General features: G+C 42.6%; 7 protein-coding genes across 7 annotated transcripts in view; 3 read left to right on the plus strand and 4 right to left on the minus strand.

The window, feature by feature from the left end:
* Positions 1-30,853: 30,853 nt before the first annotated feature.
* On the minus strand, positions 30,854-53,726 carry nf2a (NF2, moesin-ezrin-radixin like (MERLIN) tumor suppressor a; the record flags this gene model as incomplete). The annotated part of the gene is made up of 16 exons (XM_079222850.1): positions 30,854-30,904; positions 34,452-34,611; positions 35,644-35,762; positions 37,241-37,346; positions 38,718-38,935; positions 39,331-39,453; positions 39,647-39,760; positions 39,886-39,960; positions 40,261-40,395; positions 40,897-40,972; positions 42,862-42,944; positions 43,099-43,167; positions 49,178-49,261; positions 51,980-52,102; positions 52,229-52,354; positions 53,613-53,726. The coding sequence occupies 16 exons, from the start codon at positions 53,724-53,726 to the stop codon at positions 30,854-30,856; spliced, it is 1,776 nt and encodes a 591-aa protein (XP_079078976.1).
* A 2,021-nt stretch (positions 53,727-55,747) lies between these two features.
* fbxo21 (F-box protein 21) lies at positions 55,748-62,143 on the plus strand (the record flags this gene model as incomplete). The annotated part of the gene is made up of 12 exons (XM_079222185.1): positions 55,748-55,971; positions 56,528-56,663; positions 56,806-56,915; positions 57,102-57,223; positions 57,442-57,588; positions 57,770-57,906; positions 58,021-58,157; positions 58,783-58,962; positions 59,065-59,197; positions 59,328-59,518; positions 59,608-59,765; positions 61,002-62,143. 12 exons carry the CDS (start codon positions 55,748-55,750, stop codon positions 61,241-61,243), a joined length of 1,917 nt encoding a protein of 638 aa, XP_079078311.1. The 3' UTR covers positions 61,244-62,143.
* Positions 62,144-62,764: 621 nt separating this feature from the next.
* On the plus strand, positions 62,765-73,201 carry tesca (tescalcin a). The gene is made up of 8 exons (XM_079221894.1): positions 62,765-62,863; positions 65,817-65,886; positions 66,434-66,514; positions 67,810-67,949; positions 71,286-71,347; positions 72,075-72,182; positions 72,259-72,306; positions 72,396-73,201. The coding sequence occupies exons 1-8, from the start codon at positions 62,791-62,793 to the stop codon at positions 72,486-72,488; spliced, it is 675 nt and encodes a 224-aa protein (XP_079078020.1). The 5' UTR covers positions 62,765-62,790; the 3' UTR covers positions 72,489-73,201.
* A 9-nt stretch (positions 73,202-73,210) lies between these two features.
* Positions 73,211-91,789, minus strand: fbxw8 (F-box and WD repeat domain containing 8; the record flags this gene model as incomplete). Its single annotated transcript, XM_079221893.1, has 11 exons — positions 73,211-73,693; positions 74,252-74,368; positions 74,735-74,908; positions 78,793-78,920; positions 84,835-85,053; positions 85,795-85,991; positions 86,659-86,816; positions 89,691-89,779; positions 90,357-90,521; positions 91,117-91,221; positions 91,310-91,789. The coding sequence occupies 11 exons, from the start codon at positions 91,787-91,789 to the stop codon at positions 73,543-73,545; spliced, it is 1,983 nt and encodes a 660-aa protein (XP_079078019.1). The 3' UTR covers positions 73,211-73,542.
* Positions 91,790-96,765: 4,976 nt separating this feature from the next.
* Positions 96,766-106,749, minus strand: rnft2 (ring finger protein, transmembrane 2; the record flags this gene model as incomplete). Its single annotated transcript, XM_079222992.1, has 9 exons — positions 96,766-96,900; positions 97,339-97,440; positions 97,599-97,664; positions 99,455-99,604; positions 104,222-104,375; positions 104,722-104,822; positions 105,812-105,888; positions 106,001-106,512; positions 106,703-106,749. The coding sequence occupies 9 exons, from the start codon at positions 106,747-106,749 to the stop codon at positions 96,766-96,768; spliced, it is 1,344 nt and encodes a 447-aa protein (XP_079079118.1).
* A 940-nt stretch (positions 106,750-107,689) lies between these two features.
* On the plus strand, positions 107,690-110,844 carry spring1 (SREBF pathway regulator in golgi 1; the record flags this gene model as incomplete). The annotated part of the gene is made up of 5 exons (XM_079222993.1): positions 107,690-107,785; positions 109,035-109,191; positions 109,320-109,471; positions 109,671-109,784; positions 110,378-110,844. 5 exons carry the CDS (start codon positions 107,690-107,692, stop codon positions 110,459-110,461), a joined length of 603 nt encoding a protein of 200 aa, XP_079079119.1. The 3' UTR covers positions 110,462-110,844.
* A 21,744-nt stretch (positions 110,845-132,588) lies between these two features.
* The window catches only part of castor1 (cytosolic arginine sensor for mTORC1 subunit 1), a gene marked incomplete at its 5' end in the record, with an annotated part of 14,479 nt that continues 2,888 nt past the window's right edge, over positions 132,589-144,179 (minus strand). Inside the window, 8 exons of the mRNA XM_079221765.1 lie at positions 132,589-133,532; positions 135,671-135,765; positions 136,384-136,466; positions 136,720-136,836; positions 137,418-137,541; positions 138,470-138,605; positions 138,904-139,097; positions 142,010-142,080. Coding sequence (XP_079077891.1) covers positions 133,461-133,532; positions 135,671-135,765; positions 136,384-136,466; positions 136,720-136,836; positions 137,418-137,541; positions 138,470-138,605; positions 138,904-139,097; positions 142,010-142,080 — 892 coding nt within the window. The 3' untranslated portion in view covers positions 132,589-133,460. The remainder of the gene's footprint in view (positions 133,533-135,670; positions 135,766-136,383; positions 136,467-136,719; positions 136,837-137,417; positions 137,542-138,469; positions 138,606-138,903; positions 139,098-142,009; positions 142,081-144,179) is intronic.

Below are 144,179 nucleotides of genomic sequence, written 5' to 3' on the forward strand. Positions count from 1 at the left end.
TTCATTTAGGGAATAGCGTACTCTTAGTAGTATTAGTTGTAGTAGTAGTAACTTCTGCTCTATTCATTTGCCTGGTCCAGTCAGAGGATGACTCAACCCCGGTTCAATATTGTGTTCAAGCGAGAGAATCTGCTGCTTGCTGACAAAATGGCCCCTAAACTGATTACTGTTTGTCGGTTTTGGGCACATTTTTTAAATGAATGTTGTCAAAAAGAAATACACATAGCCTCTATTAACCTCATCTAATTGTCACAAACAATATAAATAACCGAAACAAGGAAATAATGTATTCCCATTTTGGATACTATAAATGGAGAGAGCTCATTCACAGAAAGCAAATGAATGACGTTTTTAAAGTGGAAGTTCTGAAGAGTAACACAAATCCAAATAACAGTGAGGCCAAGAATAAAATATAGTTTTTCTGTCAACAGCATGTGCTTTTGTTAGCAATTTAGGAGACAAGCACATGTCAGAACAACTCTCTGAATCATGTATGTATCCTCCCACAGTTGACTGCCCGTCTGCACCTTTGTGATGGTGGACCACTTCACCCCCATGAGGTCGTTTTTACTTTTTACTCAAAGCTATATTTAGTTGTTCGGGCTGTAATTTGTGATTTCGACCATATTTGGTTTTGCAATTGCAAAATCTCTACATAATTGATGGAGTTGATGTTCTTCAAAAAATCTACATTTTATGAACTAAGAAAACTGCCCTGTTTTCCACTCAGGATGCATTTTGAACGAGTAATTTAATGAGTAGTAGGATTGCATAACCCCGAAAAGTGTATCTGGAAAATTGCCAAAATGTGGAAATACGTGGTTTTCCCTGTGACGAAGGATGTAAAACGATGTGCCACGCTACAAGTAATTTACTGCTGCAATGTTGCGTTGCTCTTTTGAAAACGAGTATAAATTGTTGTTTGAATTAAAAATTAGACTTTACATTATTCAAATGTATTTCTGCTGTGTCTCTTTCTCCATACGCTGCTTTGGAATAAGAGAGTACAGTGGCGCTCTGTGCTGCGTGTCCGTGTGTCCAGGCTGAAAGTAGCTCTTCAGAAACATGCTGCACACTCACTAAGCCAGAAGTGGAAGTTGCCCAGAACAAAGTTGCAGCCTCATCGATTGTCCACTTAGCAGGAAGGGGGGTTAAACGCCGTGCTGCACTCTTTTCTCTTTTTGGTCAGTGCTGCCTCTAACAATCCAGGAATCTGTCCTCACCGCTCCATATTTAATTGCATCATTTATCGTGGACAAAAGCTTCTTTTGTGGAAAGTGCCTCCTTCAAATTAGCAATGCTGAAAAGTCAGTTACTCCAAATGACAGCAAAGAGTGGGGGAAAGGGAAATGAAAAAACAACCTAAAACAAGTGAGTCTTCCGATCACTATTGTGCGGGAAATCTCCCTTTTTATTAACAGATATGTTTCTGAAGATTAATCAAACCTCAGATTGAGGACGCATAAGACGCACCGACGCACTCACAAACGTACCGTCTCATAAATCCCTGTCTGTGCTGGCCACACTGACTCACCAATGGTTATGGATTATCATGAATGAAATGGCTATCACCACTGGTTTTCTCTTGCATTTTCTGTGCCCATAAATACACAATTTGTGTATCTGCGTCTGGGTGCTTCCCCCTCCCTGACTAAGAGTGTGTGTGTGTGTGTGTGTCCGTCCTTTACGTCTGAGGATTTGAATGGAAAATTCCCATATCTGACAGGAGAGTCCATTAAGATTCTGCACAACGCGCCGGTTGAGGTTTCACTCGAGGGTGGAGGGGATATTCTCTCGCTTCTCACACACACACACACACAGCTTTTTCGACACAGACACCCACCAGTCGTCGTTGCCTCTCTCCTCGACACCTTTCCCACCTTAAGGCTATACCGTGCTGCACCCCTGCCTTCCTTATCTCTCTCGCTCTCTGCAATGATACTGCGGCACAGTCAACTAAAAAAAAGTCCTCACCTGTAGAGGGGCATTCAGCCTCTCCTCTCCTGCTCTCTCTCCCTCTCTGTGTTTTGTGTTTTACATGGAGAGGAGGTTGCATCGCTCCTGCTCCAGCTGTTTGGTGACACCTTGAAGCTGCTTGTCATCCTCCCGTTCATCATCATACTGTATATGTTTATATTCTATGTATAATGTCTGTTCCGTACGCACAACTATCTGTTGCATGTCTGCTTGTCCGTCCCTTCTCTTGCTCTCCCAGAGGTTTCTTTATTCCTTTTTGGTCTGAAGCGAGTTGTAAATTGTAAAGATTGTAAAACCCTTTGAGTCCAATTAGTGATATTGGAAGATGTATATATTAAAATGGCTTGTCAAACACGGGGGGTTGCATCGCTGCATACATTTTATACCTCAGTTAATACGTTTCAACTGTGAACTTGTTTTCTGGTGACCTTTAAATGTGAACGAGGTAACGGCTGCCCCTGCCATTATGTGGAAGTGACCCGTGATGGACGAGAAGCCTGTACTTTGTGTGTCACAGAACTAGTCCAGAGAACGGTGCAACGCCAACTCAAATCCATACCAATACTATGGCGTAAAAACTAAACAAATCAAAACATAATTCAGTGGCAATGCAGGGAAGATAAAACAAGTCTGTCCCCAGTAAACATGTTGGTATTGTACGTCTCTGAACCAAAAGTGTATTTCACATCGGCCTTGTTTCATGCTCAACACAAACACATGGATGAATACAAAACGGTGTGTCACCTTTATAAGGCACTCGCATATCCAGTTGTTGAACTGATCAGGGATCAGATTCATTCACTTTAATGTCACACTGATTTCTATCCATATTGGATGCATTTACACTGTTTTAAAAAAAGCAATCTTATCCGCTCAAGATAAGTGTAAATGGGTTCATAGAGTGGGAGAGGTGGTGGAGCAGTGTATGTACTAGAGGTGTTAGAGGAATGAGGGACAGGTGTGGCGGCTTCCTGGTGACGTGAACCAAAGCTACGCCTGTGCGCCCAGTGCTACAGATCACACCACTAATGATGTGTGAAGAGACCATTAAATCCCAGTCTAGAAAAAATGAGCAGAATTGATTCAAGAATTCCCGTTAAAAACCATCCCAGAAGAATCACATGAATATTTAACACGTGCAAGTTTTTCAGATTTTAGTCAACAAGTCATCTTTTATGTGGATTGTAAGTTTGTGTCGCAGCATGCAGTGTATTTGTTACTGAACGAGGACCATCAATGAGCATTCACAGAAGAAATGGACAATATTGGGTGGATTTTCTTCAAAAAGAGCTCTTATTACGTATTATTTTGTCTTTATCAATCGCCATCAATCACACACACACTCTTGATCCTGCTGCAAGACGCTCCTAATGAACAAATCTGCATCTCATAGAGAAAAACACCCGATAAAGCATTCAACATTGATCCCCCTCCAAAACAAACATACAAGGCAATCAATAAAATCATTTGAGGCATTTGTGAGTTGAAAGTTTAAGCAACTTTGATTGGATTCTGTTTTTGAAGATGCATCACTGCATCTCCTTTCATGATGCTACATGCTTATAAAGAAGTCAAATCCCAGTTTTGGCTTTTTGTCGACAACCTCTCTCACACGACTTGTGTGAGAAGTAAATTCCCGATCAGAGGCTATTGCCTCCCCGGGCCCTCATCATTCTCAGGGACACAGTGCTTTGATGTGCATTTTTCAAGTGAGGCCTAACGCCTTGTCGCTTGAGTTTTCATGAAGGGAAATATTTATGGCATTAAAACGGCAGATAGAGCACTCTAGGGGGCCCATAATTGATACAAGTGGGTAATAGTTTAGGATAATTTTGTCACTGTATGCTGAGCCGTAGTTGGGCCCGGGAGTCCGACGTCGGAGGATTTCCACTGGGATGTAAATAAGGTCTAGTAGTTTGGATAAATAAATGGGATGCAGCCCTAATTAAAAATGCATTGGGGAGGGAGGAGTAAAAAAGTAAGAATTATTGACTTCTGTGGTCTTTTTAACCTAATTGACAAATAGGCGTATTGTCATTGCCATAACCCATTTATTTTCACACCTGATAGGGGTATAATCAGGGCACAGCACAAAGGACGGTCAATATTGGACCTACATTTGTCAGGTAAGATGATAATGCTCTGCTGCCCCAAAAGCGACCAAAACCTGTACATTTCTAAAAACCAGAAACAAAGTGTTGGAAGAAAAAACGTATTTAATCTATTACTGTTTCACGGTTATATTGTTAATCATACACTGTGTAAAGGCTTGTGGCTTCTCATTCAACCTACTCTCCTGTTAAAACATACGTATGCTTTTCAAGTGACCTTCTGATAGTCATGAGACTGTGGATGCCTACATGTCTCTGTTTGAAAAACGTGGTGTTCCTTGTTATCATGACCATGCCGATGCAAGGTAATCTGAAGACGTCATGAGAGCTTCTGTGATTGTGTCATTAATGTGTTTAAGAGGTAACTCTCTGCTCATTCATTGAGCAGTCCAGGATACACAATTCACATAACATGTGTAATTCTGTCTCTGCACCTCTTTGCAAAGAATAAATGTCCTGATCAATGATTTTGCCACCAGGTGTCGAGTACATTTTTCTATCACAAAGTAACACTTTGTTTTTTATTACTTTCTGTTGGAATCACTTATTCCAACAGAAGGTAATAACAACTGCCGGGAGTACAAAAATTAAAGTAGGAGACTTATTAGCCATTTTAAATTACACATATTGGCTAATTAGGTTTTGAAGATCTCAAGCATTTCCACATTTAACGTATGGAGTATGGATCTTTGAATTTCCAAAGAAGTCAGATCTGGAAAAACAGTAATTAATAAGAAGAACGATATCACATATCACAGCAGCAGTCATCAAGTGAGTCAGTGTTGAATGAAGACGACCAAAACGTCAGTCTGATTGCGTGTAATTAATTAGCCAACAGCTGGAGTGTGAAATAGACAAACTCATCTTAATTCCCATTTGATTTAATCACTTTCATTTTTTCCCCTGTGTGCAGCACATCTTCCCGAAAAAAAACACACACACGCATATATTATTTTCTTTCTTTTTTCAACTAGACGTGCGGCATTTAACGTGCAACAGTTGCTGGTTTTAGGAAGATAAGTGTAGAAGGACACAGAAGGACACTTTGAGCCTGCAGCCCTTTCCAGAAAAGTCTTTGAAGAGAGGGATCTTCGTTAGTGAGAAGCTGCACATTCAGTGGAAGCTGCAGAAAGAGGCGGGTTTTCACAGAACTTATGTAAGTCTCCCAGATGGCACTGACTGCATTTGATCGATGGCGGCGAGAGAAGAATCTGGAAACAACGAGGACAAGGGGCTTCATGCCTTGAGAATGGTATCTTTATTGTCACAGTGAAGAGAGCATACAGTATATCACTGACACATATTTGTAATATTTAGATGCCTTCCTCAATCTCCGCACAAAGTCATCTAGACTAGAGAACGTCTGCATAATCATATAATTATTCTACCAAATCCACAAGTACATGCACACACACACAACTTCAACAGAGGAACATTTCCAACACCAGAACTCACTTCACTCGCTTGAAAAAACAAAACAAAAAAAGTGTAACACATTTTCTGTCATAACACTGTTGACCCAACCGTAAAAGCCGGACAGCATGGACCTCTTGTAACAACCCTTCGGCTTTTTCTGTTTCACCACACGTTCTCATTTATCTCACCTTTTTTCTTTTTTTTTCACTAGTTCTTAAGGTAATGGAAACGGGCAGGAGGGCCAATTGTAGACGATGAAACTGACATTACCCCTGCAGAACAAACCACTCGGGCCCCAAGCTGACCAGGCCTTGGTATTGATATCCCCCAGATGAAACCGCTTCCCAATTAAACTCATTTCAGTTAAACAAATAAAACACATAATGTGAGCTAATGCCATCCCTTTTGACAGCCCCACAAGAGGCCAGAGTGAGGCTAATTGCAATTTGACCCAATTCACTTTTTCTTTTTGTTGGTTTTACTGAAAGGATTGGTCAAATTGTTTGACTTTTGTGGCAAACAGTAAGCATACATCAAGTGATTTCCAGAGGACCGAAACAAAGGAAGCCTTAAAGAAAGTCCACAATATGAATTAATGATGCAATTTAATAAGCAGCAATTGCCCGTTTATGAAAATCAGTTTGTACTTCATGTTTGCAGCCATGTTTCTATTAAATGAGGTAGGTGTGGGTGTCAATGGAAAAACTAACATGGGATTATAGTCTAGGAGGTTTTCGCCTGCCCAATTAAAACATATTATTTAGCGGCCCAGATGCGATATATTTCGGCACTTTTTGACGGTGATGCTGCTCCCTCTTGGATACAAATTGCACTTTATCCTCTGAAAGAAGGAAAGTCCAGTGATTTTATTTAAAAATGGAACTCCAAAACCATATCCAACAGGACAGATAATCCTATTTTGAAACATGTTATTAAAATATGGTCCTATTAAAATGAACTTGTACCCATGACTCTAAATAATAAGATTCTGGAGACTTGGCATGACAGGAGAATCCAGCATCTGGAAGATTGCATTGATAAAAGACGTCACATGTGTTTTGAAGAGGAAGTATGACTTGTCCAGTAGAACTTTCTTTTGTTACCTCCAGTTAAGATCTTTTTTGAGAACCAACCTGGGCCCTGAAATGACTCTACCTGTTTTAACTAATGTGGAAAAAATGCTTCATGAGGGAAAAGTGTGTACATTTATTTCTAAAATGTACTCCATGTTGCTGAGTGAGGGCCCAAAACCAGGATTACACAGATCCAGGATGAGATGGGAGTCAGACTTGAATATAGCAATTGATGAAGAACTCTGGTCATATTTGTGCCAGAACAGTTTGTCAGCAACGGTTTATGCCCGCTACAGACTTGTGCATTATCATTTTCTTCATCAACTGTACCTCACCCCACAGAAGCTACATAAATCCAAACCTGAATTGTCAGAAATGTGTTTCAGATGTGGTATAGAGGTACTTCTTCCTACACTGTACCTGGCTTTGCACAAAGGTGATGTCCTTTTGGTATGACTTTTGTAATGCCTTAACTAAAATCACAGGGATTACCTTTCCGTTGGATCCTGAGCTATGTTTACTGGGAAACTTCACAACTTTCAACGGGTCTTTAACGAAGGTCCAAATTAAATTTGCAGAAATTGCTCTGTGTGGCCAGGAAATGTATAGCGATGATTTGGAAGTCTGATTCCCCCACTCTCATCGACAGATGGTCTGTGGAAATGAACAGTTGTATTCCTCTTGAAAATATCACATATAGTCAGAAAGAAATACAAGTTATTTTTAAAAATCTGGCAGCCTTATTTGGAGTACATGGGTACATCACTAACGGTACCATAGAACTGTAACTATTTGGAGCTCTGAATAACATTATGCATTTGTGTCATTGCGGTATCTCTCTCTGCGCTGTGCCATCCTATGCACCAACCTTTTATTTCTTTTAATTTTTATTTGGGTGAGGGGAATTAGCTATTTACTTTATTAAAGTAGTTTTTGTAATTTTCTGTAATGTAGTGTGCTCTGCATGTTCTCTTGCAGTGTGAAAATATATATATAAAAAAAAAAGAGGTAGGTATGACCTTTTACTCCGCCTCCATTGCATCGTGCTTCTGAAGAAAATTGTCACTTATCGGATTAATGTTTTGAGACCTTTTTGTGAATATCAATCGTCCTGCAGCCTCACATCCACATGTCTTGTGGTGACAAAAGCCGAAAACAAACAAGTCATGTTTTATTTTGCAGTGAGTATGTGATATTGGCGAGTCAATGCCGAACAGCGTCACTCGTCGAGAAGCTGACAAACTATGATCATTATGGGTTTTAATTATTCTTTTGTCAATACCCAAGTGTATATATATATATATATATATATATATATATATATATATATATATGCACACACATAATACCGTTCAAAAGTTTGGGGGTCACCCAGACAAATGCTCAGCAATTTCTCACATGGAATAGTCTTCATCTCTAAGAACAAGAACAGACTGGCGAGTTTCACATGAAAGTTCTCTTTTTCTGGCCATTTTGAGAGTATAATGAACCCACACATGTGATGCTATGGATAGGAAGGCCAGTTGTAAAGCTTCTCTCTCCAGCATAACTGTTTTAAGTTGTGCTAACATAATTGCACAAGGGTTTTCTAATCATCCATTAGTCTTCTATGCGATGAGCAAACACAATGTACCATTAGAACACTGGAGTGATAGTTGCTGGAAATGGCCTCTATACACCTATGTAGATATTTCATTAAAAACCAGACGTTTCCACCTAGAATAGTCATTTACCACATTAACAATGTAGAGTGTATTTCTGATTAATTTAATGTTATCTTCATTGAAAAAAACAGTGCTTTTCTCTGAAAAATAAGGACATTTCTAAGTGACCCCAAACTTTTGAACAGTACTGTGTATATATATTTTGTAGACTTAATACTTACAATACTGCAATACTACTGAATATTGTTTTGCTACTACTACATTTCACTTCATAATATTACACTTATATGCCATAATATGTATAATGTACCAGCCTTTTTATTTTATTTGACCATATTATTGTAACGACCCGATAACCCAAGGACCCAAAAGCACAACTCAGGAAGGCAGAGGTACAGAATATGATTCCTTTACTTAACAGGTAACTACAGGTTACACACAAGGAATGCTGGAGAGCTAGGTTCAAAAACACAAGACAATCTGGCAGGGGACAAGTGCAAGTGAGGGGACCTAAGTAGTGAAGACTAATGAGGGGATGTGCTACAGGTGAGACAGGGATGGGCCAGGTGCAAGGAATGAGGGCTGACGAGGAGGGAGTGACTGATGAAGGGGGTGTGCAGCAGGATCTGAAATGACAGGACAGTTAGTACACAGACAGGATGAAAATAACTTAAAGAAAAGTGTGGCGCTGAACCGTGACAATTATGTCATACTGTTATACCACTTTACTTTGAGGAGCCGTCACTGTTAGTCTAGAACACTGAATAATGTTTCCACCAGTAAACCTGAACATGCACACCTCTCTCTGTGTACAGTGATTATAACCGCATAACTATATAGATTATAATTAACTAGAGGATACACTTTTTCCTTCACGTAGATCTTAAACCCTTAAATATAAACAGGAGCCCGGCCACCCTACGGAGGAAACTCATTTCGTTTTTTTTTATTAAAATAAAAGTTGGATAAAATCTCCATTGTCCTCCCCTTATATGTAGTCAGGTGTCGGTAGGTAGAACTGCAGTGCCGCTGACTCGCCGCTCTCCTGTCTGACGTCACACGCTGCCACGGACTCTCCGCTGCCAGTAATCTCACTCGCTGTCTCTCCCAACAACGTTAGCTAACGTGTTAGCAAGCTGACTTGCTTGCTATTATTAAACTGGTGGGAGGGAAATTAAGTCGCTTTAGACATCTTAACGCTGATTGGCCAAGGCTCGCGACGTCAAAGATCTTCTCTTGCTAAGATGATCACAACCTCAGTTTTTTTTGACAGTTGACCCCCCCTCCCCCCTCCCAAGAACAAAAACTCTTCGGATCTACGTGATTCACGTGGATGACATATTTTGGTTTCAAAACGGCGAATTTCGCCGAAAGGTGAGGGATTTTCATGTCTGAACATTACTTATTTCAACCAGCTGTCCTGTCTGACATGTGCTCCCCGATTGCCATTGAGGAATTAGGCAAATTAGTGAGTTTTGTTTATATAATCATAAATCATTGCAGCAATGTAACAGTGCCAAAGCCAAAACAAATACCCACTACATTCCGTTGCAACAGCAAAGTACGGTATAAGGAATGATTAAAGTGGGTTTTTTCAAGAACCATTGTAGTCTTGTAGCTATTATACACCCAAATACATTGCAGGCTATGATCCAGGGCTCGAATGAAAGGCTGTCAACTATATAAACAAAAGCAGACATTTACAAGTGTTTTTCATTATTCGTTCAACCAATCTGTGATATCCTCTTTGTTGAATTTCTTAACATTAACAGACTATCATCAAAATTAGCCTGTGGCACATGTGCTGGAAACGTGCACGCCCAGAAATCTTACGTCGAATAGATAACAGGCGTGCTGCTGCAAAAAAAATAAAAACTATCAAAAGGGGTGAGCTGACTGTATATCAGCAGACAGCTATTCACCCCGGGGTGTGTATTTCTACCGGGGGTGACTGAGGTCTCCAACAAGGTTGCTAGATGGACTCTGACAGACAAGCCGAGAGGCAAACAGAATCCTGAAGAGGCGCCCGTTGGGCATCAAATACACGAGTGGACTCAGAAGCACCTGCTTCGGTGGGCATGAAATTGAATAGAGCAGTGGTATGATTATGCATCTGTGTGAACTTCTTTATTTTACTTTTTTTTTTTAAGTGTTGTCTGCAGTGGCTCTATGATCTTGGAACTGAGTTCCACTTTGACAACGTGCCCGCCGTGCAGGCCACTCTGCTGCGGACAAGGGTTTTGCAACAAAGGGTATAATTGTCCCAGAGTGCCAATTAGCCATAAATCTGCTGCTTTGTTCAGGCTGTTGACAAATACAAATGACTCAACGCTATACTTCAACAGGTGCTGAGGCGTCTGGCTTTTGGAACTGATTTTCTGGCCTCTGCTCGGTTTTGGATCAAATGCTCCCCTAATGCTGGCATTTCAACGCACTCCCTGTCTCCTCCGTCTGCTCGCACTGTCAACCACTCAGCCACGGAGGACAGCAGTACAAGTCAGCAGCAGGTGTCGGAGCGCCATTCAACCACGAGGCCTAACAAGTTTCATTCTTAAGCCAACGGCGAGATGAAGAGCTCTTTCTGCTGCAGGATTCTGTACTGCGATATTTCACCACTTCATTAGACCTTTGTCAGTAAACACGGTTTGGTAAATGCCAGGTCAAAGACGTCTCGGCATCTAGTTATGAACGTGTTTATTTATTTATTGAAGCAATTTGATGTTTACACATTATTTCATACACTTTGACCACACAATGTTGTCTCACATGTTGGTCCGCAGCTGCAAGTCCAATCAATGTTCAGCGGCACAGGTTTGTACTGACTGCCCTGCACTGTAGCAACCTGTGTTTTCTGGTGGTGTAGAAATACTTTGTTACTGTACTTCGTACTAAGTCATTTTTTTATTTATATCTGTACTTTACTATTTCTATTTCTGTTGACTTTCACTTCACTTTGCAAAGAAAACTGACAAATTGACTCCGATACATATTCCCTGAAACCTCCGTTACTCGCTACAAAATCAAATCTATCTTTAAAAAAAAAGAAATCATTAGATCAGGGACTTTGGTGGAACAGAGACTCCAAGCAAGCAGGTTTGGCGAATCCGTGGCCCTAGCTTGCAAGTTAAATCATTGATTAATCATGTTGATGCGCAATTGCAAACAAGTGCTCTTAAAGCCACGTTCTTTATTTTCTCAGTGATGCCCAGGATGCTAGCTAGCGAGCGACTGCATCCACTCTATGATGACTGATTTCATGATGGAAGCAGAAATGGAAGCACCTGCTACTCCCGCAACAAACGACGGTGGTGACAAAGACCAACACCCGTGGCCATAGTTTTTTTTTTTTCTTATGTTGGGGTGAAAGATTCTTCGTACCGGATGAAGTGCCTCTTATGCTTACCCAAAGCTACTGAAATATTGGCATTAATAAAACTCCCCATCCAACCGCAGGAAACACATTGAGGTAAATTAAGATTAATCCCATGAGCCACAACGTTAATGTTTAGTTATAATTATCAAATTATCAAATCAACCTGTTAAGATATCTAGCAGTGTTTCCCACAGGATCGGAGTATATCTTTGGCAGGGGACGGGGGGGAGACAGGTGTCTGATCTTCTAATTTAGCTATACATGGTGTGTGTTAGGCTAATGTAAATATAAGACTTAGTGTAGTAGACAGATTGCGAGCAAGTTAGTGAGCTGAGGAAGTGTTGACAGTTGTGAGATTTTGCTGATTTGAGTCATCTTCGCTATAGTCATTGCAGCACTAGTTAACATTAGCTAACTTAACATTAGCTAGCCACCACACCATAGAATTGACAGGAGCCGCAAGAGCGCAGCAATACAATTTGAACCGCGTTGGAGATACATGCAAGTGTGTTCAGCAAGTGGGGCTAGCTAAAGTTGTTATGCCTAAAAAAAAAAATATTTCTCTCACTCTTTCATAGAAAGCATGTACACCACCTTTAAAAAATATGGAGAGCTGACATGAACAAAGAAAAAAGGGCTCCTGAGACTCCCTCCACCAGCAGGCAGACCACATTAGTGAACACCTTGACTGTCTCAGAGGTCCATTGACAAAGCTGTCGTGAAGTATGTGGTCCAAGGGCTCCAGCCATTCTGTGTTGAACAAGAACCATTTAGAGATTTTGTGAAGGAACTGCAGCCTAATGCAAAAATAATGACACGGCTGACCCTGCGCTCCAGGATTGATGATGCCTCCAAAGAAATGAAGACTGAGGCCATGAGGGGAGTTGACTATATCACCACCACCACAGACTGCTGGTCTGTCAGAAGGCGAAGCTTCATTGGTGTTACTGCCCATTGGATTGACCCTGACGGTCTCAAAATATGCTCAGCAGCCCTAGCCTGTAAACAACCGGGAAGTTCGCACACATTTGATGTGTTGGCAAACGCCCAATGACATCCATTCCGAGTTTGAAATGTAGGAGAAGATTCAACGGCTCTAACTTCATAAAAGCTTTCCAAGTTTTTGGTGAAAACAACAATGAAGTCAGAAGTGATGCATCTCAACAAGGAGAGGATCAAGAGGGGGTGAAGAAGTGGAGTTTGTTGATGTGTCAGCACTTCTGAATGAAGATGATGGTTTGGAGTTTCAGCTCCCAAAGCACCAGCGCTGTGCTTGTCACAGCTACTCAAACTAATAGCTACGGTTGATGCCCAGAAGGCAACAGCCAATGAGGCATACAAGAAAGTGTACCATTCAACATTTGGCAAGTGTAATGCACTTTGGAACAAATGTGGAAGATCCACACTTGCAACCGGAACCGTTGAAGATGCTTGCTCCCTCCAACTGCTGCGCCCAAATGCAACCAGGTGGAACTCCTTGTTCCTGGCAGTGGAAAGGCTGCTGATGATAATCAAAGACCAGGGAGAGGGGGCCGATGTAAGTAAGCATTATGTATGTTTTATTATTTCATCATAATTGAACATAATGTCTTGAATGTCTCTAGAACTGTGGATGTGTTTCCCCACCCTTTCTTGGGCACTAATAACTGTTTCACATTGTATCCCAACTTCCACTTATCATTGATCCATTTTAGTTAATTACTCATCCAGCAATTTTTTGTTGAATCTGATGAAATGGTAATATAGTGTTATAGAATGGTGTTGCTGTTTTGATTACAGGTTCAATCCAGCTGAACTCTCATTCCTCAGAGTATGCCGCTGTCATGAGCCTAGTCGCCCAGGCAACCAACACCTTGCAAGCAGAGGCAAATGCCCAGATGAGGTGGCTATTTCCAACAATCAACCTGCTGACCGCCAAACTTGACGGAGTCAAGTTGCCATTGAAGTACTGCAAGACTTTGGCCACATGTCAGGAGACCCTGAGTTGATCGCAGCTGCGATTCTTCTTCCAAAATTCCGAACAACTTGGACAAAGGATGATGCCACAATCAGAATGGCTAAGATAACATGGAGATAGTGAAAAATAAATGTATGGGTGTACATTTTGACTCCACAAAAGACAGTGCATGAAACTAAATGTATAAATCAAAACAAACTATTTAGTACAAAACCTTAGGTTGGGGTCATGGCATGTTAGAAAGTTGTATTAATCCTATCATTTATATTTTCACCCTCACTATATATTTTAGGAATGGATACAAGCAGCACAGAACACTCCCTGCAGCTAGATGATCCCACCCGGTCCAGTTCAGATGACTTCTTCTCTGCCCTGCAGTCGTCTCAAGCACAAGACAGCACCAAATAACTGGATGGATACTTGGCCTGTTCAGCAGATCACATGCACTTGCTGAAATCCTTCCCAGCTGTGTGCAAGCTGTCTGTGAAGCAGAACACACCTCTACCTGCCTCAGCGGCCTGTGAAAGACTATTTATCGTCGCAGGACTAATCTTCAGCCCAAGAAGAGCGAGACTGAATTCTCGCAATTTTGAAAACCAACTTCTTTTGAAGATGAACAGGACATTTATCAGTTTCAAGTAATGACTGGGTTGTTACTTTCGGTGCTGCTTTAGTATTGATCATGTTTTGATATCTGAGTCATTTTGTGGATGAACAGATTGTTGTAACTTGTTTGATTGCATGATTCAATTCTCTTGTGAAAAGCATGGAAACAGGAAGTGCTTTTACTTTGAAGACAGAAAGTAGAATGATACGTGCTTGTTGACGCGAACAATGATTGATGTTACGTAGAATATATACATGTCGGGTGCAAGAGCGCGTTCTGAATCGCTTGAACAGTTTGTAATACTGCAGTTCATAAGTAAAGTGATTCCGTTCATACAAGACGTGTCTTTGTCCTTATTATGCTGCTCCACTTCATTACACAGATCGAGTTATGATGGTCGCAGTCGCCCAATTGCAGATTCAGCTTGAGCAAAACCTTTGCCTATTGTGTTCAAATCAGGCCCATAGGAGTTTACAAGGCAGGTGTCCTTTCTCAAAACACTGACCTGAAGTTGATATTTTTTGCTGAACACAATATTATGCATTTGCCCTCTACATCCTCTTGTCAGAATGAGCACACTTATAAACACACTGTTACATCTCCTTCATATTGCTTTTCGGAGAATTATGATGATAAGTTCATAGTAGATGACAATATATTATGTTGAACATTGTTGCTCCTGGATGGATCACAGCCAATTCAATTAGTTTCAACACAACTCCTTGTTCATGAAACTTCATAATTCTCAACATTCTGACTCTTTGCTTTTTTATTAACAGCATTTACTTGTACTTTTACTTTCAATACTTAGGTACATTTACGATCAGAAAATTACTTTTGATACTTAAGTACAGTGCATATCAGATACTTGAAGACTTTTACTCAAGAAGTATTCTAATAGGGGACTTTCACTGGAGTCATTTTCCAGTAAGGTATCTTTACTTTTACTCAAGAATGAATAAAAACCTGCAAACTCATAAGGGGTGAAAAAGGTGACACATTTGATTAAGTGTGAAGAGAGGGCATGTGAGCCCTTTTTACTGTAATTGATCTCCTTGGAGCAGATGCCACTTTTAGCATACCCTGCTTTATCATTTTTTATGAAATACTGGGACAGTGGGAAGCTGTACTGACTCCTTTCACATCTTTTTTTACCTTCACCTTCAGCCAGGCCCAACTCCACTTCATCTCAGCCCTGCATCAATCTGCGCTACATCTATAGCAGGGGTGTCCACTTTTTTCACTGAGGGCCACAAACAGAAAAACATACTAAAGTCTGGGCCACTCACTAGAGGTGAGGTATATCACAAAATGAATCAAGAGGTCAATTATGCTTTTTAAATATATACATTATATTTACGTATTTTTCAAGGCAAGTCTGCACTGTAACGGAACTTTAACATTAGCTAAAGTGATAGCAAGCTGACTAGCTAACTGGTTGGATGGAAATGAAGCCGCTTTAGACATCTTAACGCTGATTGGCCAAGACTCGACACATCACATCAAAGATGTTTTATTGCGAAGATCACAACATCAGCTTTTCTCCGCGTCTCACCCCAATCTCAGAAACACTGGCCGGCCAGTTGACTTCCCCCTGTGTGATTGTAAAGCCCCGCCCTCATTGTCTGTCTTGCCCTGTGTATTTAGTCTGTGTCTTCCCCTTGCCAGTTGCAGGATTGTCTTCTTTTTCGCCTTGTGAACTTGCTTTGCCTTTGTGCTGAAGTTTAGTGTTTGTTTCCTTGTTTTGTAGTTTGACCAGTAAAGTGCCTTTTTCATTTTGCCTTCCACCTGGCCTCCTGTCTGTTTCCTCTGCTCTTGAATCTTCCGCTTCCAGCGCTCCTTCAGGCGGATCAGCAGCAGTTTGATTCAGCAAAGGCAGGTGACTGTGTGGAGCATCTCAACAATGATTGGCTTTCGCATCTCAGCGTCGGGCAAATTTTTTAACTCGGGCGTAAAAGCTAATTTTTGCAATGTTTTTTTGCCTCATTCGCGTGTACATGTACTTCTACATCTACTTGCACGAATATTTCGCAACTCTTTAGGTGTGAACGCAGCATTACTCGCACTCGTCATACAATGCCGCTTGGTCAGAGGCCTATACGCTGTCGGTTTTCCAGCCTTTGCTTGCATAGTGTCTTTTAAAAAAATAAGCTTCCCTCTTCACAGGAAGTGGTTGAGGCAATAAAAAACACTTACACCAGACGCGACTGTCAAAAACGCGCCGCTACCAAAACCATTGTTTTCCTATGGTACAGCGCGTCTTTCAGGCGTGCCTAAAAGTTTAAATATTCTCAACTTTTAAGCGCCTTGCGGAGTCGTACAGCTCATCAATGTCAGTGTGTATTGCCCGGTTGCGCACACAGGCCCGCTCCACAGGCGCACCGGGCTGTGTTGCCCGGCGCGTTTTTGCCAAGGCGTTTTAGAGGCGACTGTACTTTTAAAAGTCGCGTCCGGTGTGAACGGCCCCTTAGTCATGTTTAGGAGAAGGGCGTGATTGACGTGAACTTGACTGACCAACAACTCATGACGCAAACGGGTGGCGAACGACTTCCGGGACTAGCCGTACGGACACAAACTGTGGTCGCCCTTCCACCAGCCCTCCCTCAAAACCCTGCGTGAATTATCTCGCCCTTTATACTTTGCAGTATAATAATGATGTGGGTGGGTTTATATTGGAGTTAGTTGAAAGCCAGGTGCGTTGGTATCAGACGCCGAGGGGTCCTGACCAACTGTCGGCATTTGACGAATTTAGATCGGGCTAATATTAATAAAATAATATATTCGGTAATATTGGTGCGTTAATTACGCTTTGCCTGTTTTACGCAGGTGGTATTCATCATGTTTAAGCTGGTCATTTCCACAGCTATCAAGTTAAGAGTGTTTGCTAAATCTGATGTGGCTCGCTCCAGTGTGTAGCTGCACAGCATAGGTTTGTCACTGAGGATTACAGGGTTTTTAAGGTCATCATACATTTATTTTTCTTACAAGCTCATACTCTTAACAACTTCTTTCCTTCTGCTGGTTGTGCTTTGATCTATGTGAAAAGTACCATTCAACACTCTAATGTAAATGTCCCAAACATTGAAAATATTTAAAATTAGGCTTTGCTGAAAAATGTAAATTCAGTCAATCTTTTACTTCACGCTCCGTTTCGCCTTTCAAATATCAGCAGCTTATCTAATTTCTTTGGTCTTTCATGTCTATCCAATATTTAATAGCCAGAGGACCCCCTTTATAAATGGACAACCTACTTATTAATAAAACAACTGTGCTGCTCCAGTGCTTAGGAACTAAAATGACACTCTACCCTCTCTTTAGCTTCCTTTTTAGTTTTTATTGAAATGTACACAGTTTAATTTCTCAATGTACTCTGAAATGAAAGTATATAACAAATACACAATTGGAGATAAAAAATAAATCATGGAATCGTTTTGTTTAACAAAATGTAATCTACATTTTTGACTCAAAGTAGCCACCTTTTGCAGAAATAACAGCCGAACACACTCATGGCATTCTTTCTACAATGGAAATCAAATATTGTTCAGAAAGTTCTTCCCAACATTGTTGCAGAAGTTCCCACATGTGTTGCACTTGTAGGTTGCTTTAATTTCACCCTTCTGTCCAGTTCATCCCAAACCAGCTGGATGGGGTTTAAGTCCAGAGACTGTGCTGCCATTCCATGATATGAAGCCTACCATCTTGTTATTTTCTTCTAAGGTAGTTGTGACATAGCCTGGAGGTATGTTTTGGGTCATTATCTTGCTGTAGGATGAACCCCTGACCAACTAGGCGTATACCAGAGGGTATTGCATGGGGTTATTGCATGGTGCTGCAAAATGCTGTGGTAGCCGTTTTAGTCCAGGTTGCCAGTCACTCTGTGCAAGTCGCCGACTCTGGATCCAGCAAAAGAGCCCCAGGCCATCACGCTTCCTCCTCCATGTTTTACAGTTGGTGTAACACACTGAGGAACCATTCTTTCGCCTAGACGGCGGACAAAAGCCCTGCATGATGAACCGAAGATTTGAACTTTTGATTCATCGGTCCATAAGACCTTCTTCCAGTCTTCAGTCGTCCACTTACCTGTTCCCGGAAAAAGGCCTTTTTGTATAACTCTGAAATGTACATTATTTTTTCTGTTTTTTGGTAACCTAAACTTTTTTGTTTAACCTCTGGCAGTTTGCTGCTTACCTTTGTACCATTGCAGGTTATTCGCTGGACTTGAACTACTTAAATTTCAATAAAGACTGGAAAAATGGGGGTGTTCTAAAACTTTTGACCGGTAGTGTATATATATGTTTTTTAAGACTCATCGTCATTATAAAGCTTTGGCTTTGTAGCATTTTACTGGAACGTGCACTGGAATGTTGCTTTGACCATGTTAACAATTATTGTTTCTCCAGTCATAAACATGAAATTAGCAGATCTTTACTTTACCGAAAAGGTACAGCAGCATTACATTTAGACCTTAAAAGTTTTTTCCCTCTTAGAACATTAAAGCCAGACAGGGTAATGTTAGAAGGGTCTTACATGTTCCTTGTATTCATTATAAGACTAACTATGGCTCTACACCAGAGGTGGGCAAACTACGGCCTAATCCGGCTTGCCGAGTATTCTAATTATTATAACATTAAAAAAAAAGCCTAAAAGAGCGCTGTGCAATAAATAATCATTAAGAAACATTGATGCTGGTCTGTTGCCATCATTGTGCTTTGGGAAAATCAAGTCGGGAACAGAGAGGCGTTACAGCAGTTGTTTCGTGCCGTGCGGACCGCTGCCTGCCGTGTTCTGCTGAACTAGAGCGACACACAACACTTGCTGTGCTGCGCTGGTCAATTCCACCCCCTATCCCACTGATCCCACAGACAAGGGCGACACTTTTATTTTTGTCCGATTGCCGTAATATACCGCAAACCACTGAAACTGACTGATAACTGACAGCTGCATGCAGAGTATTTTTCCTCAGTATTACTAATATAACTAACTCACATTCGACACTCGGTACTGCGCCACCCTGCGCGCTTATGTCACGTGACATATAGGGTTCTGTCTGTCAGCCTCCTGCCATCCTCCTGCATTGATCCCTTCTGTCACAATGAGTGGACCCAAGAAAAGACAAGTCGACAGTGAGTGCAGAGTCTTTAATGAGGAGTGGACTAAGTATTTTTTCACCGAAGTACGATCAAAGGCAGTATGTCTTATTTGCCAAGAAACCATTGCAGTATTCAAAGAATACAATATTAGCTGCCACTTTTCCGCCAAGCATGCTAACTACTATGCTAGCCAACAGTCAACGACAGAACGGGCGGCTACTGCTAAGAGGTTGGCAGCCAATTTAAAGAGTCGGCAAAATATTTTTCTCCCCCAAACTGCTATACAAGAATCAAGCACCAAGGCAATTTTTTTGCTAGCATTCAAATTAGCGAAAGCCAGCAAGCCTTTCTCTGAAGGAGAGTTTTTGAAAGAATGCAGAGCTACCAACTCTCACGGTTTCGCCATGTGACACACGCTTTTGCATGTTTTCACACACACTCACGCCACATAACCAATTTCTCACGGCAAAAAAAAAAAATTCTGATTTTGGGCCGAGGCGCGTTCGTTCCTTTTCAAACTCCCGACGATAAATGGCGCATCTGTAAACCTATTCGCTGCAGGCACCGGGGAAATTCCCGGTGGGCCTCCGTCATCAAGCGGCCCTGCCACCCCGATCGCCGGCCACGACTATATTCTATGGCTCAGAGAAAACGTTAAATTTACTCTATTACATAATGTTGATGATCACTGACTGACATTTATAGTAGTCCTCGCGTCCCTATTCACACTAATGGTTTCCACACCCAGCAGCATGCAACACTACTGATCGCAATCTGTATTCACATTCATGGTTTGGATGTTGCTTGCAGGTTTTCAGGATATTCTGCCATTAATTTTATCCAGAACACCGGCTCTCCAGCAGAGTTGAAACGTACATTTTAGTTTAATTTTCGGAGTAACGTTATCACGTAACCTCTTGACATTGTTAGGAACCGGACCACGGTGGCTGGACTCACAAGCAGACAAGACAGTTTGATTCGGGGGAAAAAGCAAGTCTTTACTTAGTATGCACACAGAACGTCAAAAGACAAACTCGCACAGACTAAATACACAGGGGAACGAGACACAGGTGGAACCAATGAGGGCGAGGCTTGCAATCACACAGGAGGGCGGCACACAAGGAGGGAGGAGTCTGGAACGAGAGACAAGGTGAGTGACAGACAACACAACATACACAGACAGTGAACACAGAACTACCCAGAGGGTCTGGGTGTAACAGACATGTGTCAAGACTAATGCCGTGTTCACACCGGACGCGGCGCGAATTTGCGGCGCGACCAGATTACATGTAAAGTCAATCCACAGACGCGCTGCGACGCGAATTGGCGATTTATTCGCGGCGCGGCGAGATAGACGCGTTTGAGGCGGCGCGAACAGAACGTTTGACCTGGGGTGAACAAAGCGAAGGGCGTGAATTCGCGTGAGTTGAATTCTCCCAACTCTGGCGGAGAAATCGCGTGACGCAAAGTTGTGGCAGCCAATCAGCGTTGAGAAGCTCCGCCCGTCACCACCGCCATCTCCCCGTTTCTGAATGAAACTGCTGCTGCCCCGCCTGAACCAGCGCTGGTAGCGGCTTCATTGAAACGCTGTTGTGGGACTACGAATAATATTATGAACCCAGACACCATGGAGTTTGATGTTCCGACATATGTGGAGTTTACACAGAAAGTATAAAGCAGAACTGGTGGTTATTTCCATGGTGGATGGCATAATCAGTATTGTTTTACGGAGATACGCGAGACGCAGTTCCTGGAGGAGTCGGTGAAATTCACCGAGCTTTGTGCGGCTACGGATGATGTTATGAACCCAAATACGAGGGCGTTTCATGTTCCGAAATGTTTGGGACTTCCACAACAAGTATAAAGCATAACTAGTGGTTATTTATTCCATGGTCGATAGCGGAAATGAAAGCTTCGTCGCTTGTCTCTCACAGAGGCAAGCAACAGAGCTAAGCCACGCCCCCTTCAAGCCTCTAGTTTTCGCGTTTGGTGTGAACACCCTCGTTTCACTCACGCGAGTAAACTTCCGTGGTGGGCGTCCGGTGTGAACACGGCATAAGAGGCTCAGACGCACAGACGGATGTATCCGGTCATTCAAATAGGTCACCAAACCACAACCAACAACCGGAGAGGAAGAAGGATTACGTGATTCCGGGAGCAGACAAAGACAAAATTATAGCATAACATGACTGTTGACAGTCATTGCTGAGCCAAGAAATGGCTACGAAGAGAGTCTAAATATACTGCTATAGTCTAGACATTTGACAATATGGGGAGTTAATTGTATATGTTTTGACAAATAACTCAGTGAGCTTTTCCTTTTTAGGTTTTGCTTAATTTTCTGTGTAGGTGGCTGCTGAAAATAAGGCAGAGACAAGATGACAAGAGTGAGAAAAACGGGAAAAAAGTATAGGTTTTAGGCGAGCGAGAAAATGCATAAAGCAGAACTGAAATGTTGCGTTTCACTGCCAGCCTAAAAATAGGGACGAGGCGAGAGCACTTCCAGACCTGAGAGTGTTTTGAGTTCTGTTTCTTTAGCTGTTGAGAAACGGAGAAAGAGGGACAGCGAGAGAGTAGAAGCCTCTGCCAAGTTTGTGTGTGAATCCCTTACGCTCAACCGGGGATATTGGGATGTCTGCCACGAGGATGTTTGAAGTATAGCAGCTTGGAGAGAATGAGAGGGACATGAATGAACAATGCAGCTGACATCACTCCACAGCAAGACAGCCTTCTGTGCTGCATTATGCCCCAATATCTGCCTGTTACATAACACTATGTTGCATCAAAATTCCCTACAGTACCAAGCTGGCATACTTGAATTCAGTAACAATTCCTTCATGTTTTTAAACAGAAATGGCACGTCAGTGGAGATGTTGCTAAGCTAGCTAGCGATGCGTTCACTGACTGTATGAATCATAGACTGTATAAAGCGCTTTAACATGTACGTAAATATCTTTATATCACTTTAACTTGACAGCTGTCATGTCTCCGGTCTTCATTTACAGTCTACAATTTGGCTGGATAGGATCAATTAATTGTTGTTAGCTTTGGTGAATGCATGGGATTTGCGCCTATTTACATATCCAGTATATGGACCAACATAGGCATATATTTGGAGTTGTGTTTCTCGCCACCTGGCAAATGTATTCAATTCAGTTTATTTTATATAGCCCAACATCACAATACAAGTTTCCCTCGGAGGGCTTTACAATCTGTACACATGACATCCCTGTCCCGGGACCTCACATCGGATTGGGAAAAACTCCCCCAATAAAGATAGTAAAAACCCTTTCACAGGGAAAAAAGGGGAAGAAACCTGAGGGAGAGCAACAGAGGAGGATCCCTCTCCCCAGATGGACAGAAGCAATAGATGTCATGTGGCCAGAATGAATAACGTAACAGAGTTACAGCACATTCAATGAATGTGACATAAATGATTCATATAATGAGTAGTAGGCATGGTCCATGATCCAGATAGCCACGATCCATTAAGCAGAAGGAGGTAGAGAGGAGGGGCATCCCAGGGGCAGTGGGAGGAGAAAGCAGGGCCATGGCAGCTGGCAGGCCTGGTTCCAGGCCGGTTCCATCAGCAGGGCCAGGGGTCCTCCCCTTGGTTCCAGGCAGCCACGAATCCATGGAAAAAGAAAGTAGAGTTAGTAATATGCATTGAAGAGACAATAATTTATCCAGAAGGAGAGAAAGAAGAGGTGAAGAGGAGAAGAGGAGAGGAGGAGCGAAAGAGGAAGAGAAGACCAATATCCACTCTCCTTTTAGCCTTGTTTTTTGGTATCCACAAGCTACTTAGTGAAGCATTTAGCACCTAAAGAATCAGCCAATAACAACAGGTAATGGGTTTTTAGATCTATTTTCTATAAGTCTGGTTTCAAAGTCTGGGTGTGTCATTACTGCAAGTACAGTCTTGTCTCAAAAGATTTAATCAATATAGATAAATCAAGTGGAGAGGAGAGAGATGTGCACGTTGGATCATCATCCCCCAGATGCTTCTATGTTGCTGCTGTGTGGAAGCCAATTATAGTGCTGCCACTGGGCTGGTGCTTCTCCACGTCTTCAATGTTTGGCCATCCATCGATTGGCCCTTTTGTTTTAACCTGGGGTCGTTGAGTTTATATGCAGCTTAGTGAAAATGAAAAAGACTAAAGTGTGTGCATATAGAGTATGAACAGTCCGCAGGGAACCCACAACATATTTGCAATGTCTGCATGTGCCTTATTGGTCCAGTAGTTTTGTGACTTAATGGCCTCTTCTTCCTCTGTGCTGGATTTAATGTGCAAACAAGGAAGACTCAGAGTGAGCTGTTTTTCCCCAAAATGGGTCTCTGAAGGGGAAAAAATAAGTGCAAGGTGAGGTGATGAAAGACAGCAAAAAGAAATCTCTTCTCCCTCAACACCTCTGATGCAAGATCTACAACACCGCAGCAGGCCGGTAGGTAGACGGAGAAGTGGGTCAGTTAAACCGGTCAAGATGGATAAATGAATGCAGCACGCTTTCTTCTTAAGATCTATTTAGAACCTCCAAGACTTTGCTGGAGCTATTTTTCCCGCTCTCTGCTAGTACTTGGGTTTGAAACCAAACCGGCACCACGAACAAGCCACCAGCAGCCCGGGTTTCTGAGACTGTTCGTCTGATCGATGGAGGTGTCTTTCAAAGCACTCAAGGACACCTTACAGGCACTGTTGAAAACAACAAGCAGCAATGTATCAAGACATCATCAAATTAAACGACACAGTAATATACAATCATAAGTTCATACTAGGTATGCACGATTAGAATGGCGGATACCTAAAGAGAAACTAATTTGGAAGCAAGAAGAGAGCAATTGCAAGGTAGAGGTGCACTGAAGAGCCCCTCTGGGTGTGCGGATCCAAAATGAGATGTTGCAATCGAAGAAAAAAAAAACCTGGTTTCATTCATGGTCTCACTAGCCTTAATATATTCACAAATAGCTTTCCGTTAATTAATATTTCACAGCTGACTTCTCGTCATGGCGGCCAATGTCAGGCTATTGACATTCTGCAATGCTCTTTGGCAGACATGCTTTTCCTATGTACTGTGTATATATATATATATATATATATATATATATATATATATATATATATTACTGCAGATTGATCCATACCATGATGAGAGAAACAAGTAGATATTTTTATTGGATTGTAATTCAAACGGAGTGTATCGTTATCTTATGGCCATTACACAATTTATTCATAGCCCCTCGTCAAGCAACGCAAAACTGGCAGCACTTCCTTGACAAGCTGATATTTTAAATGTTTTATTTTTTGTTCAGCCAAAAATACCAAACTCATTTCCATCCTCGCTAACCGCGGGAGACATAATGAACCCAATCATGGCGATTTTACGCAGGTATTTTACTCAAGAGACATCTGCATCCTAGAATGAAAGAAGATATATAATTTGGCTGGAAGAACCGTGTGTGTGTGTGTGTGTGTGTGTGTGAGAATTTGAGTGAAAGAAACGCACACGCCTGATGCTTCCAATGTTTCCAAACCCCCTCACACACACACTGAACAATTTAATCACACTTGACACATGTGTAAGGTGAGGTGGCACACTATCAAATAAATACCAGCATGAAAAGGAGCATAAAGGAATAATGTCACGAGGATTTGCACTGAATATCCGGTGAATAAAACACTCCCACGGTAGCGTGCACAGCGACTGCAGCTCACCCCCCACACGGCGAGGCAAGTGGGGGAGTGTTTCACAATGAAAGAGCCTGTGGATCCTCCTGGCTGGGTGGTTCCAGCGGAGCGGGCTGATAAATGTGCTTTAACACTACTTGTCATCATTCACACCCATGTATACACTGACTAACACCTGACCATCAGGATTAACTAACATTCATAACACTAACACACATACAGAGCAATTTGGGGTTAAGTGTCTTGCCACACATAAACATGAGATAGCAGAGCTGTGGATCGAACCGCCGATCCTCTGATTGAAGGATGACCATGCTCACCACTGAGCCACAGTCTTTGTGTTCATGAGCCAAAACTCTAATGTGCCTCCATGACTACTAAAACTGACCTGCAAAAAGACTCATGCCTCCCACATCAGGGAGTGTTGAGCTGCAGAGTGTGCCATGAATGAAAATGTAGAACTTGTACATGCGAGTTCGACTATACTCATTTGTTTGCTGGTATGATCAGAGGTTTTCTTGATTGCAGTGGAGACACTCCAGTTACTTTGAGTGAGTTAATGGACACACCAGAGCAGAAACCCAAATATCAGACTGTTTCAGATGCTTGGAGCAAACGGGCATGACACCAAATGCAGCCGGCAAAGCTGGAGAACTGAGATCTCCATATGTTTTTTTTTTCAGACATTACAAATCCCTTTGGCTGTTCACCACATCAACTGTCTTGGAAGGGTTTTGATCAGAGATCCGGGCATTCAGACATTTTCTAAAATATTCAGAGATGACTCAGAAAAAGTGGACTTAGGGAGCAGTGGAGATGGGTATGAGGACACTCCACAATTTTGCCTCTACCTAAGTAATCATACAAACATCAAGGTGCGTGTCAGGTGGATCAAAGCAATGTCTTATCTGTCAGTGCTTATATGAACAGTGAGCATGGTTTTGGTGATTTGCAGGTTGGAAAATGCCATTGTTACAACTGAGAAATGTTTTCATGTTTTGGTTACAAATAGTTTTTGTTTGTAACCTTTCAATTACTTTAATTGGTAGTCATTAGTTAATAATTGCTTCACATTGAAATAGTTGTTTCAACAATGCAACATTGAATATGTTGTACATTTATATGCAACATATTGCAAATGTGTTCAGACAAATTTAGCCTAGTTTTGATGTAAATGCCTGAACATATATACTGTAGGTCAAGTTCAGACTGCAGGCATTTTTTTTGGAGCACATTTCTGCGCACAAACGGCACAAATCACACGCAATCTTTTCAATTCTGATCTGGGACACTTTCTAATGCAGCCGTGATTCATATACAGTCAGATTTTACCTCAATCTTAACAGTCATATATTGGAATTTGTACATCATTTTAGGTCTCCATTCCTCACAAATCTGCGATGGCAGGACACTTTTTTGAAGATTTAGTTAAAACTTTATCTTGCAAACAACTCTCAATAAACAAAACGCTGATTTCAGAGGCCTCCATGTTCAGTTTTGTGCGACAGTGTGCTGCATGTGACATCTTTGTTATTGTTCTTCAGCTCAGGCCCATCGCCAGTTTGGCCACATTTAAAATGTGAACAGCCAAACAAAAGAAATTGGACATAAGCAATGTGTGCAGTGCAGTGTGAACGTAGCCATATAACCAATGCTTACTGGAAAAACCTTTTCCAAAATATATATATATATATATATATATATATATATATATATATTTTCCACATATTTTCCATATTTTCAAAGCTCCACGAAGGCTCAGTCCTTCCTTCGTAAAGTACCCATTTATGAAAATACTGCATTCTGCACACACTGCAGGATTCTTTGGTAAAAATGCCAAGACAAAAGATCATATTTAGACAGATGGCAATATACATGAGCATGCCTACATTCAGAAGCGCATACATGTGTGCCTTTATGAATGTGTGGTGCACTTAAAGGGTCCTGGTTTAAGGAGTGGGGGAGGCACCCTCTTCATAACTAGCATATGTGGCTTTTGACAGTTTGAACATTAAAGGGAAGATACAGAGGGATTCTGGACACTTTCCACATTTCTAAGAGGTTTTTAAATCCTTACAGGTGAGGTTACAAGATAAGGCTCAAAGTATCTGAAGACGTCGCAGAAGTGCACTTTCTGCTTTATCCACATCAAAGTAGTTCAACAGGTAAAGCCGGCACTCAGATAGAGAACAGGGTCACTCAAAGGGCAACCTGTATGAAGCAAACTCCCCCAGAGAAAACCAGTCTGGTCGTGGAGGTGGTGGTGTTGTTCCTTGGGCAAGACAGTCAGTGGATGGAGTTCAAATGTGAAGCCAGAAGGAAACTGTGTGGTCAGGCGCAAACCAGATTCAATGTGTGTTGTGCTGTTATTAGCTCATATTAGGATGCAAACAGCCATTTTAAACCATCAGTCTATAGATGGAGGAAATCTCTTCCTGTCCTTTATGTTCAGTTCTGTAGTTTGCACGATAAGCCAGGTACCTTAAATATTCTACCGGCAGACATTGAGAGCAAATGGTTAAAAACCATTGAATATATTGTTGCATTTGTCCAGTGTAAAAGAAAAAAAAGGCCTTCTGAGCTGGCATATTTTAGGACAGGTATGGGTGGGAAGAGATTAGCTCATGGGAGTAGATTTGAGGAAGCGGTCGATAAGCCTACAGGAAATAGCAAGCTCCACCAGAGCTGGTGCAGATAAAACACACAATAGATGGTTAAGTCTGTGGAGCTCCCAATGCAGCTGATGCAGCTGATGAGGAGCGCTGGGGTTGGAAAGTTTTGCCGTGATCAGAAAGTTGGCTGCCAAGAGTTTTGTAGAAAAGTTAATCTGGATGTGAAAGTAGACATTAATAGGGATGACAATGAAGGTGACGACTGCCAATGAAGCATAGGCATTCATTAGTCTTTGGCATTGCAATATAGTAGTGTAGTAGTGTATATGTAAATGTAACTTCATAACCTTTTGAATCAATCATAATCAATGGTGATTGTGACTTCACTGTTTTAATGCTTGTTAACAGTTGTGGAGCAAAGAAATGGTCGCGACCCAGCTAGCTAGCTAGCTAGCTCCCAGAGGGGATGCTCTGAACTAGCATACCTCCTTGATGACATCATTCTAAATCCTACATTGTCACAATAGTAGATCAATTATCAACATGGATTGACGTTGGTAACCATGGTATTACAAAAGTATAGTTAGCATGGCTTAGGTTTAAGACAGGAGGTTAATCATAGCTAATGTTATCCATGTGCTGTTACGTTACACCATGTAGCCTACACTGGCAGTTCCACATTAAAGCAGGTACATTTTATTATTTTTGCATTAATAAAGTAAGTCTCATCACAATTAATAAATTGTCAAAGCAACGGCACAACAGTGCAGCCAATGACCGGTCCAGTGGGTCACCAAACTAAGCATATGAGCTCAGCTAAGAAAAGCTGTTGGGTGGGTAAAACTTATAATAATATTTAATGCAAGTACCTGCAGAAAAGTAATAAAATGCTATTGCAATTAATAATTTAAAGAAAGATGTACAATTAACATCAACGCTTGAAAGCCATTTGAGTTTAAAGGCATTGCCTTCTTTCGCCTGCGTAGTCGAACCTTAAAAGCTAATAAGGAGATTTTATTGGATATTGCGCTAAGGAAGCTGCTATCCTGCATCGTTCTTTCGATGCCTGAATTGGCACCGAATGGGGACTCACCCAGGATTATGACACTGGGGTTCTTGCTTCCTATTGTGTGTGCTTGTTCTATATTCAAGCCCCCGGCAGGCGCTGTGCAGTCCCTGTTAACTCCCGTCACCCCGCAGCAAACGGAGAACCTTTTCCAATCTGCTGCGAGACGAGTGTGTTTGTGTGACACCAGTGTGTGTGACGTCAACTGTGATCCCTGGAGAATGGATGAATGATAAAAGATGCGACTCTTCCCATCACATCCTCTCCCCTCAGACGATGCCGTGGAGGCAGCAGTGACGGGGAATCTGTGTGTCTGTTGGTTCGCCTGTTGCCCCCAAAGACCCGACGCCCTAGTCTGAGCCCCGGTGTCCCATGGGAGGGTTGAAGACGAGCCTCTTTTGTCACAACGCTGACAAGCCAAGGGTGGCCATTTCCCAACTGCCCGAAGGTGACAGCTGCGGAGAAGCACCCTGACCTCGGCGCCACTCACTCTGTCAGAGGGCTGTCACAGGAAGGGCCTAACATTAAAGGGTTAAAACACACACCACTCTCCCATAAACAACAACACACACACACACACTCTGTGTCACTCAAGCAAACGGGGTATGTGATCTGACACAAGATGCAGGGTGCTTGCGTAACAGTTGAATAATTTCAAAGGAGTAATTGGATGTCTGTTTGCGTCGGGTGGTAGAGGTTCTTAAGACTGGCAATATCAAAGCTGCCATTCATCAAAGTTTGCCAAAATAACATACAATAACATAAAAAAAATATTTATTTCTATCATTTATTTTACACGTAAAACATACATATCTGGTACAATGTTTCTACGAAAATGTATATCTAGTAATACAAGGTACTGTAACTTTACCCAAAGTTTCAGTTTAAATACTTACTTTCCATGTTAAATGCAGTCAAGAAGAACAAAATAATATATAAATATATATATATATAATATATATTTATTTTTTCTTCACTTTATAATTCCCTAAAAGATAAATTGCTTTCAGAGGGACAGAGCAAATTAATTCAAAAAGACAAATGAATGCAAATTCATGTTTTTGGAAAAGTTGTTTGTCTTCACGAAAGAACAAAAATAAAAAGGGATAGATGATGATGGGACACAAGCTCTCATCTCAGAACCAAAGTTCCTTCATCCACTTTGGTCTCTAAAGAACAACCTACATGTGACAGAGCGTTGCTGCCTCGTGTGATGGCGCCCTAATAAAGAGTTCCCGCTTGATGCAGTTAGAAATATGTAACATGACTTCTGTGTGAAGATGTAAACGCTAGTCCGAAGGCCTCGTGTACAACATTTAGTCTTCATTCACTGTAATTAGGCACAAATGGACACATATTCTGAGATGAAAAACAAAAAGACTGCTCACATTAGGCAACCAAGATCACTTGTTATGAATCACAGAGGATTTTTGTGTCGAGAACATCATTAATATCCACCACAGCCCATCGACTCCCACTATCGGCAATAAATGATTCTTTAAATGTATCGTTACCGTTTTTTTGCTGCTTGAACCTTCAATTGTAATTGTAACATTCCATTGAAGCAATAAAACTAAAGCAGCATGCAGTTGTTAAGTAAAGACAGATTATATATTGAGGCATAGGCATTATGAATCAATAACGACGGCAACATATCAGCCTTATAATCAATCCACTCCCTTCTTCAACTTAATCCCTTGGTGGTTTATTTTTACCTCAGTTTCGAAACAGTTAAGACAGTCAAATAATGTAGGTCACCACATTTGGACATCACATAATAACCGTTCTAAACTCCACAAATGCTGTCTCATTAAAGCAACAGTGGAACTGGAGCAGTCAAAGACCATTTTCATTTCTTTGAGTTGTGTATCTTTGTTCTTTGACATGAATGAAACCCACTTTGAGTTCGCTTCGAAATATTCACAGAGAATGTCCTGTATTTCACACACTTACTGGAAACACACACTCACTTTTTTTCTTTTATGAAGTCCCAGATTTTAGTGCAGGAGCATTATGAATTCATCCTTCTTTGTGCGCACGCATGAGGCCTCTGCAGCTGGCGCGGATGAAGGCAGTGGTAATTGTTTTGTGTCTCATAGTGGGTTTCCCAGGAAGCGGAGCGCCACGGTCTCGTAGCGTGACCGATCGCGTGAACCGACCAGGAATGTGGAATCGTGGAGGCTCTTGGCAGTTGTGCATCGCCACCTTCATCCAGGCGTGTCTTTAAAGTTCCTCAAAGAAGGCCACCCTGGACTTGGTGCTCTGCAGTGTTAGCTGTGGAGGAGACAGGAAAGACGAGAGCAGCTACGGGTTTATATCTGAGGTAATGTGGAAGTAAACCAGTACAGAATATACTGCAGTACAGCACTACAGGTAACCAAAGGTGAAAAGATTTCATTCGTTTTGTGAATAAACCTCTATGTTGGAACATTGTGAAAAATAGTGGACCAAACATTTTTGACTGACTACGGTTAGTTTAGCTGCATCTCTAATGAAGACATGAGTGCACGTTTAATCCAGAGTGATTTCAAACTCGTTTCCCTTGACCAATCAAAAGACTGAGTGTTCATAAGAGGGTGTCTGCAGAGTTCACCTTTGTGCTCCCCAAGGTTATTCTGTTTTCAATGATTGCCGACGGTTTGCGAAGATATGAAGCTTTATTAATACAATTTATGCTGAAAGAAACACAAGGCCCGATCAGAGTTTACAACAAAATAGAAGAGACAATCAAAACAGACGGGTAGATCACGATGGGTAGGAGATCAATGCCAGTCTGAAAAAAAGTACTGTTAATTGTTTTCCTCTGCAGGTTTAAATAGAGCTGGGGATGGATTCATTCAGCTTCGCTGGCTGTGTTTCAACAGCTCGTCTAATACAGGAAAAGTGAGCGCTACTTAAAAATTGATTGGGCAAACTTTTTCCCCTCTGCAACATCTGTACGGCAGAGGGAAATTAAGGTGGCTGCCAAAGTAAATATTAGGCAGCGGGATGATGGAGGACAGTTTGGGGAATCCAGATTATTTCAAGGGAATGTGTAGATGGAGGGATTTAAGCAAATCCAAACAGATAATGTGTGGGCAAGGGATGGATTTGCAGCTGAATATTTACAGATCACCTTCTATTGTCCCCGCTGACAGGCAGCCTCAAGTGTGTGTGTGTGTGTGTGTGTGTGTGTGTGTGTGTGTGTGTGTGTGTGAGAGAGACTCTGCAGCATTGTACTCTGCACCTGCCCACAGTCTGTGTGCTGGAAAGCAAGAATTCTAGCATCCCTATTGTGAACGGCAAAAACGGCACGCTAGAAATCCTTGTTGAATGTTGTTGCGAGGAGAGCACAATGGGCTCCTTTTGACCTCTTTTTGTGCGCCACTTCACACAGTCTGGATGGACTGCCATGTGTATATAAAAAATAAAAATAACTCCGTTAAACTTCAGACAGAATCACTGCAGCTCCTGTGATTCAGGTGTTGAGAAGAAGCTCTCCTGGCAGGCCCGGTGCTAACAGAGCAGAACCTTTGGCCCGGGGGGTGCAAAGCTGCTGGGCCGTGTTAAGGGGCCTTCGATTAATCATCCAGAAGGGGTGGATGGAGAAAACCTTACCCGAGGGTGGAGGCAGCCGCTCCTGATGCTTGTGGCTCAGAGATCGGTGCTTTGTTGCATGTTTCTTCTGCTCTTCGCTTCCTCTTCATTTGGTCCCTCTCTGGTTTCCAACTTCATGCTCCAATCGAAGCACTCCTCCGTGACTCAGCCTCCCTCGTACTCCCTCATCCTTTGAACAATTTTGGTTCAACCTCAGCCTCCTCGAAACGTCCTGCCACTTTTGGCAAAGCTGACTCTCGATTCTTCTTCCCATTGCCCTGTAAGCCAGATGAATGCCGCCTCTGGTTCAATTAAACCAACATTCTTAACATGGCTCCTTCTCACCCTGCTTGCCAAAATCCATCCGGATGACTAATCGCCAAGCACAAATCAATTAGTGCTCCCTTAACAAGTGTGTTATACAGTGAGAAACAAGAAGCGAGGAGGAGGGGTGGGCTTTTTTATTTTTTATTTTGGTCATGCTGAGGGCATAGCTACAATTTTCATTTGATACTTTTATTAAAATTCCAGAGATACTGGAGTGGGAAGATAAAGGGGAATGAGTGTAATCTGCCAGTTCATCAGAGGACAGAGGAAATATAATCTAGTTTTTTATAACTATTCCATTGCCTCTGACAAATCGATTCAAGAATATCCCTCAAGCTGAAGGAGACCATCACTTCTTTGTGTTATTTCATATCGCCAAGTAAGTGATGAAATAGTGCAGCTATTTCAACCAATGGAGTCGGCATCAGGTGCACCGATTTCCCTCTCTTTTGATCTGTGAGATCTTTTTTAACACGTATTCATGAGCGGTAATCACTGTGCGTGTTTAGAGGTCATAGTACAAGATGAATGATCGCTCCCTCCCGCCCCCAGCGACCAGCGGCCCTCCATCAAAGAGGAAACTTTAGGCTGAAAAATGAACTTGGGGGCCAAGTGAGGAATATTGCTATTAAAAGATGTTCTGAGAATCAATGCAACTCCTATAAATAAAACGATGGTCGCGTGGGTGTTCTACGGGAGAGGATTATCATATTTTTGATAGATGCTTATCCTGGAAGATTACATATAAGATCAGTATTAAGACCGCATTCACTCTCCATGTGTCTCTGAATAGCTAAAAAGCAACTTGTGAATGTACGATGCATTAGGGACAGGACTGTGTGTTTGTCCCTTCAAACATGGCGTCGCATCAGCAAGCTAGGAGTCAATGTGGCCAAGACCAAAGGACTAATTATCTGCACAAACAGAGCCAATTTCAATTAATGGCCAACGTGTCGTTGCTGTGGCTAACGGATGAGCTTCTCTGAAAATACAGGCCATATTTTCAAGAGACTACTTATACGCTCGGCTTTGCAAATGTTTTATGAGGAAAGAAAAGCATTCAACACGTGTGAGTCACTGTGCTTTGGTGAGTCACAATGACCATAAATGCAACATTTGTTTGTTCACAAGAAAACACACACACACACACACACACGCACGCACGCGCGCGCGCTAGAAGTACGGGAGTTAATTGAAAAGATCTCTTGACAGCTGCATCATATTTCCTTTCCCCAAATTCCGGCAGAATTTATGTCGGATCTTGTGGTTGAGTGATGATGTCGTCAAATAGGTTCTTTACACCAGGGTTTGTAAAAATCACGTCAACTGTGCTCAACATGGAATTCAGAGCACATCTTTAGCTTCCACACGGCTCTCAACATGGAGACAGCTGGCAGCTAACGGTGCAAACAAACGGCGACAGCGCTGACGGGGCTAACGGCGTCTGCCTGAGGAGGAACCGGAGGATCGGTCCCACGCTGCCGCCACGACGCCGTCTGTCATTACCGAGCGAGTGAGGCGCAACGGAGACTCACGAAGCATGGAGAAGCTCGGATTGCAACACAAGGAGAGGAAGAGCGACTTCATTCTCCGCCTAGGACGCCATTACTCAATGATATCTTCACATTACAAATACTTATTTTGTTGCAATAGTAAGGCTCTTAATCCCATACATAGAATCCTAAAGGTGTAAACATAATCAGATTACCGTTCTGTTGCCCATTGGCGTATTCTGGGCATGTATGCACGGTGCTAGAATAACTACAAATATTTGACTCTGTGTACACAAGTATGAATAGATGAGGTATGAATGGGGACAATCAAACATGGACGTGTACGTTTGGAGGAACCCACGGAGTATTTTGCGTTACAATGTGTGTTAGGTGTCCGGGACGCAAGCAGCCGAGCTGATAGCTACCTTTTTGAAGTTGCTGTGCTTGCTGGTCCCCTGCTCGGCATTCTGGTTGTGAATGATGTCCAGAGGAGTTTCCCGCTCTTTCATCTTCAGACTTTCAATCTCTGTCTTCAGCTCATTCAGCTGCTCCTGCAGGTGCTTGCTCTTCTCCATGTACTCCACCCTAGACGTGATCAAACGGCGGATTGGGAGACAGTTTACTAGATTCTATGTCCCCATTCAGACTTTAATAGCTGGCTTTTTCATAGCCATTGTGTGGCATCATTGTTGTACTCTTATGCTATGCGAAAATGTGCGTTGTTCGCAACCATTTGCGTCTGTGCATTGACTTTGCATGCAATCTACTCGCTCGAAAATGTGCAATGCTTTTGGTGTGAACGCAGCATTAGGGACACAGACACAAGGCGATAAGCATTATTGGTAATCTTGAAGCTAACTGAACTCATTCATAAATATCTCTGTCAGCAATACAAATGAAACCTGAATTTTCATTAAAAGGACAAGACAGACAAAAAAAAATAATCATGATAAATGTCAGAAATCAAATTATGAGAAATGTATGACTTTTAGAAACAGTTTTCTAATATGTGCCAATGATAACATGCAATAATACCAGAACCTAAAATAACTGAGCACAAGTCATTATAATAGTAGATAGCGAAAGAGAGATAAAAATCTTGACTATTTGGAGGAAAATCCCACTGGTCAATATTTTTGTAATTAAATTGTGTATATTATAGTCTTTCTTTCTCTTATGAGAACTGATCCAGGAACTGCAATCTCTCTGCTCACTTGCCTTTATTTAAAAATTGAATTTCCTAATGACCGTATATGACAACAAAGACCCAGATAATTTATTCAACTCCACAGCCATCGTCATACTTCTGAGCCGAGATGCATTTATTTTTTTCCTGTCTGCACTCACTGACAAAAGCTGGAAGTGAAGTCAGCGACGGCGAGGGTCAATTGCCTGAACTCCTGCATCAAAATATACATATTTAATAAGTGGTTGTGCTCCTCCAAGTACATTCTTGAATTAAGTCAGATCTTTCTCAAACACATTTTTGTATGCATTTAGAATGACTCTATAATAGATATGCATTAGAGATCTGATCCCGTCTGCTGAATAACAAATCGAATTTCGCTGAGGCGCAAAATATCAGGCGTTGTCAGCAGAGTGCGGCCGGCCACTCACTTCTCCTTCTCGATCTCCATGGAGAGGCGTTTCATGTCGGTATCTTTAAAGTCAAAGCTGAGGTTCTCCCTGCTGAAGCTCAGGTCGGGAGGCATGCTGTCAGATTGTAGTCCAGGAGCCTGGGAGGGGAGATGGAAAGAGAGATTAGAGAAAAGGAGGCGATGGAGACGAATTGACAGGAGAAAAGAAAAAATATATGAAAATGGGGCAAAATAAAGAAGAGGTGTGAGTTAGAATGAGAGAAAGGGCAGGGGAGAAGACAGGATGGGTAAAATAAAGGCACAAATGATGAGATAGATGGCTGTTTGATGGTCACAGATCATGAACACACAATCATATACTTTATATATGCTTTCAGATCCTGAACAAATGACGTAAATGCATTGGCCACATGTCACCTCAGGAGTCGGCTGGATAAGATGTGAACCTAATGCACAATATAAATGTAAATGAATTGGTTGGCCTGTGGATCCAAACTACAGTGTGGATATATTCGACCTAAATACGGTCTGGACGAGCAGAGAAGGCAATTTGACCATGTCCGGTGGAAATGGGAACGGAAACTTACGTGTACTTGTGCAAGTGTGTGTGTGTGTGTGTGTGTGTGTGTGTGTGTGTGGATGCGTTTTTCTGCATGAGCTGATGAACTGTATCAGGGACTTCCAGTGGCAGCATGTCTTTTGTATGTATGTGCAGTGTGTGTGTGTGTGTGTGTGTGTGTGTGTGAGTGTGTGTGTGTATGCTAAGGCTCCTCATTCATAAGCGTACAAGCTATTATTTCTCTTTCGATGGCATCTCAATAGGCATCGAGAGGTGTGTGTGTGTGTGTGTGTGTGTGTGTGTGTGTAAGCAGCTGAATGTGCAGTGAGTGGGCTTTTAGCATGTTGGAAGCTATCGCGTAGGCTGCCTTATGTGCTGCCTGTTCTTACGCAAGTAACTCCTGTTCAGTGTGGCTTTGTGGGTCTACAGTTGTGTGTGTGTGTGTGTGTGTGTGTGTGCGCGCGGTATGAGCAGTCAAGCTAAAAATGCATACCAGTAGCTGTTTGCAGCTGATACTCCTGAGAGGTGCTACTGCATGTATATTCGTGCAAGTATTGCATAACATGAGTATTATCCCTGGCTGTTTTATGCAAGTCTGTAACTTATAAATGGATTTATTAGATTGTTATAGAGATATTAAAACATTCCATTTTCAATCACGTAAATGACGTTACATTTCCACTAATGTCTGTTTAAGTGTAGCGCTGCAACTGTTCGTTGAGCAAGAGAAAATTAATTGGCTGATATTACACGAGCAAAAATGCCAAAAGTTTAATGTTCCAGGTTTTCAAATGTGAGAATTTTCAGGCTTTTGCTGGTCTTACATAATAGAGAATTTTATATTTTGGGGTTTTGGACTGTTAGTTGGAGAAGACAAGACACTTGGAGACATCACTTTGTGCTGTGCAATACTGTGATGTATTTTCTTTTCTAATGTTTTATAGATTAAATGACGAATTGATGATGAAAGGAGTTGCAGGCCTATGAATATGTACTGTCACTAAATATTGAAACGCTGTGTGTTGTTAAGCTTGTGTGTATGCTTTAGGTCTTTTACCGCATAGACGGTCCTGCTGGTGATCTCCAGCAGCTTGTGCTTTGCCCGGCGCTCCGACTCCTTGGCTTCCTGCAGGTCCTGTCTCAGCTGCTCGGCCTCCTTGGCCCTGAGGGACGAGCAGACAGACATACGCAGTTAATACTTTAATCCACCTGCCGATCCTTCGAAAAGAAGTCAAAATTATCTAAATTGAATCCACAATTATCTTACACAAAGAGCTACGTCGGTACTCGACAGAGCAGGAATGTCACTTTGTTATTACCCAGGTGATCAATGTGTCGCCCGAGCAGACAATCATTTCTGACTCAAATGATTTCACCATTGAGTCGGCACACAGAGATGTAAGAACGCTACACGCAGGTGATTACATTTCTTTTGATTGTGCTCCTGAATAGTCGGCACTTTCTCGTTGGTGTGGGGGAGCAATGTGCCTGAAGGGTTTGAGTGGACGTCGTCATTTACATTTCGAGTGCCGCAGGTTTAAATTTCTCTGGTTCAGAAAGTGCTCATCCAGAAATTGCAGTTGCCGGCAAGTGGTTAATGGTACCCATCCGTAATGATTGCCTAATAATTTGTGAAGTAGAGGCTGTGAAGTGATATTCTTAGTATCCTGTTTTACTATGGAAACGACTCAAGTTCTTTGCTACGATGCCTTTTTATTTTCTCTCAGGCTTTACATCACTCAGTTCATCTTCTTATCCATCTGACCTTTGAATAATAATAATAATAAAAATACAAGGGCAACAGAAGATATGAAAACTACTCGATTTGACCTGAATAACAGAAAATAACAAAATTGCCTTTTAAGACACAAATGGAACACAGATCAAAAAAATCAATTTCAGCACTGCAGAGCTTCAATGCACAGCAAAAGAGTTTGATAGGGAAACCCACCAGCAATCGATACAATTAACTAGCGCAAATTAACTGCTGCACCTCGGAGGAGCAGAGCTGCTGAACAAAAGCATTCTCCCTTTCCCTTCAGACTGCAGCAGTGTGGCTGTAACCGCATGATTACCTTCTGCACCGCGAGAACAAAGCCTAGAAAATTAAATGATTTTGAACAAGTTAGAAGTTCTTTGATCGAGCTATTAGCATGCGGCTGCGTTACCTAGCCCTATGCCCGCAGCATATCGACTGACTTCTGTTCTGCTGAGTAAACTCGAATGCGGCGGCGTGCCGGTGCACCTTGACATTAAACGGCATAGTAACTCAGAAACATTTGGGAGGCTTATGAGGCGAGGAGGTTATTTAGGAACAGTGTTTAATGCTTCCTCTGTTTGAGGTATCTGCAATGGAAAGTAAGATGTGTGGATAAGTTATTTGAGGATTCTTTTTTTTACTGTGCAGGTCGTGCACGTGCGCATGTGTGGGATGGATAAATAAGATAATTTGTGTATGAGAGACAAAGCCACACAGCAGCAACATGTATGGCTGTGCACTCCACAACGCATCCGCTTCTTCCTCCTCTCCCCACCTCCTTTCCGATTCCTCGGCCATCTTGAGGGCCAGCATCTCTGCCTCCAGCATCTTCTGCTCCATGAGCCGCCGCTCCTCCTGGCCACGGATGGCGGTCACTTTGATGCGCTGCATCTCTGTCTCGGCCTCGGCAGCTTTCTGAGCCAGCAGCTTTGCCTCCTCCTCTGCGATCTGGGCCTTCTCAGCCAGCAGGTCCGCCGTCTGCTCCGAACGCAGCTGGAGAGGGGCGGGAAGAGGAAGGTCAAACACGAGAACGGGGAGGGGAGGAAACGGGAAAACAAAGTTGTTGTGGGAGTGGAGATGGGGAAATGAGGCAAAGACGGAGAGATGGAGTGAGCGACGGCAGTTTTTAACAGAGAATGAGAGGGGAAAAGAGGGGTGAAGAGGGAGGGATGTGCATGAGGAAAGAAGGAGTGAAGGAGATTGATGAAGGGGGAAGAAGGGAACAGTAAAGTGGAAGAAGGAGCAAATGACATTCAAACCAGGATACACAAGGTGGAAGTGAGGATAGTGTGAGAGGAGCGTAATTTGATCCAATATATATATGTAGTATGTGTGCAAAAGGCAACAGAATGGTGGGTTTTGGAGTCAGCTAACCAGTTGAATCTCACCAGTGCGTCGTTGGCCATGTGAGCTTCGTCCTGCAGCTGAAGCAGCCTCCTCTTCAGCTCGTCCCTGGCTCTCTCTGCCTCCTCCCGCAGCTGCTTCTCCCTTTGCAGATGCTGCCTCTCGACCTGAACAACACAGATAGGTGCATTGTGGACATAGAGAGCACATGGTGGGGAAAATGGAGGGAATAAATGGAACAAACAATGGAAACATGCATTAACTAGCTATATCTTTGCAGATTTTTTGGGTTCAAATTTGCACTAAACCTACACGGGTTCAACCCCGTCTCCTCCTCCTGTCTCTCCATGAAGAACGTACCTGTTTTCTGGCCCTCTCCTCTCTGGCCTGAGACTTCATCTGCTGGACTTCGAGCGAGTCCACCCGCCGGCGGCGAATGAACAGGTCATGGTTCCCGATACACAACTGGAGGATCTGCACATGAGAAACCAATAATTGGCACTACTGTATTCACAACATGTCAAAATGCTAGCCAGCTGCTTTTGGTATTTTTCGTCACCTTCACGACAATAAACGTCCATCATCTCAGCCGAACTCACCAACTTGTTGACTCTTAGCCGCGAGGAGTTGAACTTGAAAACGTTGGTTTTCTTATCCAGAGGTTTGATGGTAAACTAAACATTGAGGAGACAAGAACACCTTATTTTTGTATCAAACCACCAAAGATAAACACACACACACACACACACACACACAGCTGAAGGTAAGGCTGAGCGATACCTTTTAAATCACAATATTCATCTAAAAAACATGAGATTAAAACCCCTTCATACGTTGGTTCTTCCAACCAATAAAGTATATAATGAACAAGCATTACCTACATGTAGCTCTATATTCAAGTTTCAACCGTCTTTTATGACCAAGCAAGCGCTGTCCCGCTAATCTCCATCATGAAGAACAACAGATTGTCCCACCTCCTTGTCGCTGTAGGAGATGTTGCGGATCTCATTCCACGGGAAGGAGCACTTGGGCGTCAGCCTGTTGTCCGGCTCGTAGATGTGCAGACCCAGGGCGTCCACTCCCAGGAGAAGGTCAGTTCCCTTTTTATTCTGAACCACACGCACAGAGGAAACAAAGCTTAGTGAGCCGCCCTTGCAGCCAACATTCATTTGTCCGGCGTTCGGCGGAGGTGTCATCGTGGCGGCTCCGCCCGCCAGAGCTGAGCTGAACAATGCCAGTCGCACACTGTGTGCAGTCTGGATGTGTTTACTTGAGGAAAATGCTACAGTGAATTACTTCAGCTTTTGGTTGACTTGTTGGTGGTATTTTAAAATGTCTCGGCCTTTTCCAGAATGCGCTGATCAAAGCCAGAGCCACCAGGTGAACCTTTGCGGCAGGTTTTATTTTTTTTCCGTTACGACTCACCTGGAATAAAATCCAGTGCCGAATAGCAGTTAATAACTAAAAACATTTCACATAATAGATTCAGCTAAGGGAGTCAGGCTGCTATTCTTTGACTTCATTTCATTCCACCGTAATGAAAGTGACCTCTCCTAAAGCCCCCATGCTGGATGACATTGTAAAGATATAGAAAAGCGGCATTGGCTCACCCTGATTAAAAAGTAATTGACGCCATACATGTCCAGGTCCTGAGCTATTTTTAAATACTCCATCTCGGCTTCATCCCTGAGAGAGGGAGAGAGAGGGAGAGAGGGAGAGAGGGAGAGAGAGGAGATCAGACATTGTTTCCTCTGCTTTTGAGTGGAGCATCTGTCACATCGTGTGATCTGTAAAGACTCCGCCACACAGCTCTTGTGAGGGTGAAAACACAAGCACAGTACTGACACAAAGCACAGCGATAATTCTCTAACAGGCTTTAGAGGTCACGCTCAAAGGAAGAGAAGACTTATTTGGATGCCTCCAAGACTCAAAGTACTGCGAGAGATGAATCCAACGCGTCAAACTCTTTTTCTTCCTCTCTCTGTGTCGCCTGGTTGGCAGATCAAATGTGATTTCAGGGTCAACTCAGCGAAAAATAAATAAATAAGAGCATCAGCATACTTTGTCGGTTGAGGAGAAATCAGGGCATGCGTCCGACTAAACTTTTAATAACTTTCTGTTTGATATGGGTGGTGGGAAATTGATGAGTTAAGCTTCATCAAAGTTTAAACAGGCAAGATAGCAGTATGCCAAGTAAACACATCTAAACTAGGTTGTTGATTAATGCTGCTGAGTGTAAAGAGTTCGAGATGGAAAAGAACATACAGACGCATGTGGCAAGTAAGTCAGTTACTTTGAGGTTGTGCTGATTTTTTTTTATTGTAATCCTCATCAAGTTTGAAAAGAATAAGAGCCAATCCTAAATTAATATTTAATGTTATCGTATCAATCCCAGTGCCAAATGTCTGGTCAGATTTGTCAATGTTGTTTGTCTTTGATGTAATAGTGTCAAGTCCAAAATCAATTTAGCCAATGTATGTTTGCTCTCACGGGGCCTAAAACAGCTAAAAGCTCAAATAACCTATTCTGTTCAACGAAAAAAGAAAAACGGTTTTGCGACCCAATGACGGCACCAGATGAAAAGTGATGAGATCACCAAATTGATTGTGCTTCATCCTTAGGGGGACATGAATGGCTGTACTAAAGTTCATAATGACATTTCACTCTGAATCCCAAATGTGGGAGAAAAGGTTAAGGCATCGCCAAAGTCTCCATTATATATCCTCTGGGATCCATGAATGTATAAGTAGATGTCATGAAAAGCCATCGAAAAGTTTGGTTGAAAAAATAATTGCATTTTTCAAAGAAAAGTATCTCAAGACGACGAAAATATTATTGTTGTAATTGATACCAAAAGTCGGGTAATATATATGTATATCTATGATGCTAGGTAATATATATATATATATGTATATCTATATATCTTGTAATGGTACTCGGCCCTCGTGAAGGCAGCTGACTGCATCCCTATACTAGAGTATTAAACTTCTCCAACTCCCCTCTCTCTGCTGGGTTATTGATCAGCACCGGTGAGTCTATCACTTTCCAAGAACTGCGGTCTCAGTTTGCTTTCAGAACTCACTTTCCGGCCGAAAACTCCCCGACCCACGGGGGGTTTTAAGACTCCCCGCATCCCTCACACTTACTACCCATCAGTTTTCAACTCTGTTCATCTTAGTGGTGGAGCAAAGAGCAAAAACAGGCTCTAACGTCATTTTAGATTCATGAATACAGTCCTTTCACCGTGATGTATTTGCTCCTCGCTGAATGATTCTCTTTTGAAAAATAGCACGAATTACGTTTCTCTTGTGAATATACATGTAATTACACTTTACTGATGCGTTATAGGCCATGTCGTTAGATGTTAGAAAAGTTAATCCTGTGGATTAATCCTTGCTGCTTTGAAAAACGTCTCTACGGGATCAACTCTTTTTTTTTTCTTCCTTCTTTTTGCATCTCGCTGCCAAAATGGACTTTGCATTAAACATTTCTTTTTAAACACATCCTATGTGAACTTGAAATGTGCTGATGACTGTGAAACTTCCCAGTGGTGCAGTTCAGTGCAATGTTTTTACCTCGCCCTTCCCCTGTGCTCTGCGTAACACGCCGTGATCCTCTCCTCCCACATCTCTGCAGTCATCTGGTACAAGTTGATCACCTGAAGTTTTGGAAAGACACACAATCAATACGCATGAATGCATGCGGAAAAATCGCTGTGCATCATAATGCAGGTACAGGCTTAGGCAATAAGACAAACACGCAAACATCTGTTTGACATCTGTGGCAATAAGTAACACCCAACTGCTACTTGCCCTCTTTGGAAGCAGCTCCTCTTCAGCCAAGAAGCCAGGCGTGTGAACATTGGGGTCGTAGTCTCCGTACTGCAAAATAGAGCAAAAATGCCAAAAGGATTAGAATCACTCCAAACTAATGGCCTCTATCCAGCTCCGCTCCAATAACGGGACCGCAGATGTCTCTCCTGAGAGCGGTTTATAAGATGGAAAACTACAGCGCCTGGAAGAAAAGGGTCTCTCGGAGAACGGATGGAGGCTGGCCCGCCGCCGTGTCATTAATGTGCAGCGGTGGCCCGGTGGTTAGTCGACGGTGTAAATGATGCTATTAGAGAACTGAGACTGATCACTTATCATCGCGGAGCCGGGATACAAACGACGGCATGCACGTTTGGGAGAGCTATGGATGGATTGGGGCACGGCTGCGTGCCGGGGTGGGCGGGGCTTCCTTTGGGCTGCGGTAACATATGAATTATACACGGAGCTACGTTTTCACATTTTGGGAAACACATATGTCCCCCACACTTGATCAAAACTGTATTTTGGGAGACAGTTTTAGTTGCTTCAGGCGAAAACGTTTTGTTTTTTTCTTGCACTGGTCCAGTTTTTGTTGCTATTTTATCTCCGTAATATGTCTTCTTTCAAACAAATGGAAAGAAAAGCTTCAAAATACACATGACGGTGTTTATTTTACTCAGTGTTGTCTTTTGACCAAATTCACCACAGATGAAGATGAGATAACTAATTGTTTTGCATATTTATTTACATAACATTTCAGAAAAGTTATTACAAAAACCTGTTGTCTTAATGTAAGTAATAAAATGGGGAAGTTTCATGGTGATATATATTTGTTGAAAGTATTTCCTATTCACCACAAAATATTTGTTTTCTCAAAACTCTGAGGAAGAAATCTCCACTTCAGCAGCACTTTCATACACCAAACTTTATATTATGGCCTTCACCATTTGCTGATTCATGAAGTGATAAAAAAAAAAGAGACACCAAAAATTCCCTCAATAAAAACCGTTGACCCTAATGTGTCAACAAAATGAGACGAAAACAAAAAGTATAAAACCTGGCTTTATCCAATGTTCAGATTTCGGTTCGGGAAAAGTTTGCACGTCGCATATATTTAATAAGATAATGTAAATTCAAACATAGAATTTCAGAAAACTTGTTATACAAAAAAATGGTATTAACTACGTTTTATGATGGCATCTATCTAACCCTTTTTCACCGGCAGTGTCTCTCCTTAAACTCTTAGACTCAAGAGTAAAAGCACCAAGTAAGAAATTAAATATTAATGAAAAGGAGTTAGGAGAGGACTTTGTCTTTGACCTCGAGGGGCTGACACCAAAAAGTGGAACATCCTTCTAATAAATTCCCCCTCAATGACTATTGCTCTTTTGGTTTGTACCTGGGTGGAAAAACAGGTTGTCTAGAAAGACTCGTTCCCTATTTCATTCTAAACCTGACACCAACAGAAAGACGTTTCGGATAGCAACCAAAAAAAAGAAGAGAAAACAACCTTCTGCTGCTGCTCAACATGTCATTGTAATTGCACTCAAAATGCCATTGCTGTGTCTCCTTCAGGTGGCCAGCTCCCTGAAGGAGGAGAAAGACATACACAACAAAGAAATTATTGAAAAAAGAAGAAAAGAAAACGGGTCGGGACTGAAACCATAACAACTTATTTTGATGTTACATGACACTGAGTTAGAGAAGGAGATCGCACACATTTTAGTGCTTAAACAATGACGAGAGATTTTGAGCACATTGATTTTTAATGGTGAGCTTCTGCTAATTTTGCACACAGTAAATTAAACCGACTACTCGTGTTGCTCCAATCAAACGAGTGCTACTTTTATTACGTCAGGTGTAATTGGATTTTATTTTTCTGCACGTCAGTCTGAAAACTGTACTTTTAGAGACCGGAATTTAATAATAAGCTCCACACACAGACAGGAAATCCTAGAACCTCTGAACAGTGCTCGGGGAGTGGAGATGCCGAGGGCCATTTAATTAGATCTTGCAGCTCCCGCTCCCTCAGCTCCTCACCTGTTTGTTTGTAACCGCTACATAACTGATGATATATGGACTCGTCAAGGCATGGTCTCGGGCCTTTTGACGGTGACGGTGCTGATTGCACACCTTTTCCTCCCAAGTGTGCAACAAACGGTTCTCAAGGGACAGCTGAGTGTCACTAATTATCACCGGCGGTGGCCACTGACTAATGTGGTGTGTGCTGTTCAATAGAGCCCCTTTTTTAAATTAGGAAATGCATTTCTCACTTCACATGGAAGAACATCCATTTACCGCCTTTAATTCATAAATACATGTTTCTCATGTGCAGCCATGACATACACCGCCAAGCTCTGTGTTAACTGTGCAAAGGTCTCCGGGCCGGTTTCCGGAAATGGATGAATTGCAATCATCTTGATGATTTCTGAATTTTCATTTAGTGCCGTCATCAAGTTAATACTCCCAGTCGCCCAAACATTTTGGTTTAATGAACACACGTTGGCACATTTTGCATGTATTCACAGTGTAACCATAGGCTGTGTAAAACAATAAATATACAATATTGCCTGTTTTCAAATCTACACTTTTCAAAAAAACGGTTACACTTCATGCCTATAAACTGTGACTGAATTGACGCGCAGAACAAAATGGCTATATCGCTGTATTTCCATCTCCGGGCGTCTGATGCCGGCTCGCCGCCGCCGTGGCGGGGCCTCAACGGTGTGTCGGTTGAGTCAGATGAGTGACGAAGGATTTGCATAATCTCGAGGCAAAGCTGACAAATTCCACGAGTATTAAATAGCATATTGTGTGGGCCAGATTGAAACCGAAAGGTGCATCTCTGTTTATACAGCTCGAAATTGCATCTCAATTACATCGTATCGGTGTCGCATGCTGTGAGCTGACAAAGAGAGAAAAACAGACTTTGACAGCTACAAAGTAAAAGCTGCCGCATTCCATTTTTAGGTATAACTCTTGTTAGAATCCCAGTGATTCCCACCAGTGTCAAGCGTTCCCAGTAGCTCGCCAGTGCTCGCCGACACGCATCTCCACGCCCTCCGTGGCGTCGTGGCAGAGCGAGCCGGACTCACTCCCATCCTCCACCTTCACGCCAGAGCGGCTCTCTCTGCGTTTTCAGAGAGGGCCGGCTTCTTGAAATTCCCCGTCATCTCCCTCCCTGGCGCTCTGCGACCCGCTCTGAATAAAGAGCGGGCTCGCATACCTTTTCCCACGGAAAAGTTCAATCTGATGACTTTGAACATTTTATACATTATCAAAAGGGTAAAAATGTGTTTTAACATTCAAAAAGTTGCATTCAAAACACAATTTTCTCATCTTTATCATTATGCTGGGTTATGATTAACTGCAGATTAACGTTCAATGTTTCATATACGGGACAATGTATGTTAGTGTATTGTATAATGTTGCATACAGTGCATGTAACAGAGTCCATAATCATGTCCTACACAAGGTTTTATAAATTGCAGACGTGACAATGTACATGATGACTACGGTATTGATTTATTTTGAATCAGTGATGAAAACAATGTGGCTTTCTCTGGGAGAAATAATTGTCAGTTGGAGCTATTGTGCGCATGCAAATTCCTGCAGGACTATTCCTAACTTGCATTGTCCCCTCTATTCATGCGCTCTCTGTAAGGTAATGTCATTCGGCTTTCATGACTTCCTACTGCGATCGTTATAAATTAACCCATTTTTTAATTTTTTTTCCCCGACTGGAAACTGATTACACACACAGAATCTGTGTGGGAGTGTGCGTAACCTGAATGGAGTTCACATTATATAAAGAAGAAAAATCTTCTTTTAAACATTAATGCTGTCTTGGAATATGCCTTTACTCTTTTATTGCTATCTTCAGGCTGAGTATAATCATGATTAAAGATGAGCTACGGTACCAAAGTAGAGCCCACTGTGTGATGTACTTTACAGGCTACACAGCGGCGCTGCACCAAAGAAAGTTTATGACGAGAGGAAGCGAAAGTCTGCCAAAAACCTTTTTGGCAGCTGCACTGCTTAAGTACCTGTCTCCCCTTTACAATGCCAATTTACTCACATTGGCTCTAATCAAAGTGGACTGCTGATTAGCTGAAAACAGATTGTGGCCCCATATTTTGTCCTGTTACCCGACTGAGGGCGCTGACAGCAGAGGGCACAAGGCTCAAGCTCATTTGCTGATTTTCCTCCATCCGCACGGTCGCTCTTTAACCCCCGGCATGTTAAATTGGCACGGGGGAAAAGCAAATCTCCAGAGGGGTCTTTGCCAAACCTTGGAGGTAGAGCTCCGGTCTCACTGGACCCTGTCCGCCTGTCAGAGAGCCGCGCCTCACTCTCTCTTATCTTTTTCTTGGGGATTTCCGAGAGATGGGATCCTTCAACCAAAACGGCTGAGACCGGCTGGAGGTTTATTAAGGGGGCTCTTTCCCGTAGAGGGATTTCCATATAGACTTCAGGTAACTCGAGGTTTGATCCTCAACCAATAAATCAAGGGAGGTTTTTCACACAGCGCCTTCATCATCAAATAAAAATTATAAACACTCAAGTCAACTAACTTCCCGGGGCCGACCTGCAAATCTGAACCCCTTGCGTGAGTATTCTTTGTGATCGGACGACTGAAATGAACCTCAACCTCAAACCTCAACTGGCTTCTTTCAAAGACGTCTGAGTTCTCACCGTGCATGTGCCCAGCCACCCGACAAGGGGAGCTACTTTCAGCCACTTCCATCGGCATATTTTGGTTATTCACTCACTACCCAGAGCTCAAGCGAGGAGAGGAACGTACCGTATAGTGACTGACAAGTTCACAGTGATATGTACAAGGCACGCGCAACTCATGTGCTGCAACATCTGATTGAGGGGAAAAAAACTGATCTGTAGTCTGGTGGTATGGTGGCGGTCTCCTGCCGGTCGGCAGCAGAGTGAACGGGCCGTGGCGGGTGTCGCCTTTTAATATCCTCTGGGGTCTTCGGTGGGGATTTTTTTTGCCCTTCTTCTTCAGTGTGTTTAGCTTTTCTCCCCAGGATGGAGATGAGTGACGACCATGGCGGGTCATTGTGATGCTGATTCCTCGGGAACTTAAAACGTTTAATTTGCTCCACCTCGACTCCATTTGAGGTGTGTGTGCCTTCTTACTTCTTACTTCTTACTTCTGAAGTGCTCCTGTGGGGCAGCCAAGCCAAAAAGGAGGGAGCCACAAGTTTCCATCAGATTACCACATCGACCCGCCTCGGAGGTGCCGACCCGCATCTCTGCTTCCATTAACCTGTACGCTGTAGATCACAGCCCAAAGAGGGAATGTAATGTAGATGTAATCCTGAGGTCACCAGCGTCTAATCGCACTTCAATTGAATGGGATAGTGGCGATTTTTATTTATTTAAGATGTTCTAACAAGTAGGTGCTGCTTTAGTGGAGGCGTTTATTCTGCATTTCCGTACAGATACTTCATAGTGTACTTTAAGAGCATCTGGGCTCCTGTTTTTGTTTTGTTTTTACACTAAAGGCATTTCATGCAAGGCCTGGTAGCACTCCAAGAATGTACAAAAATCAATACTGAACTCACCACTGAAGGAATTTTGAGGTGAAACGTGTACTCCGGTCCTTATCAGGACTCAGACAGCAGAGCTCTGGATCAATTTCGGGTGATTTATGTCTCTTTTTTGGGGGAAACCAGATCCAAGGAGATTACAATAGTCAAGCCCGCTGGTGATAAAGCATGCAGCCTCTGTGCACTGTTCTCAGACAGAAAGAGCTGCACTGTGGCAGCATACTGGTTTTCAGATGAGCAAACAACTCAAAGTATTGTCCACGAAAATGATTCATGTGAAGCAATTTGCTGGGTCAACACTGCTTTTCTTTAAAAAACCAAAGCATTCTGTAGCGCAGTAACAGAGCAGCGCCCTGCTGGAGTAAATTATTCAAAGGAGAGAAGAGAAGAAGTTGTCATGCAGATTACAAAATACAGATTAATGAACCATTAAAGAATACGAAGATGGACGTATGGATGGAGCGACTGATCTCGCTTGAAAACAACTGACTCCATTCCAAAAAAAGAGCACTTACCTTGGCGTGGACGGCGTAGGAGGCCAGCAGCACGGAGGCCTCAGGTGGACAGTGAACATCCTCCTCGAGGATCTTCTTCTTCACCTGAGGATATGTTTTCAGAATGTAAATGTGCCATGTAGTTGTTTGTTAAATCAGCGGAGGAGCTTTTCACTGTTAAACGGCATAACACCCCTGATGACAGATTGATTGGGGCTTTCAGGGAGAAAACTGTCTGCTCCTTGTCTTCCGTTTGAGTATTACGTCTCCTTTTGTATTGATTTCTCCACGAGAGGAGCAAAAAGTGATTCCTGTGAGACGAGAGACCTGAATGGGATTGACAGGTGATCGCACTGGAATCAAACACAATGGAAGAAGAAGAAAAAAACACTCGACACCTCAGAGAGAAGAGTGTCGGTGCCGGGTGGAACACAACCTTCTGACCACTGTGCTTTTCACTGCCACAACTTCAACTCCCCGGATTCTACTTTAACAAATACAGGACCCCGACCACAGCTAAAACCAAGTAGCCACAAAGTCAAGTTATTATGGGAGTGAGTAAACGTCCAGAACTGCTGCAGTACACCGGCACATTTTAGAGAACTCTGGAAACTGTGCAAACTATGCCAAATAAATATTGCAACAGTTGAGCTTCATAGCCACACAGGGACTTATTAGACACCGAAGCAGGAACTCTGCACCCAGGCCAGCAGTATTTCATGTGATCATTAAGCCGCTCCACGAAGATCTGCTCGCTAGTCAGCCGAGTATAATGACACGAGTCCTACAAAGCGTAGTTACAGAGCGCCGCCCATTTTCATAATTCATGTTTTGTTTCTTTATGTCTGCGCCTCCAGCTACATAACTGATTCTATGTGTGAATCAACTCCAGCGAGAGTGGCAGGTCCATGGTTTAGTTCTCCGCCGTAGAGCTTCAGGAAAGAGATTGTGTTTGTGTTTACAAGTGTTGACTTCACCGCCGTGGATCCGTAGTAATAACATGCATTCTTAAAAAATGTCTGGTAAGCCCCTTTAACAAGCTTCCCCCGGATTAACGTGCCGCGTCCCGTCAGGTGTCACGCCCCCCCACCCCGGCTCCGTCACCTGTCAAAGGAATTGAATCGCAAACCTTCCCAACTGCATGAGAGAGTGTGAGGTGCGAACGGCGCTTCAGCCGCAGTGGGCAATTTAGTGCCTTAAGCCTTCATCATTTGCAAAGCCAGTCATGCCGTCTACTCGTGTTTTGAACTAACCCCGAGGTGCGGAGCCAGGAGGTGACAGCCGCGAGCGCTGAGAGGATCTGGTTTACAAATGAGGGTGGCGGCGGCGTTGCGGAGATTGCAGGCCGGGGTGACGAAGACGCGCATGTGTCCGTCTGAGAGAGTGGCCTCAGGTGTGTGTGTGTGAGGGGTGCGTGTGGGTGTGTGTGTTGGTATCCGGGTCGCTGATCATTTCTGATAAGCACTAATCCAGCTGTCATGCCTGTGGCACTATCTGACTGCCTGCTCCCGACATTATGGGAATTAATGAGAGCAAAGTAATGGGGAGACGGGCGAGGCCAGGCCCGACGCATTTGTATTCTTCTCCCCTTGCAGCCGGCTGCCGCTTTAACTGTGGGGTAATTTGTCGGCTCCAGCCTTTGTTTCTTTTTCCAGCAAGGTTTTCCTCCACTGAAATAAATAAATCGCTTCGACTATCTCTAAACGGATTAGGGACACAGAGAGACTTTTTATATGCCTTAAGTAGATAAGTGCCTCTATCCAAATGTTGAGGAGCACAAGCACGCTGCCGTCTCGAGCCATATAACTAAACCAGCACAACGGGCGACGAATGCTATGGGGGATGAGCGTCCCATGGAGAATATGTCATTAACCGGGCCAATAACTGAGCCCTTAAAGCCTAATTGGTAATTGATGAATGTGGCTGGCAGCATTGGACGAGGGGAGCACAATAGCAAATCTCATTTCTTGGGAGGAGGAAACTGTGCGGCGGGCTCCACAGGACGTCCCCGGAGAGTCTTAAGTGGAGAGAAAGAGGTATCTGCGGTAATATGTCGTGCAATGATTCCACATGGCTGCACACAATCGGACATTTGGAAAAAGTGTGTTACAGTGTGCGCTCTGCTCAGCAACTTGTCAGAAACTCTGTGGACGCGTGCCCCCTGCTGGCACCGGATCAGAGGAGCGAGGAAGCCGCAGATGTGGCACAGCCTCCAAATGCCTGGTGTGCAACGGGGAAAGGGATCTCCCTAAATTGACAGAGCAATTTAAAAGCTTTTAAGTGTTAAAGATCTAACACACCTAGAGATATATACATATATATATATATATATATATATATATATATATATATATATATATATATATATATATATATATAATTTTTTTTAAAGCTACATTTTAACGCATCTCGTCCCTCAGAAAGATGACACCCCACTTTATAAGATTTATTTTCTTCTTCTTCTTCTTTTAAAGTCATGAGCACAGCGTCCCTCTGGGAAGATTACGATCAAAGAAAGAGAGGCTTTGAAAAAAGAAGTGTCTGGGGCCACTAGTTAGACATGAGGCAGGAATCCACAGCTTTAAGAGGCATGTTGGATTTCAGGTTTACCTGGAAGCCTTGCTGCAATTTCAACTTTGAGAAAAGAAGAGAATGTATCAGTCAGAACCTTCTCACGAGGCTTTTACGGCGTGGCCAGACCACAACGCGGTAAGTAGTGAACAGCATATCCAATGCTTACACACTGAATCATTTTCAATCTGATTTACCTCAAAAAATAAGCCCAAATACAAAACAGCAGGTTTCCATTAATGTACAGTTTACCTGTTGGAAGAAGAGATGCTGTGTGATATCTTGCACTAGCTCCTCCTCAGCATTTTCAGGGTAAAACTTGGCCAGGAAGTGGAGGGTGATTGGTTCCTCTTTTGGCACCTCCTGATCCAGAACCTGCAGAACCAAAGGAATCAACATGGAGCCGTGCCTTCCCCTTTTCCCTTTTCTTTATCTGCAAAGTCCACACGCCTCGTGGCCCGGCAGCTCGAGAACCATTACAACGCCCGGATAATCACTCGCCTTCTTTTCCATTTTCAGCCAAGCCACTGTGTCCTTGACGTCGTACCGGAGCCCGAAGAACCACGTCTCCCTCAGTCCCAGAGTCCGGCACACCAAGTTGAAAAGGTCTTTTCCTTTCCACTTGACCTGAAACATGACATGTTTTAGTCTTGCACATTTTTCTTAGGAGAGAAAAAAAAAATATATATATATATATATATGAATTACCAGAATGTGTTTAATTGGTTTACCCTGCAGCATACCAAACAAATTAAAATAAATAAACACTATGCAAATTCAGCCTGTTAGAGTTAAATAATGACTAGCTGTCCCTAAAGTACATGAATAAGCAAGAGAACAGAAGCACTTAATTTATTATAAGGGTAGATATTGACAGTTATTCATACAATACTGCATCTGCAGAATGTGTTTCCATCGTGACTCTAGTTCAAAGCGTGGAGCCATACGTTCCCCATACAGAAATGTGAGGCGCACATATCCAATTGAGATAGCTTTCATCTCAAGCCTCTGGGCTGACTCTGGGTGCAAGCTTCTGTCAAGTGCATTCAAGGTTAGCGTGAGAAAACCCAGTTTAAAAAAAAAAAACTGCTAGAAATTAGGAAATAAGCTCCTCCGGGGCCAATTAAAAACTCTCACGGCTGAGTAAACATGTTGTCTGTATGACCAATACCCGTTAAATGCTATTTACAAAAATAAAAAACCCATGAGTGATGTAATTATCTTCCGAGCACAGAAAATAGAAACCTGCAACTAACATTATGCTGCTGTGTAATTACCATCTGCAAACTTTGGTGGGGGTTCCTCCCCTTTAAACACAGAGGGGGTGCCTGAGAGTCCTTTTTGATGCCTTTTATAGTTCTGGTATATTATCAACCAAATCATATGCTCAACCACACAAAAAAATAAAACACTGCAACGAGGCCAAAAATACATACTGAGGCCAGTGTGTCCGTTAGATTCAACAGCACTGCAGCAAGTCAGAAACTGCATTGAGCTCAAAATGTGCATGAATCCTCTGCTGCATAAGACACGAGATACATTATAACAGACGTGGTCTGTGGAATAAACCCCACTAGGCTTTTGGGCCAGTCGGTTGCTGCCATCTAGCGTCGAAAAGTGAAACCTTCACATTTTTTCTTGATGAGCCATCATCACTGTCGCCCAGATAAAGTCTGGAAACTATTCAATTCAGTTGTCGTTGCATGTTAATGGCTCTGCATAGATTTGTAGTTGCATTGCAAATGCATGGCAATTGGCAACACAGCCAGTGAGACAACTTAGAAAGTACCTTGTGTGTTGGTGCTGCTGCTGGTGGTGATGGGCAGGTAAACCTGAGGGTAAAGTTGAATGAAATCATGCTCAGTTTTCTGAAAAACACACTCACCTCGCAGCTGAACTCCATGTCTGACTCCGCCGTGCAAATCCTGACGCTGAAGCTCCTCGGTTGTTTCCTCATCAGCGAGTTAAAGCCCAGTTTCGCCGCTAAGGCACTCGCCATGGCGAACGGCTGACAAAACTACTTTTTCAGAGTCGTGAATTTTCTGCAAAAAAACTGCCACGGCATTGTGCACGTCCCAAACTCTGTCGTAAACAGCAGACAGGTCGTTTGGGACCATACGTCTTGCTTAGCTCCCTGAAAGATAAGCAGCGCCGTGCATGTGACTGTCCAGCTTTACGGCAGCTCGCTCGGCTATGAATGGATATGATAGATGCTTCAAAACAAGTTCAATTCAAGTTTGCGCGCGGCGTTCACTGACAAGTTCTTAGTTTGGGAATGTCACATACACGCTGAATGTTTTATGGTAGTTGTGTTGTTGTTGTGGTATCACGTTACCTACTAAACAAAACGTGTGCATGTGGAATGAGTTGATAAACACAACGCACCGTCCCGAAGTCGCTGCTAACGCAAAGCTAACAGGTTGAATAGAAACTACGTGAGCCGACTAACCTGGTGTGACGTTACATATGTCAATGTAACTTATCTTGCGAGAAAGAAAAGTTATGCGCCTATACTCCGAGAAATCTGTTAACGCGCTCAGCTACGCGTCCGTGGCAATTATCAATCCAAAATATCGCCTCCGGACAGTTCAAAACACTTGGGTTCCTGCACGTAAACTCCGCTGAAGGAGCGCTGGCGACCTGCTGCTCAGCGTCTGTTGTGAGAGAAGCAATGCTGCGTTCAGGAGCCGTCCGGAATGTTGTAATAACGTCGTAGCGCACGTTAACGACTTTGCGAAGGAACATTAACTTCTTCTGGTCATAGTCAGAGCGTGAGGCATTTTTTTGATCTGAGATTATGATACTACTATATACAGTTAATATTGATGTTAAAATATTTACTTATCATATCATTAAAGCGTCAAATATGTTAGCCTTAATAACAAATTATTTACCTGGTGTTTTTCTCTCTTTCACGTTTTGATTCCAATTTTTACTAATGTAAACAAATAAACAAATCTAAGTCGTAAAACAAATCAAGTTCTAGGTGGGATATTATTTTTAGCACTGAGATGATTAGTCGATTCATCGATCAGTCACTGCTCGCCAGAAATGTAATGGGCAATTAGTCGATGAATCCTTACCCGACAGAAACTTAATCTGCAACTATTTTCTGAATCTTTCAAGAAAAAAAGCCAACACATTCATAGTTTTAGAGAAGACTAGTGAGAATTTGCTGCTTTTCTTCGTCAATCTGAACATCCGTGTTGTTGGTCAGGCAAAACATGCAAATTGATGATGTCACCTTTGCTTTTAGGAAATTGAGATGGCCATTTTTCACAATTTTCTGACATCTTAGAATCATTTGGCCTAAATGATTCACAGAGGATGTAATTGACAGATTATTCGATCATGAAAATATTAGTAAATTGCATGCCTAATTTGTTCTTTTGAAATCCCTAATTCTTTCGTCTTTTTTTGTAGAAGACATTTCTAATGCTCACTGACAGAAGACATCCTGCAAGGTTGGTCAAGTACCTTTTAAAAGTTTCTTTTGATGGCTGAATCATTTTCTGGAATAGCGCTTTGTAAATTCACTTTTGTTTCTGTTAAAAACAAAAAAATATATACATATAAATATATATATATATATATATATATATATATATATATATATATATATATATACACATATGCGTGTGTGTGTGTGTGTGTGTGTGTGTCAGTGGCAGGCCGTGGATTTTCTACCTGTGTTTTCAGTGGATCAGCTGTTTTACACTACATGTAATTATAATGCATGTAGTGTATTTGAAAAACAATATATATATATGTGTGTGTGTGTGTGTGTGTGTGTGTGTGTGTGTGTGTGTGTGTGTGTGTGTGTGTGTGTGTGTGTGTGTGTGTGTATATATGTTATAGTGTATCCGAGGCGCATGAAGGAGCCTGAAGGTTGCATCGCTTTCCTTGACCGAACAGCCAATCACAATGCACAACACCTCCTTCGCCCCGCCCCTAGCCATGCCCCCTGCGCCATAAGTGGGCGGCGCCTGAGCAATGAGGTAATCGGGGTAAACAGTAAAGATGGCGACTTCTGTAGCCGGAGAGGGGCAACAAAATCTAAATGGGATCATTTCCGACTCGCAAATAAAAAAACTGACCGACCTGCCGACCGAGTTACTCGAACACATCCTGTGCTTCGCCGTCCTCAAACACGTCGACATTTGCAACGTCTCCTGCTGCTGCAAGCGGCTACACGACGTCTGCCATGGAAGGGGGAAGGTCTGGGGACACCAGTACAAACTAAGGTGCTACGCGTTTTTTTTCCTGTGGTATTTCGTCGGAGTTATGGCCTCTGGTGGCTTTTTCACCACTATCTACCAAGCCTCGTCTGCCTGCCCTTTTATTATGCGTCTTGTTTAGAGCCGCTAAACCGCTCTACTCTAATCAAAGATGGGTTCCTCTTACTGCGAACTCGCAGGCAGCTGTCAGACGTTGCCAATCTGCTGATGCACCAAGTGCATCATCATCAGCCAGGCCAGCCGCACAGCTTCTCCTCCTGCAGACTACTGGCGATTTTGTCGATCTCTGCGCTTAAATCTTTCACAAGTTTCAATTAAATGTTGTATTTCCCCCCACAAAAAATGAATTTGTGTGACCTTGAATGCTTACATGTAGACTGTGTGCTGCAGGAGGGTGCAACTCATGCCAAAAAAAAAGTAGCTCAGCCCTCCATACCGACTTACTTGACTGTTCTCCTGATTGTTTGTGCAAATAGATAAACCACGTCTGCAGCAGGAGGATGCACGGTGTCACAGTCATGTCTTATGCTGCCTAACTAACTTTGAGCGCTGTCATCAACAGATGGCCGAGGCTGCAGATGTTTTACCGTCAGAACGAGTGCTGTGACTGGCTCAGAGAATACAAGACACGCCATCGAGTTGGCATACAAATACGAAGGACCGTGGAATCGATCTCAAAGAGATTCTTCACAGAAGTTGTAAGTAATCTATTTTTTATCAAAAATACATTGCCATCGTGACTGTGTTACATTAGGCTTGGCTTGATACATTAATCAGATGTTTGTGCAAGAAAATGGGAGCTTTCGATGTTCCAAACTAACCCAGAGATCTGTGACCCAGCCGTGCGTTGGCCAGGTTTTGGGAGACAGCTTTGCAGAGATCGAGTCACTCGGGATGCCGGAGCACTTCTGCGAAGACGAGCTCCTCTTCATACTCAACTCTGACAACAGGTGGGAGCGGCGGTGTGCAACGCACTGCAAAACGCCAACACTTGAGACACACACACCCACACACACACGGCATGTTTTTGCAATCATTAATGGGTTAGGGTGTTGGGTCGTGTTGATCCTGATTCATGAAGATCCTGCCCTTTAACGTCTCGCTCTCTCTCTTTCCCGTTTTGTGCCCATCCTTAGGAAAAGCTTGACCTTGAAGTACTATGCAAAGAAAATCCTTTACTTCCTAAGACAACAGAACATCCTGAGGAGTTTGAAGACCTTCATGGAGCAGCCTGCAGATCAGCAGTCATCTCTGGAGGGTGAGGCGTGAATATGTGTCAAACAGCTCAAGTTGCATGCTCTGCCTCCGTTTATCTTAAATGTCTACTGACACCAGCTGTATGTTTGTGCTACTTAGGGATTAGCTAAATAAGGCATCACATGTTCCCATTTTAATTTTTTTTATGTTTTTGAGTTTTTATTTGTTCAAATAATTAATGCAGGCAGCATCTATTCTTGGTCTTGTCTGCCCCTCTAGGTGCTATACTGGTTGATCAGTATTGTAACCCCCTGGCTGATGTAACACTGAACAGCATATCAGCACAGCTGGATGAGATTGCAGAAAAAGTGAAGAAGATGCTGAAAATCAAGAACCCCTCTCACCCCAGCCTGCGCATTGCCCAAGGTGGGCTTTCAAAATTTGAAAAACTACAAATATATATTATTTATTTAAATATATCTGGGCACTTAAAGTCCAGAGGCATGGACTTCAATTCCCAGTAAATAGTTGAGGAAGAAAAAAATCAATACCCTTATATTTGTTCAAATGTTTCCTTATAAAGTGTCTTTTCTTGTGTATTCTGTAGGTGACGGTTCAGTCATAGAGGACTTCGAGCTCCAGAGGCAGGTGGTGTCCGCCCTGAACTCTGTCTTGTATGAGCAGCTTCAGTACAAAGGCAACGAGTTTGACTACTACAACCCTCTCAACTCTTACATCCACCAGGTAGATCGTCCATGAAATAATGAAATAATTTCTGGTTGCACACTTTACAATCATTTCTCAGCTGTTTTTCATTTCAGTTTTTTACTTTTTACTGAACTGACCTTTTCCATTTAGGTGCTACTACGCCGTACAGGCATTCCTATAAGCCTCTCTGTCCTCTACATGAATTTAGCCCGAAAGCTGGGGGTTCAGCTGGAACCTGTAAACTTTCCGAATCACTTCCTGCTGCGCTGGTGCCAAAAACCCACAGGGTACGTTTAAAAAAAGAAAGTTCCTCTACATGTTGTCTTTAAGAGTTTGAGCTGTCTCTCACACGGCTCATGATTTCAGGGGGAGAGCAGAGCGGGAAGGATTAGTTAACTCACAGGACTGTTTTCCTTTCAATCGCATCTATTTGACACACTTTAAAATGCTTTAAAACAATATGGGGCTCTGCACAGAACTGGTCTCCCACACAGCTGACATCATTACACGTTACATTGTGTCTTCAATCTGTAGGACACATTTTGATCCTTTCAGGTTTTATTAAATCTAATTATTCTTGTCAATCTCCATCCTTATCAAACCCTGGTTCCCATTCCTGTCCATTTATTTATTTATGTATTAATCTAACACTGGTCTGATCAGCACTATGTATCAGCTAACACCCAAAGCCTGTGTGGGCACTTAAAAAGTCGTATTAGTGCATCTCTATTTTTAAGCATGTTTTCATTAGTGTATAATCACCCGGAATATATCAATTATTGGATTTGTATGACCTTTTACAGAATGAGGTAGTTCTCCTCGCACGTGGGATAACTTTCAGTTGGTTGCAATTTGCATTGATTTCTGCTAAATGTATTTACATGAAAGCTCTGTTCAACTTTGTCCCGGCAGGAGTGAGGACATCTATGACTTTGTCTACATCGATGCCTTTGGTAAAGGCAAACAGCTGACCGCCAAGGAGTGCGAGTACCTCATTGGCCACCAGGTGACGGCAGATTACTACAGCGCCATCAGCACCACCGAGGTGCTGCTCAGGATGGTGGGGAACCTGCTCAACATCGGCAAACGAGGGTAAGAGAACCTGGACACCCGGCTGTCTCTGCTGACTCTTCTGCTTGTGATGTGTTTTAATGGGAACAAATGCCTCTATCTGCACTGTGTGGTTCCTTTCAGGGAGGGCAATGAGAAATCCTACCAGCTGTTGAGAGACTCTCTGGACCTCTACCTCACTATAAACCCAGATAATGTGCAGTACCTGCTGCTGCAAGCACGCCTCTACTTCCATCTGGGCATCTGGCCAGAAAAGGTCAGAACACACACCTTTTTAATACTCTAATAGGATTGAATTCAATAAAATATGAACTATCTTTCAGTACAAAGCACTTATTGTTCAGGCCATAGTTCACATCAACTAACCGCATTGTCCTCTCTTCCAGGTGCTAGACATCCTGCAGCACATTCAGGCGTTGGATCCCTCCCAGCACGGGGCGGTGGGTTACCTGGTGCAGCACACGCTGGAGCACATCCAGCACAAGAAGCATCCCGTCACACCCGAGGTGAAGAAGCGCAGCGTTCCAGAACACCTGGAGGTCCAGTACTCAGTCGGCCTCATCATGAAACACAAGAGGTGGGTCACGCGGCCGTCCCTCGTCTCCGTTAGCGCGCCTCATCGCGACCGTCTCACAGTGTCTGTCCCGTTCCATCTGCCTCCACCAGGTCGGGATACAACTGTGTGATCTACGGCTGGGACCCAAAGTGCACCATGAGTCAGGAGTGGATCACCACCATGAGGGTCCACCAGCTGTCCAACGGGGCCAACCAGCCTTTCTACAATGTCCTCGTGCAGGACGGGACGTGTCGCTACGCAGCACAAGGTATGGATCCTGGACACCAGTATGGCGACGGAAACTGTCATCATAGTGAGGAAGTGTTTACCGGCAATGTGGTGATTGATGAAATTTAAAAAGGGGAGAAAAAAATCCTGACATGTGTACGTTTTGATGAATGTCCTTGCAAGGAATGTATCATTGCTCCCACTAACTACTAATAAATCAAGTGAAATGGCCGGACACAGACAAATAAATCATGGTTTGCAAAAGGCCATAGCCAGAATGCATTTATGAGGCCAAAAAAAAACAATGCTATGCATGCCTACTTTATGTACATAGTTTTGAGAGTTATTGAGGGGGGAAATGCAGACAGAATAACAAATTGCAACATATAACAAACGGATATATTGATCTACTAAAATAAACATAAAAAGGAAACCGCCCGCTGATAAGAAGAGAGGAAGTCGGCAACACTAAAATTTCTACGTTGTCATAGAAGCATGTGGACAAACTGCTCCATGGAGGAAACTAAGCGAATCTATTCGAACTGCAGACGGGACGACTGAATAAATCCCTGTCGTATGTACTCGCACGTCAGTCTGTGGCTTGTTGGACATGATGGAAGCTTTATGTTTAACTTAATGAACCACATGAGACTCAATGATGTCGTGTTAGTAGTTTTTGTGTGAAGTTCATACTGTCTGTGTCCAACACTTCTGGACCAATATATGCAGACTACTGCATTAATACCGAGTCGTAGCATTAATACGTTAGTGAGTAGAAAGAAATAACACTTTAGTGATCCTGCATGACGACCTTTTGTACATTTTGCCCACTGAAGAAAGCCCCTCCCCGATAGCCTGACTCGGATTAACCCTTGCCCTTACTGGCTCGGTCTGCTGATGCTGCCGAGACACAGCTTTCATTGTTTGTACGTCTTATCTTTGCCCTCTCCACCTCCTCAACATTCACCCTGCAGACTCTGCTCCCTACGAACCCTGAAGAGAATTTGCATCGATTGCCTCGCATGCGCCGCTCCGTCTGCTTCGCGGGAAGCGAGAAGACGTGAAGCTGCGATACCGAAATACAAAACATTTGACGTTTTCTTAATAAACTAAATATGTTGATATGTGAGTCCTGTATGTATATTCATTAATGGATGGGACTGTTTTGTATGAATTCCCTCTTTCTTCAACTCATTTGAACTAGTTTATACAATGTGGGCTATCTTATGGACATGGTCTCTAATCCGGATGTCACTTGTTCGTCGTTGTTCCTCAGAGAACCTGGAGCCCCACTCGGCGCCCCTGGAGATCGGCCACCCGGAGGTGGGACGCTACTTCTCCGAGTTTGCCAACAACTACTATTTTGCCAACGAAGAACTGCAGACGCGGTACCCGGAGGACATTGTTGAAACTCTGGGCACGGTGCAGGAGCTTTACCACAGACTCTCACCTGGCCTCGGGAACCAGGACCAGGCTTCTGCCACGGACCAAAACAACCACCGAGCCATGCCCGTGTAGCAGCGCCGCTGTGTCAGGACCCGGGCTGACCGATCGCCGGTTGCCCATTCTCCATCCACAGTCCACTTAGCTGTTGCTTTGTTGCACATACTCAAGACCAGGGACGTGTGTAACGAAATTTGTTTGGGGTTAAAAGAAAAAACAGTCGGTATACAGTATTTGCAGAAACTGGACTGGTGAAGAAAAATGATTCACAAATATGATTTCGTACCACAGTCGGGCTCCTGTGCTGATCAGGAAAGAAATATCTGAAAAACATGCAGCGAAGGTTGTTTCTGTTTCGAAACACACGTCTGATACCACAGTGTATTTGTTGGGGAAACAGAGCTCGAACTATAAAGTGATGCGGCCTAGACGATGGTCATCGTCATCATCCAGGATCCTCAAATGCAGTTGAGTTTGAAGAAGAAAAAAAAAATGCATGGAAACCCAAAATAATGCATAAATATTCAGCTTGAAGAAGAAATAAAAGAATGTAGACTTTAAGTACACAGTTAAGTGGACGAGTAAATTCAGGATGGGTATCCAGGTGTTGTAAATCTTCCTTTACCTAAAACCAAGGAATGCTCCCCGACTCTTGACCCCAACTCCCTGCACCCAGCACCAGTCAAATAAGACCCAGCATATAGTCCAACCTCCCCAGTTAGTGCCACACAGAAGACTATACAGAAGACACTTTGTAAATTGACTCCTACTTTTACCTCCCTATCTTTTAATCACGTGTCATGCACTTACGAAAGTTAAACTTTCACGTTTGTAGATTATCTTGTTTATTTTTGTTCTTTTTCCTGTATATTTACAAGTGAAACATGTCATGGCTCATTAGTGTTGTTGAGCAGTTAATGGTTGAAACAAAAGAAGAACCAATAGCATCCCAGTTGACTTGAAACCGAAATGACTCTCCGCTACGAGGAACCTACAAAAACAATAAAGCGTTTCAAGTTTTAATCCAGCTTGTCGCTGATTTATTTTTGCTGAGCTCCATTATAATATTCCTTTCTTCCCTCGTGTAATGCACAGTACTAATCGGGTTTTACTGCAGAGAAGTGACAAGAAACCGGACGACTGCAGGTTATTTATCCGAGACAGTGCTCTAAGTGGGGCGGTTTAAACAGGAGGGATTCAAATATAAAGAAATATTATTTAAGAGTTTTCTCAATTTCAGCTCTTTAGATATACAGACCGTGATTTTTACAGGGTGCACGTTTTCAGAATAATTAAATGTTTGAGGTGAAAGTTATCTATGATAGTTATGGTGGAAAATAATGGGAAATTGCTTAATTTGAAGTAAAAAAAAAGAAAATCATCCATCAGATTTTCTTGGTGGAGGAAACTCCATTATCTCTCCTAAACGTGTGCGTAAGAGGAGTACTGGTGCCAATGCCCCCCCCCCACTCCTTACTTTACGCACTGGCTGCATGGATTTAGGACCCTGAGGATACCCAAATATTTCCTGGACGCTGTCAGCAGCAGCAGCAGCAGCAGAAAAGTTGAGCCAGTCCGACCAGGTTTTGCGCACACACGCACGCGCCCGTGGATTCGCAGCGATGGGAGCTTCGCAGACGCGCTCCGAGGACAAGCACCCGCACCGGCACCAGGACCTGGCGGATAAAACAGGCTGTAAGTAGTAAAAAAAAAGAAAACTTCTACATCGTGGCTGTTTTAGAAGTGCTGAATCTGTGTTGAAAGCTGGTGTTACAGCGTTCAGTTTCGAGGTGTAAAAGTCTGGTGGCAGTGACGCATTTGGATCCTCCAGGAAATAAAAGCTGCTTTCTTTTTACGATTATCAATATTTAGAAAGTCAAATGCTGCTGGGATCAGTGCATGAGGTAAAATCATACCATGTAAACGCCGCCCGTTGAGCAAATAAATGCAGGGATTTAGCTTCAAGTTGATCCATTCGTGCGCTGGTAGTTTTTATTAAGATATATGCTTGCTTATATATTTGATAAACTACATAGACGATCCATTCTATGAGATTGCTATGTGTATATCTGCAGTCATTGGTGTTGTCACTTCTTAGCTTTGCATGCAGTGAAATCAGAAGAATCCCCGGGTGCCATGAGTTGGTCAAACTGCTGTAAACATGCTGATCACGCAATTTATTTCTCGTCATAAACCCCCGTCTTCCTCCCATGAAACAAAAAGCAGACAGAAACAGCAGAAGTGTGTAGATGTATTTTTAGAAAGGGGCAGGATGATGTGAAGCCTTTGCATGTAGTGGCATGCAGAGGTGTCAAGTAACGAAGTACAAATACTTCGTTACCTTACTTAAGTAGAAATGTTGGGTATCTATACTTTACTGGAGTATTTATTTTTCAGACGACTTTGTACTTCTACTCCTTACATTTTCACGCAAATATCTGTACTTTCTACTCCCTACATTTTAAAAATAGCCTCGTTACTATTTCATTTTGGTTTGTTTCGTTTGCATCGTTCAAAAACACACACAAAAAACCTCTCCGCCCCGTTGCCCACAGATACGTGCGCGCGCACACAGGTGAGCGCTGAGCACAAACACCAGCGGACAGAGAGCGTCGAAAAATATGTCGCGTGAAAAGTAGACCGCTATATCTGCGTTTTAAACGCTCCCAGGGTGAAGATGCAGCGGAGTTCTTCACATATTACAAAAGTACAAAGTACACGGATATAAGACTAAGTCATTAATAAATACATGGACAAATGCCTGTACTTTCGGGTAAATGGTTACGGTACGCCGTTAACAGGTTACGCTTGCGCATGCGCGATTTGACACGACGCCGTAAGCTTCGTGAGCTTCGTGAGCTCGTCTTTTCCTGCTGTTGCGTTTCTCAAAATAAAAAAACAGATCTAAGCTCAATATTGAGCATGAATTGAGAGAGGCCGTATCAAATCTACAACCCCGTTTATAACATATGTGTGGAGGAAAGCAGGTCACTGCTCCACTAATACTGATACAACGTGATGGCTCACATATCTGCACTCATTCTGTTTTGTTTGGCAAAAAAAATTAAAAGCTTATTGTTTTCCACAATGAGCTATTTAGTAGTAGCTAAATATGAGTATTTTTTGCACAGATAGAACTTGCACAAAACATTGTCTGATGGGGCAATCTGATTTACTTGAAAGTGATTGCAATTTTCTTTATTCTGTTATTTATAAAAGCACAGATGAGTCACACAATTATGTTATTTACAGAAAAAGTTTGAGAACCACAGCTTTAAGTGTTTGTGTCGGAGTCGCTGCCACTATTACAATACTTATAGGCAATTAGTTATCATGTCTTCCGCTCCATGAAATGCATGTTAATGCTCAGTACACATATGGTACTTCATGTATTTGCATTGTAATAAAATGTGATCATTTTAAATGGGCATATATGCAGCTGAAACGGGTAGCCTAGTGCATCCCACATTTTTCAACATAACATTTTAAAACATTATAGTCATTATGGCCTTTATAAAAATGATTGTTTTGGGGAAGGTGGGGTAGTGCACTATAGGCCCCTGAGACGCGGCTTAAGAGTTTGTCCTTCATGGAAAAAAAACATTCCCCTTACATTACTTTTACTTTTATACTTTTAAGTAGTTTTTAAACCAGTACTTTTACTTAAGTAAAAAGCTTGAGTTGATACTTCAACTTTTACAGAAGTATTTTTAAACCCTAGTATCTATACTTCTACTTGAGTAATGAATGTGAATACTTTTGAATCCTCTGGTGGCATGCAGAGTCTAAGCAGCAGGGATCAGCTTTTCATCCCAGACTGAGGCCAACTTTATTGATACTGCCTGGGTGAGACTTTGAACTATTTCATTGCCTTCATTTCCTTAAGGTGGGGCTTGGACCCCATTTCTCTTTTGTGTTTTTTTAATTTTTGTTATGGTCTTTTATGTTCTTGACACTGATGCAATGAGTCATTGCACTCACAAGTCCTGGTGGTGGAGCACATACCAACTGTCCTATTGTTGTTTTCGACTTTGCTAATTGTTACATCATTGTAGTTAGTTGTGTGTTCCTGCTGATCCCTCACATGTGACAGAGACACCGCCCACTCCGATCAACAAACTAGTTTCTGCATGAGGCTGTTGCCTGTCTCTGCATATTCTTCACCCCACACACGGCAGCTAGAGTTGCTACTGAAAACACCCACTTGTAAGGGGGGGGGAAAGAGGTCAAAATAAACACCAAGTGTTGACCGAAACAATTGAAAATGCCAAACCCGTCTGCAGGAGGAGCCAGATTATGATGTGTAAACCTTTCAGTGTGTGGTATAGTCCACTCAGTGAGTTAATGATTCAGGGAACCCTTTGAAATGGCATAAAAAGACAATCCCTGTACAACAGGTGTTTGCTTTTCCATTAAACTTGATAGCAGAGGGAGTCTTAGAGAGTACTTGACTAGATTAACCCAAAACAGTTTAATCATGATCCAGTATATTATTACATTATACAACATTTTTACTCACTTAAATCTTCTGTTCCATCAAACGATTGATGGATTTTACGAGGCCTACTGGTGGGTGTGGAGTAATGATGGGTGTTGGCATACAAATACATGCCAATTTAATGTTGTTGGTGTTTTTGCTTCTTTTCAGTTTCACTGGAACAGATCAAGAACCTTCACAAAAGATTCCAGCACCTGAGTGGAAATGAAGAGACAATAAGGTAGTTAACGTTTTTTTATAATAATACACCTTGTGGCAAAGCTCTGCTGGGGAGCTGCGTGTGGTTTTAATCGAAACCATTTAGCCTTTTCAGTTACCACTAAAGAGGAAATGCTACCTGCAGGGTGACTGGAGTGATGCATTGTGGGTATTGCTGGCATCACTGGCACCGACACAAACAAGCAACATGTGGTGACACGCGCAGGCTGAACTAATGCAAACACAGACATATTAGGCAAATACAACATGTCGATGCATAAAGCACACAGCTGACACATGCTGTGCGCACACACACACACACACACACACGTTCACACTCACGTATAAACACACACTCACTCATATACAGTACAAACACAGTCAAAGTGGCAAGTTCCTTCCCTTTTAAAAGGAACAAGTATTATACATGACAGGTATTTAGTCACAGTTTACCTTTAGAAAAGTTACTGTTCATGTTACTTCCCATAAATAACGTCCAGTGTTGTTACAGCTTGCTGCTACTGAAGTACCTGTTTTGTGATGATGGACTGTCTCTTGTCTCACTGCAGTAGAGAGCACTTGGACGGCATGCCAGCACTCGCCAACAACCCCATCAGAAAGCAGATTATTGGTGCGTTCTTTGATAAAAGGTGAGTGCAGTTGTATTCCACCACACTCTTTCTGTCTGTCTCTTTCTTTAATTCTTTTGGCATTGTTAAAGGAGCCCGGTCCTACACCTGGGCTACTGAGGTGTTTTTCCCTTCGGGTAGGTCTGGCTGACGCGCTATATGATGTGCCTCGATCAAACGTGTTCCTTTGTCCTCTTTTAGTGATCCACGACAAGTTGTATGAGTAAGATGATTTATTGTCTTTCAATTAGGACATGGATAGGCTTCCTAGATGCCTAACAATTACCCTTTCCCAACCTGTACTGTCGAAGCGGTCAAAACCTTTTGCCCTTTCCGGGGTCCAACACCTGCCGTCAATCATGACTGATTGATTATATAGCCACTCCCAGAACACAACACAGCGCCACCCGGTGTACACATTTAGGTACAATGTTGATCTCATTTGGCTCCTACAGGCATATATTCAAAAAAACTTTCAAAACCACATTCCTATTGTATGGTCTGTGAACAGTAGGCTTAACTGTCTTTATTGTTATTATGAAAGGCTTGTAAAAGAGCCAACTGGTATGATAAATATAAGACATCAGCCTTTATCTGCTGATAATATGATAGAAAACAGCATAAACAAAAGCTGTCGATACTGTTTTATGATTATTTTCTTTTACGTGTTGAGCCTAATTTGAGGGAGTAGTTTCACATTTTGGAAAATATGCACATTGCCTTTCTTGCCCAGAGTTAGATGAGAGGATTAATACCGCTCTTATGCCTGTACATTAAATAGGAAGCAGGTGAGCGATAAGACTGAAAACGAGGAGAAGCGGCGAGCTAGCTAACATAACCTTTTTTGTTTTTGTTGTAAACAAGCCGTAACATGTATTAATGTTCAATACAAATGTGATTCAGATTGTGAAAAACAAAATGTATAATCCACACACTACCTAAAGGATACAACATCTAATTGGTGGATTTATGGTTGCACAGAGACAGTTGTTGACATTGTAAAATCAGACCAAACCACAATATGAACCGTCCGACAAACCAGCTGATTTTTGTTTACACAAGTAATATCCACAAGGAACTAAATGCAAAAATAGATCAGTAAATTATTTTAGAAAAATTAGATTCTATGGGCATCATCGACCCCTTAGAGTCCAACGATCAAAATGTCATATTTTCAGGGCAAAACCTGAACACTTGCAATCTGCATATGGTTGATTTACAACTTGAGAAAATACTTTGTTACTGTAGACCTTCGAAAAGCCGCATTGCCTGATTTCATAATTCCTAAACTCTGGTTTCTTCCATCTGTGACCCAGGAACCAGCATCAGGACCAGGTGGGCTCCAGCGAGGAGATTGGCTTCGAGCAGTTCCTCATGGTCATGTCCCACTTCCGCCCTCCGACCTTGAAGATGACGGTGGAGGAGAAGGAAGAGATGAGGAAAGAGAAGCTTCGCTGTGAGTAACTGAGCTGTTAAAAACAGTATTGGATGCAACTAGATATACCTGTTGGGTGAGATTCTCAGCTGTCAGTCTATGACGAAAGCGTCGGTCTCCTGAGTCTCCCTTTTGCGTGTGCCTCAATTACAAAATACCAGGAAAAAGGCACCATCCGTTCTAGATGACAGATCGCGGCATGTCAGTGGTTATGGAAAGATTGCGGCGGTGCATAGCTGCGTGTGTGAGCACCGGATCCCTCACTGCATGTCAGCCGTCTCATTGGAGAGGCTTGTGGGTATTCTCGGCTCGGTTGGGAACGGGGCCAGAGCGGCAGCTTCGCAATCCCACCTGTCACAATGGATGGGATCATTTGTCGCCACCAAATAAGCCTCAGATATCATAAAACAATTAGATTATACTTTATAGTCTCCGTGGATTAATTCCAGGAGATAGTTCAGGAGATATTTCAGGATGAAAAACTGGTGACTGTAGCTCAGTGGTAAGCATGCCCGTCTTTCAATCAGAGGATCGGTGGTTCGAGCCCCGGCTCCACCAGTCCAAGTCGATGTGTCCTTGAGCAAGACACTTAACCCCAAATTGCTCCCCGTTGCTGTGTCTACGGTTTATAGAGCAAACATGTAAGTTGCTTTGGATAAAAGCGTCGGCTAATTGAAATGTAAGAAGTTTACATTTTAGGTTTGTCCTTGAGGCCCTGTTGTATATATCTAGCCTAAGGGCCCCTTTAGGCACATTTTGGTATAGATGCTGAACATTCCTGAACAAATTTGTTTACTCAAATTAAAACAAATGCACTGGCCACAGAATGAGGCCATTGTCTCCGATGTTCCAGGTAGAATATAATTTGGGTATGTCCTTAGCTGACTGTTGCCCTCCAAAACGCTTCAGATGCTATTCAAACAAGTTAGAATCACTTTGTTTGAAGTTGTTCCTCATCCATGCAGTTGGGACTGCCTTGACCTAACCCATAAGATGGAGTGTTGTGCTGTACTTGATGGGTACATAGGGACACAAGATGCGTCTAAAATGTGCAGCGTGGACTGTGCTAAGTACAGGTGGCAGGAGGCAAGATTACGGGGATTAGTGCCAATTTCTGCCCTGGGTCGTCCACGCAGGTAAATCTTGCAGTGCATAACGTTACTTACTCGACTAATAGTTGCCACGGCCCTTTTCTCGCGGTGCAAAATATCCTCCTTGGATTGTAGTCTTCTGAGGGACGAATTCTCTTTTGCTTCATTTCTCTTTTTATTTGTTGTTCAGAAGTATTACGACCAAAAATAGCATCGTGCAATATTGAGCTTTAAAAGAAGCATTTCCTGCAACCAAAAGCTCATATTTACTGTCAATGTTTTAGATTGCTGAAATGATGTTGTGGTACTCTATTGTAGCCGTCCTCGATTGGTCACTAATGCACGAGACCAAGAAATGTAGAAGAACTCACCAAGAATTTCAAACTTCTCGGAAAAATGTTTTAGTTATAGTCACAGTTTTAATCCTAGGAGGCAGAACATTGGCATGGAGGTCAAGTGTTACGGTCTGCGTTTGTTTTCATGCCAATTGGCAGAAAGTGTGTGTGGCAAAAAGAGGGACCTATAACGGAGAGTAACTACTAAACACATTCACGTACTGTGTAAAAGTGTAAAATCATTATTCTGGTAACGTTATTCTTGCAAGGAGGAGCCGAGTTGAAAACCCCAGTCATCTTATGTTTCCAAGTTGCTACTCGAAGGTCCTGCCTCAGCTGCTGTCCTTTTATACTCTGTGTGAAAGACTTCCTGACCGGCGGGTGGTGGAGGTTTGGCCCTGTTTGACCAAGCTCCCTCCAGATCTTCCTTGAGTGTTTTTCTGTTGGGGCTTCTTGGTTCCAGAAAAGCAAGTGTGTTGTTCTTCACCTCGAAGTTCCCGCCGAGAGGAAGACCACCTGGTGCTCCCCCGCAAGGCCCTTAGACGTTGCTTTGTTGTGTGAGACTTCTGAGGATAAGTAGCATATGGAGTTGTACACAAAGGACCTGAAACATGCTGTAAGGTCACAGCCCAACTAAAAACCAGTATTTACGCAGCTATTCCAAATTCATGCTTGTTTAATTCTGTTACCATTTTGACTGAAGGCTTATTTGTTGAAAAAACATTTGAAGTATATTATAAAACAGTTATGTAAATTTAATTTATTCTAATACTGTACATAAGTGCACTTTAGTAGCGTTTTGACTAAAAACTGCAGTACTTTTACTTGCATTGGATTATGTTTACTTCGTTGTATTGATACTTTTACCAAGGACTTTCTTCACTTCCACAAATGTGTTAACTCTGGTTTTTCCTTGTTTTCTAATCAGTCAAGAAAAAAAGGGGGGGAAGTTTGGGCCGTACTCTTACAACTTCCTTGTAGAATAAATGGAGTCGTGATTTAAGATAATTACCCAAAAGCAGTGTGCTCTCCATGGTTTGAGAATTTTCATTTATGATTTTGTGATTCCTTTTTTTAAGAAAACATTTCATCAGAGTTGAAATGAGTTCCCCTGGTACGCAGCAAGGTGGTCTCGTTGCCAGTACAGATATTTTGTTCTGATATAAAAAACAAACATTATTTTGATAAAGGAGATAATTTCCAGATGACACTACAAAATATGTAAATTGAATCATCAACATCCCTAGCACTGCTTTCACTGTATATACTATATTTATTTACACCCTTCATATACTTTGCATTTTTGCACTTTTATTATTACATTTTCTTAACTGTCTTATATGTAACTTTGTTTCCTGCGGCCACAACCATATTTCCCCTTAGGGATGACTAAAGTAGATATCCTATCCTAAACTGTGGCTGTCTATACAGTGCATGGCGAGTGTTGCTTGGCTTCACACAAACCAATAATCTGATTACTGTTACCTGTTTGGGGGATTGATTTGAATCATTTCTCTCTTCTTTTTTAAAATCTTTTTTTGGTGCCCATAAATCCACACAGCTCGCCCTGCTGTCACAATAAGACATGTCTGCCTCAGGAAGCCTGACCGTTCAGGAAGAACATCGGCAGCGCTGTTGAAATGCCATTGGACATTGCTCTAGGAAGTAAATTGGTGTTTTTCATGGGGCTGAATCTTGTAAATGTCACTGTTAATGAAAGTAGTGGCATTTTAAACGAGTTTGTTGCCTCAGTGTGATGCTTTACTACATTCACTATGACTCTGATGTGACCTCAAGGTAACCTGATTTGTTATCTCTCTACATCTTGAACATTCCTCTAATCACAACTTCCTCAAGTCTTTTCGTAAGTAGTTTATGACAGGAAGTTCCTCAGAAATCAGACTAACCTCAAAATGTTTGTTCCATCCCAGTCCTGTTCAACATGCATGACACAGACAATGACGGCGTCATCACTTTGGTGGAGTACAGGAAGGTAAGAACTTAATCACATATACATCTCAATGGCTGGAATGGTTATGTGCCTTTTTTATACTTTCCTTTTAATGGTGTCTCTGAAAAGAAGATTCCAAATTCAATAATTCTTTGTAATTGAGTATGGGACATCCATCCATCTATTATCCGAACCGCTTATCCTGTTTAGAGTATGGGACATGCGTACATTAAATCAATTATTTGAAAGTGGTCATGAAACTGCACATCCTTTATTAGGCTGGATTTCAAAGTTGCAGTAGGAAAGAGCAGACCTCCTTCTGTCCTCAATATAGGACATTAAATTCAATCATTTTTATACATTAGGCTTCGGCATTAGGCACTACTCTAACTGTGAGGGCATTTTAAATTAAAGGAGCAGATGTATCTGAAAGTATAGCATATTAAAAATAGTAAGTTTAGTCTGTCTAAAAAAATCATACGGCGAAGAAGTCGAAATGAAAGTCATAGTATAGTTTTCTTTTTAAACCCATAGTAAAGTACGTGGAAAAAGTCACAAATATGTGACTCACAAGTATACGATGCCATAAAAATGCCAGTCATATTACAGTCTGTATAAAAAGATAAAGTGCCATCAAAAAGGTAATTCTGAATTATGTCATAAAAATGTAATAGTATGACACAGAAATCGCTTCCTGTCATTTGAAAGCGTCCGCCTCTGAAGTTTCCGCTCCGGGTTTTAAAGGCTGACCCCATTCTTCTCCTCCAAGGTCGTAGAAGAGCTCATGTCAAAGAGCGGCGCCATCGGGCAGGAGGCTGCCAGGGCGATAGCAGATGCCGCCATGTTGGAAGTGGCGAGCACAAACATGCCCCACATGGTAACGAACTCTCCAAAACTAAACTGTTCCCACACATTCTCACCTTCGCACCTCTAACACACTCTCTCCATCTCAGGCCCCAGAGGATTTCTATGAAGGAATTACGTTTGACCATTTTGAACAGGTTTGCACTTCCACTATTTTGGTCATAAAAAAAAGATTCATTTTTGAATTACATTTTTACTTATGACAGCATTTGTTATCTGCCCACAGATTTTGAAAGGACTGGAAATGGAGACGAGGATGCACGTTCGCTTTTTAGATGTGAACACCAGCAGAATGTCTTGTGGGAAATCCACCTCCTAAAACTGTTGTTCTTATGAAGAAATTGTTTATGTTGCTTCTGTTTTTAGCAGAGCCTCTCCAGTCCTTACATGGGATGAAGCCAAACACTTGATGTGCACTAATATATTTTTGGATTGAGGGAAATAATTATAGACCTAGTACCAAAGTAAAAGTAAAAACATTTTTATACAAATTAAAAAGACTCACAGGGTGGTGGAAGTATTTGAGTCAACAGTCGTTTACTCCTATAGTTCACTTTTAGGCCTAAATTAGTCCTTTTTTTTTTATTTTTATCATTGTGATGCTACAAAATGTCACATTTCAAGTAGATTTGTTTTCCCATCTTTTGCTACGTTCTTATTCACTTCTTCAGGTTTCAAGCTAACACTACCTCTCTGCATTCTCCTGCTTTTCTACAAATTGTCATGTGACCAGCATGCAATGTGAAGGATTCGCTGCACTTCAGAAGTCCCACATGCTCAGTGGCCGCTCTGGCCTTCGTGGGTCATCTGTTGTGGCTGACGTCTAAAGACTGAGACTGCAGCACATAGCATTCCTCTTCAGCTGCGGGACCGTTCCAGGTTAAATGCATCTATTCTGCCGAGATGCAACCACTGCTGTGAAAATCCACTATTTTTGACCGCTAGGGAGTAAATCTAACCCTTTTTCCCTTAGATCAACTTATACTGACTTTGTACTGAATTGTGTGAATTAACAAAATAAATGTAAGAGATGATGACTAAACAAATGCATGTGTACGACTTTGTTTTTAGAGAAACTTATAACAAATGTATGAAAAAGAATCTTAAAAAAAAAAAAAATTTGACTTTTATTGCTGTAATGTTTCACAGCAGCACTGAATCAGACATTGAATTTTACAGCAACGGATTGCAAGACTGATCCCGTGTAACATCTGGACACATTGTCCACAAATACAGTTACAGATGATACACATGGAAATATACAATTCCTAAGACGTTTGCTTCGACCGGGGTGATAAAAAGGAAAGTAATTTAACAAAAGGACACAGTTTGGAGAATCAAACTGATCGGGGGTGAACGTCTCTGTTGGCCGGTCAGCGGGGCAGCCGGTCGTAAGGCACCGCCAGGCCGATGTTGTAGTTGTAGCCGGAGGACTCGATGTAGTCGGACCTGCAGATGGGCAGGATGTGGTCCCGCGACAACGCGTCCTCCGAGAAGTCGTAATGGCAGATGACTCCCCTGTGTCTGGACGATAAACACATTCCTATATTAGTATTAGAGATATTGCTTATTTCACTTCTTGGAAAATCTTTCTTGAGTAGGATATTAAGCAGAGATGAGATCAGTCTAGTTTAAAGCACTGCTGCTTTATCATTCGGGGTGGTATTACTTGAAACCCGGATCACTTTGTTGCATGCTGCTTTGTAGGCTTGAATAAAAAATAACTCCAACTGAGAGGAGCAGCAGGTTGTCTGGGAGATGTGGTCCCAATTTAATTTGGAGAAAGCGTCAAATTAATGACACAACTAGCATGAAACAAGCTTCCGGCCATCCTTAACACTATCTCATTTGTAATAACAAGGTACTGTAATTACTTTGGCAATATATTGCCAGTTAAAGGAATAGTGCGATATTTTGGGAGATACACGTATTCTGTATGTTGCTGTAAGTAAATAATTCCTCAATCAGTCAATTCGCTGAGTATTTCTGCCAGCTTGTGGGGAATGGGAGGTGGACGTTGAGAAGAAATCTAGGATATTTTTTTTAAAAGAACAAGTAGAGCGTGGGAGGGAGGTCAGCGACCTGCGGTGAGCTGTGAGGTCGTCGTCTGTGATGCAGGCCCCCCTCGGAGACTTGTCGTCGGGGATGTTGGCCGTTACCAGGGTGCTGCTGTTGAAGCGTAGCAGCCTCACAGGATGCCTGCAGCCGAGACGGGAAAACAACACCTTCAGTACAAAACATGGAAATGTGTTGCGTGTTGTTTTTCCACTTGTGCGTGTTGAAATTCCAAATGCAGATTTTATTCGTCGGATGAAACAAACCACATATTCTGCTGTGGCAATAATTTGGAGATCATTAAGACTCAATCACTCAACAAAACAAGTGCAATCACTGGGTTAATTAACTCTAATCTCAAAAGGGACACACACCACGACTGCGGTGCGTTTTAAACAAAAACACAGACGTTCAATAACACAAAAGAATGCAACGTCTTTGAAGCGTGTATCTCACGAGCGCAGCAGCCGAGAGTTGGGATCTCCTCTCACAGAAGAAAGACGTTCCCACCTGTTGTGCATCTCCCACAGCTTCGCTCCCGTCCTCATCTCCCACACGCACGCCAACCCTTCGCCTCCGCCGCTAACGACCTTCCAGTCGTCCGCCTGCACCGAGGTGACGCCCATGTGGTGGGCGTACAGGGACGCCACGGAGGAGCCGGCTCGGAGGTCGAACACCCTCACCCTTGAGATGAACACATGGTTGTTTGTCTAATGAGAAATGTGTTTTTTTATGAGAAACATGGAACATTATTATTATCATCATCATTATGAGTCAATACTTTATAAATGTAGAACCACGTGGGAATTTCTTCCACACTGCAAGTGACTTAAAGTGAGTCCTATAACAGAATAAGTAGTGAGTACAATAGCAACATTTACAGTGAAGCTTGGTAATTTGGGATTTAACTTCCGGCTCACAGAGACGTGGGAGTCCAAGACTGCACAAGAGAGAGAGCACAGTTTGTCAAAGAGTGCATTCATGTACAGACAAAAGAACACTATTCTCACTTTAGGAGAGAACTTTTCAACATTCAGTCACGAGACCAACACAAAGCTGAGGCTGATGTGCCAATGCAAGCTTTTAGTTTCAGCCTCATTTATCCTGAGCTGAACCCAGATATCAAATGATTGCATCTCCCGCTCTCTGCCACGAGGATATAGTCAGCGCTCTCACTGGATACGGGGTCAGCAACAACAATGAACTTGTAAAAAAGATGGAGAATATATAAAGTAAGTGTGGACTGAGACCAACGAACCAATGAAGCATTAGATGAGATGATGATTGAGTATTGTGGAGGGTGTTAAACAAAGAAAGCTAGAGAATAGTGAACAAAAGATGAAAAAACAAAACCATGAATACAGGGTGTGTAAAATGACAGCAGGCACAAAATACAGATCAAGAAGCAAGAATTTATGCAGTGTGGTGAAAAGAAGTCTCACACGCCTCCACAAAGTAAACAGAAATAAAGAACTGAGTTGAGGATTTTGCTAATACAAACTGGGAAATGTGGCCAAAAGCAAACTATTCATGTGGATTCTCCTCTTTAATGATTGAATTATTTGCTTCTAATGTTAGTTTGTCTTCATTTTTTGTCATTCTGCTTTTGGAAAAAGTGTTATGTGCTCTTTATGATATTATGATTACTACAATGATAATTATCATTGTTATAGTTATTATTCCAAAAATGATTTGTATTAGTATTTATTTGATAAAGAATAAACAAAGGCAATAACAGCACGGCCGTCTGGGTGTCATGAGCAGCAGCAGCCCAGGGGACCTGCAGCTCCATCTGTTGTCATTGTGGCTTCATTGCAGCTGAAAGCATCCAGGACATGACTCCATCCCGGCTCAACCTCCTTCCAAGACTTCATTACCATAATGAAATTCACTTAAGGGACTCAAACAGATTACATTTCCGCTTCCACAGATTTTGTTCTTTTCTTCCAGGAATCAGAGTTAAACGGCTAAATGGGTACTGGGTCTAGTTGCCTGCAGATGGTTTCGCCCGTTTCGTGGCCTTACGTGATGGAAGCACACATTTTAAACCACGGGGGTCGAGCGGTGCCGGGTGGTCCCTGAATCTAAAGCTGGAGGAGGCCTCCGCCAGTGGACAGGCGACTCTTCGTTAATCGGGAGGAGCTCGGTGCAGGAAAGGTTCGGAGACCTCCAGTGAGTTTCCTGCAGCCCGGACGAGACGTTAACCATCAGGTTGTGTCTGACGGGATTGGGTGATACCGAGTGGTCTTGCTTGGTATTCTATTCTTGTTTGCCTTCTGCAGTTACAACCTGTGGGTTAAGCCCACATATTCCAAAGATCAGCACAAGAACCTTTTCAAATAATAATAAAAAAAACACAAAAAAAACTTTAATTTCGTTTTCCAAAATTTGTTCCGTCAAGAGCCGACGAAGCTTGTTAGTACTCTGAGCTAAAGGCTAAACGTCGATATGCTAACATGCACACAATGGCAATGTTAACATGTTGATGCTTAGCAGGCGCTGAGGCTGATGGGAACCTCTTGATCGATTTAGAAGGGTGTTCTTAAGTTAGTGTGATATTTCACGGAGTTGTGGAGACATTGGCCCGCATGCAAGATCATTTTAGTTTTAGTCAGATTCTGCAAACGCTTTCTAACTTCAGATAACTTTGGCAACGACCAGCGCAAGCGTGACGAATGCCACCTGCTCATTCGCAAGGGCGCGTTCATGAGAAGCAGCGGAATTATAAGGAACTGGCTAAAGCCGAGGAGTTTTTGACGTTTGAGATATTAACATTGATATTGTAATAGCGTCAATGTCCAATTTAAATGAATAGTGATAGTGTTTGTATGTGAAAACATTTTACATTCAGTCAAACAGGTTAATTAGTCTGCTGGGTAACAGCCTGGGACAGGTCTGGTCCAGTTGTAAATTATGTGATTGAAAATCCAAAAAGGATGGATGCGGAAAGTTCCCTTAAATCAATCCTGCAAGCCACTTAAGAACAAATCTGCTCGTACGAGCGGTTCACGCATGAGCTCCGTGGTGACGGCACACAGATGATCACCAAATCATGAAAACATAAATGTCTTTACAATAGTTGGTGCCAAATCATTTGGTATATGTTGCAGCTTTTCCACTGGAGAAGGAAAAACTGCAACATCAGGACTCGGAGAAGCAAGAAAGTCTGGACGAAATGACACCCGTCCCTTTTGTGAGAGATTACATTCTGGACCAAAGTGCCATCCCTGGAACCATGTTGTTAGTCTGACTGAAAACCAGTTTGAATACATTTAAAGTAACCACTTAAAGTCAAATCCTAGACTTCAAGTGGCCTCAGGAAGTGATAATGACCAACAGCCACAGGTATGGCACTCACCTCTTCTTCCCTTCCTCTCTAACTGGATCCAATTTTGCTCTGAGCCCACGTCTTCCCAGTTTGCACAGACGTGGCCTTCTTCCCAAACGGCCCTTATCAAGACCCCTCATTTGCTGGCTGGATCCCCCAAAAAAACAAAAAAAACAGAGGGACAGAACTCATTTGGACAAAGAGAAGGGATGCATTAGGCTTTGGCCTTCAGCCACCCTGTCAGAGGGCCAAGATCGCCCACCGTCTCCATTTGTCTTCGACTGAGTGCTGCATCAGCTGGGGCCAAAGTGGAAGAGCCAAGTTAGTGTGTGAGTGTGTGTGTGTGTGTGTGAGAATCTCTCACTACACATCAGACGGCAAAGACCAAAAGTAAAGCAGAAAGGAATTGGATGAAGACTAACAATGCTCTGGCGAGAAAACAACTATTTAAATTCCTAAATAAAAGACAGTGCTGAGCATTTCCTTTTTTTGCTAGAGTTGCTAGGAGTCAAAACTAGAAAGAAGAGAGACTAAAAAAAAAAAAAAACAGATCCTAAACAATATGATGTGGTCTGTCTTTTGCTTCCAGCCAACTACTCCACAGCCAGATGGATTTGGTCCTGAATAGAAACAGCAGGGGCAGCTTTGGATGAAGAAGCGCCAGGGATTTGTATTTCCCTGCCAGCTCATGCACCGCAGCACCCGCTAACAAGTGCAGAACAGATGAATGCCTCTTTTATGCGTCTTTCCTCATCTGGAGAGCCAGGTTAGCGACGAGGCAAGTGTGTGTGCGCGAGCGTGTGCGTGTGTGTGTTGTCGCCGGATGGGATCAAGAAGGCCAGATTTCTTTTTGTCGTATAGTATCCCAGGTAATGGAGGAGACGGACAGACATCTCTATTCAACACCAAGAACAAAACGTCTCACATCTACACATGTCAATGCCGCCGCCGCCTTCTTTTTGTTTGTTTTTCAAGGCAACAGAGAGACCGAGAAGTGTGACTAATGCATGAATTAAAAAGAGCCTCGTCTTCTCGCACACTTCAACGCAGCCTCAGCGTCCGTGCCTCCATCATCAGGTGTCACTGCGAGGGAACTATTTACCCGACGCACGCCACTCGGCTCCGGTTCTTGGCTCGGTGTCGTCCATTTGTGATGTTTGGATGAATCTCAAGCGTGAGCATTGAGAGATTCTCCATCTGTCTGACAATGTGTGGTGTTTCCTTTGTCTCGGCGTCCTACCTCCGGTCTTTGTTTCCGCACACCAGCAGGTGAGGAGGGCCGTCTCTCAGGTTGACGCAGGTGAAATCTCCCAGCGAGTCGCCGACGCACGCCACAGGTTTGCCCGTCTCCAGGCTGTAGACGTGGATCTGAACAAGCACACAACGAGGATCCAACATTTAAAATTCAGTCAACTAGCAATTATTATGAATTGAGACTCAGGACTCGGGTTCAACTTGAGTTGAACTAAACGCGGCTGCAGTGCTCGCCTGTCATCATAGTCGCCGTGGAATACAGAGCTGATGACATTGAAAAGGGTTTGCACAACCAAATATTAAAAATAAACTATTTAATTTGATTACTTCATGACGGGGCAACAATTCTGACAGCGCTCATGGACTGGAACAGAAACCCTCACGTTAAAGCTGGTGCATCCAGTTTGAGAGAGACGGAGATAACGCAACGAAAAATGGAAATTGTTACTAATATTTTGACTATATTCTTACAAGTAAAGAAATTTGAGTATATTAGATTTAATAAAAACAATGCTCTCCTTTATCTCACTCAAATAATAGTTAATACCTTTTATTAAAGCTCCCAATTAAGCAATTTGCTCTGATTCTTGTTTCCTCCCCTGCTAATTCTTTGCAAATTGCACAATTTAAAGCTACACACTGAAATAGAATGGACCATATTTGACATTGTAAATCATACAAGACACAAAACACAGCAGACTGCAGTGATGCTTCGTCAATTAATTAAAAGCAAAGCAGCGCATGGACTTGTAAATCTGGTGAAAGAATCAAAAATAATAAAATCAACCTTCGGGCATTCTTCAATTACGGACCCGAGATGCTCTCCGTTGCCTCTGGCTCGCTGGCTGCGACTAACTTTCTTCATACAAACTACAATGATGTCATCTGGAGCTGGCCTAATTGGTCAATTAGTGGCTGGTGTTTTCTCATCCAAACGAGACAGAACAAACAGGATGACCGCCAGGCAAAATTGTCTTTGAATAATTTAAACGCTTAAGAAATTAAACCGAGGAGGGAGGAGAGGAGAGGAGAGAGAGCCAGAAGGTAGACGGGAAGAGAGCGAGATGGAGAGACAGCGATGAAAATTAATAAGTTTGACTGAAGGTAAAAAAACAGAGACATGATGTAAGCCTTGAGGAGGTGCCAGCAGTTTCTGCGTGTCCCTTATTTGGGCCAAACAGAGCTTTAATTGTGCACCACCTCAAGGCAAAGCCCAAATCACACCGGACTTTGAAACGACAGCTTGATGGGATTTGGTTCAGCCTGCTGTTTCTCGATGAATCTTTTACGGTTTCTGGAAGATATTTCTTATTAAATATCCGTCCACCTCGCTCACTAAAATGACGAAACGTCGCAGAGGGAGGCCAGGGGGCCGCTTTGTGATTATAAAGGGGGCTGTTTAGAGACCACAGCAGTATGCTTTGAGGAATATTAATCATGAGCACGAATACAGAGGAGTAGTTAGGTTAATGCACTTGCTGGAGCACCAGTGAGGCGTGCAGACAAAGGAAACTCTAATGGCGGCTTGTAACTGGATGTTAATGTAATTACTCCCTTTGCTTTCAGAAAGATGAAACATTCTGCAATTATTGCTTCGCTTTAGAGAAAACCTTTTCATGTCAGCCGCCGCCTGTATTGTTGAACACACAAATTTGGTCCGAAGCGCAGAATTTGTTGAGGTTTTGAATTCATCTCAAGTGGAATATGAAAACCCCAGGAATAGAAAGCCACGCGTCGAAGGCTTTTGTCACGCCAAACAAAACCACAGGCGGATTTCACCGATGCTCCAGCGGAGACTATCAAGGCCAACACCCAGCTGAAGTGAAAAGATTGGACTGCAATCTGCAGACCGCTGGCTTTCCGTGGCCCACGATTCCCCCGTCACACGCAAACACCGGGTCTGAAACAAATATGGACTTGGCGCTCCATTCGGCTCAGACACCATGTGGACAAACAGAGATTAGCACATTGGACCAGATGCACGATAATTGCAGGTTTGTGGGTTTTAAGTCACTTGGGAGTGCGTCTCAAACTCTACACAACAAGTCTTTGCATCATTTTGAGTATTTAAAAAGTTGTAGAGAAGCGTGTGTACAGCTGTGTTTGATACAAACGAGGATCTGCTGGGACCGGAACAAGAAACCTCTAAACCCATTCACAGAGTGGTTTCGTTGTGCTGCTCGGCTCATTAGTGGTTTATGGTTATAACGCTGTTGGCTTCTGCCTAAACTAATAAAACAAAGGCAAAATGGATAAGGAAAGCAAGTAGACGTCCTTGTATCATCCACCAGACGACTGAATTTTAACATCCTGTAACGGCATCATCCGTGTGTCAGAACCCCGGATAGACCCTTTTTCATATTTTAGGAGGAGACGGGTGATCTTAAGGGGGAGATAGCAGTTCAACAATAGTTGCCACATCATCTGAAAGCTTTGAACCTGAAGGTTTTTTTGGGGGTGACATCACTTCATTTCATGCAAAATGTAACCACTTCGGCAGTTAAGTCGGCGGGTTATTCCATGGCAGCAGAAAACAAAAAAGTGTTTTGAGAACGCGTGAGTCACTGCAACCCACGAGCCAGCCGTATACCTGGGCACCCAAAATAAGCTTTTTACCGCAGAAGAATGCGCGTCAAGCCGCGGAGGAGCACACTCACCATCTCACTCACTCACTCACTCACAGACAGACACGTGTAAGCGCACGGTCCTCCTGGCGAAGTCCACAATAAGGGCGTGCGTTACGGGAACTGGCTGAAAAGGAACAAAGCCTGCAAGCTGTTGCACTCACACGACAAACTCTGCTCAGAGGTTTTACTAAGTATCTGGATAACATTGCTGAGTAAAAGCCATCAGTCCGTGATGTCCATGCGTTGATCCCTGACAATGTTTCCACCCACCCTGCATGGCCATTCATTCAGACGTGGCTCAACTCACCCTGAGCAATTGGGGGCTTCACTGAATAAATGATCCTGAAGGCACATCTACATCAAACCATCCTAACCAGTCCTCTGAACTTGAGGCACTGGGAGGACGACAGGTTGGTGTGGTCCAGCCACCGCAGCGGACGGATAGTTTGCCAGCGGAGACGCCAGCTTGAGCTCACATCCCAGCCACGAGCTGGGCCGATGCCTGGGTGCCCCCGGTCCACTGGCAGGAAGGTGGCGAGTAGTAATGAGGATCTGGAGACCGGCACCGGTCACACACACACACACACACACACACACACACACACACACGCACACGCGCACACGCACAGCAACAAAAGATGGGGAGGTCTAGAAGACAAAGCCACGAGCTAAACGATAACGCACGGCAAAATATGATAAAGAATCTTCTATATCATCGACACAAAGCAGCGTTTGTACTTTAAGATGGCAGATTTTTTGACAACAAAAAAAACTGCAACAAACTCAGTGATCACCGCTGAGCTCGAATAAAGTAAAAACAAAAACATGACAATGTAGTTGAGTTCATGCAAGTCAGAATGCTGTAAATGAAAATAAAAATGTGTGAGATGACTTTCCTGGATGACATATTGACAGATTTTAATGAAGCATATGTTTTCTTACTAAAGGCCGCGTCACCAACGGTTGCAGACAAATCATGCTTTGTCTCCTTCGCGGTCTGAAATTGCTGTTAGAAGCGTGATGAAAGTGACAAACAGGTTAATCACATTTGTGATATATTTTAATTAGGAAGAGAAGTATGCTAATCATGAATTGGCATAAATTAGACAGGAGTTTGGGCTAAAAGCTGGATAGAAAGTCTTTTTTCTGTGCTTTTTTACTGCAAATAAAATGAATCAAATCTAAAAAGCAAAGTGTTCAAGGAACTGCTGCTTTGTATCCTTAGCTTGGGACATTTCAAAGCTGAAGATGGGAGTCTGAGATTGGTCAAAATGTATGTCATCAACATCAATTCAAGATTAGGTTTCAAAATGAGGAAAAACTGCCACAAAATTCTTAACAAAAGAAAATGTACAATAATTGAGAAGTTGGAAATTCAGATTCAATCTTTGACAACTTTCTGTTCAACAGCAGGTAAAGAAATACAAATGAAAAACAATGATTGGATTGTTCTTCCAGCTATGAAAATGATTAATCTATCTTCTGTCCAAAACCCTAACCCTTAAAATGATATAAGAGAAACAGCCACTTCTTGGAGAATATATATTATAACTTTCACTTAATTTCAATTAATCAATTATCAAAATAGTTGCCCATTGTTGTTGTCTTTTAACATTGTAATTGATTATTTAATAAATTTTTGCTCTAAATTAAATATAATAAATCCAATAGAGGCGATAAAACAACATAGTTTCAAGAAATACTGCAGATTTAATTAAAAGGCCTGTAAGAGAAAACTTCATCAACCGGATATTTCTAACTTTTAAATCAGAAATATACTAATATTGTCTTTTTTTGTTACCTTAAATGCATAACAAAATAATAAATAGTAGATAGATTTAGCCCTTGATGGAGGAGGCTGATACGCCCTCCCTGCTCTCCCTGCTCGGTCCACTGTGTGGAGCTTCAGCATCGCGCTCTAGCGGCGGTGATGTCAGCGGAGGATCGGTGCCAGAAGCCCGTCTCTTACAAACAGATTGCTGCGCACACACGCAGAGCGCTCGGCTGGTACTTGCTGTTTTAAAGCTTCCATTTGGCCTGTCGCTACGGCAACTAACATCTGCTTTTTTTCTTCTTTTTTTTATGAAAACATCTTTGGATGCAGCAGCTTTCTTGATCCTTTTGTTTGATCCGTTATGACAAAAGATGCCGTGATGAAGAGAGCCTTTAAAGCATTGTGACTCCCGCGTCGCTGCCTCCCGATCCCAACAGGATCCTTTGTCTCGGGGCTCTTTGAGCTTTCTATGTAAAGGCTTGAGAGTCAATTAGGAGCACGGGGTCCTTAGTAACGCAGTATTATTAGAAGCAAACAAATGCAGCTCAGGGAACAAAAGTTTATCAAAAGTAGCCTGAAAGGCTGTCGTAATTAGGAGCAGGGCCCGATGAGGGCACGCCGCTATTTACTATGAAGCGATCCCCTACAGGTGCACGGCATTCCTTCCTCCGGGGACGGAGAGTAACAGTGATCACGCTGTTACATTTACACACAGAACTATCTTTGTTTGCATTGCATCTAAACAATGTAAATCAGCTGAAAGTATAGACCAGACTTAATGTAACAAAAAAGAATGAGCGCTCCATATTCAAAAGGCAGGAGGAATATTTTCGAAAGGGTTTAACTCATGAGGGCAGAAACGATGCATCTATAAGCCGGTGATTACACTTCTGCCCTGACTGCTCTGCTCTCCGTGAATCCTAAAAGAAAAACATGCATTGTTCCATTTCAGAAAAACAAAATATTTACCTTCTACATTTTTCCATTTTTTTCTTCTTCTTTCCATCAAGCAAGGGTTAACTTTGTTAATAACTCTTTCTGAAACCTTTCATGCCAATTAGCGAGGACCTGGTAGATTTTATTTTTTTTACAATAGAATAAAATCCAGCTGCACAGTCCCGAGGCTTTGCCATCTACTTTGTCAACATTCAAGGTCGGGAGCATTTGTCTTCCCGGGACTTTTCAATTCCAGAAAGCACAAAAGAGGCCTTGATACGGTTCCATCAGTCCCATTAACATACAAACACCAGAGTGCAGTTCACAATGGACGAGATAATCACCACAGTATAAAGTAGCTCATTCAGGTTTGAACTAGTCACCTGAACTCGTCTTGCCTCCAGATCTGGACCCGCTTCACTTCACATAGACTCATCTACTAAGACAAGCTTTTATATAAATGTTGGTATTTACTTGATTTCTGTATCGTCGCTGTCCTTGGTGTACATGAAAGGGGCTTCAAATCCAATGTATTAGTAGTATTTAATGCTACAATCAATCTGGACCCTTCTTGTAGTCGACGATGCAACATATGCAATAAATTCTTAACTCTGACTGCGGTCAATGAGATACTCGCTGCACAAGCCCGCTCATATTTAAACAGAAATGGTGCCGAGTCATCGCAGCCCACCTTGTTTCCCCCGTCGTGCATGGCCCAGCCCGTGCGCTTCACTCCAAATGCAACATGCGCGGCGGATGCATCCAGACAGGTAACGGGATGGTCGTAGACCGAGTGGAGCGACCGCGGCTCCTCCTCCCGGGGGTCCAACAGGTGCACGGCCTCTCCGGCTGCCAGCGCCGCCAGCGGGCACTGCTGCCCTCTGCCTGGCACCAAAACCAGGCTCTCCACCTGCAGACCAGAGGGAGGCACATTTTACAGACGCAGCAGAAAATATGTTTGTGGTTTTGCCTGATGAATTTCACATAAATTACGTCCAAAGCTCAGTTCTGAAGGATTTTTTTATGAAATGGGGGTCATTTTCATTCCTCCAAGAATTTCTATAAACATGTTTTCAGTTTCTCATGAAGCCTTACACAACAACTTTTAAAGGTGGGTTTTGATTAAATAAAAATCCTTTATTCTGCACATCCCAAGGTGATATCTTTCAATGCTTTGTTCTGGGCAAACAGTTCAAAAGCCAAAAGACATTCAATTTACAATAAAGTCTGAGAAAAGCAGAAAGTGCTCACATTTGAGAACTGATCAACTAAGTCCTTGACTCATCATTTCAGCACATTATTTGTTTCTTGCCAGAAACTGAAATCATAAGTTAAGGGTCCAAGTTTACGGGTAACTTTTTTTAACCTGGACTCTATGTTCCCATGTTTTTGTGACCAAGTCTGCAGCGCAACACTGGACCCATTAAGAACAAAAAGAAGTGTTGTCAGTCACTTGGAAACAAAAACATGAGAAAATATGGGGGCTGGAAAATATAGAAATCACCCTCTAAATGCTTCCGTCATTATTTCACATGAAAAAGGAGGAAAACAAACGGGTGGGTGAAATGTGTGAGGCACAGCCCGTTAATTAGCACATTAACACGCGGAGCCTTCCGTACATGTGAGGGATTCAACTGTCTCTCTTACTTACGGGTTTGGGTAGCCGAGCCTGGCAGAGTGTTCTCCAGTAGCCGCGATCGTCGGAGCCGACCAGCCGAACGTCGGGCCCGGCGGCGGAGGCCAGGGTGGGGCTGTCGGGGCTGAGGGCCAGAGCCTGGATCCGCCCGGGGCTCTGGTAGTGATGGATGGGCTGCCCACCCGTCTCCGTGCTCCACAGGTCCACACAGCCTATAGCCGAGACAGCGACACCAATAGAAAAGCAACCTTTTAGGTTCTTCCTCGAAAATTGCAAACCCAAACTAAAAATGGTGCATCTTTGCAACCACTAGGGCTATTTGAATACTTTTGGTGTTATAATAAAAGACTACACATGTGAGATTTGGTTCAGATGTGTAAATATCAGTCTATATGTTACTGGTTAAGAGTAAATGAAGATGACACACGGCAAAAATGAAAAGGTTTCTGGTCCGCCTAGAAAAAAAAAAGCGCTTTCAGGATGATTCTTTCTCTGAAATGATGCAGCTGTAAGGTCTGACTCTAACCCAAATCATAACACAATATGTGAACATTCTCTCTGCAAAGGTTGACTTTGATAAAGTGAAGCAGAACAAAGTTAGAGAGGGTTTAGTACACAGAGAATTTAGGCGAGGTCTCCAAAATTTGCATTGGGGCACATTTGCAAACATCTGGAACATTTTAATTTTTTCATGTACCAAACCATATATTTCACTAATGGTGTTCAATACATCCAAATACAGCAGTTTTGGGCTTTTCTTTTCATAAAACGAAAAATGAAGTAACTTTTGCAGTTCCTGAAGAGATAATAAATATCTGTTGCGATGTCTTATCATCTCCAATAGGATAACACTGCATAAACACACACACACACACACACCGTCTTCATAAGCAGCTGCAGCCACTGTGCGGTTGACCTGGACGTGGCTGACATGGGGCCTGGGGTTGGAGTTCGCCGACAGGTCGTTAATCTTCAGGTAGGAGGCGGTGGAGTCCCAGTGCAGCGTGTCCCACAGCCTCACGTCACCAGACGTGTACCTGAAGGGGACAAACAAAGCACATCGACGTACGTCAGCCGAATATATATACGGCTTCGCACAAAAAGGCCGATAAACAGAACTGCAGAGTAATTGCCCATTTCTCCACCGCAGGCTGACAAGTTTGTCCCCGTGAGAATACCTGACGTCACCCTCTCACCACTGAATCATTTCCCCTCTCACGCCTTCCTTCTTTACTCACTCTGACTTGTTGTTAGTTTTGTTTGTTTTTTATAATATTTTTACACGATCTTTCCAGGATTACAGGGGTGTTGTTTGGGCGGAACAAGGCAGAACATTTCAGCCCTTATTTTTGTATTAAATCTGTGCTGCTTTTTATATTAGTTTGCTGTTTAAAATGTTAGAGAAAAGTACAAAATTAAAACAAATATCAGAATTTCCTAAAACATTTTCCAGACTTAAGGAGCAAATGTTGATTTATTTTGTTCGCTATCGTGAGGAGTCGAGTCAAATTATCTTATTAGAGAAGCTGCAACCAGCAGGTGTGTGTGTGAGTGTGTGTGTGTGTTGTTTTTTTGCACGATAAATCCCTCCAACAGCTGATTGATTGTTGACAGTTGTCAAATCATTTTCTGTCATTCCACAAACTGATTAATGAACCAATTGCTTCAGCAACGGGTGAGACGGCCAAAACTCAACTATTAATTAACCGAGTAGTTGATTGATGATAATGATGATTGATTGTTTGAATCATATTTCACGTATAAAAACAACAGTTTCTCCAGAGGGGGATTTGTTGCTTTTCTCTGTTGAACATCACAGTAAAGTGAATATTTGTTTCTTCTGTTATTCGGCAAAATAGAGACTTTGAAAAAATCTTTTATTTGCTATTTTCAGACATTTTCTAAATTTCTGTTTTTAATCAGAAGATAATTTGATGATGAATAATTGTAAATAATGCACTATACTTCAGAAAAATATATACTTTTTTTCTCTCTGGAAAATAAAGAAACATTTTATTAAAAAGCCTTTGCTCTATTCATATTTGTACGAGCAGAAGGCCCTTTCGTGTGCCTGGAGGTAAACCAGCAGACTTCTTGTCAATCCAACCACCGGCTCTCAGTATGCAGTGAGGCGGTCAACACAGGTTCCCAGTCTACTCAGTGATTGTCACGTTTTCATCAGTCATACAAACGTCTCATAACTTGTGCTAATGATTTATAAATGTTAAATACAACCAGTAGAGTCAAATCACGCATAACCCCCTTTTATCCTAATTTCCCCGCTCACACTCCCTTCTAGGCTTCTGTTCTTCTTGCTCTTCGCCCAAGTCAATGAGTTCTCACTGTGGGGGACGACAAACTGCCAGCGTTACCACCTCCACAGATACCATCATGTCTGAGCAAGTATCCGCCTCGCAGCCAGAGTGTGTGACACAGTGACAGCAAGTGTGGCAGAGGGTGTGTGCACGCCCGCCCGCCTGTGTGTGTGTGTGTGTGTGTGTGGCATTGCAAGGTTTGGCAGGAAGCAAACAATAGGAATACACACGTTGACTTAATTGGTACATCACCTCAACGCCGACTACCAACGGGGATGATGAGGCTGAATCTCATCCAAACAATTCGTTAAAAAGTTTTAAAAGCCTAGGAAACTTTGTGCACAGAAAGACTCCAGCGATGCTCGTCGGGCCTCCGTGTCGCCGTGTGACTCCAAGAGGAGTTGGCTGGGTTAATGGGACGTATTGCCTTTTAAGTGCCAAATCGCATTCCACCAATTTTCCTAATAAGATTTTGTGGATGCAATTGAATCACTCTTGATTACTCTTAACTAGCTATTGATCGGTTTCAAGGTAAACAAATTCAGGGTACTTTCACGATAAATGACCCTTTAGGTACCAATAATGGGGAAAGTATTGATGTTGTGAATTTGCTAGTGGCGCCACGGTAAAAAAAAAGAGTACGTTCACATTTTTGCAAGGAGCTTAACTTTCATGGCACTGTTTTCAGTACGGCGTGTCCTGCATCTGCTCACACGAAGAGATGCAAACAAAAGCGCCTTCTCCGATGAGACACGGCGAGACTGAGGGGAAATCTAATCACACCGCTCCCTGGAGACGCTGCACATCTCCGTGCGGGGCCGTCCATCACGCTCCCGCGGGCCCGCGCAATCTATCACTGTCTCGGCCCAGTTTATTTCATGGCAGGGTTTAGTTTACGCCAACCAACCACTGCCAAGAGTAGTGTATAAAGAATATGTTACAACGATCTAATGATCTGAAAACTGGATCAGAATATCAGCTAAATGCAATCAATAATACCTTCCAGATGGGTGTTCATTTTTGGGGTTCTGGTGGAGGGTGTACCCGTCACTTTATTTACACTGTGAGCCGCCACAGCTCAACTGCTGACGGGCTTCTTTAGTGGATTTTAAATGGCGACTTGCTTATAGTCTTAAAAACTGTTATAAGATTGGTTCATTCCTGAGACGAAATTCTTTATTCTTCTTTTTCATTTACGTGAATAAAGATCTGCTGGTAAAAACATGCATTGGTTCTTCATTCAAGAGATTATTGCAACTATTTGCTTTTCTTATTAAAAAGTCAGTTTGAATGGTTGAGCTTATTTTTCCTCCCCCGAAGGAATACATTTTTCCCCCCATGTTGAGAATATTGCGAGGGCATCATAACAAGCCATGATCTCACTGACTCATTACTCTGCTAAGCCAATAGGGAACGCTCTAAACTCCTCACTGCTTTGCAGCCGACAACAGAAGGCTGCAAAGCAGTGCGTTTGGAAAAAGGAACGCACACGTTTCTGAGAGTAAACAAAGCGACAACCAAAGACCTTGTGTGCCCAATTTTGCGACCGAAGTTGCAGCTTGATGTTGGTGCTCATCAGATGTTTGTGGAACTCACCCGGCCAAGACAAAGTTGTCACAGCAGCTGACATCACACAGCACTTTCCCCAGCTCGAACTGCAGCTGGCTGATGGATCCCACGCGATTCTGGACAGAAAAATATGACTCTGCTGAAAACCCTCTTCCATCCCGCCCCGTTTTCTAAAACTACTGTTGTTGCCTGGACCTAAGAGAGTGCTTTTGTTATTATTTTGTAGTAATTTGATGTTTTTTTACTAAATCTAATCAAGTGTCTTTTTGTTGTTGTTGTTTGTTTTATTTCATAACTTTATCCAAGCCGTTTAAAACTGTGACCGTAATCCTGGAGAAAATACGTTCAACTTGAGACATGAACGAGATAGTAGTTTACTTGTATTGGGAGTGTAATTCTGTAAGAGACAGGATTATGCAATCCCACTAAACTATAGAGGAGAAGAAGAGGTTGCCTTCCAAAATTAAAGCTTTTATTTTCTTCTAATTTAAAAAGAGATCTTTGCCATCATTGCCATTATGTTACAATAAAATGCATTGCATTGTATTATATTCCAAATTCTAATTACAGTAAAAACTGGAGACATATAGTCTACAGGTCTACAGGTGAAGCACAGCAAACTATGCACCAATTTCACCAGTGCAGATGCGAGGGGATTCGGATTCACCACAGCGGAAACCACTCGAGGCCCACCTTCCAGTTGGAGCGCACGGTTCTGGCCGAGTTCCTGCAGTCTCGCAGCGCGCTCTTCCAGCAGGGGGAGTCGGACACGCTGGCACTCTGATGGTAGCCCTCCGCCGTGCACATCCTGAACCACAGAACGCCGTCCTCCGCAAGGACCCTCCAGGCCTTGCTTACCTGGGACGAGATTGGGAAAGTGTCACAAACTGAAAAAGATCTGCTCCAGGCTGAAGGCTTAGTTCCTCACAGATTGTTACCCTTCACCTAATCACACTAAAACCCAAACCTACTTTCAAATTAAATTCTTCATCTTAAGTTTCCAGACCTTTTTGGTTTGTGACCCCTTCAGAGTCAAATGAGTATATAAGTGTATTTTGATAAGAAATGTTGTTATTCGTGTAATATATCATTTTAAAGCTCTTTTTTGTGTGTTCTTCGTGGTGGAACCAACCATGGACACATCACATCATTATGACATTAATTATAAGGGCTTTTGAAGGGGGCATTCTAAATGTACAGTATTGCAGAGGTGGAGGTCAAAGGTCAAATTCAGTTGTCCTCAGTGTCATGAAAATGTGACGGTCAGATAGATTATGGTCTAAGTTTTACAATGAGATATGACTGTGATAGACTGTGGAGGTAATCATTTTTTCATACAGGCTCTATATCTAAAATAGCAACAACAAAAAGATATGTAAGGAGAATAAGGCTCTTTTTTTCTGATGTCTAATAACACAATGGTCTTACCAAAAGTTCAACCGCAGCATCTCACCTGTGCACATCGGCCCAGCTCAGTACAGTCGAGGCACTGGAATATCTTCAGGGCTAACTCGTACGGCAACTCAATGTCAAAGAAGGGGATGTCGTTGACTTCATTCTGCAAAAGAAAGAATTAAAAACAGACATTATTTGCCTGTATTTATTCGACCAACCACATTATTTTTCCATTAACATCATCCTCATACCAGATCTTGAATGAGTTGATCCAACAGCTCCTTGTCTTTCTTCACCTTCCTCTTAGCCGGCTGCTGGTGCTGCTGCTGCAGGTGTAGAGATGCGCTGCGCACACTAGTCATGTTTTGATACTCCCTCTTTCTCCTGGTCCTCTCCTCCTGGATCCTGTCCAGCAGGGGACTGGTCCTCCCATCCAGCAGACTACGTGCAATGGACACATATTTAGGCTGATCCTCTGACTCCTCTGCTGCAGCTGCAGCTTCTTCTCCTCCTCCACGTGCTTCACCCTCTTCTGGTTTTGAAGGACTAGAGGCCTCGTTGAGATTTTCCAAAATTTCAAAATAACTATTTTTCAAGTCTCTCTGGCCTGACTGACTGGGTACGTCCAACGACGAAGGGGAAGCTGCACCAACAAGTCGCTGCTCCTCTGTATTACCCGTTAATTCGTCTTTCCAACGCTCCCTGAACGCAGCAAGCTCGTCTTCGGCCATAGTTCTGGATCATTCTTAATAAAATATCACTTTAAAGTGTTATGAAGCCGTGTTGTGAGCTACACAGACCAGAAAAGGGACGGCTAGCTCGGGTCCGAAGCATAAACAAGCACGGGCCCTTCACTAGTAACAGTCCGAAGAGGAACAACGCACTGCTTTACATTAGTTCCGCTAGTTTTTAATTCCGCAGTTTTATTATACAGGCGGACAATTCTCAAGTGGGATCTATTTTTTCGTGGCCACAACTGGCAATTGTTGCTGAATATAGACTCAAGCATTTCACATCCAATTCCAGTGGGACGGCCATTTTTGAAAATAACACAAACTTGCATCTTTTATTGAGAAAAGATAACAAAAAGGGAACACAATGTCCCAGAACACCCTACAACAAAAGACTCCTCAAATCAAACCAGACAGGGGAGATTCAAGAGTTAACCATTGCATCTCTCTTTTGGGAAAAGATGATGTAAACCCCACACCACGTGACACTGTAATGAATAATACAGCAGAGAGAGAGAGGGAGGGAGAGAAAGGTGGGGGCAACATAAACACAGTTAAGGTTTGATGAGAGAAGAGAAGGGGTGTCACACATCCTCCAGACTTAAAAAAGAACAGACTGGTTGTACTCTCAGAGAAAGATGTGCTGGCTACCGATCGACCAGCCGTTGCTCCTGCCCGGAGACTCCACCTGCGCGGCCCGCCGGGTCTCGCCGTGCTCGGTGGCTCAGCTGCTGGCGTCGCGCCTGCGGAGGATCGGGGACCAGCTGGAGAAGAGCTGGACGGCCGGGGAGACGCAGAGCGGCTTCGGCTGCGGGGGCAGAGGGTCGGCGGCGGCCGGGCCAGGCCACATGAAGAGCTTCCTGTGCAGCGCGATACACTTGGCCGTGCTCGTGCTCGTCGTCGCGAGGCGACACCTGTAGGGCGCGAGGCGGCGACACCAGCAACAGGTGCGTCAACCCGCGTGGTTCTTTTGAACTATACGGCCACGATGGAATGGTAAACATGTTGTAAGGTTTTGTAATTACTATTTTTAAAAACGTGTGACCTCGTGGAAAAACTGCGCATATAGGACCTCGAAAATACTTCTTTAAGTATATCGATCTTTCAGATAATTGGATACAATGTTAAAATGGTGTGGGTTTTTTTTCGAAATGTTTGAAAAGACAAAGAGCAAGCAACTCAATCTAACATAACGTGAAACACAACTTCCCCAATTCATTTAGTTTTGACATACAAAACAGGTACTTTTGATTCTGTATATTTTATAATCATCACGCATTCGCTGTTTACGTTTGATGTCAGGCTCCGGTTAATTATGCACACAACGCGCAGGCAAACTAAGTTCTTAATTACTTAAATTCGCATTTTAAGAATGTCGGAGGGAACAGTACATGTTTTAAATTGGCGAGTGGTTTTGTTTTCTCTTTAGTCTGCTGTATATCCTTAAAGCATCCTAAATGTGTATGGACTTTTGAAAAATTGAGAAAAGGTGTCGCAACTTCCTGTTTTTAGAAAAACAAACAAAAAACAGACTGTGAGGTGGATTCTACAACGACCGTCTTACCTTTTAAAAACAACATGCATTTGATGTATTTTTGTGCGAATTAAGTGTATATGTTTTATCTTTTATAGATGGTGCCTTTAGGACCATGCACGAGAGAAAGGGATAACATCATTTGCACTACAATCGAGGGATGCAGGAGAGTCGGAGGATGCGGTCCAGGATGGAAGGTGTGCAGCGAGGAGGAGGAGGAGGAGGAGGAAGAGGAGGAGAGGAGACGAGACAGAAGCGGATTTAAATGAGGGTTTCAGGGTCGTAACTTTGAGTCTGACTAAACTCTATATGTCATGAAGACTTCCTCAGGCCCGATGAAGATGCACTGAGCGTTTCATGACGAGCTGACACACTGAACTCCAGCAGTCCTGCAGTCAGACAGCTGTACTACCCCTCCTCTTTGCTTTTCTCATCCCAGAGCGGTGATGTAATCCTCCCCTGGTAGAGTGGAGGGAAAAGCTTACAAATAGGCCTCCTTTTGAATTTCCACCTCCCACCATGCAAGTGCATTCACGGCAGAGAAGGTTGGACCGATTTGACCTTTAAATGTATGTAAGCCTACGATTAGTGCAGCAGTCCTAATAAACAAAATGCACTGAGATAGACCAGCTTGTGAGCTTCATAATGCACTGTACCTTTTTACATAAGCTATACTGTCAGTGTAAACATGTGACTACTGAGAGGATGAATGTGTTTATTTTATAGATGTTTTCTACAGTGTTTAGGTGATGTTTACACATTCTCCTGTCTTTTAGCATTATCTGTTGAGGGCAGTGTTAAGTGGCTTTGCGTCAGATACGGGACCTGCGCATCGGAAGCTGTGCCGTCAATGCTGTCTGTGATGATTTCTGGAACTAAGCTTTTCTCTGATATGTAAATGTAATGTGAGCAGATTTACTGAAACTGTCTTTTATAAAAATGTGTGCTATTTATACTTATTTCGTATCGATTTTTAGGAGGTAAAGTAATAAAAATCTTTCTGAAATAAATTCTCTGCGGGTGTCTTTACAATGAGACAAGAAATACGCTTGATAAAAATGAGCTCAAAGTGCTTTAATTTAAAACTGAAAACCTCCACACTGCAATGCACTCAGAGTTGTAGTGTCTATTATGCAACAGAATAATGACTATTCTAAGAATATAAGAATAAATTATTCATAATGACAATATTGGAATAAAAATGAAATTACGACTAACATGGAAGCTTATCAGACATGAGCTCCACTCCATGAAAAAAACAAAAAAATAAATCTTACAGACTTCAACGTCTGCAACACATTTGTTTTTTTTGTTTTTTAAATGCTATTATTACGGTGCCTAGCTGACACACCACTAGACGGTCGTTACGCAATATCTAAACAACCTTGTCCCTTACAATTAACTTTGTTTTACTTACAGACCTTCTGATGTTCTTCTTATGATCGTTCTGAGACATTTATTTGTGTTCAAAGGGTTAAAAAAAAAAGAATACAGCAAAACTTGAAACTAAATACCAAATGAAAATGTCATTAATTATTTAAAAAAAAGAATCATAAAATATACAAAGAAATGTGACAAATGTACCACAAATAAGAGTGTGAAAGCGTGATTATTTACATTATCGCCACACTAAATCAATGGAACATTCTTTTATCGTGTGTTTAGTGTAGATCCCCAGTCTCCCCATAGTTGGCATGTTGAAGTGTCCTTGAGCAAGACCCTGAGCCCCCAGTTGCTTGCGGACACCTCGCGGCAGCACACTGCTCCTTAATTACTAAAGATGAGTTAAATGCAGAGGCCAATTTCCCCAAGGGGATTAATAAGGGATAATTTCTTTCTTTTTCTTCTTAAAATGAAATGCGGTTTAACATTCACAATATTGGCTTGGTCTACATGCACACAAAGATGTGACTGATGCCGTAACTATATCACAATGGCACAATTTGTAAAACTAACAATCGTCTTTTAAGTGAAACAGTGTTGATAATTCGGTTTGTGCACGAAGGCCTCTTCCATGTGCTCAACTTGTCCGCAGTGAAAATAATGTGATCAGCATATTTTTCTGGGGTCTCATTTATAAATGACCGTTGCGTACGCAACTTTCAGGCCCCTTTTTTTTTTGTGCGTTCGCCTCTTCCCACGGAAAAAAAGTTATGATCTATAAAAAATAAACTTGATGGGAGAGTGTGCGCACCTGTACGGAAAATTTGACCCATGAGAATGAACATTTTAAGTATCTTAAAATAAATTAATTTCACTTCATATCACACGGTACTTTGCACTTATATGGATCCACTTTATCGTAAACAGTCAAACCAGCAGAGTTATTTGTACCAGTGAGCGAAAACTAGAAGCACCTTCCGATTGTAAAAGATACAAACTCATTTAAACCTCAACTCACATTTCGCTTAATAGTTCGTCGGCTCTGTCTGCTGAACTCAGCGCAGGAGAGAGAGCCGAACTGCGGACACTCTTGATCTGCGGATGGAACCATCATCATCTGGGCGGCACACTGAACACAGACTCACTGTGAACAGCCATCTGTATCAGAGCTCACCGGAGTCACCACAGTGAGCGTCACACACCTGCTCCAGTCGCCTCACCGAGCAACACTTCACCACCTTTACATAGGGACTGAATATTTTAGCAAAGTGTAGAAACAAAGCCAGGGATGGCTCTTGTACAATCATTCCATATCCTCATTATCAGTCATAATCATAATGTAATTAAAACAAATAAAAGAATAGATTGTATTCACCTATCAAACTTCCTTTGTAAAATAATATGATGGATACCTCCGATAGCGATTATTTTGGAAGCAATCAGCCTGAATGCTGTAAAACATACAAATACTGCAGTGACTCTTGTAATGCTGCAGGATAGATACTCTGGCACTGGGTGGACTGCGTTAATGGAAGAATTAGGAGAAAACACGTGTTCAGGGATGCAATGACGATTGTAACATGGAAGCTTATCAGACATGACGAAGAAGCAGAAAGCAACGTCAGCAAAGCGAAACTCCACTGACTTCCACGTTTGACCACAGTGGGTAATAATCTAAAAACAAGGCTATGATTACGGTGTGACACACACACACACACACCAGTTATTACTATTGTGTCATTACTCTATATTGTAATAACCTGACGTGTAGAGGCAGGATGTGAGTCTGAACCAACTGCGCACATTTACAAGTTGATTATGGATTCCATGAAAGGAAATAGCTCACGGACGGGCCTACGCAAGGTTTTATAAATGAGTCCTCTGGTCTTTACAGATACCTCTAAAATGAAAGTCCCCCTACATCTTGTGTGTTACTACGTTTACCCTGATAGTTACCGCTACTAAGATAAACAGCGAAAGATGACACACCCTTGTTCTGACTCGCAATGCGGCACGGCCACGTCTTCCTGGGGTGCGTGCGATCGGCGATGCCGAGAGCTCAGTAGATCTGGAAGTGGGCCGAGGTGGTGCCGTCCTTCCAGCATCGCAGGGCCTCAATGACGGTGGAGCGGCACAGCGGACACGTTCGCTCCCGGTCGAACCACAAACACAGGCACTCCTCGCAGAACACGTGCTGCGGAGGAACAGAATGGAAAAATACATAAATACGTCGCTTTAAATCTCATTACAGGCCTGAACATTGTTGTTTACAGTTTACGAGTGAACATGAATGTCACAGGAAATTAAAAAAGGAGTGTTTTGTGACCATGAGCCCTAATGCTGACCTTTGACCTACCCTGCAGGGACCACTTACACATCAAATAGTAACAGTAGTCAAAGGGAAACACTGTTAAAATGGATGTTTTATTTCCCGTATATATTTGAAAGAGCAACTTAAAACCAGCCTAAAGTGGAGTTTTATCAGCTTCTGATGGATTGACTTCTCCCGTTTCTCCATTGAGACTGAATGGTTCCGGCTGCAACTCAGCACACTTCTGTCCACACCCAACCCCACCCATGGGTGAAGCTGGCTGTGGTCAGCATTCTCCCAACTACTTTACAGAGTCCTTACCTGACAGAGGAGAGCGATGGGGTCTCTGAAATCAGTCTGACAAATGGCACAGACGTCACCCGCCTCGCTGCACTGCTGACCGCCGGCCCTCACTCCGTAACTCTGGATGAGACAGGAAAAAAAGAGTGACATTTAAAAAAAAGGAATAAACTCTTCACTCTGAAATTTTCTTTAAATCTCAAAGCAAAAACATAAAGTTGAGCATATCTCTGTGTGTGGGTACTGATATGTGAAAAGAGTAAAAACAGTTTGAATCTGACCTGGGGGCTGCAGAGCATGACCAAGGCCTTGCGGATGGCAGACACTCGTCCACAGATGTCAAAGGACTGCAAAACAAAAAGGTGAAGCACAATCCGTTTCTCCTTTTATAATAACGACAATTGCAAACTGCCCAGAAGCCCTCCTATTTGAGCTATTCTGACTTTCTTCTCCTAAACGTCTGCAGGTAAGCGTTGTACACTTTAGACATGACGAAGGAGCTGGATGAGACTTAAAGGGATCACCAAAGTCACCAAACCCATCCAATGGTTGATGAGATATTTTACTCAAAACCACAAATGTGAACCTCATGGTGGTGCTTGATAATAATGAAAAAAGTAAGAGGATCGCAAAGTCAGTATGGATTCAACCTCTGGGGACTCATGGATGTCTGAATACGATTTCAGGGAAATCCACCCAATAGTTGCTAAAATATTCAAGTGATGGACCAACCCAACCGACTGATATCAACACCCTGCGACCCACTAGCATTGCCGATGTTTATGTTACCTCCGACGTTTTTTTAACGCTGTTTTACTACCATCACTGTTATTATAGCTTTTAATTCTATTTTATTAAATCTTTATCATTGTATTGGTTTTAAATTGTTGAATTGCTTTCTTCTTTTCTGTTGATGTCCGGGTCCCCACTTGTACAACATCTGTATAACATCTCTAATCCCTATGATTTTATTAAAAAATAAAGCGAAAGCTCTGTGCAGCTTTTACTGGCTGCGTGTTTGACATTTTTCTCTGAACTTTACCGTACCGTTATCCCGTGTGACACAAACCGCCTGACGACGGTGAATCAACCACTGAAGTACATCATGTACATATTATGTATCTAATATTGACACACTGCTAATATTGCCTGATCTTGGAAAACACCATAGTGCTGCTCCTCAGCACACACACACACACACACACACACCCAGGAAACTACCCACCCAGTTCAGCCGAACAAGCCCATCATCAACAGCTACATCCGCTGAATCACTGGTGTATTAAAAAAAGCCTTGACTGTATTTATCAACACACTCTGACAGCGACAAACCTCAAATAATTAATCACTGCATTCTTTTGGCGTTTCATTCATCCTACTAGTTTCACTATTTCAGCTTCCATGACCGACTCGACGCTGACGCACGGCTCGAAAAGTATTTGTAAGTTCCCTGATGCAAAGGCTCAGTGGCTGACCTTGCTGTGACCTCTAACTGTGGAGTTTCTGTTTCCTTCTCCTTCCACACGGCCCACAGCTGAGGCGCCTGTCAGAATGTCTTTCAGACCAATAATTGTCTGGAAAACAAACTACTGGGTAACATTTTATTTAAAAAATAAATAAAAAGACATTTAAAGACATCACCTTTGACTTTAGAAACTGGGAACTTTTTTTAACAAGACGCCAGTTCACAACAGTTAAATCGAGAAAATATTCTACATTATCTAGAAAATAATCAGCCTACTAATCGATAATGAAAATATTTGCTTGTTGCAGCCTTTATGACCTCTTCTCTTCCACCATCTTTACAATACCCCTGAGCAGTCTCCAGTTAGTCTCTAAGAGCAGCAATATTATCATTATTTTGGTTATTGTATAAGAAGAAGAATAAGTAGAAATATTAATATTTCAGGCACCTTCATTTGCTTCTATCTTTCTATGCTGAGCTCTTATTTTCACAGGAGTATGTCCTCCATTGAACGTCTTATTAATTAATTTTGATGCAGGAATTTAATTTTGTGTACTGCACTTGCACTAATAGTAAGTCTTAAGTATTTAATAATGCCATCCAAAATCAAAAAGTAAAGTTGGAAAACAATATTGATCTTTGCTAGACACTTTGCGACCGGGCACCGATTACCTTGCAGAGGCTGTAGATGATGATGAGCGTGGCTCCCAGGAAGTAACTGCTGGACGGGTCTTCTCCCATGATGTACTTGTACCACAGCTGGATGGGCACCAGGGCCCGGAACAGCTGGCTCAGCTCCTCTATCAGCAGGTAGAATTTACCCTAGATAAACACAAACAATTATAAAGTACAATAGTGCAGGAGGCTTTTTATCCAACTTTGTGGCGGCAACTTCCGGGTCTGAAAAGTGAAGCCAATGTGGAAGTGCATATTAAACTTGCATTGGAGGGGCGACTCCTGTGGTTGCTAAAAGAAGTCAGATTGTATAGAAGTCTGTAAGAAAATGGCACTACTTCTCTCTTGATTTATTCCCTCAGTAAACATTGTAAACATACGTTTATGCTCTCAATCGCTAGTTTCAAGTCTTTTTCAATGTAGTAAATTATAGTCCTATTTAGAGTATAGGCCATAAAGCAGGGTTTGCTTTAGGGTGGGGCTAACTTGTGACTGACAGGTCGCTACAACACAGTTGTCTGGGAGTTGTTTGTGTTTTCGTCGAAGAACATTAACCTTTTCAGTGTGTTTTTAGTTCATAAAAGTAAATTGTAACAATTTTCTACTCCTAAAAATGTCCGTTATCAATGATTCAGAGTTCGATTGTAGCTCAAACCCCTCATGTCACTTCTGGTGGCAAAGAAATAGCAACAGCCCAAAACCAAGATGGCGACGGCCTAAATGCCCAACTCGAGGCTTCGAAACCGTAGTACTCAAACCAAAAGGTGACATCACGGTGATGAGGTCCATTTCCTATATACGGACTTTGGTCCAGTAGATGGCAGTGACTGGGAATGTGCCCACCTGATATTTTTCTTTTTAAACAGGCAGTGCTTTCGGAGACAAAGGAGACCTTTTTAAAGCTCAACCAAAGTTTGACTAAATAAAAAAAATACTAAAATCAAGACAATATGCATTCTTTCTTTGATCCACTCTTTTACTGTCCAAAAAGCGGAAAAAGCTGAACAGCTCCGAGGCACTCTTCTATCTAGTCAAGAGCAGTGCGGTATTAAAAGCTTAAAACAGCAAGCCTCCAGCCCAAACATGGCTGCTGTCCAGAGCTCCGCAGTTTCACAGCAGTACAGGCAATTTCCCCACACTGCGAGGGAAACTGGCAGCGGCTCTTTCCACCTGCTACCCAGTGCCACAATAAACCCAGCCCTACGGCGGCCCTTTTAAAAAAAGGACCCCTTCCCTAAATAATCGCAGGGATTTTTTTATTTTTTATTTTTACTTCTGACTGCTACAAAGTGCATTAAGTGAATTGGGAACGGTTAAAAATGGAGGCGACCACAATGAAGGCAAACTTGATTCCCTAATGGCCCCCGTGGCATCCCAGCTTGCGTAATGACTTCCTGGATGTTCGCTGACAAAGATTGATGACTGTGGGTAAAGAGCCACAAGCAGCCAGGTTGGTCGGGGAGGAAGGCCTCTGCAAGTGGCTAATTCATCTTCCTTATTGTCCCCTCAGCCTCGCGCCCCACGGTGCCCATCACGCCCACGCTGAAACTGTCAAATCTTAAGTTTGGACGGAAGCCAAGAAGTTGGAGTAAGCGCCACTGCAGGCCTCGTTCGGGTAGTTTTTCTTTATCTGGTTTCATTACATCGTCTGATCTCTTCTCTATCCACTCCAAAACTACACACAGAAACAGACAGACAACTTTGCAGTATAATCTACAAGACCGTTATTATTACATTGTTATCTATTAACTCTGCAGCTAAGTGGGTGGGGTTTAATAATCTGTGCACTTTATTATATATTTAATATTCTATTGTGAATGTAATGTTTCTATTTCTTACACTGTGTTGATTGTTGTTGTTTGTCTAATGTATGCGCCACCCGCCAAGACAAATTCCTCGTATGTGAAACATACTTGGCAAATAAATGGTTCTGATTCTGATTAATATTTGGTTATAAATTATCATGGCTAGAAATATTTTTAATCAACCAAACGTGTGGCCTGAACAAACACATCCATTTTTTTTCCAATGGACTTTCCCCTAAAAGTGTCCTGTGAAGTTACATTTACATTTACTGTTTCTCAATAAACACATTGTATGTGTTTAATGTCTAATGAGCATGTTGATAGCATTTCCTTCATCATAAAACATCAGTAATGCTGTTTTGTTTTACATCTGAAATTGTACACTTTGCTGTCTTTGTTGACACACTGACTGCTGATCCGTGAACCCATCAGCATGTTGGTGGGGACCCTAAATCCATACCAACACTAAACTGGCACTGCTCGGTTTCATAAACTCCACTGCTTTCATTAAAGTTTTGGTTTCAGTTCGTACCCATTGTGACTTTGTCCTTTTATCCACCCTGCATAAAGTTCTTCCTCTGTTTATTCCAAACAAACCAAACAAATTTGACAATGTTGGAATTAAATGTGACTAATGAATCAATTCAGTAGGTGATTTAGCCAAAGTGCCACACATTGACTAGTTCTCTGTTTAAAAAAAAAGGATATTTAGGCTTTAAGATTGACCAATCACCTTGGACTGTCAGCGCTTGTCGTCATATGTTACTTTTTTGAGACCTGTATGAACAATTAAATAAATGAACATAATTAATAATATTATTAATTATTATTATAAAGGAAAAAAAACAATAGTTACTAGCCCTACTTAACTTGCGACTCAGCCGCAGAAAGTCTTCAACATTAAATCTTGCTCGAGGCAAACAGAATAGACTCGTAGAGCAGCATCAACAGAGCAAAACATAAACCCTAGATCGATGTTAGACCACAAAATGTTGGAACTACTTCAAGTGCCAGAAGACTCTCAGACACTATTAACTGTTTAAAGTATACTATAGATATAAATAAATAAGTACATACAAAACACACTTCAAACTACAGCTTCAAACCTTTTAACTTCAAACTATAAAAATATATATTTAAAAAAAGAACAGACACAAGCATCAGGTGGCCTGGTGGGGAACAGAACTCAGACACTGTTGGATCCTAAAACTGCTGCTTTACTGGACTACACGTCATCATTAATATCAACTGGAGAGATTTGTTCCATCAAGCCGAGGACAATGTTCAAAAGCTCGTGTCTCTCGTGTCTCCAGCGATCTCTGTGTGCGCGCGCTGTGTGTGTGAGCGCTGGAAGCCCCGCCCCCTCGAGCCCCGCTCTGCATGCAGGCGGACAGAGAGCAGAGCAGCGAGTGCGCTCTGATCCGCGCTATTTTAATCATCGTTTTTAACGTGCGGGTACCGCGCTACCCTTTTAGTATCTATATACCGTGCAACTTTACAGAGTAGTGTAAAAAAAAAAAAGTATTTAAATCGGCTCAGACACCGGAAGGAAGCACCGAAATCTGCGTTGCTTTTTGGTCCGGTCGGTACCGGACGTGTTGGAACTCTCGGTACCCAACCCTAGTGATGATACAATCTGGGATTCCCTAAAATCCTCAACATGTGTCCCTCAAAGCTGTCAAATGATGTACGTGTGTGTGTGTGTGTGTGTGTGTGTGTGTGTGTGTGTGTGTGTGTGTGTGTGTGTGTGTGTGTGTGTGTGTAACAGGTAATGATGGTCCAGCTCCAGGGAGGGATGACCTCACCCATGCAATCCCCTCAAGGGCAAATGAGCTCAGTTGCTGGCTGCTGTGGTTCTGAGACGCCTGTAGGTCTGTTTATCAGTGGAAATGTAATCCTAATACACTCCCCTCCCCTTATCTGTGTGTGTGTGTGTGTGTGTGTGTGTGTGTGTGTGTGTGTGTGTGTGTGTGTGTGTGTGTGTGTGTGGTCATAGTCTGTTGCCTCAGGCCAGACTAACCATGCACACACACACACACACACACACACACACACACACACACACACACACACACACACACACACACACACACACACACACACACAGGCTCACCTAAGGAGTGCCATTTAAAACCTTATGAATACAGAGCAGTTTCACACTGTGACCCTTCAGCACTTTCTTCACTCAGCGGAGTATTTCATCATTGAGCACATTTTTATTTTTCTATATTGTCTACCAGGTTTCCCAACTCGGTCAGTGAACTTCCTGTAACTACATTTTTTTTTTAACTGCGTTATGGATAAACTAAACATGAATATGGCGGACTATATATTTGCACTCAGATTAGATGCCTTTTAAGTGTGTCATACAAGATGTGCTTGGTCGCTATATGCTCAGTAATGTGATTAAAGGACAAATTCACACCTACATGCTCTTATATGTGTTATATGTGTTGAGGCTTTTGCAGTAAAGCAGCTGCAAGAAGTCGGAGAGTTAAAAACCTTCAGGTTAAAAGTCTAAATCTTCATTAGGGCCTTTTTGTTTTGTTGTCAGCTGATGCATGATCAAATGTATGATCAGCTGACATCATTTGAGATATATATATATATATATATATATATATATATATATATGTGTATGTATATATATACACACATATATGTATATCAAATTGACATCTTTAAAGATACTTACTACGTTTTTACAGAGAACAAGGTGATGTCTTGTCAGACTGTTAGGTCCAAAATTCCAAGGAAATTCTGAATTATAAAATTAAGGTGAGTCTCAAATCCTCAGATTAGAGGGGCTGGAACCAGCTCACTGCTTTTGTATTTTGCAACACACAAAAAAATGCATGTTTGAGCTCGTGAATATACAGATAAAGTTTCAAGTAAACGTGAATAAAAGTCACATTTTCTGTAGAAGTGCGGGTGAGAGGAATTACTGTGGATTTCTTACCCTGGATTTGAAAGCCAGAAGAATCTTGGGCAAAAAGAGAACAAAGCATTTCAGGCCGATGGTGAAGTACTTAAGGACAAAGTCGTTGATGCCCACGGTCCAGATCAGATCGAAGAAGTCAAAGCCGTTGAGGTTGGGCTTGGCAAATATGAGGCTGGAAGAAAAAGAAAAACAACATGTCGATGAGTTGTTATCGGGAGGTCTCCTGGTTTCACACAGGATGGAAGAATGACAAGCAACAGAAAGGCAAAATGTTCAACAGAATTTAAGAAAATGCTCTTGAAACAAAAAAAATGAAATAAACACTAAATACTCACAGGACAAGACCAGACAAGAACAGGAACGCTCCCTAAAGGAATTCAAAGTCAAAATGAAATGGCTTACAACACACAAAAAGAATGGAGAAAAACCTAAAACGTAGAAAGAAAAAGAAAAAAAAAACATATAGATGGCAGGCGTAAAACACACAGCTACTACTAGAATACCTGCGGGTACACTACCTGTTGTGCAGCTCCTCGTGGCTGAATGTGTAATAGATATACACGATGTTCCCTGCGAGGAACATAAGGATCCAAAGAGCCACAAGTACAGAACGTTCCGCCTGGCAACACAAAAGAGGAACAGGCCGCTAAGCTTTGCAACATCACACTACATTTCTTTATATCTCAAATTGTCTCAAATTTCTACTACATCGTGGTGCGTTATTAGTCCGTCTGACTGTGAGCTTGTGTGTATGCGCCCTCATGTATTTGCTAGGGACGCTATGGGGCATTTATTTTCACTGACACACAACACCATATTTTAGTTGCATTTTTGTAACGTTACCGTTTAAATAACTCAAAAGGATAAGGCTAGTGAAACTGTATTTCTTTCTTTTCTTTTTATGGTCAACAAATTCCATGAAAAGACCAAAAGCAATGATGAATTCACAACTTACAAGTCTCGTCTGTGTATCCAAAGCCTGATATGTTTATTATCATGTGCCATAGAGCTCCATTGTTGTACAAAAACTATGAATGAGCCATATTGTTTGACTGGGTAAATATGTAATTTAGTCCCATGAACATAGGCACTGTAGTTTAATCCAACATACACCTGACTTTGATCTAATACTACTGTATGTGTGTATCTAGTATTTAAGCTAACGTTTGACCATTTTGACAATGAGAAAACATTTTGGATGGGTTTTACCATTGAAGGGAGACTTTTTCTTCACAGGACAAAGCTCACATGTCCCAGGAACGGGTGGCCCAAAGAACAAGTTCACAGCTCCTTTATCTATATGTTTAATCATGTTTTATTTACGATTCCCTAATTTTTCACCCAATTTTTAGCCTTTTTTCAGGGTCCCCCCCCCATGATACCTGTTTTACGTTATATGTTTTATAGGGTCAAATAAAAGTATTTCAAATTGCCTTGTATTGTTGTATTATAATATATTTTGATGAGAAGTATATTTGATCAAGTACATGATATCGGGTGAAATATACCTGACATTAGTGATGGTGTTTCTATTTTTAACGTTAGTGTTCTAGGGTTAAAACCTGTATCAGTGTAGCAGTTAAAGTACTGTAGCTTTTTTTTAATTACCCGTAGTGACACTTGGTGCCTTAATGTTGAATTGGCATAGGCGAATGTGCTGGCCATGCCCACACACACAGCAATACCTGAGGGAGAGAAGTGAAGCATCATCACTAAACCACACCATATGACTCTTTGATGCAAGTAGAGTACGGTCAGACATTGTTAGCAGCACTATTACCCCACATGTTGGTATACCTAGCTTATGCTGGAAGCAGACTTTAGCCAGCAGAATGAGGATGAAGGGGAAGCCTCTCTGCAGCCATGTGACTACTGCCTTCAGCTCAGACAGGGCCGGGGCCGGCGTGGACGGCTCTTCCTGGGCTTCATCTCTGGAGCTGTGCCTTTCCGAGCCGCCTGCCACAACGGCCTGCTGGAGCAGAGACGAGGTCCTGTGCTGCAGGGGCTGGTGGTGGAAGTGGTGGTGGTGGTTGTGGTGCGGGGGCGGCCGAGGGAGGAAAGGTCCACCCTCCGTGCGGTGGGGGCCTCCTTCTTCTCTGGACGATGCCGTCATCTGGATAAAAACCTCAGGGGAAGAGCCCAGGACTAAGCCGGCTGCCTGGAATTGGGCAGAAGAGACGGAGCCGGATGGGACGCCCACCAGGCCGGAGAAGATCTGCTGGGGCGACGCGGGTGAGTCGGGCTTCAGGCAGTCGAACACACAGCCCTCATCCAGACTGCTCTCCGATCCCAGAGTTTGGCTTCGGCTCCTAAGTGCGAAAAAGCGGGTATGCAAAAAATATCTTTAGCCTGGACAATGGCTAAAGACAAAACGCTTGGTTACTGCAAGGAGAAGGTAGACATCTATGGGATCACTAGACAATGACAGACAGAGGGGTCTACATAGAACATACAGATGAAGGGCCTGTGCACACTGCGCCTGAGTGCTTTTCTCCTCACCTTTCAGAGGGCATGCCATCAGTGTTGCTGCTGTGTCTCCTCTGCATGGCACACCGCGCATCACCACATGGTCCAGCCCTGCAAGCACACACATCAACACTGTTTGATTGACGAGAGAGGCCCGGCTAGCAGCTGGTCTCTTCTAATATTCTGCTTTTGTGTGCGTTTTTCATTCGTCAGACAGCGAGCTAAACAATACCTGCATACGGCTTTTTTCTGTTTTTGTTTTACCTGAACTAGTTCAGCAAATCGCCCCGCACTTGTTGTCATATTTAGTGACAGGTTAGCTCGGTTGCTGATGCTGCAGCGAAAGATGCTCCGACGGGGTGCAGCTGTGAAAGGAGGAAAACAAACTTCCGGTGTGACGTCACCGACGTCGCCTGTCTACCAATCAGCGTCCTCCTTCGCGCGGCACCACTTCCGCGTTGGACGTTTGTTTTGCAGATGGTGGAGATGTCAGACGTCGCTGGATAAACACACACGTTGCCGCTTGTCAGACGGAACCGCGCTCCTCCAAAGAAACTGCGTATTCATATTATTTTTTCTTTTCTTCTCATCATCAGTGTTTAGCTTATCTGAAAGGGAAAGCTAATGCTAACGACAGCTAGCTAGCAGGCTAACAAAGCAGGCTTTTTTGTTCATGATGAAACACCGCGAACGAGCTTACGTGCCCTCCAGTTAATTAACGAACTGCTGTTTTGCGCTTTTATCAGCATTATTCATATTTTGCATATTTCCATTGCCCGTATCTGCGTCTCAACCTGCAACATGGGTTAGCCATTGTCCTGCCTGCTGAAAACACAACGTCTCCCATGTGTTGGTGACGAACTCAACTGTGAGGTTGTTTTATCACATTTGCTGTCAGTTTAACGCTAGTAAAACGGTCATCATCACACCGTCCTGACAAAAACGTCAGTCAAACCCCTCTCCTGGAGGTTTGATGGTCTGGACTGCCTCTCCCCGGCGTCTCCCCGCGAAAGCCATGCTATGATGGTGCTCCGGCGGCTACTGAGAAAGCGCTGGGTGCTGGGGGTCGTCTTCGGACTGTCTCTCATCTACTTCCTCACCAGCACGCTCAAACAGGTACAGACTGTCACACTGCAGCGGGGATGAGCTTTCTATAAGATCCTCAGTGTGTGTGATTTATGACAGAAGAGTGCATTGTTACTAGATTTGTGAAATTACCTGATGGGGATGTCACCTGACAGATCGAGGTGATCCTGCACATTGATACAACGTTCCTGGAAAAGAAAATCCACAATATTGCCCTAAAGCAGGGGTGTCAAACTCATTTTAGTTAAGGGGCCACATGCTGCCCACTTTGATCTCAAGTGGGCAGTGGGCCAGTCCAGTAAATCATAGCATAATAATGCATACATAACAATATTTATCTATGTTTAAATCATTGGTGAAGGTTTTTGGATGATAAACCCTATTTTAAGGTCTTTCTACAATAAACTAGAAACATAAAGAACATTCAGACATCAGCCCACTGTTTACCTGCCTGGGCTCTTCTTTGCAGCTTCCTCTACTCGCTTTGTGACGCATAATATCAATGATACTATTGATTGCAACTGTGGCTCAGTGGTTAGCATGCCCGTCTTTCAATCAGAGGATCAGTGGTCCGAGCCCCGGCTCCGGTAGTTTACACCTTTTTTTTCTTCTTCTTCTTTTTTAAACAGTTATCCGGCAGGCCAGACCGGACCCCCTGGTGGGCCGGATCCGGCCTGCGCCCCGTATGTTTGACACCCCTGCCCTAAAGCATCCCTGCTCATTAACCTTAAATATTAATGCTGCCTTCAATAGCTTTATATACATGAGACGCCTCCGAATATATGGTACTGCAAATCTATTTGGGGTTCAGTGTCTTGAGAACACAGGAGCAATTGGACGGTTGAACCATTGCCGTCACAATTTTTTACAGCCCAAAAGTAACATTTAAGTTACTCATTTGGTCGAATCAGTAATCTAAAATCCAAATATATTCAGTTTACTAATAGAGAGAACAGAAAAACTGCAGAAAGTTGAAGAAAAATGTTCCACTTTTAGACTACTGGTTTAGGCAAAGGTCTTTTTCTTTTCCAGTTGTTTTGGTCAACAAAATGTTTTAACACGTGAGAACAATGCCTTTTTTTGTTCAATGAAAAAAAGGATACAAGATAAAAGCATGTTTAGTTCTCAGAACAAGAGTTTAAGTGTTGAGTATGTGTTCCTAGCCACACTGCATCACCTCCCTTTACATCTAATCATATTGTCCGACCCTCTTCTGAGCTTTGTCGAGTTCTTTTTTGACGGCACTTCATCCGGCCTCCTTCTGTGTGAATCTCTGCAGGAGGAGCGGACCATACGGGACCGCACGCTCTTGGAGGTGAGGGATTCAGACCATCGCATCCCCTGGAAAGTCCGCTTCAACCTGGGCAACAGCAGCCGACAGATAACTCAGTGCAGAAACTCCATCCAGGGCAAGACGCTGCTCACAGACGAGCTCGGTGAGCAGTGCGGCCGTTACTCGCCACCATACAGTGACGATAACACTCATAACGCGGCAGCTCGGGAAAGACTGCTTTGCCACCTCTAATGAAATGTACGTCTTCTCCGCCACGTTCATGTTCTACAGGTTACGTCTGCGAGAGAAAAGACTTGCTGGTGAACGGCTGCTGTAACGTCAACGCTCCCAGCTCCAGGCAGTACATTTGTAAGAGCTGCCTGGCCAACGGCTGCTGCAGCACTTATGAGTATTGCGTGTCTTGCTGCCTCCAGCCCGATAAGGTAATCTGTCACGTCCAGGGTCATTTACTGTCGTCTAGAAAGTAATGCGTCATTCAGATCTGATATCTTTTAAAGAATATTGAGTTTTAAACATAGTAGTGACTACGAGGGGAGAGAAAAGAACCGGTTGAACCGATTGAAATCTGTATTCGTGCGGTTCACACATGCTGACTCTCTTATCTGTGAACTTGTTCCTCAGCAACCTCTCCTCGAGCGCTTCCTGAATCGTGCAGCTGAAGGTTTCCAGAACCTCTTCACCGCTGTGGAGGATCATTTTGAGCTGTGCCTGGCCAAGTGTAGGACCTCTTCACAAGTAGGTTATGAGATTAAAAAATAAAAAAATAAAAAAGGTACATTCTGACAGAACACAATCTTATCTTCCTAAATACAGAATCAGTCTGAAACGCTCGCGTTCCATTTTATAGTTGTTTCGAAACTTGGCATGATGAGTAAAAACTCCCACAGTTACGCAACAACCCCTTTGACAATTAAAGTCAATATTTCATCATCTAATATTCATCTGTGTATTTTTTGGCAAAGTTAGATCGAAGATAATGCACTTTGATGAATGTTTCACGTTGACGTAATGCTATTATCTGCTTCATTTACTGAATGTCAAAATGGCTTTTCTCTTGATGAATATTATTTATGTTTTGTATCTGTATTTACATTCATTCTGTCTTTACTTTTTGTTGTTTACAATTATATTTTTTTCTTCTGATTCCTAAAATCAAAGGTTTATGGTTTCTGGAGCTGAATGAATGTTTGATTTTATTCCCACCCGTACAAATTGGAAATGCTCTATTTTTTTAGGTGACAAAAGCTTCACACTCTGTTTATCGCAGTCTTTCACACAGTAAATGTAAATACTTAAATATGTTTATATTATTTTTCCTTGTCGCGCAGAGTGTTCAACATGAGAACACCTACCGAAACTCTCAAGCAAAGTACTGCTACGGAGAGAGTCCTCCAGAGCTGCTTCCCATGTGAGCGCCGGCACTTTCCTCTCGGGTCGAGCGCGGCCAACAAAAGCGTCCCTGTTCGGACACCCAAAGGTGCTGGGAAAGGAGCCTCTCCGCAAATGAACTGCTTGCTTGGACAATTTTGCGTTATCGAGGCAAAGGGATGGAGACGTCGAAGACCAACCTCCGAACGGACAAAAGCTGTATGCGATTTTGATTATTTACACTTCATAAGTGCATAGAACTTTCCATACATTCATCCGTGATGATCATCAGGTCGACGTAGCGGGCAGCTCATCCGCCAGGATTCGCCTCAAACCGGTTTGTCATAAAATATGCTTAATTTTTTACAAGAAGGCAACAGCCGTTTCATGTTTATGTTGAATATTAAATACAGCAAATAATGTGTCATTACTTCTATGTGTAGTGCATGCATATGAAACTATTTAATAAAAGTGACTGTGAAATTTAATTTCTTTTTGAATTTTTTTTTATTAATGGTGACTTCTTTACTTTGAGCATACCTCTTGAAATTTGTATGAACTGTTGTGTTACAGGTGTAAACAGCAGTTCAACATTGGATTATGTGTGTATTTATCCAAAATAAGGGTCATGTAAGCATGTTAAATATTTAGAGCCATCAAAGGCCTGCAGAAAATCATGTATTTTGATAAAACGTATGGGTTCAATGTGAAAGATACAACAGAAAGTAGCAGCGCGCACAGCTCCAAATCTTGTATAGTGTGTTGGGTGCAGGGCAGTGGCAAGAATCAAAGAAACAAAACTCCAGCACTCAGATAATCTGTCTTTAATTACTTATTGTGGGCAAAACTGAACATCTTTCAGCAACTATCGACTCCATCATGAGCGGTTTTGCCCGCAATAAATACAAAGACCCTTTTTATGCTGAGTGCTGGGGTTTTGTTTCTTCAGACGATCCTTCATTTAATTGTATTAGCGAAAAATGAGCATTACACTATTGGAACAAATGGACGTTACAGTCAGAGCTGTGTTTTGTTAATACGAATATCAAATTTGAGAATCTCCACGACAGCGGTAGAAAAGTATAACGTACAATCATTAGAAACAACAGTGTTCTCTCAGTTCTGTAAAACATTTGGAACTTTGCTGACTCGTTTGAAGCTCATTCAGAACCACGAAACATTGGAACTTCTAATTGACTGTTAATTGATCACTCAATTTAAGGAGGACGGGGCCCACATCAATCTCTGTTAGTGTTTTTGTCCTCTTGCATTGCTTTGATGGGAGTTTGACAGACTTATCTGCCTTGCCCTGCACTGTCCATCTGTCCACACATTTCCATCCGGTGATTGGAGTCCAAACCGGTGGCTCTCTGTGGGCGATCCTTATCAGCTTCTCTTTCTACCTCAGGCGACGTCGCCCGCTCACAAGGGATAGATGGCCAGAGCGTAACAATTAATCATCGTGATGGCCGAGAAAACAAACTGTCGCAATTAGGAAATGTATTGGAGCCCCTTTTAATTTGCCTCTTTGGCAAGTTGATTAATTACGGTCACATGGGAACGATGTCAGTTGCTGAGTTTATTTGAACAAAGCCATTTCTTACACCGCTTTCTTTTAAAGGAATAGCTTGACACAACTTTCAGCAAGAAAGCAAACAAAATGTCATACTGCTGGTATCAACAGTTTAAAAATGGGCAAAATAATGACGTAATAATTTATTTGATCTCCTTAAAAGGTGCACTGTGTAGGATTTGGCGGTATCCAGCGGTGAGGTTGCGGATTGCGACCAACTGAAACTTCTCGCGTGCGAAGCGTGAAGGAGAACGACGTGGGCCTTTCTAGAGCGCGTGTTTAGTTTGTCCTTTCTGGGCTACAGTAGAAACCTAGCTAGCGGCTACGCAAAGAAGACCCGCTCCATTAATGCTAAGGGGATCCGCTTCACGCAACACACTTTTTGAGGGCCATTTAAAAAAAATGAAAATGCCACTTGAGGAAAATTGCACTATATTTATTCAAATAAGAGTATGAAAAGTGAGACAGACAAATTTCCCAAATGCATTACAAATAAGCATCAACAACTCCTTCATGTTTTAAAAAAAATTAAAATAGCTGCCACAAACTGTAACCTTGCCTCCTTACAAACTGATTACAGGAGATATCCACTCCCCTCCAAGTACTTCTGAAGTGTCGCCCCATAAGCTTTACGTTTGATCTTTTCCTTCCCTTTGACCTTGGCTATTTTGACCCCAAACGTGGGCTCCATCCAGACCAGATAGACCCTGGCTTTCTTCAGCAGAGTGTGACTCCACTGCTTCCTCTCAAATGCATGCCTGGGCATCTTGGGCGGCGGTGGCTTCGGGGAGCACTCCCCTCCAAGGACTTCCTGCGCGCACAACGCGAGCAAGTCGACCTTGGAGACGGTTTCGCCGAGCTCCTCGTGAAGCGACTCATCTGTGGGATTGAGGTGGTCCCTCTGGTCCGCCAGGACTTCCTTCAGGCCTTGAGCCATGAAGAGGAGGCCGCACTGGACTTTTGACCCGTCGAGAGGAGAGATCTGGTGGACCCGGAGCTCGGGGAAGCCGGGGGGCCAAGCGCCCAGGTGCTCCCCGTTGGCTTTGTCCTGGAAGAGGAGGACCAACAGAGAGGTCAGTTGGAAGATGTATGTTAATCATATCATGAAATATACAGCCTGCAAGCTGTACCACACCCACTCAAGAAATGTGTCTGTAGGTTTAATAAAAAAGGTATGGTTTTAATAGCTGCATTAATCCCTATTGCTGCGTGTCGATGTAGCAATGCCATGATCAAAAGACAAGTGTTGGAGAACACTGAGGAGAAAAACACATATAAAATGAATATGCATGTCAATAATGCAGTTTTGAAAGTAACTCCTACACCTACTCCAGTACTGTATGAAGTATAGTTTTGATATTTGTACTGTACTCTGCCATATTGTACTTCATTCACTTACATATATCTTTTACAGCTATAGTTGCTTTTCAGATTAAAATGTCCATGGTGCCACAGTGTTAGATGCATATCTATAACATCTAAAGTAAAATACAACAATTTACTTCACCATCAAAAATATGAATTCTGTTTAGATTGCACTGTATCAGTTAAAGCATTTCAATAATATGATAACTGTATATGCCGTTTTGACGAAATGGGCAAGTTTTAATCATTTTTGAAGATCTTTTTTTACAACTAATATTTCTCTCCTTATATTTTTTTATGCAACATATTTATACATTGCTCTTTTACTAAAGCAAAATCTATGAATACACCTTCCATACTATCTGCATGTCTGCTCAGTGGTTCAGTACCTCCTGTATTGCAACAGAAGCTACTCTTTCTTGGGTCTCCATTCATATTTCTAACACTAATTCAATAACAGAAGAACAGTACACATGTATACATATTGTGAGTATGAATGTTACATTCATATTCACAATATAGCTTAATAATACATAATAAAACCACCCACTCAAAGCCTGCTTAATACATACAATACCTCTATATAATCATTTTCATCTCTTAAATAATTAAGTTCATCCACTAAATCAAAGATAAAGTGTTATGGTAGCTCTCTATATCCATATCACATTTTAGGGTACATACAATCAAAAAGTCATAATATTCTACACGGTTCCTTGTGTAAATAAATACAATCTTGTGTTATTTTCTGAAATCAAAATGCTATTTCCATGCCACCATTGCGTAACAATGAACTGTTGACATTATTAAACTGAACTCTGAAACAAAATACAAGGAACAAGTATTTCTGGGCTTTAAGTTATGATGACATGTGCAAAGAGCGGTCAAGAACAACGCTAGACGATGAAGACGGTGATGTACACGCAGCATCTTCAGAATCACCGTGGAGACACAAAGATATGAAGTTACTTACAAAAGCCGTCAGGCTTCTTTCAGCCAGACTTATGGCGAGGGCCGTCAGCTTCTTCAGTTGGCATGAAGCACCGGCCGCATGTTTCTGCGGCGCACGCCTTGCATCCAAGCCTCCAATCAGAATCCCCATCCAGGCGCACGCCACTGCCAGAAATCCTGCGAATGCAAGCGCACGCTTTAAATCGAGCTCTGTAATTGTGAAAAAAGACACACATTGATGAATGAATGAAGAAAGTTTGATCCAACGCATACTGCACCTGCTCTGTATTTCATTCTGACTCCGCTCAAGTTTTAGAATATGACAAGGACTGATTCTTATGTGATGATAATCATAATTATACTTGCAAGACTCTGGAAGGAGGAGCGTGAAAGCAGCACTAAAGATAAACTTCCCCTGTCTCTATCTGAGTCATATCCTTTAATACAAATTTAAAAATGATAAGCAGCAACACCGTTCTGTCACTTTGCACTTCAGGAAATGCTGCCAATCACTGGTGGAGATGATTTAACTATCACGAAGGTTAATTCATCCTGAAGAACTTTCTTGTGCAAAAACATTCATAAACAATTGTAATAATAATGTTAACCAGAACATGCTGCAAGAAATCTTGATGGCAATATTAATAATAATATTTTATTTGTATAGTGCTTTAAAAAGGTACTCAAGGCACTTTGCATGGTAAAGAAACAATAGAAGATGTGTTATTGAAGTTATTGAGGTACATTATACATACACCAATATTACCAGTCATACGATGTGTTATTGTTTGTATGTATGCGTGAAATTTAAAAAAGATATATATATATATATATACACACATATACACACACATTTTATCAGACTCATGATTTAAAATCATCCCAAACCTATTTCTTAATATTCAAAGTTAGAGTTGATTGTAATTGTTACCAAGTGTCACTGATCTGATCTTTAACTGAGATTAACACTATAACTCCAGATGTGTTCTCAAGGAAGATGGAACTTAAGAGAAACGAGGGAAACTCAAAGTTTGGACATTGTATTCTCAATTTATTTTACAAGAAACTCAAGGCACTCAAGGCAAGGTAAAAACAAACAACAGAAACAAGACAGAGATGACATAACAATAACAGAAACTAGACAAAAACATAGTTGAGTAGCATCACAGGTTAAAAGCAGATTTCAATGAATGAGACTGTGTCTGTTGTTGGGGTTTAGGGTTGTGAAGGGCGAGAATCTTGAACTGGATTCTGTGCTGTATGGGGAGCCAGTGGAGGACTGGGGTCATGTGATCTCTGGTGCTGGAGTGGGAGAGGAGACTGGATGTGTAGTTTGGTGGATGTGCCGTACCGGATGCTGCTGCAATGGTCCAGTCGAGAGGTGATGAAGACGAGGATGAGTGTTTCAGCGGCCCGAAGAGGAGAGGGAGGGGCGTAGACGGGCGATGTTTAAGATGAAAGAAGGCGTTTTTTGTGATGTGCTTGACGTGGCGTTTAAAGGTGTTGGGCAGGACCAGAGTCCAGATATAACCACAAGCCATGGAAACCTGTGAGGCGAGAAAGCTCAAAGACTGCTGTGAAGAAGCAGAGTTAGTGATGTTCATTGATGGGACAGGAATTCTTAAAAGGAGAGAGAGAAGAGGAGAGAGGAGTTCAGTGTATCCAAAGATGTCCCCAGCAGTCTAGGCCTGGAGCAGCAAATCTAGGGATGAACACAGTTGTTACATTTTTAAATCCACAAATGACATCATCGCGATCAGCAGTCTTTTCTCTCTGTGGATAACAGCCAGACAGCCAGCAAGCCAGACAGCCAGCCAGACAGCAAGCCAGACAGCAAGCCAGCCAGCCAGACAGCCAGCCAGACAGCCAGCCAGCCAGCCAGCCAGCCAGCTAGCCAGCCAGCCGGCCAGCCAGCTAGCCAGCCAGACAGCCAGCCAGACAGCCAGCCAAACAGCTAGCTAGACAGACAGCCAGACAGCTAGCCATCAGACAGCCAGCCAGACAGCCAACTAGCCAGCCAGACAGCCAGACAGCCAGCCAACCAGACAGCTAGCCAGCCAGCCAGCTAGCCAATTAGCCAGCCAGCCAGCCAATTAGCCAGCCAGCCAGCCAGACAGCCAGCCAGCCAGCCAGCCAGCCAATTAGCCAGACAGCCAACTAGACAGCCAGACAGCCAGCCAGCCAGACAACTAGCCAGACAGCCAACCAGACAGCCAGCCAGCCAGCCAGACAGCCAGACAGCCAGACAGCCAGCAAGACAGACAGAGATACACACAGACAGCCGTACAGACAGCCAGCCAGCCAGCCAGCCAGCCAATTAGCCAGACAGCCAACTAGACAGCCATACAGCCATACAGCCAGACAGCTAGCCAGCCAGACAGCCAGTCAGACAGCCAGACAGCCAGCGAGCCAGCCAGACAGACAGACAGACATACAGACAGACAGACAGCTAGTCAGCCAGCCAACCAGACAGCCAGACAGCCAACTAGCCAGACAGCCAGACAGACAGCTAGCCAGACAGCCAGACAGACAGCTAGCCAGCCAGACAGCTAACCAGCCAGCCAGCTAGCCAGCCAGACAGCCAGCCAGACAGCCAACTAGCCAGACAGCCAACCAGACAGCCAACCAGACAGCCAGTCAGACAACCAGCCAGACAGCCAGCCAGACAGCCAGCCAACCAGACAGACAGTTAGCCAGCCAGCCAGCCAACCAGACAGCCAACCAGACAGCCAGACAGACAGCCAGACAGACAGCCAGACAGCCAGCCAGCCAGACAGCTAGCCAGCCAGCCAGCCAGCTAGCCAGCCAGACAGCCAGCCAACTAGCCAGACAGCCAGCTAGACAGCCAGACAGCCAGCCAGCCAAACAACTAGCCAGCCAGCCAGCCAGCTAGCCAGCCAGACAGCCAGCCAACTAGCCAGACAGCCAGCTAGACAGCCAGACAGCCAGCCAGCCAAACAACTAGCCAGACAGCCAGCTAGACAGCCAGACAGCCAGCGAGACAGACAGAGATACACACAGACAGTCATACAGACAGCTAGCCAGCCATACAGCCAGCCAGCCAAACAGACAGCCAGACAGCCAGTGAGACAGACAGAGAGACACACAGAGAGCCATACAGCCAGCCAGCCAGCCAGCCAGCCAACTAGCCAGACAGACAGACAACCAGCCAGACAGACAGACAGTTTTTTTAAGAAGACAGTGTATTGTTTGTGTTTGTGTGTAAAAGTTAAAGTGTTTTAAGAAGAAAGTGAAAAGTGTGTGTGTGAGAAAGTTTTTTTTTTTTAAGAAGACAGTATGTGTGAGAAAGTAACGTTTTTTTAAGAAGACAATGAAGTGTGTGTGTGTGTGTGTGAGAGAAAGTAGAGTTTGTTTAAGACAGCCAGACAGACAGCAAAACAGCCAGCCAGCAAGACACAGACAGAAAAACAGACAGCCAGCAAGACAGTGTGTGTGTGTGTGTGTTCTACTCCACCTTCATCGCGTCGTCCTTGCGTCGTCCAGCCAAGCAGACAACCAGCCAGCCAGCAAAACAGCCAACCAGACAGCCAGCCAGCCAGCCAGCCAGCCAGCCAGCCAGCCAGCCAGCCAGACAGCCAGCCAGACAGCCAGACAGCCATACAGCCAGACAGCTAGCCAGCCAGACAGCCAGTCAGACAGCCAGACAGCCAGCGAGCCAGCCAGACAGCCAGACAGACATGCAGACAGACAGACAGACAGCCAGCCAGCCAACCAGACAGCCAGACAGCTAGCCAGCCAGCCAGCTAGCCAGCCAGACAGCCAGCCAGACAGCCAACTAGCCAGACAGCCAACCAGACAGCCAGTCAGACAACCAGCCAGACAGCCAGCCAGACAGCCAGCCAACCAGACAGACAGTTAGCCAGCCAGCCAGCCAACCAGACAGCCAACCAGACAGCCAGACAGACAGCCAGACAGACAGCCAGACAGCCAGCCAGCCAGACAGCTAGCCAGCCAGCCAGCCAGTCAGACAGCCAGACAGCCAGCGAGCCAGCCAGACAGCCAGACAGACATGCAGACAGCCAGACAGACAGCTAGCCAGACAGCCAGACAGCTAGCCAGCCAGCCAGCTAGCCAGCCAGACAGCCAGCCAGACAGCCAACTAGCCAGACAGCCAACCAGACAGCCAGTCAGACAACCAGCCAGACAGCCAGCCAGACAGCCAGCCAACCAGACAGACAGTTAGCCAGCCAGCCAGCCAACCAGACAGCCAACCAGACAGCCAGACAGACAGCCAGACAGACAGCCAGACAGCCAGCCAGCCAGACAGCTAGCCAGCCAGCCAGCCAGCTAGCCAGCCAGACAGCCAGCCAGCCAGACAGCCAGCCAGACAGCCAGACAGCCAACCAGACAGACAACCAGACAGCCGGCCAGACAGCCAGCCAGACAGCCAGCCAACCAGAGAGACAGACAGTTAGCCAGCCAGCCAGACAGCCAGCCAACCAGACAGACAGACAGACAGACAGCCAGACAGACAGCCAGACAGCCAACTAGCAAGACAGCCAACCAGACAGCCAGCCAGCCAGACAACTAGCCATACAGCCAACCAGACAGCCAGACAGCCAGCGAGACAGACAGAGATACACACAGACAGTCATACAGACAGCTAGCCAGCCATACAGCCAGCCAGCCAAACAGACAGCCAGACAGCCAGATAGCCAGTGAGACAGACAGAGAGACACACAGACAGCCATACAGCCAGCCAGACAGACAGCTAGCCAGCCAGCCAGCCAGACAGCCAGCCAGCCAGCCAGCCAGCCAGACAGCAAGACAGACAGACAGTTTTTTTAAGAAGACAGTGAATTGTGTGTGTTTGTGTGTAAAAGTTAAAGTGTTTTAAGAAGAAAGTGAAAAGTGTGTGTGTGTGTGTGAGAAAGTTTTTTTTTTTAAGAAGACAATATGTGTGAGAAAGTAACGTTTGTTTAAGAAGACAATGAAGTGTGTGTCAGAGGGAGAAAGTACTTTCTTCTTTTTCTTTAAGAATACAGTAAAGTGTGTGTATGGGAAAGTAAAGTTTTTTTAAGAAGACAATGAAGTGTGTGTGTGTGTGTGTGTGTGTGTGTGTGTGTGAGAGAAAGTAAAGTGTTTGTTTTTTTAAGAAGACATTGTAGTGTGTGTGTTTGTGTGTAAAAGTTAAAGTGTTTTAAGAAGAAAGTGAAAAGCGTGTGTGTGAGAAAGTTTTTTTTTTTTAAGAAGACAGTATGTGTGAGAAAGTAACGTTTTTTTAAGAAGACAATGAAGTGTGTGTGTGTGTGTGTGTGTGTGTGTGTGTGTGTGTGTGTGTGTGTGTGTGTGTGTGAGAGAAAGTAGAGTTTGTTTAAGACAGCCAGACAGACAGACAGCAAAACAGCCAGCCAGCAAGGCACAGACAGAAAAACAGCCAGCCAGCAAGACAGTGTGTGTGTGTGTGTGTGTGTTCTACTCCACCTCCATCGCGTCGTCCAGCCAAGCAGACAGCCAGCCAGCCAGCAAAACAGCCAACCAGACAGCCAGCCAGACAGCCAGCCAGACAGCCAACCAGACAGCCAACCAGACAGCTAACAAGACAGCCAGCTAACCAGACAGACAGTTAGCCAGCCAGCCAGACAGACAGCCAGACAGACAGACAGACAGACAGACAGACAGCCAGACAGACAGACAGTTAGCCAGCCAACCAGACAGCCAACCAGACAGACAGCCAACCAGACAGACAGACAGCCAGACAGACAGACAGCTAGCCAGCCAGACAGCCAGACAGCCAACTAGCCAGACAGCCAACCAGACAGCCAGACAGCCAGCCAGCCAGCCAACTAGCCATACAGCCAACCAGACAGCCAGCCAGCTAGACAGCCAGACAGCCAGCGAGACAGACAGAGATACACACAGACAGGCATACAGACAGCTAGCCAGCCATACAGCCAGCCAGCCAAACAGACAGCCAGACAGCCAGACAGCCAGATAGCCAGTGAGACAGACAGAGAGACACACAGAAAGCCATACAGCCAGCCAGCCAGCCAGACAGCTAGCCAGCCAACTAGCCAGACAGCCAGCCAGACAGACAACCAGCCAGACAGCCAGCCAGCCAGCCAGCAAGACAGACAGACAGACAGTTTTTTTAAGAAGACAGTGTATTGTGTGTGTTTGTGTGTAAAAGTTAAAGTGTTTTAAGAAGAAAGTGAAAAGTGTGTGTGTGTGTGTGAGAAAGTTTTTTTTTTTTAAGAAGACAGTATGTGTGAGAAAGTAACATTTTTTTAAGAAGACAATGAAGTGTGTGTCAGAGGGAGAAAGTACTTTTTTCTTTTTCTTTAAGAATACAGTAAAGTGTGTGTATGGGAAAGTAAAGTTGTTTTAAGAAGACAATGAAGTGTGTGTGTGTGTGTGTGTGTGTGTGTGTGTGTGTGTGTGTGTGTGTGTGTGTGTGAGAAAGTAAAGTGTTTGTTTTTTTAAGAAGACATTGTAGTGTGTGTGTTTGTGTGTAAAAGTAAAAGTGTTTTAAGAAGAAAGTGAAAAGTGTGTGTGTGAGAAAGTATACTTTTTTTTTTCAAAGAAGTTTGTGTGTGTGAAGGTAAAGTGTTTTAAGAAGAAAGTGAAAAGCGTGTGTGTGTGAGAAAGTAACGTTGTTTTAAGAAGACAATGAAGTGTGTGTGTGTGTGAGAGAAAGTAGAGTTTGTTTAAGAAGACAGCCAGACAGCAAAACAGCCAGCCAGCAAGACACAGACAGAAAAACAGCCAGCCAGCAAGACAGTGTGTGTGTGTGTGTGTTCTACTCCACCTCCATCACGTCGTCCTCGCATCGTCCAGCCAAGCAGACAGACAGCCAGCCAGCAAAACAGCCAACCAGACAGCCAGACAGCCAGCCAGCCGGCCAGAAAAACAGCCTGCCAGCAAGACTGTGTGTGTGTGTGTGTGTGTGTGTGTGTGTGTGTGTGTGTGTGTGTGTGTGTGTGTGTGTGTGTGTGTGTGTGTGTGTTCTACTCCACCTCCATCACGTCGTACTCAGGGGGATCCACCTCCATCGGCTCATCGCAGTCCCACCAGGGTCCCGGAGGAGGAGTGGAGGCCGGAGGAGGAGTGGAGGCCGGAAGAGGAGTGGAGGTTCTTTGGAAAACAAAAAAATAAGTTATCAGAATTATGCAGATGAAACATAATGTTACATAACCATATGACATGGGGACTGTTGTCCAATACAAGCACAGAGTGAGTACATTGGACCAATCAATAATTGAAAAGCAGAATATTCTTCAATTAAACAAAGACGCAGGTAGTTCTTTCTTCCACTGCACTCTAACTTTTAGTGTTATATTTTATTTCCGTCTAAGTCTCTTTAAGTTTGTCTTAGTTTCCGGTTCACTTGGCGCTTTAATGCTTTTAATTGTATTTGAATGTCATTTTGTGGTGTGTTTCTTTTGAACTTTTGCTTTTGATGTTTTGTGGAGAGAACTTTCAATGGCTTGGTGAATAAATAAGCTTACCGACTCCTTCCTAGGATCGAGAAGGAGCAGGGAGAAGAGGTGGTGGAGGAAAATCCGGGAGAAGAGTAGTTGAAGGAAGAGCTGGGAGAAGAGGTGGGGGAGGAACATCTGGGAGAAGAGGGGGGGGAGGAAGAGCTGGAAGAAATGTTACTATAGAAAGAGTTAGAGGAGGATCTGGAGCGCTTACGTGAAGAGGTAGTGGCGGAAGGTCTCCCCTGGATGTGTCGACTCGCCTGAAGGTAAAGAAATAGAAATACAACCATCAGACCACTGCTCCACACATAGAAACAAACCAAGGACTGTTGCATCATATGAACTATCTCACATTACATAGTGCATTAAGAGGATCAGTGCCACTTTGCAGTAATATTTGATTGAAAGTAAATGTCATACAATAAATCCGAGGTATTCAATTAAAATTCAACAAGGTCCAGTTAGAGAATTCCCTCATGTAAACGTCCGGAACGTCACAATAATGTCCCATATATTGAAGGAGCTTAACAGTTGTATTGACGTCTGCATAGTCAACAACTGACTGTCATTTTATATATAGACAATTTAATTGAACAATATTTATTGTCAGATTTAAAATTGAACTGGATGAATTATAAGTAATACACATCCTAATAATAAATAATTGATCTTCTCTTATTTCGAGTTAAATAAAGACTGGATTAAAAAAAATGAAATACATTACAGAAAGCTTTTGGAAAAATGTGTATCAAAGTACTTCATTAAAAAAATGCAAACTGCAGCCTTAAATTCAGGTATTTCAGGTGTCACCCAAAAAAGCCAAGATATATTCTTATCTTCTAAAAATAAAAATGTGTGTTCAGGGGCTTTATCTGTAGTTATGGAAACCACTTGTTTCAGCTCTATTCTCCTCTCTGTTTACATCATTGTAGGACAGTGAATTATTGCGTTTGGATTCGGATCATATTGGGCTCTTTTTCTGTGCCTTCATTTTGGATGGGAGTGTGTACATTTGCTCAAATTTACATTTGCCGTGTGTGTGAATACGGGAGTCGAGTGCGCCGCTTATCAGAATACACATATGTGATTGGCTGAGTAGCATCACGTGAGTTGATTTACAACACGTGTAATTGGACAAAATAATATTGATGCGTGGAAACATATTTATTATATGGTTTGAACTTTTCAGTTTTGTTAAGTTTGAGAAAAACCCGAAAGTATATTTTTGACCTAAAGAACCTTTTTGGGGGTATTACTTTACACTAAAAGATCAAATCGGAGGACGTGCGTCTCTTTAACATTGTATGTGACGAACATGAAGCAGGCAACTTCAGTTTTATAATCAAAGTAAGATTCACCCCAAAGACAGACTGTGAAACAACATTATTCAATAAACACACACACACACACACACACACACACACACACACACACACACACACACACACACACACACACACACACACACACACACACACACAAAGTGTCAATATAACCGTGTAGCGTTCAGGTTCTTACCATGCTGCGGTTTGGAGGCTGGTGCTTTGTTGCTTTGATGGATCTGGGATTGATGGGTCTGGGATCCTGACTGGAACAACAAAAGATCATTACTAAACATGCAACAAAAAGTTCAGACATTTGTGTTTGGTAGATTTTTTCCCTAATCTCCAATAAAAAGCTTCAGCCAGCCTTTGAATTCAGGGTTTGATTCCCACTCCTGTATTTTTGAGCATACAGTTTAGACTGAGACATGATGCGCTAGATATTTACTTAACGTCACAGAGAGGCACACACACACAGTGGACGAGGTGATTTATTTTAGATTGACAGCGAAAGCTGCGGCTTTGCGCATGCGCGATTAGCGGAGCAAGAGTCTCCTCTCTGCTCTAACTGCAGCTGAGTGCTGCGCGAGGCTCCTGTGTGGCAACACTACTACTGTAGCTTTTTGAAAGCCCCCCCCCCCCACCCCCGCTCTAGCCCCGCTCCCTCCCTGCGCGCCCCGCCCCCTCCCCCTCCCTGACTGTTGACTGGAAAAAAACCGGATCAAACCGGATTTCTGGCCGGCGGCCATCTTTTTTCTACATTTTCAACATCAAATTTGGGAAATATGAGCCTCTCAAACAACAATAACTGTAATTTAATATCACTATACAATTGTTAACATTCCACACTAAAAATATTCAGGTTTTGCCTTATAATTTTTTTTTTACACCGAAAAAACAGCGAGTGATCTCGAAACAATTTTTAGAGTGACCTATAAACAATTGTTTTCCCTCAATTCAACATAAAATACATTAATTTACAAATGTTATACCCCTTTGAGCATGTAAGAAACATTAATAAACACATTTGACATTAAATTAAAAATATTTCTTACCTTAAAAGTCAATGAAGCACAACAGCAGATGTGTTTTCTGTGGATTTCTTCTTTGGGGGGTTTCTTCAACTTAGTTCTTCAAAGGTTGGTTAGCTAGAAGTAGGCAAACAGGCAATCAAAAATGATTAGCTTTGCAGCATACACATTTCAAACTTAACTTGTTCAAGTCCAAGGGTGAAAGAATGACTTTGAGAATCTGCATTCCTTATATAGCCTGGTAGAATTCAAGTTCTGTTTCCATGACTACGTGGTGCCTGCCTGTGAGATTCCGAGGGATGATAGACAGACAAACGGATCTTCATTTGCCTCTCTAGAAACAAAAGACATGTCCGAACGATTTATTTGAAAATCTTCATTTATGGAACAGTTAATAAGTTGCCACTTAACTGTCTCATGTACTTGTTTATTTTTTTGTGAATGACATTGACAGCTATGTAGAATAAATATGATGGCTTTGCTCTTGTTTTCCCCTCCATGTCAACTGTCCCTGTGATGCTAATTAGGGGACATGATGGTACCCACTGGATGCCTAAATCATCAAGCTTCACTTCTGTCAATTATAAAAATATTGTTTCCAGTATGTGTCCAGAGGGTCTGAGCAATAACACAGCAACCAACAGACGTTGTGCACGAGAAACGTTGGCGTGTCGTAGCAGGGTAAGCACAGGTGTAATTCATTATGTCCGATATGGCTGCATTTCCCTTTCGGGTGTTCCAGCATTATTCCCATTAAATGGACAGTCACTTAACGGTATTAGCGTTAAGGACACTTGTCAAAACTGTCCGCTGTCAAAGAGGTGTCCTTTTTCGGACAGCGTGGAGCCTAGCTAACTAAACATTGCCACATTAGTCGACCATTTGTCGTTTTTAAACCAGCATGCATACTGTTCAGATGACTAAACCGAAGTGTCATCACCACGATGCTAAAGAAGCTCGCACCCTACTACTAACCTACTGTAGCCGAGGGTTTATACTTCACATTATTGAGAAAACAACAACATGATGCTCCGTAGTTTGCACAAGATGGCAACCACTTTAATTATTGTCACACCCACAATATTTCCTCTCCCTCTATTTTTTCCCTTCACAATAAAAGCCCCAGAAACATAAACCAGAACACTGCTTCCTGGAGAGCTGTTTAAGTACACAATATAATAGCTTACATATCTCCCCTCCTCCTGAAAGAAACGTCCCTGTTTCTAAACACACAAAAATTCCTTAAAACAAAATTGCCCAGTAAACAACAGTATACATGTCCCCATCACCCAACTGCAAAGACTCTAGTAAGTTTGCCCCGCTAATGCCAATATACACTAGACATATAGCTGATACACCATAGCGTTTGGACACATCATACATATAAAGCATGTACTGCTACAATAAAAAAAAAAAACATGTTAACAGGCATAGTCACACATTCAACACTCACAAATCAGTTAACGTGACAAAGGCCCTTAAATATACCGATGGTCTCATCACCCTCTCAGAACGAGTTACAGTCGGTTGTGGCTCACTGATGCCGGTAACTAAAACAGTCCCTGTGGCTTCTCAACCCCACAGTCCCCCTCTGGTCTGCTCGCTCGTCCTGAAGGGAAGGAGCAGTGAGGAGAAGCCGGGAGGCTACTTGAAGAACCAGCAGGCATTGCAAGGTGTACTGAGCAACGTGTACCATTTCAGTGTCTCATCATGAACAACCTGCTCCGGTCCGTGGAGATCCAGAGGACTGTAGCTCTCTTCACTTGCCCGTCAATTTCTCCTTTACTGCAGAATAGTTGGTCTGCACAGCTTCGCGTTGGTAAGATCCGGATCAGTTCATTATCATAGTCACCTCCAAGGCCGCCTGCCAGCGCCTTCACGGCTCCTTCATACCATCTGGCCCAGCAGGGGAAGCTTTGTTTTTCCTCCCCGGCAAAGGGCGGCGGCAGGTCGATCCTGGTATTGCAGGCAAATGGCCGCTCTCTTGCCGCACATTGTAAACCAGCGGTTCTTCGTCGTGCTTCCACATTCTGTCTTTTTGTTTTTTATTTCTTCTCTTTTCTGTAAAAACTAAGGTGGTGACATATGAGATGTCTCCACGCAGACGCAGCACAGAATCTCCGACTCGTACTATCTGCACACTGTCCAAAGTTAAGCTAAGTGCGTATTAGCAGTGGCTAACGTTAGCTAATTAGCTCACTTTAGCGAACTGCTTTCTACACTTATCTAGATTTTCACCCGATGGTTTTCTTAGGCGCAAGATAATCCCATTGCTGCCACCAATGTAGCCGAGGATTTATCTTGCACCTATACTTCACATTATTAAGAAAACAACACGATGCTCCGTAATTTGCACAAAATGGTAACCATTTTAATTCTTGTCACACATTTCCCCAGAACATTTCCTCCCTTTCCTTTTTTCCCTTCACAATAAAAGCCCCCAAAACATAAACCAGAACACTGCTTCCTAGAGAGCTGTTTAAGTACACAATGTAATAGCTTACACTACTTAAAATACGAGGCATCTGGACGTCCGTTGAACATCTTTTCTTGCGGCGGAGTGTCTCCTGGTACCAGTTAATGTTTGGGACATGTTACATTGTATGATTTTCTATCGGGAGTTTTGCTTCCATTCGTCCAGATCATACCTGCAGAGGTCACGGCCGGCGCCATTCCGTCAAAACGACAGCTGACTATTCGCTAAATTAGACGTTTGCTGGAACTTTAAGTTATGTACATTAGCCACATTAGCACTATTAGCCTCTGTGGCTTTACCTGAGGTAGTAGGCCGGCAGTGGAGCAGTGACCTCTCGCTCGGTGGGTGGAGGATTGGGCTGAAACACCTAATGTGACCCCCCGCATTCTGCCGACGACCGTCCGCTCTCAGAAAAGCTGCGATCAAAAGGCGTGCAGGCACCACGTGGCTATTTCTGGACGCCGACCGACGCCATGCCAGCCTTACCATCCTAATCCATCCCAAGCGTGTTGGTTAGTTATCTGATCTGACTTTGTTGACATAGATAGACCAGCCAAAACTTGCAGGCGTGAGATGAACACGTTTTTATTGCAATACCACAATTTGACATTAGGTGACACACCAAACAATGGCCCAATCCCAATGTTCCCCCTAACCCTCAACCCTCACGGATTTACTGACATCACCTGCTAAGTGGTTGAGTGTAAGTGGTGTAAATATGAATGGGACAGCATTTTGCTGCAACATATCACGCGACTACATACATAAACAAATATTGTGTACAATTGTGTATTTATTTTATACTTTTTATTCACTTCATATATATTATATATATATAATATTCATTTTATTTATTGAACGTCTTTTTCACAAGATGCATTCCTCTGATTTCATGTGTTTTTATGTTCCATCTTTAATCCGTAATGTTGTAGTGTAAAGGTATTTTATCATGTGCCTCTTTGTTTATGTCTCTATTCTTCCATTGGGAACTGCATGTTTAGCGTCACATTGCTATAAACTGTGGATAATATCCTTAAGCAACGTTGGCATCTAACGCTGACTTACATAAAGGGCTCAAAATGTCTGCCAGAAAGCCCTCAAACACTCGACGTTGGGGTTGTGAAGTTTATCAGTGCGTTTCAGTTCCAGTAACAGGTGGCCTCCTCGATGGACATGGACGCCAGTGAGGACAGACGAGCTTCCCCAGTTGCTATTATGGAATACGTTTTGATGCGTTTTAGGGCTAACATGCCCATAACCCTCCATGAAAAATGCGTTGTCAGTAAATCCGCCACCAAGTCCGTTTCTCCTCCTCCTTCAGCCATTGAGTGTTAAAACACTACACCAAGCAAATAAACAAAAAATGTTACAACTTCTTTTATGTTTTAACCTGAACTCTTCTTACTACTACTGAGTTCTGCTAGCTAGCTTTCTGTTGACTAAAGTCACGCTGACCAATCACAGCACATGTTAATGCTGACGTACTTCAATTATAAAATAGCTACAACTTTGTGATTCTGTTTAGGCCAGCAGAGAAGGCTTAGCTGGCCCTGACGGCCACTGGTTGTCAATAAAGTGCTGCAGGTGTGACGTAGATTTTTGATTGGACTAGTTTTCTACTGATGACATTAATGTAATCTCATTTAGCCACTTGTTAGAAAAAGCTTAATGATTTACTGACGTATTTAATGTCGTAGACCAAAACTTTTAAAATCTCGTAAACTTGTGCTAACCACAGACCTCATTTCTGGCATCTAATCCAAAATACAAAAACAAAACATTGAGCCAAAAACGATCATCATCCCATTGTGTATGATGATGAATACATCAATAATCACAATTTAAGATACTTCTCAGTCTGACTGCCATTTGATTTATTTCACATTAATTCCTGTTTAAAACCAATAAATATCCATAAATAACAATAATACAATAAACATTGCGCAAGGCCATTGTTTACAATGGGTATCGTTGCTGTGCTTTCATGGTCAGCTATAAACCAATTAGTTTTTCTCTACAACACATTTCCAAAAGAGAGGCGAATTCTGGTGTGTGGACCTTATTTTGGAAAAAATAATGTCCAGTAGTCAAACACAAATATTGTTTGAATTGTACCGAGAATTATATATATGATGTTTTTCAATTTAAAAGATAATTGTGCGTGTCGAGAAAGTTGCAGCTTGTCATAGATGTGTTGTGACAGTCAATAAAGGAAAAGTACATTATCTGCGTCTCTAAATTCCCAGTTATGTAACGCTACTCTCTGATCACACTGGGGCCTTGGTAAGAAAAACCATAAGCGTTGCAGAATATACCAGAGAGGACGAGGTAGGATGACACCAGGTGACATCATCAGGGTCATTTTCTCAGACTTCTCAGAAGTGCCCCTTTAAAAGCGTCCGTTGCCTATTTGTCAAACACTTTCTATTCCTCCTTAAGTGCCCGCGACACTTGTGCAAGCCAGTCCTTCAGTGCGACTATGACACCCCCTCCATATACTTTTTTTGCATAGTCATGATTGTTGGACCACTGCGGTCGGGCTGGTGTCGTTGGCAAAGAGTCCATATTTTTGAGAATAGCCTTGATTGTGTCCAAATGGTTTAAGAGGGCTCCCTTGACCCGTACCAGTGGCCCCAAAACAGATTGGCTGCGTTCCCAAGAACCCTTCTGATATTCTTCTACCTTTGAAATATGCAGATTAAAAAGTACATCCTTGATGTAGATGTCCTGCAGCTTCTCAATAATGGTGATGCCAGATACTCTGGAGTTCGGAACACCGTCTGGAAGTGAAACATCCACTGATTCATGAAATTTTATCTGTAAAAACAGAATGTGAAAAAAAACAAAAACATTAATTCAGTGTGTATTGAAGATGGCCAGTGTAAAATGCATATGTAGTTGATTAAACATGTATCAATAAAACATTCAACAGTGGATGAGTTTGAAATATTAGAGAGACTAATAACAAGAGGGAGGAGCCACAGTGATGCATTGCATGTGAGTCAACCAACCTCTTTTACTGCCCCTGCTGTTGTGGAGTGTAAACAACATTTTTTTGGCAACAATATAACCGAAAACTCCAGTTGCTCTTTTTGTTAAATGTCTGGCGACGTAGCCGCCCAAGGAGTGTTTCCAGTAGTGCAAAAAAAGCACTTGCTGTCATCAAATCAATCAAGACCAGAGCACAACTTTAAAGTTTAGTGCAGCTTTAAACTGACTCTTTGCATCAATGCGAGGTGAAACTACTGCTCACATATGTCGATTCAGCAGGGGATTACATGTACATCTATATTTGTGATTATCTCATATTATGAGTGAGTAGACTGAGTCATTAGCCCAATGTCAAACACATCAGCGATGGCGTTACAAAAGCCCATAAGGTCACATTTACACTCAGCAGAAGGCAACAGGGGAGGATGAAATTAATACAGAAATAGCTGTAAGATCCCTTTGTCTGCAAATTAACTCAGATATTATGTCACAAATCTGTGCATGATGATACCAAGAGCAAATATGAGTTCTGGTCCAATGACTAAGTGGCTTTGGACCAGTGGATACATTGAAATGTTTTGCACCAAACTGTACTTGGTTTTGCATGCTTACAGATATGTACAGAACAAATATCTTCCCAAAAAAATGACAACATGCCAGAACCACTGGTACTTACATATTCATCCAGTAGTTCATCTACTTCCAGTATCAGAAGCTTTGTAAGAGACACAGTTCCGTCTAAGCTGGTTAGAGTTGGAGCCGGAAACACTGGCCTCCACTGGAGCATCAAGACAAGTACTAAGAACAGATTGTGTGGATACAGGTGACTCAAAATGTAACACAGAATATAAAGTCAAAAGAACTGCAAAAACACAAAATCTTTCCAGGTGTATTAGGCTTACTAATACAATGATCTTGAAGACAACAATGAAGACAACATTCTTTAACAAGTACATTTTCTGAGCGTTATAGGAACTACAATGCATCTTGAATATCATTGTGCTCCAAATCAGTTCTCCCAGCTAATTTAAAGATCTCTTTTATCTTTAGAGGTCGAACTATATCCTGTTTCAAGAAATCTTACAAAATAAATTCTCCGCAGTGCTATTGACAAAGTACAAGCAAAAAGTGGTCTTTTTATTCAGTGATATGCTCCTAAATATTTGGAAAAGGAAGCAGACATTAATTCCTTTTTAAAGGGTCACAAGCCAATAATGGTGGGAACTTGAGCTGCAGATAAAAAGAGAAAACTTAAAGCATAAACATTTGAATTGGCAATATTATACAAAGTACTACTTTTAAAACTAGCATTAAAATGATGAAGAAATTTACCATAGTGCCTTAGAAAACCATTGAGTGTATAATCCATAGTGACAGCCGTCAGTGATTTGCTTAATGTCCGGCGGTTCTTGTTTTAAATCACATAAAAACAGCAACTCTGCAAAACACTTTTCACTGGTAGTCTGGCTTATATATACACACGGTATCTAAAGTGTTTGCTCATCTGCATCCCACCCACAAAAATCTCACATGCTCCAAGAAATGACAGAATTCCTTTTCACAAATTTCTCATGTTCTGACGGTGTGTGACTCGTATCAGCAAGGGTGTGACTTACTATAGGGGGTATGAAAAGAGTATAAATATACATTTCAGACAGAGATCATATCCTTTATAGAATGCAATAATCTTACACATCTTACAACGTTCAAATATCAACTAAGATGACAAAGAAATGAGCAAAGGTCATGAGATGGTATGGATAGGAAGGAATCATTTTTCAGACTAATACATGGACCAAAGTCAAAACATGGGGGAAGTCTCAAAGTATTGTGAAAAAAGTGTTAACGTAATTTTTTACTTTCACTTAATACATATTATATTTAGGATTGGGCCTCCCCCATCTCGTTAATTATTGAATCACAATCAGGGGATCAAACCTGCATTACATGTTATTTTTGACAGATCATCGGTTTAAAAAGGTAAATGTAATGTCTATGCAGATGACACATTCAATTACACTATGAACAAATGGATTTTTTTAAAATAAATTCCATTAAAGACTCAGTCGTCCACTAATTTACTGAAGCTAAACCCCTGGGACTAAATTCAGATTTTGCCCGACAGCCTCTTTCCAAAGTTGAAGGAATGTATTGAGTTTGTTTAATCTTCAGTAAAAACCTATTTGAATAATTTTGGTGTGATAATAAAAAGGTACACATGTGAGATTTGGTTCAGAAGTGTAAATATAAGTCTATCGATTACTGGTTAAGAGTAAATGAAGATGACACACAGCAAAAATGAAAAGGTTGCAGGTCCGTCTAGAAAAAAAAAAAAAATCACTTTCAGCATGATTATTTCTTTAAATGATGCAGCTGTAAGGTCCAACTCTAACCCAAATCATAGCACAATGTGTGAACATTCTCTCTGCAAAGGTTGATTTGATAAAGTGAAGCAGAACAAAGATTTTAAAAGGTTTTAAGTCCAGCTTCAGACTTTAGGATCAGGCCTTCACTTTAAACCAGCAAGTAACCCGTTTGCTCTATTTTGCTCTGTTGTTACCATTTGAAGAATCTCACTAATCTGAGTCCCACTGTGTTCAGCTGGGATGGAAAGTTTGTTGTTGTGGTTTGCATTTCTAGTAATACTCACCCCTGAATTAAAACCAATGGTTTAAAGTGGTGGCTCTAAGACTTCCTTTTAGAGCAGAAACAGACTAAGCACCACAGGGATGGTCTTGGAAAGTCATGATCAGCACTGTATTGAAACATCGTTGACTCATGAGTGATTCCTGAAAATTCTGTCATTCACCAATCTGTCACAAGGAAGTCAGTATTAGTTGGAATATGCACTTTAATGTGCATTTAAGTCTTAATAATTTAACTGGCTCATGACAATAATTCAACAAAGAGTACCCGTTTTCAATATTTTATTGAATGAAGCAGCACAAAAAATTACAAATGTTTAAAGAATACTTTTACTTCAAATTGTACAAAAGTTGTACCAAAGAAAACATCTGAGGGATATTAGCTAAATCAAAAGTGTATTGTGCAAATAACAAAAAATAAGACAGTGTTACTGAGCTTGGGTAGTAATACTACAGTTAAGAAAGGCTGACCTCTTAAAAAAAAAAAAAAAAGCCCTGACCAAGCCCATTATCCTGCTTGACCCAATTTGTAGTAGTTTTAATACATAAGAACTATCTGCACATTCCTCTTAAACCAAAATGAGTGAGTCCTGTTGTCAAAAAATAGAAATTCGCAGTTTTCTTTTGCATGAAAATGATTGTAAGCTCAACATTCTCACAACTCTTGCATTTCAAGTTTCACGCTTGCTTTCAGTGGAAAGAAAGAAAGCCTTCAATTAGGAAAAAAGGCTGAGTCGACACATGGCATTATGATATAAACATTGCTGGAAGTCTAAGTTGTGTGTTTATAGCACTGCTGAAATGTATGTGTGAACTGCCGTTTGCAGCAAAATAATGTGAACAATTCAACTTCAGACCACCTGCATTAGAGAGAAAGAGTCGATTATATATCGGACCTTGTGCTTGTGAGTGTGTGCGTGTGCGTGTGCGTGTGCGTGTGCGTGTGCGTGTGTGTGTGTGTGTGTGTGTGCGTGCACATGCGTGAGCTTGTGGGCCCCCTGGGACTCAGTGCATTCTGCCTTCGATAGGTAAGACGGGAGGCCTCACGGATCAACTGTGCATGCACACCATAGAGAAGCGCTTCTGGTGTTCATGGCAAGTTCGTAGTCGTTAATACTGCTGGCGATGCAGTGCTAGTCTAGGCACGGGGTTAGAATCTCGTCCTGCTGGCCCGCCACCCATCGCCACTGGAGCTGGAGTGACGGGGGCGGGACTTCTCAGGCTCAGCTCAGGCTGGACTTCAGAAATCAGCTAGCGGCTGGTTCTTTCCTCTGATGCTGGAGCATGTCCGTCACGCTCACTATGTCCTCCTCGGGGACCTAGAAAAACAGTAAAATAAAGTTAAAACGAACAAGCTGTACAACAGACAACATATCCTCAACATATTACTCTGATGAACGCGTTAACAGACAGTTGCCTATTTACACATCTGACAGACTTGTGGATCGCTCCGTCTTGGTCTCGACCAACTTTAGCCAAAATATCAGATTATTCAGCTGCTAGGCTTCCCTATGTTCACCAGGTATTTGTTGCTGCATGTTCAACCTATAACAAAGCTAGAAAGAGCTGTGAGAGGGAACCAAATCAGTAAAGTTGTGAGCATAAAACCACAACATTGAGCTGAAAGTTACCCCACCCCCAGTTTAGGAATAACATAGAAATGCTTTCCTATCTTGCCATTTGCCATGGGAAGAACCCAGAAGAGGGTTCACTGTTTGTGATCGCTATAAAAGGTTTCTTACATGTATCTTTTTTGTCAACGGGGTACACTTTACTTTCTCTTGCCCAATGTTGGCCTGTGAAAAACTGAGACTTGGTTGTGCTGACTATTTCAAGAAAAATCTGCATTATGAAAAGAATAACCACCAAAAAGCCTTCAGATTAACACTGTAATAGGGAGCAAAAAAGACTGATATTATCATCACAACTATGCCGTAGTTGTTGCTTTTTGCCGTTCTGTGGTACACAGTGACATCACTGAGGTTTACTAGGTTTGAGTAAGAATTTAATTCCATGATAATGATGAAGTGCAATAATCCTCTATGACTAAGGCACTTTGTGGTTATGTTAAGGTCATGACATGCTAGGACAGTGCATTCTGAAGCGAGGAGTGTACACAGACCAATTGAATACTGTATGGAATAATACCCAAAGGTCATTTATGTTGGACTGCAGTACATCAATACCCCAGACGTTTCCACGGAATGTTATTTTTATCTACAAACTATTCTTGGTCTTTTCAATTTTATTCGCAGGACTATTGTGTGTTGTTCCCAAAGTCGGAACTGAATTAGGAGGGAAAGGTTTTAGCTTTTCTCCACTTACTGCATGGTTTGATCCAACGACTAATCTTAAACTCCAAAACATATGAACCCAGATCGAGCTAGAAACTGTGGTGAAATCTATCGAGTAGAGAATGTCTGTGTGCAAATGTTTGATGTTATCATGTCACTAAACTCTATGTGCAGTTGAAACTTTGTGTTACGGCTTTTCTTGTCCAGGTCTGCTGGGTGATTTGTGACGCCCAACTATCTCAGACTTTAAGGCTGTTTCCATCTTCTGTGAATCACATTGCAAAGTATTTAGAGCAGAAAGATGCAGGATTCCTATCAAAGCAGTAATAGGAGACGTTGTCACTGTCATTCATCACTCGCTACAGAAGGGTTTTATAGTTCACTCCATTTAACATCATCTATTTGGTAAAAAGCTTTCAGCGTAATTTATGCATATCCATTTGAAAAGATGACTTATAAATAATGCACTCATTGCATTGATGTGGGAGGGACTTCCTGGTTAAGATAACATAGGTGGCAGACGGACACAGATACAATCAAAGAAAACTGTGGGGTTAAGCGGAAAACCAAACCAATACTGAAGATCAGTGTCTCGGCATCACTTATAAGATAAGTTAGTTAGTTCAGGCTGAAAAATACTTTTACACGCGGTGTTGCATTAAACTTGTTTACCCTGACCTAACGTGGTGTAACATCTAGGAGGATATGTCATCGAAGAAACTTTTGTATTGTCTAAATAGTTCAATAAATCTATACATTCCACACATACAATGTAATGAACATACAAAATAATACTAATACTAGTTAATAATAACCACAATTGTTATTGTTAGCATCTTCAAAGATACTATAGTGTTCACACTTTAAGTCGGACAAATCAAATACTTAAGAGAATCATTAGAATAATTCTTCAGATTCCTCTGATCTGGAATCACCTTGCCTGGAGCGCACGTCATGTTTAAGCCACAAAGGAATGCCGGTAAACGTGGCATATTCTTGGTCTTTTTCTGTCTAAAATCTCCCACATTAAGAAACAAGAGCCAAACCCTAAAATATCTGCGCTAAGAGTAATCATTTTTTTTTGTCATGAATGTGTCAATATGTTGACTTCCATGACAGCGCCGGTGGTGTCCTGAATAGTGACGTGAAGACGTGGGACTCACCAGAGCGTGGTCGAAGCTGAAGGTGCTGATGTAATAGGCAGAGATGTCGCTGTCAGCCAAAGGCTGAGATATCTGGGCAACAATACCACATTCATCTGAAAACAGAGAGAGTGGAGGAAAAATACACCAATATCAGAATCACAATCATAAACTGTGCGTGGATATATAACCATGTGATAACAGGGATTCTCTTATAGGTGTCATAGTGTTACTATTCTTTTGGTAATACAACAACTCAAGACAATATAATTAATACTACTGGTAGTCCCAGTAACATATTTATGGAAAAACTACCCAATAACTGCATAGTTTCTACCTACACTTACAAAACAATAAATTCATGAAAAATGGGAGACAAAAAGAAAAGAGATCACATTTATTTTAAACTACATCTGCATCAAAATTTAAGAAACTTAAAAACTAAAAAGGGTAGTAATCACACCTGCAAATACATCTCAGAAAAATGAAGACTCCTATTTAAGGTGTATTATTTCAGAGCCACAGAGGACCATTGTATATGATCTCACTGTGCATTCCAGTCACATGTTACAGTGAATCAATTTGTCTGCCTATTTTAATCTTATTGACAGAACACAGAAGGATTTATTTTTGGTACAGTAAACTCATCATCTGGTCTGTGTCAGCAGAAGATGACCTGTGTGTAGAGTAAATTAAACACATGTTGAGGTGTTTGAAAGACACGGTGGCCTTACCAAAGCCCAGCGGTTGTCCCCCGATACGCACCATCCTCCACAGCTCCCCGGATGAGCTCGTGAAGAGAAGATCAGCAGGAAACCTGAAGCACAAAGATCGAGCACTGATTTCCACCGAGCAACCGAGTGCAAACATGCACAACAACATTTCAGAGTAATCCCCTCTCGCAGCAATCGCCAGAAAAAAGCTCACAAATACAGACGCCTGAAGCACCAGATCATTTGCGATATCAGTCAAATTATTACAATTAGATTTACTTTTAAATAGTTTGCTCCACAGTTTGTGCCATTCCAGCATTTTAATGTGCATTACCAAAGGTGGATTTGGTTCCTTACCGTCTCTGAGCCTCGGTGTCCATCACCAGGGAGATGTAGCCGTCAATGAGGGAGAAAGAGAAGAACTTGATGCAGTCCAGGTCCCGGCTGAGAGACGACTCTGCATCCTCTTTAGGGCTGCGGAGGAAAGCAGGCATTTGGTGAGACATTAGTGGCAAAGTTGGTCACCAGCATTCATAAAAAATAAAAAGGTGATTTAAAGAAGTCACACAATAGAATATTTGTCAAAACAGAGAAAAGAAAAAGTCAAGGGGAGGGCAGAAAATGAATTAAATTTTCCATTTCAAATTGTCTTTAATATGCAATTTAGGTAATCTGGTTGAAGTTCGTATACAGGGCTTGCACAATGTATGTTCTTGGATCAAGAATAAAACCACTTTTGATTCTCAAACTAGAAAAAGAAAGCAAGCAGTGAAATAAAATAAAAATAAAAGCCGTATATGGAAATTTGCCTGCACAAAAATCTTCTATGTTTATAATATGGTCAGTGTGTCTCATATTTAAGTTTTCACTCATCATGTCATGACTCCGCACACATTGAACCGATGTTAAATAACTACCTGTGTGGCCATCTGTCACGTTTAATGTAAAAAAAAGAAAAAGAAAAAGCCAGCGAGCAGACGTCTAGTTTGCGTCGCGTGCTGCCACCTTGTGTCTCTACAGAGGAACTGCGGCGTGTGAGCGCGCGCTCGGCTCACCCGTTGGAATAAAAGAGGACGTCGATGAGCGTGGTGGCGATGGACGGCAGCGTGTCCGGGTCCAGAGACATGACGCAGAACTGGTTCTGCGGGATCAGCACCGGGTGAACCGTCGGCTGGATGGCTGGACCAGCAAAGACAGAGTTAGTTTGGGAGAACAGCAGATTCTGGAGCTCTTATTAAAAATGTAAAATACAAGAGATTCCTATAAATGTAGACTGCAACAACCCCTCTGTCTTATACTCATACTCTCATGAGGGGATCGTCCATCGTCTTAACTCATTAATAGTTAAAGATCTCTATATTTATTGAGACTGTATCCAACATGAGATGGAAAGATATGAAATATTGTGGACATGTTCTGTGGTAGCATACAAATGATTTCCTGTGAAAGGACGCTGTATATTTGCATTTGTTTCTTCATGTATTGTCATAAACTGCAAAGTCAAACACGGCTTTGTGAACAGGTGTCCTTCAACAGCAAGCTCCTCTCTATAAATACTTATTTTAATTTCACCCTTCATATTGGCTCACAGGGTATTAGTGAGGCGAAGCCAGGCTTAAACTTGATATTACTCATGATATTAAGCACTCTTGTTTCTGTAATTTGGTATCACATGCATACAATGAATTATGTTTATGGATTACAATGTTACCTTTCAGTAAAAAAAATTACCACGGAGGGATAAAAAATTAATAATAATAATAATAACAACTCTTAGAGATTAATTCTTAAGTTGTTATTATAATTTATTAAACCGCTTTTATTTTATCGTGTAAATGTGAAAATTATACCACTGCTGTCTTAAGAAGGCAGCTGCAGCTGTGCATTCAATACCGCATATAAAATATGTACATGAATCTTATTCATGTTTAGACCGTCCCACGTTTCTCAAGTAACTTCAATTCTGGAGGAACAGCAATGACGCACGTTTCACTCACGTCCGCCTTGTGACTCGTGACACGTCTTTACACTTTGCAACACAAAGGTGGCGCTAGAGGATCTTAACGTCTTCCTCTTGATGGTAAAAAAGCGGGGCGGCGCCCTCTACCTTCTTTGCCGTTCTTCTGGAAGCCGTTGGCAAAGTCCTGACAAAGCATCGGGACCGACTCTCCTCCCTCCTCCTTGTAGATGTTGAACTCCTCCTCCAGAGTGCTGATGACCACGGACAGGTCTTTCTCCCTCACCTGCACGGCACAGATGTGGAACATCAGCATCACGTACAAGGTCAGATTACATCACGCCGGCTCATAAAAAAAGAAGGAAAAAAGGAAACACTCGAGCTCAACCAGCACATCGACCATTAACACATCTGCTGACACGAAGCGTCTGTCACGGTGTTATCTATCTTTGCCGACTGAACACTTCCACATGTAATAATAATAATATAATACTATATAATAATACAACGGCTTACTGTCCCCTGTACATTTCACCAGGGCAAAGACTGACAGAGCGAAAAAGACAGAAGCGGACGGGACTCGCCAGGATGAAGTCCGTCTGATACGTGGAAAGCATGAAGACGGAGACGTGCTGCTGGGCCAGAGGGGCGATGACCGACTTGGCGATCTTGGTCACGCCGACGGCCTGCGAGCTGCTGGAGGCGTTGCCGTTGGAGACCACGTTGAGCGGCAGCCAGATGGAGCTTTCGACTTTGAGATGCTCGGAGGGCTGGAGCTCTGCGCGGGGAGCCAAGAGGAGAAAGAGGCTGCTCAGTGAATCAGTGGGCATCGGCACAATATCCGAGACTAACACCTAATACCAGCTCTCAGTAGACCACTAACACTTCACTTTACTCACTGTGGATTGCACTCATCTGGTCGAATATAAATAAATGTAAGTACTTTTATATACTTTTTATTCCGTCTGTATATTTAATTAAATTGCTACTGTATTCTTCTTCTTTACTGTTTTGTATTACTTGTTTTTTTCTTACTATGCTGCTGTAATCCTGCAATTTCCCCACTGCGGGAGTAATTATGGATTATCTTATCTTATCTTTTGGTGAACATGACCAGTTAGCAGGGATTTAAAAAAATGTTGTATTATATTTTAAACATTCCGGTTATTATTTCAACAATCTTTTACATCTTTTACACATGCAGAGGTCACTGGGTTGTGTCATGGGAAATGTAGGATGTTTTTTAAACTTTGACACATAGCAGGATACCTTGCCCTTTGCTCCACCAATTTTGACAATGGAGTTCTTTGAAAGCACAGCTGCAAACACTGCTGGCGTCAGGTTTACAACCAATGCAAGTATTTCGGAGCCAATTCAGACAACAGAGCTAAAAAAAAAAAGGAGTCAGAAATGCACTTTCACCTAATTCAGAATAAAAGATAATACTCAAATCTCTAGGGAAAGTTGTGCATGTCACACCCCAAACACAACCAACCTGAACTAGTAGGAACAGGAAGAGGAGCAGCAGTTACGAGCTAAAACAAACCACCAGGGATGTAAAAGATGCATGTCCAACTGTCATGCAGACAAACCTTTCAAAAGCAATTACAAGATTACAATTAAGGATTTGGAAACTTTAAAGAAAAGTGTTAAACATGTTCACGTTACCGACGATGCACCGATATGTTATTGAAGGCATAAACTATGAGGCAGCTTGAAGTAACAACTTCCCCTCTATTTCTGCTCACACACACACACACACACACACACACACACACACACACACACACACACACACACACACACACACACACACACACACACACACACACACACAGCTATTTATACCAGCACAGCGACAAGTAAAACCTGTGTGTGAGACCTGATACCGCTGCATTAATTAGCTCAGACCTGCGGCTCCTAGTTAATGGCGAGGAAGGGTCAAACATGGCGGTCCCTCAGACAGAGCGGTGACAACCCGCGAGTCCGGTGCAGCCAAAATGTAAAAGCAGGCGTGGAAGCTGGAGGCTACCTGGGAAACAGGTGTCAATCCAGGAAGTGACCGAGACGCTGAAGAAAAAAGATATTAGGGCGATGACTTTGGGAAATGTGCACCCGAACCTTTTTAAGAGCGTTACTTAAATACCAGGTCGAAACGAAGAATCCCAGCTCTGCATACGCGGTTCGACTTACAGCGACAGAATGCTCGGAAGGAGAGAAAACTTTCTTTGCGTGTTTGAGACGCGTCTCCAAAACCTCCAAAGGAGGCACAAAACACAGTGGTCATGACATCATTGAGCGAAACCCAAAACATTACCAATTGGCTTCTACTTTTATATGTTTCCTTACTTCCCTTCAAAGAGCCACTGTTCTTTCCGGTTGGCATAATTTGTCACAGACAGCCCCCTGTGGTTCGGCTGCACCAGCGCTCACCTCTTAAAATAGGCTCTCAGTTCGAAGGAGGGCAGAGGAGACGGAGCACCCGGAGGCGATATGCGCCTTTAAAACAGCCACATCAGAGTAAAACGACCCAAACGAAATGGGCTGGATGGGAGTGTAACGTGTACACAGTGAATTATACAGTGGACTTGTGTCCCGAGAGTGCGGTCAGACAGAGGTGAGGTAGATTTTTTTTTATTCATATAGCGCCAAATCATAACAGAAGTTATCTCATGACATTTTTCATATGTGCACTCAATAATTTAAAAAGAAACCCGACATTCCCCCCCGGAGCGACGGGTACATTCAAGAGGCTTCAGTAACGAATATGAATGATGCATCTCCATTAGCTGTTTGTTTGGATGAACTTTTCACAAAAAAAAAAAAAAGGCAGATATCCATCAAAGGTAACCAAGAAAAAGTCCTAAATAGTAAAAGTAAAATAATAATATTCTGAATAATAAAATAAAATCAAAGTTATTTGAAAAGGAAATAACTGCTGACATTTGAGTAGGTCAAATATTTAATAAAAAGAAACCCGGTCAGGAATCAAAATGATTGAGCTCACCAAAAGCTCATCTTTGGTCGACTTTCATTTCCGAGTAATTCATATCCATGTGAAATATGTTAAGCAAGAAATGATTTAATTAGGGTTTTGACCAGAAGTGCAGCTTGATCTTTACATCTCAAAGAAAAGGGCAAACAGGGTTTCTGAGCTGTAAGTCACTGAACAGCAGCAACAGCTGACCCGCTGTGCACCAACCGTCTCTCTCTGGGAGGAGAGGAACTATTTGTTATCCAGATTATATGGTCGTACCTCGTGAGTTCTGTGACGAGAACAAGGAAGGAAGGACCATTATGCGCTGGGAACCCAGGGTCTAGGCAGCCATTATTATTATTATTATTATTATTATTAGCAAGCCTCTTCTGCAATATATTAGTGGACTGTTTGTAATAGCTTCTCTTTTTTTTGCAGATAAATATAATAAATGAAACATGATGCTAAGTGTTCTGATCCCGTTTTTTTGATTTACAGGTGGTGAGATAACCCTGATGATGACATCACTGGGGCGATTGTAAAGACTCCTCCAATAGCCACAGAAGAAATTCGATAACCGTTTTCACATAATAGTCCCGTGAGCAGTAAACCGATCTTATAACGTAACCAGAAAGATAAGGACGGCGTACGCTTCACGCATGGCGAAGGAGTGAAGGAGGACAAACCCCCGCCTGACGAGAGACGTGCTCTACCTTTGAATCCTTCTTCGTCCAGGACGACGGTGTAGTTCTCGGGCGTCTCCGTCAGACTGAAGAACTTGCATCTGAGAGCAGGAGGCGCAGATGTGGAGAGAGGCGGGAGGATAATGAGGAGAGGAGGGGAGAAAAAGAGAGTGGAAGAACAGGGTTACTTACTTGCAACCAACAAAAGGGCATTCAGATTGTCATAACAGCTACCAGGAATAAAGTCAATGGAGTTCTCCGAAGTTCCACGCTGGTTTCTGGGCTTCCATAACACACACACGCATCAGCGAGCACGATCCTTCAGGAACCCAGACTACAATGCACTTTACTTTTCTCCATCTCCAGTTTGGTATTTGCGTACATTCATCAGGCTCGGGGCCAAAAAGCATTTGCTTTCAAAAGGCCGTTGGTTGGCCGGGGCCACAGTGTTCACTTCTATTGAAGGTTGCCTTTGTGAAAAGAAGAAGAAAAAAAAGGTAATAGGCCCGTGGGATTTGGTAAGGGTTGCGGACAGAACTGGGCAGCGGAAACACACATTTTCTTGGATAACATCCGCCTTTAAGACGACTAGACTTCCTATTAGGGTTCTGTACCTCTCGTTCGATCAACCAAATAAATACCGTTTGGAAGTGAAGCAGCAAAAACACAGAGATCGAATTGAAGTACTCGAGCACCCGTTATTTGATCTTTTTGGGCGTTGTAGTACTTTAGAGCCATCCATCAACCTCCATACTGAAGAAAAACTTCAATAAACATAGTAGTTTTAGTGTTGTTATTAAATCATCCATGGGACGTTCCTGTTCCTATAATGAGTAATACGGAGAATACCACTGAAAGAAAACGTTACAACTATAAAAGGAGCGAGTTGGTGGAATTAGTTTGACCTTTTGAGAAAACATATGTATGTATCCATCTTCAGATTAACATTAACATTTTTGTAAGAGATGCGATTTCTACATGGATGACTTTAGTTTTGACCCTTTAGTTTTCTTTGAAACCCCCCCAAAAAAGGTGCATTTTCCTGTTTTCCAAAAGAAACTTCTTGCTTGGAAATACACTTTCCCCTTCCTCTGCTAATCAGTCAAGCGGAGGCCATTACAGCAGAAGCCTGGAGTGAGACAGCAATACTCCTGACTCAGCAAAAAAGTAATCCCCGCCAGGAGATGGGACAATCACCCCGCAGAGACACAAAGAGAGAACACTGTAACAGTAACTAACAGCTGTGCTAGCGAGCTCAGCCAGCCCATTGTTTTCGAATACACTGCCCCCCTCACTTCCTGTTGACCCCTCACCTTCCTCCGCTCGCAGTTTCCTGCAGGTAGCGGGTGCCAAGCATCTACTCTGCCAGGGAGACCGAGCGTGAAGATTTTTCGCGCGTGTGGTTGAAGTTGGGAAGAGGCAACCTGCGTGCTTTGGTTTCAGATCAGAGCGATGAAGAGGCCTCACCGAAGCTTCGTGACTGAAAATTGACGAGCCTAACCCTAACCCTAACCCGTTCCAGGGGAGATTACTTTGAAACAGTATACCTGTGTACTGCTCATGCAAAAAGGGAAGAAAGCTTGATATCTCTTGTTGTGGAAATGCAATATAAATTTCCTTTTTATTTCCTTTCCAAAATTTTAATATGCTCAACAAAAGTAAGATGTTGTTTTATCACTTTGTAGAACTTTGGAAGAAAAAAAATGGAGGGCCAGCAACCTCACTAATGTCCCCACACAACAAATTCCCTTTCCCCCCCAAAAAACACCCCCTCTGTAAAAAAAAACACCATTTTGCGTCACCATAAATTGATCGAACTGTCACTAAAAATCGATATATTTTTTATTATCAATTAGAATCATTTCAAGAAGTCTCATCTTCGCCAACATTAAAATGTGCTACCTTTCTAGGTTTCATATCACTGAATGGTTTGATTTTGGACGGTTGGCTAACTTGGCCTGTGGGGAAATTTGAGAAATACTTGAGTACTCAAACATGTTTGTGCAGCACTTCGTAGCAGTGACACATAGCCGGTGTGGGATCGCTGATGGTAGCGAGTTTGCAGTAAAAAAAACAAAAACAAGTTCCTTCTTATTGAAGTGACACAAAAGGAGGAGAAGGAGGAAGAGGAGGAGGAGGAGGAGGAAATAACCAAAAGGGATGAGGAAGCAACAGGTAGCGAGGGAGCGGCCGAGCGGCA

The sequence above is a fragment of the Taurulus bubalis genome (assembly GCF_910589615.1).
Source record: "Taurulus bubalis genome assembly, chromosome: 8".
Classification (NCBI taxonomy): domain Eukaryota; kingdom Metazoa; phylum Chordata; class Actinopteri; order Perciformes; family Cottidae; genus Taurulus; species Taurulus bubalis.

Excerpts from the sequence above, each read along its gene's own strand:
- tesca (XM_079221894.1), top strand. The coding sequence starts at position 62,791 with ATGGGAGCTTCGCAGACGCGCTCCGAGGACAAGCACCCGCACCGGCAC. Across the intron at positions 65,887-66,433 it reads GGAAATGAAGAGACAATAAG|TAGAGAGCACTTGGACGGCA; the intron begins GTAGTTAACGTT and ends GTCTCACTGCAG. Across the intron at positions 66,515-67,809 it reads GGTGCGTTCTTTGATAAAAG|GAACCAGCATCAGGACCAGG; the intron begins GTGAGTGCAGTT and ends TCTGTGACCCAG.